Source organism: Acartia tonsa, chromosome 11 (genome assembly GCF_053477335.1).
Source record: "Acartia tonsa isolate MP-2025a chromosome 11, ASM5347733v1, whole genome shotgun sequence".
Lineage (NCBI taxonomy): Eukaryota > Metazoa > Arthropoda > Copepoda > Calanoida > Acartiidae > Acartia > Acartia tonsa.
In genome coordinates this window covers 18336503-18455303 of record NC_137270.1, presented here as the reverse complement: position 1 = coordinate 18455303, position 118801 = coordinate 18336503, and the positions used below count along the sequence as shown (strand labels likewise).

General features: G+C 31.2%; 1 protein-coding gene across 8 annotated transcripts; it reads right to left on the bottom strand.

Moving 5' to 3' along the window:
• Window positions 1-16107: 16107 nt before the first annotated feature.
• LOC145331865 (uncharacterized) lies at window positions 16108-115801 on the bottom strand. 8 transcript variants are annotated; one of them, XM_080176714.1, is made up of 36 exons: window positions 115744-115801; window positions 113463-113701; window positions 113140-113218; window positions 98223-98334; window positions 97090-97212; window positions 96410-96481; window positions 95849-95950; window positions 93708-93753; window positions 79855-79943; window positions 77845-77920; window positions 77478-77548; window positions 71005-71101; window positions 70508-70635; window positions 69574-69663; window positions 65695-65747; window positions 58848-58937; window positions 58491-58570; window positions 57597-57681; window positions 57246-57328; window positions 52653-52779; window positions 52253-52346; window positions 51218-51278; window positions 43469-43584; window positions 42898-42979; window positions 38710-38771; window positions 35555-35627; window positions 34965-35090; window positions 34108-34156; window positions 33139-33188; window positions 32138-32226; window positions 30232-30384; window positions 29532-29582; window positions 28641-28719; window positions 20564-20633; window positions 19314-19371; window positions 16108-16542 (listed from the first exon to the last, which is right to left on the bottom strand). In XM_080176714.1, exons 2-36 carry the CDS (start codon window positions 113508-113510, stop codon window positions 16131-16133), a joined length of 3276 nt encoding a protein of 1091 aa, XP_080032840.1. In that variant the 5' UTR covers window positions 113511-113701; window positions 115744-115801; the 3' UTR covers window positions 16108-16130. The 8 variants fall into 8 exon arrangements, with proteins under 8 accessions (XP_080032840.1, XP_080032839.1, XP_080032837.1 ...); XM_080176713.1 differs by having other exon boundaries at window positions 33139-33192; window positions 34109-34156; window positions 34965-35087; XM_080176711.1 differs by having other exon boundaries at window positions 16109-16542; window positions 30232-30377; window positions 32131-32226; window positions 33139-33192; window positions 34109-34156.
• Window positions 115802-118801: the final 3000 nt, after the last annotated feature.

Sequence of the window (118801 nt, the reverse complement as noted above, 5' to 3'; positions counted from 1 at the left end):
TACAAATCAAATTTCAAATTTGAGTCACCAAAAATGCTAAACTAATTTTTGCTCTAGAAGAATCAATTTTTGGATTAGAAAATGCTTAATACCTCATTTTAATCGCCTGGCATTGCTTTATAATATACAGGTAATGACTTGGTTTTTTATGGAACAGCTGACTAAAAAATCGAGGTTTTGTGATAAACCCACTTTTGTTGTTGCTCCATAAATGATATTTTTTCCCCCAATTTTTTTGGCTGTAAAGAAGCTATATAAACATAATATAACATCCACCTAAATTTGACTTTTGATATTTTATTTATAACATCACCAGAGGAAATTGAATTTTGGAAAAAAAATATCAATTTATATTTTACACTGCTATGCATTGTTCTTGTTCTTGTTTCTAAAAAAAATTTATATTATAAAAAAGAGAATTATTTAACGCTTCTATAGGTATGTTTATCATTTGTCTAGGCTAAATATAACTATAATTACACCATTTTAAAGTTAGACATCTTAACATATTAACACAATTATTGAATCGGTCTGTATTATTAGGCTGGCAACCCTTAAAACAGCTGCATTTCATTATCCTATTATATATAGTAATTATTATATGTATAAACACACTTAATTTTTTAACTTTTTATTGATGGAATACATATGTTTCTCTGTAAAAATAGATCATCAGTTCCAATTAAGATGTATAAAATAAGAGTTAAAAATATATATATATATATGTCAATGCATTTTGAATCCTTTTAAAAGACTAAATAAGAAAGAAGTGTTAGAAAATTGTGCCCCCTGCGGGGTTTTTTACTGCTTATATCCTCTTAGGGCTGGGGGGGAATTAGCATCTTTATATAAAAAGGGGGAGGTGTTTGAAGAGAATCTTTAAAGAGAAAAAAAATAGGTAATATTTTATCATTTGCAGTTTTACAAATTGATACATATTATATAAAGCTTTTTTGTCTGTAGCTTAAGATTTCGGTAAAGTATAAGGCTATTTTACTAATTTCCTTACTCCTTTAATTACAGAGCTCCTAGATGCTTGGAGCGCAGCTGCTAGTAAATAAACAAAGTAAAATGATTCCTGAATAATTGATTTACAATTTTAAAAAGCAAAACATTTTTACAATTAGGATGTGTATATCCACGCCATGGTTAGCTCTTTTTGTTAATTCAGGCGTGTTAGAATTAATCTTAAATGTTGGAAGATGATTTTTGTAGCAGTAAGGTACTTAGCAACTTTATAATAATTACTTTATGTAAAGGGATGTCCCGGTGGGGGGGGGGGGGGTTAGGGGGTTAAGTGTTATAAAATAATTTGGGGCAACCCCATAATTTTTAATCTTCCCCTTCCCCCCCCCCAAAAAAAAAATATAAAAAGCTTTGACGTCCTTGCCTCTATTATATAAAGATTACCCCACAAAATGAACATGGGGATGCCAAAATTTAGATATTTCAATTCCCCCCCCCCTTCCCCCCAAATCAAAAAGCTTGGACGTCCTTAATTAAGTAAGCTCATTTAAAACATACTGAAATCAATTTGTGTACAACAATTATCCTATTTAGTTTTTTAGTAGTGAAGCTACTCTATAATTCAAAATATTTGTCCGTCCATTGTCTGTCCATTCATCTGTATGTCTGTTCATTGGTATGTCTGTCTGTCTGAGACAGAAAGGGGAAAACGATATTTTCTCGGCTTCTATAAAAGATAGAAGGCTGAAATTTTCATGGATTGAATATTCTCTCTCTCTATCAATACTCCATATTTTCATCAAGTTTCATTAGGATTTGCCAAAAAAACTGGGGAGGGCTATATCGATTCCTACATTTCAAGTTTTCATGATTTTCTCTACTCCTATTCAAGTTAGATGGTTTAAATTCAGGGATTGAATACTTTGATATTTTGCATAATTTTATCAAGTTTTATTGAGATTTACTTATTGGGGTTCTACCTCAAACATAGGAGTCCCAAATATCGGAGTGGACAAATGCAGGAGTCCCAAACATCGGAGTAGACAAACGTAAGAATGGGACAAACGTCAGAGTGGACAAACATCTAGGTGGACAAACGTTGGAGTGGAAAACATTGGAGTGGACATTGCTTAAATAAAACCTAGGAGTGTCTACTATTTTAATAATATTACAAATTTGAAATTTTTTATACCCTTGTCTACAAAATAATGACTATGGCTGCAGCGCTCAGCCCCCTAGCCTATATCCTAACCTAACCTAACTAAGAAAAGTAACGGGACGAAGGTAGGGGGGGCTGTGTTTGTATAAAAAAAATTCAAAATTGAAAAAAAAGTTTGGGACTCCTGTGTTTGTCCACTCCAATGTTTGTCCCAAAAATCCTGCGTTTGTCCACTCCAATGTTTGTCCCACTCCTGCGTTTGTTCCACTCTGACGTTTGGGACTCAAGCATTTGTCCCTCCAATGTTTTTCCACTCCTACATTTGGCATGGAACCGATTATTGGTTGGGGTGCTAGTTTGATTTCTAGATTTGTAAGTTTTAAGGATTTTCTTTACTCCTATTAAGAAAAATTTAAAAGGCTGGTTTTATACCCCCCATAATATATTACGGGGGGTGATTACCCCCATCCCTAAAAAAAATTACCCTTTTACAAGCACCTCCCCCTGAATACTCCTGCACTCCCCCTTGTAGTGACTAGACCAACTTTATGGTCTCTGGTTTCAGGAAGCCCATTCAATTATGAGAAGTTCACATTATAAGAGCACTCTTATAGCATCCTCTCTATTAGCATTACATGTGTAATGCATTATAGACAGACAGATAGATATTGTGAGGGATCCTACACTTTATAACACCTTGTTTTGCATGGTAAAAATTGTTCCAATAGTTCTTGATATTGATATTTTATTTAAAAATTACAATAACTTGAATATAATGATGTTTAAAAAATGCTGAAATTATAGTTATATTTAGACTAGAAAAATGATTAACATACCTATAGAAGCATTAAATAATTCTCTTTTTAATTATAAAAATATTTTTTAGAAACAAGAACGAGAACAATGCATAGCAGTGTAAAATATAAATTGATATTTTTTTCAAAATTCCAAAACTATCCAGGGTCCTATAAGAAGCATCCATAAAACACAGAACTCAATAGGTACTGTAATGGTCGAAATCTTAAGCTGAAGACAAAATATAATAGGATAATGAAATGCAGCTGTTTTAAGAGTTGCCAGCTTAATAATACAGACCGATTCAATAATTGTGTTAATATGTTAAGATGTCTAACTTTAAAATGGTGTAATTATAGTTATATTTAGCCTAGACAAATGATAAACATACCATTAGAAGCGTTAAATAATTCTCTTTTTTATGATATAAATTTTTTTTAGAAACAAGAACAAGAACAATGCATAGCAGTGTAAAATATAAATTGATATTTTTTTTCCAAAATTCAATTTCCTCTGGTGATGTTATAAATAAAATATCAAAAGTCAAATTTAGGTGGATGTTATATGAATATATAAAGCTTCTTTACAGCCAAAAAAATTGGGGGAAAAAATATCATTTATGGAGCAACAACAAAAGTGGGTTTATCACAAAACCTCGATTTTTTAGTCAGCTGTTCCATAAAAAACCAAGTCATTACCTGTATATTATAAAGCAATACCAGGCGATTAAAATGAGGTATTAAGCACTTTCTAACTCCAAAAATTGATTCTTCTAGAGCAAAAATTAGTTTAGCATTTTTGGTGACTCAAATTTGAAATTTGATTTGTAGCAAGAGAAAAATAATAAAAAAACATACTTTTTTCTATCTAAGAGGCAAATTAATGGTATCAATATATTCGCAAATGTCTTATATACAGTTTAATACACTTTTAAGTCCATTATTTTTGGGCTTTGAGTGAACGTCGAATAAGGTTGATTTTATCTCTAAATCAAAAAGTGTATTAATAGAGCTATGTCAATATAACCTATCTACATATTAAACTACACTGTTCTGTTAGTGTTTTGTGTACACATTTTATATAACTTTTTGAAAGCGAAGTTTTTCTATAATTAGGGTCGGTCCGTCCGTCCGTACGTCACAGTTAGCTCTTTTCATTAATTTAAACAGGTTAGAATTGTCCTTTCGTTTCCAAACTTTGCATGATGATTCCTGTAGTAGTTAGGTACAATTTAGAATGCGTAGCAACTCTATAATCAATACCAGAATGTCCGTACGTCCATTTTGAACATGTCGATTTTTAACTTATTGACAACAAATTTTTGTATGTTAAAATAATCCGATTCTTCTGATTTCTTGAAAACTGATTCCTATTACAACAAGGTACACTGTTATAGAAGCAAAGCAACTCTATGATTAAGTCCTAAAAATGTAAGTATGTCCATAGAAATTATCCTGTATCAAGAAGTTTTTCAACAAATTTACTCACAATTTTGCTTCATTTATATTCTGATTTTTCTGCAGTTTTAACACTATACAAGTGTTAATGTCCGTTTGTCCTACCATTTCAGGGCTTCGCTTTTATGGATGTTGTCATCCTTGTTTTTATAACATCGTATACAACATTGTTTCTGAAAGTAGAAAGACTTTTTACCTTCAGTAACAATTCGCCTACAGCCTCTAGGGCTTAGTAACAAAAGGGTTTGTAAATTATTTATTAAATGTTGATTTTTTAAAAAATATTAGCAAATTTATTTTAAAACATGGTTAAAACAAAAATTGTTAGATTTTTTAAGGCATATTTTATTCAAACAAAAAGTACGATTATTTGATTGTTTTCGTACCATAAAACATTTTGTAAATATATTTGATATTATCTAACTCCTAAAAATATGTCCATGCTAATTTTACCCCCCCCCCCCCCCCCCATAAAAAAAATATTAACCTTCCACTCCACCACATCTCATAATAATAAGGTCTCAACATACAATCAATTCTTTGATTGCACAACCTTTATATTATAATCTTATCAGTGAATTGAAGGAAAGTAAGCCTGTTTAGGTGACAAAACAATAATTCTACTCTTACGATTGATGTCACGCAGCTGTCATATCAGCAGTAGTTTACATTTTAACCCGTCACCTTCACGACAGCAAGCTGAGAGCGTTACCAATTTCGCCAATGCCGCGGGTTCTATCCATTTTAAGTTAGGTAAAATTAATTGCTAGTGAAAATTTTTTATTTGAAATAAGTATCCAATTTTATATTATTCGAACTAAAGTACAGAATTAATATGATACATCATCATTTCACGTTTACTTATGTAAAATTAATCTATACAAATTTTTATTACACTTTACTGTTTTGTACAATTACATATTTTCTTTAATTATAAAAATGCTATTTTAACATAGTCAAAGTGTAGGACAATAGACAATAAATTCTTATAGAACCACAATGATAAATAAACAGGATTTCCCCTTCTGTAGATTATAATTATTGATTATTTTTTTTAGACTGTGCTAGTTTGAGCCTACTAATTAATGTTTAACAAAAAAACGTCCACAGTTTTAAGACTAAAACTAATATAGCGTATTTTTGGGGACCATGATAATTAACAGTAAACTATCATTTAACTTATATGTCGATATTATCTCAGCTATAAAGTTAAAACGTTTTTTTGTATATTTATCCACCCTTCGCCTCCATCCTATTACAAAATTTGTCTGTAGCTAACTATTAAACAAAGCGAGTTTTCCATTTTAGGAAAGTTTCACATAGATCCTATGATTCCTTTAGTCTTTTTTTATATTTTTTGATATAAATATGGGATGTCCTTACCTACCCCTACCCCTTCCAATACAGAGCCCCTAGATATAAGGGGGGCGCAACAATAAACAATAATAAATTTTGAAGTAAATAAGAGTAATATGTAGTCGTGTTCATTTTTACTATTAATATTTATTAATTTCCTGACCAAACATAATTTTATTTTTTACTTACGCATCTTTTTATCAAAAGTTCAAACCTTTTCACCTTAGAATCGATATATAATTACTTTGATGTTGCACAAGATTTGCATGTACTCCAATAAAGTATTACTGACAGCTGGCTAAAATAACGATAAATCCCATGCACCAAATTTACCCCATCCCCTTCCCGTCTACTGGATTAATAAACTAAATAATAAATGAGGTCCATATTAGCATCCTTAATTAACTAAAATTTCCCTCATAAAAATTTCCAATTATTCTATATTCATTAACTTTGATCGTAAAAAAATTAATTTTTTAACTAGGTTAACGTTTTCTTCGGCTAAAACAGTATTTCTAATCAAAGTACATACTCTTTAACCCCTTACAGTCGGGCCCCTTGCCGCACCTTATTCAACGCCCCCCCCCCCCTATTATCTCAGTTCCTATTAAAGCTAGAGGGCTAAACATGTTTGTGCAAGTCCCCTGTGTTATGATGAATTTTCGACCTTAAGTAAGTCAAGGTCAGTTTTCGCTTCCTTCACCCTTTTATTTAACAACCTTTGTTTTTAGGTCCTTTTTTACTTATAATTTTCAAACGGCTGTAATTTTTTTAATTTTGAAGCTAGGATAAAATTTTTTTTGCAGAAAATGTTTATCTTTATGTAAATTTTATATTTAAAATATTAAAATATAATTTCAGCGGCCGCAGCTGTACTTGGCAGCTGCCAGCTGCCGCAGTCGGCGGGAAAACGGCGGCGGATCTTTATGAAATTTAAATACATCCTGTAGACATGTAAGATAAGCTTAAGTTTGAAATTTGAAGTCTCTAAGTCAAAAATTGCGGCTACAGGAGCCTTTTAAAGATTTCTGGAGACCTGCAGGTTTAGGACCTGCAGGATCATACCGGGAACCTAAAATTGACTTGAACACCTGTATTTAATATGAGGATGTACTACTAAAGGATATTTTAGTATTTTGGTAAGATAAAATGCTTTGTTTAAGTCAAAAAAATATTTTTGCTCTTTACCTGGATGACCCTGCCAGGTTTGCTGGCATCCTGTGCCCGCCAGGATGGAGATATTCAAAAAATTTGAACTCTCAGTTATGTCTCATACCCACACTTAAAAAGTCAAGCAGTTTGGGCTCTTTATCTTTCACACACAGAAAATTAGATAGAAAAAACCGGATGGGGGGGGGGGGGCGTTCAACGTTAAGGGTTAAATCAGCCAATAGGAAAATAGTGAAGGAACAATCCGGCTATATTATTGGTTGGAAGGTGGCAGATTTTATTACTAAAGGACAGTTATTTGTTCAACTCCTTCGCACAAGAGTCAGTTCAAAATGTTACTCCCCCAACCAAATTTTGTTGGCAAATTATAAAGTGAAGGACATAAGAATGAATGGGAAAAATCACAAAACCTTCAAAAAGTTTACTATATGTCTTTTGTTGCTTGACGGTAGACTGACATACAAAGTTAGTTGTATACTGGATCCTTTTTTGGACTATAGAAAATCAAAAATATGTGAAAAATCAAAAAAGCTACTTGTCCTTTCATCTATGAACATAAAAATGCTTTAGAACATTAGGAAATTTATTTTAAATACTAGACTTTTTTAAAAATTAAAATAATAACTCAAACACCAAAGTTGTGGATTTTAAATAAATTAAAAGCGGCCGAAAAAGCTGCTTAAGAGCAGTCGGACAGCCATGGATGATATATAAATAAATATGCTCCATAATACTGCGAATGTTGTCAAGAAAAATCAGAGCTTTAAAAGCGGCTGAGTAAATCGCATTTCCCCCATTTAGCGTTACGGACTGACAGGCAGATGGACGGACTGACGTATCAAACATAGTGAATCATTGAGTAGCTTCGCTTCAAAAAAAAGTTTAATTACTGCAATGTTGTAATAATTAGTAAGTTTTATTATCAATAATAACACAGTATAAAGAGTTCATTCTAAAATCTTATGTATTATGTACATTTTTATTTTAAAGTTGTTAATTAAATCCGACAACTTGCAGAATTCTTTATTTTGTAACTAAAGCACTCTCCTTCCTTGCAATCTAGCATTATACGTGGTCAAGATAAAAAGATTTGGTGTTGAGACGTTTTTTAAAAGAAAGGCAAAGGTAAACATTTTTCTCGTATTCATTTGAATCCGGTGGATAGGAACCGGTTTTCATCCATAGGAAAAAACTATGTCTAGCATCGTATTATGTTCAGCTTTCTACGAATATAAAAATGTACAATCATAAGAATAAAATCAGTTTTTTAGCCCGTGCCTTCGGCACCTCAAGGCTAAAAAAAATGGTTTTAATCTTATAATTGTACATTCTATATCCGCGGAAAGCTGTTTATAATACGATGCGAGAAATAACTATTATGCAAGGTATTCTAGGCTGTCCTATTATGTATACTAGTAAAGTTTTTTTTTGTCTGAAGCTTAAGATCTTAATAACTACTGAACTGATTGGGTTCTCTATTTTAGGTAAGCTTTACATAAATTTCGAAGCAATATCGTAAAATAAAGGATCCTTCCGTCTACTTGACTTATACGTGATCTTAGGAGTTATGCAACAGTTTAAACTAAACAAAGAAAACAACAGGGCTCGGCAGCTGCGCGTAAGCTGCATGTAAGCAGTCGCAAGAGAAAATATTATATTTCAACTTTAAAATTGATGAAGCTTGATGTCTTAACTTGTTCCTAAACAGACAATCCAATATTTTCGAAATATTCTTTTAGCGGGTTTAAATTTAAGGCTGAGGGGCGCCAGACAAACCGTGAAAAATATGAATGAATATGACAATTAAAAGCGAAGTAACAGTTATAATTGTATCATCTTTGGTTGATTGGGCGACCACCAATTATTTAATTGAAAACTTATCATTATTCTTAAAGTCTTTAATATTAAACCTTTTTGTTAATTTTAGTTGTTTATTTCTTAAATGTCACTTTTGATACATAAAATGAAAGGATCATGCTACTAATTTAAACAAAAATAACTCTAAAAAGTTTTTTTTTTATAAAAACAAGAAAAAATTAAAGTGCAAAAATATTTCCAAAACCAATGCTCTACAAGAGACAATGTCGTATTATATAAAACTAGCGGCTTCGCCCCTAGCCTCTAGGGGCTTCGCCCTATATAGTTTTGGGAAGTCAACCCTCCTTAATAGAAATATTCAAAAAAATATTCTTTGTTTAATTACTCTGTGATAAAATTAAACCCAGGTTGTGCGCTTTATGCACAAAAATTTTAATTTGTACAAATTAAACCCAGGTTGTTTGCCGTATACAAAAATATTTCAATTCGTAAAAATTAGACCTAGGTTGTTCGCATACACAAAAATTAAAACTAAAAAAAATATTTTGATTTTTTTTTTTTGGGGGGGGGATTCATGGGGGCTTTGCCCCATGTTGCAGTGGGGTTCCCCCACCCCAATTACTGGTTTTTGTTTAAAAAAAAAAAAAATTTGGAAGTGGGGACTTTTTTTATTTTTTGGGGGGTTGGGGTGTCCCACCTCCCAAGAAAATAGCTTAAAACCACCAGAGGACCAGTAGGTATATTCCCAGAAGGGTAGAGCCCAATTTGATCAGCAGTTACAAAGATTTTACAAAAAATGTAAAAAAAAAAATTTAGGGGGTTGGATTTTTTTTATTTTTAGGGGGGGTTGGGGGTGTCCCACCCCCCAAGAAAATAGCCTAAAACCACCACAGGACCAGTAGGTATATTCCCTGAAGAGTAGAATCCGATCGGTTCAGTGGTTACCGAGATCTTAAGGGACAGACAGACAGACGGACAGACGGACAGACGGACAGACGGACAGACGGACAGACAGACAGACGGACAGACATCAAGCTACTTTGTATTATAGATATGCTTCTTGAGGTTGAGGCCTTAATGGGCACCTGGAGGTGAGAAGGGGGGGGGGGGTGGGTGAAGTTGACCCTGATTTTAATCTTTAAATCAGATCTTATTGTGAACAGACGGATATCCTTTTATTCAGTAAATCTTTGTTTGAAAAAAAAAAATAGATTAAGCATTTCTAATTTTAAAAACAATTTAAGTTCTTAAACAAAAAACTAATATATAATTTTTAAGAGTGCTTTATGAAACGTTTTTAATTAAAACAACATGTAGTTCAGTATTCTGTAATCATCGATATATTATTACTTTGATATTGCACCAGACATTCATGTACTTTAATAAAGTAATGCGCAGCTGGCTTAAATATCGATCCCCATCCCTCCTACTGGATGAACGAATTGACCAATAAATGAGGTCAATTTTAGCAAGGTAAATAAATGCATATAACATTTTCCCCTGCCGATATATCCACGTATATCTTATATCCATTTCTATAATATTGTTGCTGCATTCACTCACTTAGGAAAGGTATTAACTTCCAAGAAGCTAAAAAAAATATGTGTACTTTATTTTTGTACACTTTTAAGGAAAGTTTCATATAGGAACTATGTAGGTTTGTAGTATTATGCGGGTAAATAAAATAAAATCATAAGCATATTTTTATTATTTCCCTAGAAAAAAATGATTATGCACTGTTTTCAAAGAATACACCTACTGGTCAATAAAAGGGTTGACGCATGTTTCTAAGAAAGTAGGAAGCTCCAAGCACTCAAAAAATGAATCTTACCCCAATAAATCTTTATGTGTAATTAAACAAATATATTTTATACAATAGGGACAAAGCTACAAGACTTCTTATTGTATAAAGTAAAAGGCATCTCAGAGAATAAGACGACAAACGCACCCAATTATGATAAACAAAATTATCCCTTTAGCAGAATAAAGTTATTGGTTTAAAAGTTGAGTAAATTTGCAGTCCAACTTGAACTTTCAATTCCTCCAGTAAAGCCTCCTATAGGTCAAGTTCTAGACTTTTCCATTTCCCAATTTTTTTTAATTAGGATGGGTTTATGCTATTTTTCTCGTTGATTAGTGCAAATATTTAGAAGTTTGTTATTTTTTTTAATAATAGCTATCCGTATCTGTAGCCAAGACTGTACAAATTCTGTTACTACTTCAGACAATAAAGAGTTAAAACAAGTTAATTACGCGTAGAATAAACTATTACATACTTTTTGTTTTAAGGATCTTTTTAGGAAAGTTTGATAAATGTCCAGAGTTGTTTCAAAGTACATACTCCCACCCACAATATCACCCCTAAAAATTAAAGCATCTAGATAATTTTAAATACAAAATTAGATATAATCATTCAACTTAGGATTTTTTTTCATTTTTGAAAATTTTAACCCCTCCCCCCTTTCCCCCCGACAAAATAATGAACATGGCCGCAGCGCTCAGCCCCCTACTCATATAACCTAACATAACCTTACCTAATTGAAAAAAACAATTAATGAACTTGCGGGATAGGGTATACAAATTTTAAAAATTGGGGAAAAAATTCTTAATAGGATAACGCCCAAAATTTAATTTTTACCTTTTGTATTCTTAGCTAGACTTCTATATTACATTATATTCGTTTTTTAGTCTGAAAAAGAACCCAATAAAGTATGTATTTTTAAAAGCGAAGCTTTTCTATAATTAGGGTCCGTACGTCCGTCCGAGATAGATAGCTTTTGTCGTTAATTTAAGCATGTTTGAATTGTCTTATCTATTTCAAACTTTGGATGGTCATTACTGTAGTAGTTCGGTACGATTAACAAAGCGTAGCAACTCTATAATCATTACCAAAATGTCCGTACGTCCATTTAAACATGTTGATTTTTTTAACAACAAATGTTTATGTGATCTAATCATCCGTTTGATCTGATTTTTGGTATATAGATTCCTGGGACAACAAAGTACAATATTATAAGCGAAGCAACTCTATAATCAAGTCCTAAAAATGTAAGTATGTCCATAAACATAATCCTGTATAAAGCAGTTTTTCAACAAATTTACTAACAATTTTGCTTCGACTCTTATACTTTAATATTCTTATTATTCAGTTCTGGCACTATACAAGTGTTAATATCCGTTTGTCCAACCGTTTCAGTGCTTCGCTTTTATGGATGTTGTCATCCTTGTTTTTAATGTAGAGAATATAAAAACTATCATTAATTCAATTATAGTCTACATATTTTATTTTGTGAGTTCATCAAAAAAGATCTTATTTGGATTTCATCCACCTATGTATGTTTATTAAAGGACGCCTGCAAGAAAAAAAACACGCTTTAACTGCTGAAAGATTGCCACAAGAAGACCCAATACCCAAAATTTAAAGCCTTCAGCTTCAATAACAAAAAAGTTCTAGGCATTTCAAAATAGCATTTTATGTACAATGGAATTTTTGAAAGATTTCCAATGCTCATAAAAGAAAAAACAATATTAAATTACGTCGCCTAGACACAAAATTATGACCTTATCTTTGTCAGAAACTTAGATTGCCTGTAACTGATTACATTTTTACAATAAAAACACCACATTTCATAGTCAAAATCTATGAAAAAAATTCGATTTAAATTGCATTTTTAATTGAAAATCATAGCGGAAACAAAGGGGTAAACTAATACAAGCTTAGCTGTGATTGGTTGTTAAGCTGATTCAGCCTTCTGATTGGCTACAGTACATTCGGAACAACGCAAGTAGAACTTAATTTTTAAAAATAATTTTGACTATAAAAATGGGTATTTTTATTGTAAAAATATAATTAGTTACTGGAAACCTAAATTTATGACAAAAATAAGCTTATAATTTTGTTTCTAGGCCACGTAGTTTAATTTCAAAGTTTTCAACATGAGCATTGCAATTCTTTCAAAATTTTCATTGTACATGAAATGTCATTTTAAAATGCCTAGAACTTTTTTGTTATAGAAGCTGAAGGCTTCAAATTTGGGGTATTTGGTCTACTTGTGGCAGACTTTCAGCAGTTAAAGCGTGGTATTTCTTGCAGGCTTCCTTTAAGTTAAAATTGTTGTAGTATATAACAAGAAAAATAACTCGCGTTAATCATTCTTTATTAGTAACACAAATACATATTATGTTTTTTTCATGAGTTTTATAATACAAGGTTTTGTTTATTTAATTGAAAACAAAAATATTAATAAATATACTTTTTTTAAAACCTTGTATATTTTGAAAATTGATAAAATAAAACATTAATCGTTTTACGTTTAATAAAATATTTAATATTATACTTAAATATTTATTCAAAAATCATAATAATTTTGATTATGTGGTATTGAAAGCTTGACTTTAGTAAAACGTTTAACGTTTAATTTTGTATTTATAGATTTTCCATACTGAAATATCATGTATATCATCATATTAGAGACTATTTTCCAAGAATGTAAGAATTAAAATCATAAAATAAAGACTAGTATTGTGATTATGGGCCTTTGTCTCCTCTGGGCTAACAAAACTGGTTATAATCATACAATTTTTCATTTTAATATCTGCGGAATCTGTTCATAATAGTCGATGCGATTAATAACTATTATATTTTTATTCATAGAATATCTTTAAAAATTCAAATATCATCTTACTTAAGGTACAACTTTTCTACATTTTACATAATAATTTTTCAAAATAGCTGATAAAATAAGTATACTTATCTTAAAAAGAGAAGAAAAAAAACGTTGTTAATGGGTTTTAAATAATATGGTTTAGTTTTTACATATTATAATTACTGAAAGACTATACTTTTTTTTATTTTTATAACAACCAAAATAAAAAAAATCATCTACAAATTGAAATATTTTTTTATGTAAATTAAAATTATTTTTAAATTTCTTAGATATATGTAATACTATACAACTATGAAACTTTCTAAAAGGAGAGGGCTGAAGAAAGGGGCTGGTTTAGGAGAGGGGTACATAAGCAGACCAATGACAAGTTTTCTGAAAATATTTCACTGAAAACAGGCCAAAAGAGAGCTAGGCTAAAATTTAGGAAAATCTAAAAGAAATTTGCTTCTTTCAAATTAAAGTCTTTTTTTATTATGTTTTTAAAAAAATTTCAGAAAGTTTGTCTGAACCTGTACATACATAAGGATTAACAATTCTTGAGGTTTTAACAATAGTTTAAGTAGAGAAATTCTTCCAACTTTTTTCTGCAAACTTATTTCAAAATTTATATTTTTACAATATTCATATCACTGCAGCAAGATTTCATAATTTTAAGGGTATTATTTTCTATGGGTTACCGCAAAATGGGTCATATTTAAATAAAAATATTTTTATTTTTATTTTAAAGCTCTTTATAGTGCCCATAAAATAAAATGTCTTTATATTATACAAAAGACCAATAATAGGCCAATACACAATTAAAAATTACCGATGGCAGGCCAGTTTACATTTTAATTACCATAGGCAGGCCAGTATATGCACTATAAAAAGCTTCTTTATTTTTTAAGTATGACCGCATGATGCTGTGAGTATTGGTGCAAAAAATATGACGTAACAAAAAAATTAGCCAATGATAGGCCATTATAGATTTTACCATTGGTCAATAACGGCCTCTCATTGGCTAATTTTTTTTGTTACGTCATATTTTTTGCACCAATACTCACAGCATCTGACCGCATGCGAACATAATAAGCAAACTTTTTTTCCTAAATATCAATTAAACAACACTAAGTTACAAAATTTAGAGTGTTACAGACATAGTGAGGAAAGCATAATTGAAAACAAATTGTCTGCTAAAATTAATTTCTCACCCAGATAAATTATACCCTTTTTCTAAAAAATGTATCACTTTTAATTTTTTTATATTCTATAATTAAAACATGATCTGCTATACATATAAAGTACACACAAAAATAGCTTAAATGCATTTTCACATATTTACAATATTGATTTAAACATTAAAATATTTTGAGATAATATTTAACAGGGGTTAGAATCAAAAAGGGTAAGTTTATATATAACTGTATATATAGTTTTATTTTATTTTCTAAATTTCACCATATTATATAACTTTAAGTAACATTTTTTTTTGTATAGGGCATTAGCACCAAAAATGATAAAATCAACATGCCCTTTTTGCATCAAAATGTTTTGTATATTCACTTTAAATATTTGAACTTCTTTTTTTCTAAAGAACTTTTGTTAAGCATTTAAATATTACTAAACATATTCCTCGTCTAAGCCTTTGGAATCTTCGTCCTTGTCCATGTCAGTATTACCCTCTTCATCTTTACCTGTCAAACTGTTGCTGTCATCACCTATGTCAATCAAATATTCTTACACAGTTTTGTCAAAAGTTGGGAAAAACTACGTTCAAGTACAGTAGGGCTTCGAAACCGATTAATATTTGCTGGATTTGAACCGGTTTTTATCTCATTTTCTGTGTGTGAAAGATAAAGAGCCCAAACTGCGTGACTTTTTAAGTATGGGTATGACACATAACTTAGAGTTGGAATTTTGTGAATATCTCCATCCTGGCGGGCACAGAATGCCAGCAAACCTGGGAGGGTCATCCAGGTAAAGAGCAAAAATATTTTTTTCACTAAAACAAAGCATTTTATCTTACCAAAATACTAAAATATCCTCTAATAGTACATCCTGATATAAAATAAGGTGTTCAAGTCAATTTCAGGTTCCAGGTATGATCCTGCAGGTCCTGATCCCCCAGGTCTCCAGAAATCTTTAAAAGACTCCTGTGGCCGCAATTTTTGTCTTAGACACGTCAAATTTTAAACTTAAGCTTTTCTCACATGTCTACATAACGTATTAAAATTGCATAAAGATCCGCCGCCGTTTTCCCGCCGACTGCGGCAGCTGGCAGCTACTAAGTGCAGCTGCGGCCGCTGAAATTTATGTTTTGATATTTCTACCGATTAAGGTGCGGCAAGGGGCCCGACTGTTAAGGGTTAATATTATTTGATTAGCAGGGGGGGGGGGGGGGTTAGGTACTGTAAATTATATTTTTTACTAAAAATTTATGAAAATGTACACTTATTCGTTGGCTTATAAACTTTGGGTACTTTTAACAAGTATTGAAATGTTGGTTAAAACTAGCTGTAGAAGGTAAACTATCAGATCTGCAAGTGATAGATGTGGTTTTTTTATTTTGTTTTAAATTGCAATGATTCAAAAAGAGAAAGTGGGCTCAGAGCACAGTTCGTTCATTTAGTAGGAGAAAATGTGATGTAGTAAACGGAGTGAAGAAAATCGTTATATTAGCCCGCTGCACGTTTCTCTTGATTAGAGAACATGAAAATCTTGTGTAAGATCTAAGTAATAATCAATTAATGTAAGAATATTCTACTATCCTGTAGTTTGTTTATCAAAACCGTTTGGCGGATCCAACGCCTCACTGTAGACCTCCGCATAAATATCACTATCATACATGATATAGTCTTTCCCGCTGGAGCGCGGCTTGACGGCATCGCTCAGTCCTGCCGAAATACTCGACGGCGGCGTCACAAGATCCGTAAAAAGTCCCGTGCTTTCAACCGCCGGGGAATTCATTAAACTTGATGAACGTATAGGCGGAATGGCCGGCGGTTGGGCCGGTACAGCTTGACTGATTGAGTCTTTACCGCCGATTCCGCCGGAACCGCCGTTTATGTCCGTTTCCTTGGCGTTCTCCAGGTTTCTAAAGTTTATCCGGTTTGTGGCGGATTTGTTGATGCTTGCGTAGACCGGCTCACTTGTTATATCCGCCGCGCTATGACGTCTTTTGTATTCAAACGGCACAAATGTCGTTATTCAATTATTAGTACAATACTTGGAGAAATGGGATATAAGTCTGTAAATTACACTTGTAATTAAAGTATTTTGACCATGTTATCTTAAGAATTTTAGGTACTTTTTATTGAAATTAATTTTTGAAACTTTTCATCAAATCATTTTAATACATAAAAGGTGTAATATTGTTTAAAAATTTTAGGAATTTATCCTCCATTGTCCTATCCTCTACGATCCCTGAGTAAAATTTAAAGAAACAAGGATGAAAACAACCATAAAAGCAAAACAAATCAGACGAGATAATTAACATTCCCAAACATAAAACTTCACTTCTAGTTATTAAAGAAAGTTTAAAAGCGATATAATGGTTGTGACATGACATAAGCAAAAAATAATGCATTGTGGACATACAGAAATACGGACCCTGTTTCTATATCTATAATACAAAGTAGCTTGATGTCTGTCCGTCCGTCCGTCCGTCAGTCTGTCTGTCTGTCCGTCCGTCTGTCTGTCTGTATGTCCGTCTGTCCCTTAAGATCTCGGTAACCGCTAAACCGATCAGATTCTACTCTTCAGGGTATATACCTATTGGTCCTGTGGTGGTTTTAAGCTATTTTCTGGGGCAGATCCAATTTTTTTTCCCGAAAATTTGAAATTGATACTGGGGCAGCTGCAATTTTTTTTCCCCGAAAATTACCTCTTGGGGCAAAGCCCCTAGAGGCTAGGGGCGAAGCCGCTAGTAAATAAAAAAACTACAATTTAAAACTAAGCAATTCACTCACAAACTAAATATTTCAATCTAAAATTGTCAAGTGAAGAGACAAGAAGAAGCCTTACAGAGTAATTTGAGATTCGTATTTAGATAACACAAAATATACATCCTTATACTAAAGTAACAGGATGTTTTTCTTTTTGTGTATCTGTGTGTCTGTACCGAAGGATCTCGCTAACCGCTAAACCGATCGGGTTCTCTTTAACAGGATAGCTTCTCATAGGTTCTGGGAAGGTTTATAACTATTTTCTTGGGGAATGGGACACCCCCTAACCCACCCAAAAATGAAAAATACCCCCCCCCAAAAAAAATTGGATTTTTTGATTAAAATTAAAAATGATGGGGGATGGGGGGAGGCAACCCCTCCCCCCCCCCCAAAAAAAAAAATTCCACCCCCCAAATATTTTTTTTTACTTTTTACTTTTTCTTTTAAAATCTAAAATAAGAAATTGGGTTATCAAATTCGACTACCCCCTCCTCAAGTGCCCCTAGAGGCCTCTAGGGTCGAAGCCGCTAGTATGAATATAAAGATTCAAATTTTAAAATAGTAGACATTCCAAATCAATGATGACATCATCCTTAATTAACTTAGCACAAAAATAGCATGGAATGGACAAACAGACAGAAGTTACAGAGCAGATGAATAGTTCTCATAACAACGTAAAAAAAGAGAAAATAGAGAAAACGTTCAAGGAAAATCACTAAACCTTAAAAGAATAACGTATGATTACTTAAAGCGTGACTAACAGACAAACAGACAAAACAATGTATATATTAGATGCGCATATGTCCTAGGAATCTTCACTAAAACATTAAGCTAACCATATTTAATAGAAGCCGAGAAAATCACATTTCCCCCTAGCGTAACGGACTGACTGACAAAATTAATTATAGAGTAGCTTCTTTACTAAAACATATAGAGTCTAAATATGTTTTCATAGTGGCTGAATACTGTTATAGTTACCAAGCCCTGATTTTTATATTTGGCATTTTATTAAAACTTAGACAATTTATTTTGCACCAAAGATGTGTTTATATTTAGGTTAAACAATATAAAGGTGAAGAAACTATAGTTTTTGAAAAAATGTCTAAACTTCTTTCGCCTAAGTTGATGCATATAGAAGTTTTTGAATATCACATAGATACTACACTTATATGAACAACGCCTCTATTCGTTAGTTCGTCTGTACGTAAGTCCGTAACGTTATTAGGAAATGTGATTTACTCGGCATTTATTGAAGATAGACAGCTGAAGATTTAATAGGCAAATATTATGAAAATTGTTTTTTTTTTCGTCTGTCTGTTGGTCATCTTTAAAGACAAAACCTTGTTTTTATAGGTTTCGTAATTTTCTAAGGTTTTTGCATATTTTCTCTTACATAACTTACTTTGTTCGATACTTTTTTATATTTTTTTTATAATTTCTAAGAAATACTGTTTTTACATAGAAGTAAAGTATTTATGTGATGATCTATTTCAAAATGCACTACTAATCTGTCATTTAGAATTTAATCTCTTGTTACATTTTTGTTATAAAATATTATTATGTAAATATTTACTTATTTTTGATAATAGTATAATGCTTTCTAAAAGCATTTAAATTTATTTTCATTTTTCAATAAATGAAAGTTGTCAAAATATTTTTATTATGTAAATTGCAAAGAAAATAAGTAAATTGTAATGTAATGAAAGGTGCTTTCATACAAAGTACCCAGTTAAGCACTGTTAACCCATTTCCCCTGCATATGAAATAAGGGGGGGGGGGCATAATTTTTAGTTAAGTATTATTTTAGGTTAGGTTAGGTAAGGTCATATTTGGGTACTGGAACGCACTACATGGTTAACTGTAGGTAAAGACTTCTCCCCCCCCCCCCAAAAAAAAAGCGGTTGTTAGTTCAAAGGAAAAACTATCCCAAAAAGGCACAGCCGATATATAGTAAATTATTGCGCGCATCTACTAACAAATAACGACGACATTTGTGACGTGCCTGTCTTTCTTCTCTTCTCTCTTCTTCACATCTATAACTTTGATCTTCTGGTCTTTCCCTGTAACAAGGATGACAGCATCCATGAGTAGCGCAGTAGGGAACTAATTAAACAAAAATATCTAACTACTTGAAAAATAAATGAGAATAAAAATTTTTAGATGTATAAGACAAAAGTTCTAAGCTAGATTATCAAGAACAATAGCCCGTATATAAATGTAACAGGAGCTAAGTCTGTATGTACAAAACAATCTCTGTAAACCCTAAACCGATAGGTTTCTCCTTTACACTTAGGCTCTCATAGATTCAGGGAAGGTTTATAGAGGGGATAGGACAATGAACAACTTTATGTATGTATATCCCAAATGATGATAAATTTACTCGAACCCCTCCGTAGAATATAAATATTTCTTTCAGTTTCAACCATCAAATTAAGATTCGATTAAAGTTAACAAATGAAAGAAGTGATTTTAAAATTTGTAAGTAGAATATACATACAGTCCAATGTCCCCTCCTTCCTTCACGAGAAGCTTATCAAAAATAAATAAGAAAAATCATTATTTTAAGTTATTTGTAAATTTTTTAAAATAAAGTCTTAAAGAGATTTATAAAACTGGCACACAATCTGACATTTGGATTGTTAATTTAATTCTAGAGTAGCTATGCTATTGACAACGTAATTAATATAGAGAATAACAAAATTTAATTTAATTTTTCACAATTACTATGTCTTTTAAATATAATAATTAATATATAATAATTGAACATGCAAATCTTGGCTAACACCACATTATACCCCACATGATGTTGTTTGTATAACACCCCCTAAACATCACACCTCTCTGCACCCCCTTCGGTTTAAATTGAAGGGGTAAGTCAAAATTTTTAATACACTTGCAAAAGTGATTTAGTTAAACTTATGGACGGACATATGAAAAGAAATCATAAATAACTGTGTTCAATATCACTATTATTATTATAAATAAAAAAGCTAGTCCTTTCATGGCTCTATTCTAACTAACATATATATTATATGCTAATGGATATAGAATACATGGATATTATGACAGGGGAAATTCTGTCGTCAATTTAGGTTCCCCCAATTGACATCATTTATTGATCGGTTGTCTACTCCAGTAGGAGGGTAGATGATGTGGGTATCTTTACATTTGCCAACTGGAAGAGGCATATTATCAGGGTAAGCGAGAATCTCTTACAATATCCACATATTGTATATCCATTATTAAGCTTACCCACAGTGTTGGATGAATCAATGATTACGATGCCTTTGGATCGTTTCTTGTTCTTGTTCTGTTTGTCACCCTGATATAAGTTTTATTACGTACACACAACAGAGATGGGTTTTTAAAGGATGAATGCCGCGTTTTTTGGACCTTTTCAGACATTGATTGATTGAACGAAGACGAAAGGATTTTAACCTAGTATACAACCTTAAGAATTCAAAATTTTAAAATTATTAGTTTAGCCATTTGTATAATGTCTAATACAGCTCTAAAAAGATGCATTAATTAAAATGCAGCAAAAATGGATTGAAGATAATATGTTTTTCTTCTGTGAAGGCCGTACCAACAAGAGCGAAATAATTAAATAAATAGTTGTAAACTCTGTTTAAATTTCGCGAATTGAAAAAACCAGGGTTCGGAAGCCGCAGCCGCAGCCTCAGCCTCAGCCACCATCAGCCGCGCGGCTTACGAGAAGCCTCAAAATCAGCCGCGCGGCTTCCTCAGCCACCCAATAAGCCTCAGCCTTAGTCGCAGCCGCGCGGCTTAAAGAAAACATAAGCCACTGTAAGCCTCAGCCGCATTCAGCCACTGTAAGCCTCAGCCACAAAACTCCAATTCAGCCACATTAAGCCTCAGCCGCACTAAGCCTCATTCAGCCAACGCCCCTCTAAGCCTCAGCCGCAATCAGCCGCGCGGCTTATAGTTGGGGAAGCCTCAGCCACACTCAGCCGCGCGGCTGTTAATAATTTGAAGCCGCAGCCGCACTCAGCCGCGCGGCTTCAAGAAAGCCTCAGCCGCAGCTGCAAAGTTATGATTATGCCGCAGCCGCAGCCGCGCGGCTTGATATTTGTAAGCCGCAGCCTCAGCCGCAGCTTAATTTTTTTAATTCAGCCGCAGCTTTGACACAGCCGCGCGGCTGAGATATTGTAAGCCCCAGCCGCAGCCGCAGGTGCTAAATTAGTACAAGCCTCAGCCGTCAATTCAGCCGCGGGGCTTAATTTTCATTTAATTTTGTCTGTCTGAAGCTTAAGATCTCAGCAACCACTGAACTGACAATGTTGTCCTTCTCAGGAATCCTTTTACTAAAGTAACAGGATGTCTATGTGTCTGTGTATCTGTGTGTCTGTACCAAAGGATCTCTCTAACCGCTGAACCGATCGGGTTCTCCTTAACAGGGTAGCTTCTCATAGGTCCTGGGAAGGTTTATAACTATTTTTTTTGGGGTGGGACACCCCCAACCCCCCAAAAAAATTAAAAATCCCCCCCCCCCTCAAAAAAAGAAAAATTTTTTAAAATTTTTTAAACTAAAATTAAAAATGAGGGGGGAGGCCCCCCCCCCTAAAAAAAATTCCCCCCCCCAAAAAAAATTTTTTTTTTACTTTTCTTTAAAAATTTAAAATAAGAAATTGGGTTATTAAATTTGACTCTCTCTCTTCCTCAAGTGCCCCCTAAAGGCCTCTAGGGGCGTAGCCGCTAGTTATATATATATTGACATTGGATGGTTTTGAGCTAATTTTGGGGTGGGGGTCAGACATTTCCATCGCCCAAAAATAATTTTTTTAAATGTTATACTTTTAAATTTTTTCATATTCTTTTATAAAAATTTTATCTTAAGTTTTTTTTAAAATTACAACATAGAAACTACCATCTCGAACAACTACAAAAAGTTTGAACCTGTAATGTAAGAGCTCTAGTGGCGCAATCAGTTAGTGCACGGTTCTTCTACACTGTTATGCCGGGGTTATAAGTTCGAATTTCACCAGGAGCAATACGTTTTTGAACGTTGATACTTATGAATATTATTGAATACTATTTATAGGGTAACTGCCCTACTGACGTTTGCCTAATTTTATTGTTTTTAAAAGATACAAATTTTTCAGAATTTACTTAATATTCACTATGAATTTGCATTATCTTAAATTTTTTTTCTTGTACAAGTGGCCTATTTAGCTCAATGGTAGACTTGTAAACTAGGGACCGTGAGTTCAAACCTCACAGGGGGCAATCAATTTTTGTGATACTCAAGTTATATAGTAGCTTCTCTATTATTTTTCCGTTTAGGTACGCAATACTTGTTCTATATAATCAAGCTTCTCCTACTTAGATATTTCTTCAATTTTAAATGTATTTAATACTTTGTGGTTGATGAGAGACACTAAAAAAGTTATGCAAAAAAAAAGATTTATACATATTTCATTTTTCATAGTATTTTTAAATTAATGAAAATAATTAAATTAAGATTTGAGGAGGGGGGAGGGTGTGTGTGTGTGTTTATTTTGAACACAAATTATCCTAATATGTTTTCTAACAAAAAAAATTTAAACAGCGATGTATTTTACTTTTTAAAGTTGGTTAAAAAAGGTCTGTAAAATGCAATAAATTGTCCTGTATAATATGCAAAAAAATCTACATAATCTTTATTACTCGATAGATTGAAATAGTTAAATGATTATCATATATCATCCGATTTTGTTTATTTTACAAAGATGCTTACTAAAATTGATTTTATTTTCGAAACTGCAATTATTATAAAAAAAAATGTTTCTTTATCTTTATCATTATGTTATACAATTTCTGAATTTATAAGCAATACATGAATCGATATATTATTACTTTGATGTTGTCCATATTTTCATGTACTCTGATAAAGAAATAATCTCAGCTGGCTAAAATAACAATAACCCCCATACACCCCCTTTAATCCATCTCTCCCCTCTTATGGGATATATAAATTAACTGGCCAATAAATGAGGTCCATAATTTTATTAACAAATTTTCTTTTTTTTAATATATCCACATATTCTATTATATAAAGTGGTAATGTGAAGCTTCTTATTGATCCAGGGAAAGTTTATAATTTTTTTGGGGAAATGTATAAAGTATGGAGAGTTATTTTGTCTGTAGATTAAGAATTCGATAACTACTGAACTAATGTAAACTTTTTAAATTGCCTTTTCCAAGTTTTTGAATTTTTTAAAAAACTAAAATTAAAACTGGTGGGTGCTCAACCAAACTCCCCCCTATTTTCCCATAAAAAAATAATAAAAGTCACCGTTCATCCCCCCAAATTTTTTTTTCTTCTGGGATTCGAACCCGGATGATAGATGGTTCAAAGCTGTTACCGTACCAAAAAGCTATCAGAGCTCCAATATTTCAAAATGAAAATTTGTCTTATTTTTAGATCATTAAGTATTATGATGTCTGTTTGTTTGTCTGTCTATATGTTTGTACTACAGGATCTCGCTAACTACTAAACCGATATGGTGCTCCTATTCAGGGTAGTTTCTTATAGGTACTGGGAAGGTTTACAACTATTTTGGGGGAGGGTACCATCACACTACCAGAAAAAAATTGCCTTAGAAAAAAAATTAAACATCACCCCAAAATTAAAAATGTGATTTACTCGCCCTGGCCCTCCCCACCCAATAAAAATCACCCTACCCCCCAAAAAATTATTTTAATTCAGTTCTTCTTTTTCCAGTACCTATTGTTTAGTATTTTTTGTAATAACTTCATAATTACATTGTCATTAAGATTATGTGACATAAAAAGTTAGTCATAAAAATTATACCCATGAATAATTGTAATAAAAAGCACTTTTGTAAAAAAACATTTTTCATAAGAGGTAAGTTTTTATGACAAATACATTTATTGCAAGTGTACATATGATAAGCATTTTAAAGACGATTATTTTTAAGACAAATTTAACCTGCATACCATGGCTCAACATGTAGCGCATCTGCTTGTCATCATGGAGGTAATAGGTTCAAATCTTGGCCAGACACTGCGCGAAAACTGAAGACGTTAAATGGTTCCTACTGCAGCTATGCCAGGTATGCAACATGTAAAGTTAGAGTATGATTTCCTTGGCTCGTAAACAGGCGTAACTCATTACCATAGGACTTTCTGGCAGGTAGTTGGTTGCTGGATAGATGTCACTTAAATTGGAAAGAATTGGTTCCTCTTAATTATCCAAGGTTCAACAAGAAGCGCATCTGCTTGTCATCAGGGAGGTAATAGGTTCGAATCTCGGCCAGACACTGCGTTATAACTGAAGACATTAAATGGTTCCTACTGCTGCTATGGCAGGTGTGCAACATGTAAAGTTGGAGTAGGAGGATTTCCTTGGCTCATAAACAGGCGTAACTCATTACCATAAAACTTTCAGGCAGGTAGTTCAATAAAAAAAGTTGGTTGCTGGATATATGTCACTTAAACTAATACAGAAAAGGAAAGAATTGGTTCCCCAAGGTTCAACAAGTAGCGCATCTGCTTGTCATCAGGGATGTAATAGGTTCGAATCTCGCGCAGACACTGCGTTATAACTGAAGACATTAAATGGTTCCTAGGTGCTAGGTGTGCAACATGAACAGGCGCAAAGGAAAGATATAATTCCCTTTAGTTATCCAGGGTTGTTGGACCTTGAGTTAATGTCATAGAAACCCTCGACCGTGGCTCAACATGTAGCGCATCGGCTCGTCGTCTGGGAGTTGATAGGCTTTGTACTGCATCATAACTAAAGATGTTGAAATAAATTCCTACTGCTAAAAAACTTGTATAAAACTTTGGGTACCAGTATAAAACTTTGGGTATCAGAATAAATTTTTGTCTATTAGTATAAAACTTTGGGTACCAGTATAAAACTTTGGGTACCAGAATAAATTTTTGGCTATTAGTATAAAATTTTGGGTACCAGTATAAAACTTTGGGTACCAGTATAAAACTTTGGGTACCAATATAAAATTTGGGTACCAGTATAAAACTTTGGGTACTCGTATAAAACTTAAGGTACCAGTATAAAACTTTGGGTACCAATATTAAAACAAAATTTTAGGTATTAGTATAAAATTTTGGGTACCAGTATAAAACTTTGGGTACCAGTATAAAACTTTGGGTACCAGTATAAAACTTTGGGTACCAGTATAAAATTTGGGTACCAGTATAAAATTTGGGTAACTGTATAAAACTTTGGGTACCAGTATAAAACTTTGGGTACCAGTATAAAATTTGGGTACCTGTATAAAACTTTGGGTACCAGTAAAAAACTTTGGGTACCAGTATAAATTTTTAGTACCAGTATAAAACTTTTGGTACCAGTTTAAAACTTTGGGTACCAGTATAAAACTTTGGGTACCAGTATAAAACTTTGGGTTCTAGTATAAAACTTTGGGTACCAGTATAAAACTTTAGGTACCAGTATAAATTTTTAGTACCAGTATAAAACTTTGGGTACCAGTTTAAAACTTTGGGTACCAGTATAAAACTTTGGGTACCAGTATAAAACTTTGGGTTCTAGTATAAAACTTTTGGTACAAGTATAAAACTTTGGGTACCTGAATAAAATTTGAGTACTAGTCTAAAACTTTGGGTACCTGTATAAAAACTTTGGGTACCAGTATAAAACTTTGAGTACTAGTATAAAACTTTGGGTACTAGAATAAAACTTTGGATACCAGAATAAAATTTGAGTACTAGTATATAATTTTGGGTACTAGTATAAAACTTTGGGTACCAGTATAAAACTTTGGGTACCAGTATAAAATTTTGGGTACCAGTATAAAACTTTGGGTACCAGTATAAAACTTTGGGTACCAGAATAAAACTTTGGGTACCAGTATAAAATTTTGGGTACCAGTATAAAACTTTGGGTACCAGTATAAAACTTTGTGTACCAGTATAAAACTTTGGTTACCAGTAAAATTTGGGTACCAGTATAAAACTTTGGGTTCTAGTCTAAAACTTTGGGTACCATTATAAAACTTTGGGTTCCAGACTAAAACTTTGGGTACCAGTATAAAACTTTGAGTACCAGTATAAAACTTTGGGTACTAGAATAAAACTTCTGAATCAAACATTTGAAAAAATCCTGCTGTCTCCCCCCTCTTCCCTCCACTCTTATTCTCACAACCCCTAACCACCCTCAACTCTCCAAAAAATGTCCTAGAATGCATTTAAAAAATCCAATTTAGCCGAAGCCTCAGCTGCAAAGCTTATTTTATAATCAGCCATAAGATCAGCCGCAAGGCTTAATATTGTATTCAGCCGCAGCCGCATTCAGCTGCGCGGCTGAATTTAATTCAGCCACAGCCTCAGCCGCACGGCTTTCAGTAAGCCGCAGCCTCAGAATCAGCCGCGAGGCTTAATTATGTTATCAGCCACTCTCAGCCTCAGCCTCACTCAGCCGCGCGGCTTAATTTTCCAATCAGCCACTGTAAGCCGCAGCCGCTATGAGCCGCGCGGCTTTCAGTAAGCCGCAGCCTCAGCCACAAATCCTTCAGCCACTGTAAGCCTCAGCCACCCTCAGCCACTGTAAGCCTCAGCCGCTCGAAGCCTCAGCCACAAAATTCCAATTCAGCCACTGTAAGCCTCAGCCACCCCAATTCTTATTAAGCCTCAGCCGCATTCAGCCGCAGCCACTCTCAGCCGCACTAAGCCTCAGCCACTCTCAGCCTCAGCCACTTCCATAACTTTAAGCAGCCGCAGCCGCAGCCGCAGCCGCAAATTAGGATTCAGCCGCAGCCGCAGCCGCGCGGCTGATAGCGCGGCTTCCGAACCCTGGAAAAAACGCAGCATTTATCTTTCAAAAACCCATCTCAGGATGGTGGCTGAGAAAATGCAGGATCTCGCAGTTATACGCTGCCTCACTCAATACGAGATGGGTAGCGCAATTTTATATCTCAATTTTAGCATTTTATGGAGGAGACTATTTTTTTAGAGGGGTGTACAACTCTTCCCTGAATTGTGGGGGTTTGACAATGGCCAAATGGCATAAAACGCAAAAATGGATATCTGAAAATTGCATTACCCCTCTCATATTGCCGTATGACCGGGAGATCCTGCATTTTCTCTGCGGCAATCACACAACAATTATCCGAGATCTTAAGGTATAAGAAAATGGATGATACATTGATGTACATCCCAAATGCTGATTAACAAAATCATCCCTTTGGGGATTAAAATTATTTGTTAACAAGTTTGTACAAGCAACCAATCTAGATTAAATAAAAAGTACCCAAAGTGTTTATAAAACTTTGATAGCAAGAATAATCTCTAATCCAATGTCCCGTCCCTCACTGACTGATAATTACAACCAAGTTCAATATTTTTTTATGTACAACAACAATAACTATGCTACAAATTAACAACAGTATTTTTATTATTTACAAGGATGTTTAATTAAAGATAATAGTTATTTCTCGCATCGTATTATAAACGGCTTTCCGCGGATATAGAATGTACAATTATAAGATTAAAACTACCTAGTTTTTTTAGCCCTGAGGTGCCGAAGGCACCGGTTAAACAAACTGGTTTTAATCTTATGATTGTACATTTTATATTTGTAGAAAGCTGGATATAATACGATGCTAGACATAGTTTTTTCGTATGGATGAGAACCGGTTCCTATCCACCGGATTCAAATGAATACGAGAAAATATTAACAATATTTTTTAAAGCGAAGCTTTTCTATAATTAAAGTACGTCTGTCTGTAACGGATAGTACTTTTCCATTAAAGTAAAACACTAAAGGACGAAAGGGTTAAATAACTGTATATCTATATCGTAATGACCTTGTGCCGACTCTCAATTGGGTCTTTGAAAAAACAATAGTAACAGGAATATTAAGACAGTCAAGTAGCAGAAAACCATTTGTTAGCAGACAAAAAAGGTCATTGAAAAAGGGGGGAAGATAGATCTGTATATACATCTATACTATAGATCTGTTACTTTTCCACTAGAAATTAAGCCAAACAGACACACAGACAGTGTAATATACTTGCAGACATCATGCAACTTGTAACAGGATATATATTTGGCTATTTAACCACTGGAAAATAAAGAATATTCTAAAAAAGCAAATACTATTCAGGAAACTAAGCATTGGAGAATGTGCATTGCGTTTTAAATATCAGAGCTTCACAGCTGCCACTAAGCTTCAAATTTAAACCCGTTTGGATTCTTTGACAAGTTTTTTTCCCTTTTTTGGTTCAGATTTAGACTTCCAACAGATTATTAGAAAATTTGATTTCCCTGAGGCTTACAGACAGCTGAGCCGCCGCTGCCAAACTCTAAATCAAATATTACGAACCTGTTTATCTCCATCTGTAAAATCCGCGAAGGGATATTTAACACACAGCTGTGTCACCTCTGTATGCGAGTTCGTTTCTAGTAATATACATTCTTTATCATCTATAATACAAAGTAGAATGATGTTTGTTTGTCTGTCTGTTTGTTTGTAGCGAAGGATCTCGCTAACCGCTGAACCAATCGGGTTCTCCTTAACAGGGTAGCTTCTCATATGTCCCAGGAAGGTTTATAACTATTTTCTTGGGGGGGGACACCCCCAACCCCCCCCCCCCCAAAAAAAAAAAGAAAAATCCCCCCCACAATTTTTCTTTTCTTTTTAAAACTAAAATAGTGGGGTCGACTACCCCCCCCTCAAAAAAAAATCCCCCCCCCATTTTTTTTTTAAAAATTTTCTTTAAAATCTAAAACACGAAAAATTAGTTTGATCAAACCTCTTGGGGCAAAGCCCCTAGAGGCTAGGGGCGAAGCCGCTAGTTTACTATAATCTACTATATGTTTCTGCTGCTGCGCCCCTAGCATCCAGGGGCACGCTCTGTAAGGTAAAAGGATTGCCAGACAAATCTCGTATAACCAAGCTTTAAATCCTGACCTTTCTGATATTTATCAAGTTATAAAAAATCTTATTTCTCCAGAAAGGCTCGGCAGCCTTGCATCAGCCTCGACACAGCCTCAAATTTAAAATCGTTTGATTGCTTTGAAAATTTACTTGAAAGGAGGGATTGCCCTATTTTGGATAGGTTTAAACTTTCAGCTTTTAAAATTGTAAACGGTTTATTTGCATGAGGCTTACAGCTGAAAAAATTGCGGTTTCGGGCCCTGCTTCTTGGTAGCTGACTAGATAATGCCGAGCCCTACTTAAGCTATATTTTCTAAAAAGATAAATTGTATTCCTGAACTAAGAGCATCTGAATTCACACTGCTAGCACAATCAAAACTTCCTCTGTAAACATATCAATTCAAAAGTTAATATAAATTTTCAAAATCAAGGCATAAGACAAAGAAAATCAAGCAATTTTTAAGTGTAAAACTTTGACGAAGCCCAATCTGTACCACTTTTGATTCCTGTGACGTCATAAATGAGGGAGGTGAGAGTAGAAGTGGGAAAGGAATCCCCTAAAAAAGAGATGGAGAGACCCTTATTTTTATTACGTCACAGGAATCATAAGTGGTACAGATTTGGCTTCGTCTATAACTTTTTCTTTGGTAGATTTATCAAAGTAAAACACTAGAAAAGGAAGGGATCATTAAATAACTGTATGTCCCCATCCCAAGGACCTTGTGCCAACTCTCAATTGGGTCTTTAAAAATAAACCAAGTGTCGGGAATATTAACACAGCCAAGTAGCAGAAAACAATTTGCTAGCAGACGAAAACTGTCCTGTATATACATCAATACTACAGATCTGTTATTGAAAGGTTTCGTGATTAAAATTTATATATATCATATATTCCCTTTCCTTTTTTAATGACTAATGAACATGTGCTATATAACTCTCTTTGTCCTTTTGTCTACTAACGTTTTTTGTGCTTTTTGACGTTTTTATAAAAAATATGGTAGATATTTAACATATGGTTTTGCTGATATAATTCCTGACAGAACCGCTAACGCTACCGCTACCGCCGCCACAATCTATACTGCCAGTTTTGCTGCCGCCGCCGCAATCTAGACTACCAGACTTGCTGCCGCCGCAGTCCTTCAGGCTTCCTTTCTTCGACTGGCCGTTGGAGAAGTTTTTCATCTCCTTACACAATGAATATATCAGATTTTAAAAATAATTTTTAATTGGTATTTTTCTTCTCTCTCCAACTCTCTTGAAAATTCTCCTTTTATCAATCTATCTTTCCTTATTCTTATTTATTTCAATCTACTGCCATTCCTGTTTCTACCAGGACATTAGGTATAACAAATAATCATCTATGCAGTATTATCCTTTATATCCTTGTATATTATACATTTTGTTCTTTCTCTAATAAGTAGCGAAGCTAGTCTATGATTCACTATGTCTGTTTGTCCATCAGTCCGTGACGCTATGGGGGTAATGAGATTTTAGGCTAGACCTCTGATTTTTTTAGACAACATTCCCAGCGTTCTCATGTCTTCTTTCTCTTTTTTCTTCTCCTTGAACATTTGATTGAGAATTCATGTTTTTTTTTATGATTAGCTACTTATGGATGTTGTCATCCTTATTTTTATTCTATCAATTTCATTTAATGTAAATGAACACATCTGTACATGAAACAATCTGAAATGCAAAAGAAACTTAACATTAAAATACTTGTGAGTTGGTAATTAAATATCAATTGTAAATGATCTAATCCATTCCTTAGCAGGGGCGTCCAAGCTTTTTTTTTTGGGGTGGGTAAAAAAGTTTAGGGGGGGGGGTAATTCGTGTTTGGGGGGGGTAAAATGGCGCGCGAAGCGCGCCAAAATTTTTTTTTATCCCCCCCAAAATTTTTACCCCGGGGGTAAAATTTGATTGGGGGGGGTAATTACCCCCCCTAAAGTCTGTTGGGGGGGGTAAATACTCCCCCCAAATCTGTTGGGGGGGGTAATTACCCCCCCCAAACTAATTTACCCCGGGGGTAAAATTTTTGGGGGGGGTAATTTAATTATGTAAAAAAAGCACCTACCTAATCTATTAAGTTAATAAGTACTATCCTATAACATAAAGTAGTAAGTAAGGTTTATTTGACTATAGCTTCAGATTTCATTACTTTTAATACTGAGTTCTCCTTTTTAGGAAAGCTTCACATAGATCCCATGATGGTTCCACACTATTATAGGTCAATCCTTTGAGTGGTTTTAGGCTATTTTTCTCCTCCCTTTTCACCCTTTAGAAAACCAGAGTTCTTAGATGCTAAGGGCGCCACTACTATTCAAATATATAGTAGTATCTCATTCTTTAGAACATAAAAATACAATAATTAACTCACTAACCAATGAACCAATATGATTATACTTTAAAGTGAAGCGTCTTATAGGTCCTGGTAAGTTTTATAACTAGTTTTGAGACACCCTGACATCCTCCCAAAAGAAATCGCCTATAGAAATTCTTTTTCATTATTTAATGAAATATTTAATTTAGTTAGGTATCTATTTTATGGAATCTTCAGTGCTTTACAATTACATCATAGATCCCCGGGATGGTTTAGTGGGGGGGACGGGGATTACTCCCTCCCCCCCCCAAAAAAAAAATTTTCAGTAAATTTTTTTTTTAAGAACATTCAATTTGGGGGGGGGTAAATACCCCCCCCAAAAATTTTTTTTAAAGAACATTTATTTTGGGGGGGGTAATTACCCCCCCCCAAAATCGTTTGGGGGGGGTAAATACCCCCCCCAAAATCGTTGGGGGTGCCTACGGCACCCCCAAGGTAGGGGTAATTTTTTTTTGGGGGGGGTATTGTTCAAAAAATTTTGGGGGTGCCTACGGCACCCCCAAAATCGTTTTGGGGTGCCAAATGGCCCATTACCCCCCCCCTTGGACGCCTATGTTCCTTAGGTTCTACCCCTAGGTTATCCAGATTAGCAGAGTCTATGCTGCATGGAGCTGCGAAATTCTTCATTGCTTCATCCTTGTTACGCTGATCCTAAGATGGGTTTTTGAAAGATGAATGCCGCGTTTTTTCGACATTTTTAAAACATTGATTGATTGAACGAAGACGATAGAATTTCAACAGAGTATACAACTTAAGAATTCAAAATTTTAAAATTATTATTTTAGCCATTTGTATAATGTCTAATACAGCTCTAAAAAGATCCACTAATAAATATGCAGCAAATATGAATTGAAGATAATTTGTTTTTCTTCCATGAAGGCCGTACCAACAAAAGCGAAATAATTAAATCAATAGTTGTATACTCTGTTTAAATTTCGCGAATTGAAAAAACGCGGCATTCATCTTTCAAAAACCTGTCTCTGAATATGCAGGGATTTTAAAGGATAAGACAACAATGAAAATTAGTTAGTTTACATTCTCAAGTAGATATAAAATTCTATGTAAATTATGATTATTTTTCTCCTGAATGTGACAAAAAATATGCCTTTATCAAATCTTATTATAGACAGTTTTCCGCGGATTTTAAAATGAAAAATTATAGGAGTAAAACCATTTTTAGTCCCGAACAGCCAAACATGCCTACTAAATAAATATCAATTCTATAATTTTTCATTTTAGAATCCGGGGAAAGCTGTCTTTAATACGATGCAATACAATACTTTTTATTTTAGTATGGCTGAGTACTGTTTCTAATCAAGCGGATATTAATAGGTTTCGAAGTCATACTGGAATAGTTATTTCTCGCATCGTATAATAAACGGCTTTCCGCGGATATAGAATGCACAATTATGAGATTAAAACTGGTTTTAATGTTATGATTGTACATTTTTATATTCTTAGAAAGCTGGATATAATACGATGCTAGACATAGTTTTTTCGTATGGATGAGAACCAATTCCTATCCACCGGATTCGAATGAATACGAGAAATGTTTTTACTTACCTTAGTTAATTTGTCCAAGTCTTGTTCGTCTTGATATGGGAATAAAGACTCCTTACAAAATAATAACTAACACATCTGATTTTAAAACGTTTATAAAAAAGTAAAAAAAATAGAATTTAGTATTTGTAACTCTGCCCACATGGCGTGAACACTGTCCCGATTTTGTATTTGGTCTTTGAAATAGCGTACGAAATATAACACAGCCGAATCCATGCAAATAGCATAAAGCAATCTGCTAACAAACGAAAAGGGTCTCCACTACTTGGGCCAGGTAGTTGTCGAATTGGACATCTATACTTATACATTTATTACTTTCATAAAAAAATATAAATAAGTCGTTGCCTTCTCACAAAGTGCCTGTTGAGCACTGAAACACCCACAACTTATTTTTCAAATAAAACTAAAATGAGGAGTGGGGGTGGGGATACAGATTTTATACTTATACCTAACCCTGCAGCGGGACTACACCCAGCAGAGGCCTACATCTGCTGAGTCATAACACTGTGGGGCTACTAAATACCCAATATTATGAGCCATTCTGGGAAGGTTTATAACTATTTTGATTGAGGGTAACACTACCCTCCAAAGCAGCGTTGCGGAGCCGTTTGATTTTGGTGCGTCTCCGCGGAGCCGTCTGTGATGATGGAGGCTCCGGCTCCAGCTCCGGCTCCGACCTAAAATCAAGAAAAAACTCGACACATTTTTTTCCCACGTCTATTTTTGAATTTTGGTGGTTTTAAAAGAAAAACTTAATAGGGGCATTTGCACATGACAAAACAGAGTTACCAAATTATAATTTTAAAAAAATCTCTTTATTTATCTAGTCCGGAGCTGGAGCCGTTTTTGAACGAAAATTTTAACGACTGCTCCAAAGATAAATCGCCCATAGAAAAGAATCAAGGAACTAATATAAAGTGAAATCTAAACTAAAAAATATTTTACTAAAAACTATCTTTAGTTATTATTCCTTTTGTCTTCTGAGCATGCTTCCTCGCCGACTATCTTTTCCATCTTTTACCTAATAATATTGTAAAATTATATTGATTGTAAATATAAAAGTTGTTTGTCGCAATAGAAAGTTTTCCGTAGGTATAAAGATGAAAAAATCTAAGACTAAAATCAGTTTTATTAGCCCCAAGTATCGAAGGGCCTTTCTAATGAAACTGGGTTCAATTTTATGATTTTATTTCAATATTTGTGAAAAATTTTCAGTAATAAGATGTAGAATATGAATTTTTTCTAGTTTTATTGCCGCTTCTTGTGAACATGACCTCAAAGCTTTTGGTGCTTTTTTTTATCTTGATTGGTTGGTTTATACTTGCAGTGTCTACACTTTGAACCAATAATTACACATAATATAAAGAAGGGGTAATATGGTGCTATTCTACAAGTGACCAGTGGAGGAAAGGGTAGATTTTTTCCCTATGCCTATTTCTTGGGAGGCCAAAACCTGCTACCCAAGTACCGTATATATTATAACCCAACTCGACCTAAAGTAATATACAAACCAATGTAAAAAAAACTCCCCATCCTTATTTTTAATTAATTCCAAAATATGTTTGAAGAGGGGGGGGGAGGTTGCTTATTTGTGGTATTTTACCTTTTTGAACACAGTAATAGTGTCTGACTGATTATGACGTAACAAAAAAAAATAGCCAATAAGAGGCCACTATAAATTTTACCATAGGTCAATAACGGCCTCTCATTGGCTATTTTTTTTTGTTACGTCATAATCAGTCAGACACTATTACTGTGTTCTACATTTTTCCGTGCAATGACTTATCCCCTAAAATCGCTGTTATAACTTAGTATTGATCACTACCTACCTCTTTACATTTGCCCCCCTGTGGGCTGTGTATATGCTCGTCACTGCGGCGGCTGGGTGGCTCCATGTGTCTATTGTGTGGCTCCATATGCACCTCTTTTCTAGTCGGCTGTGCATCCTGTATCTGCTGGGTAGGTCAAACAAATATTTTGTTTTGATTGGGATTTTAAGGAAAAGACAATTTATTATAAATTGACGTACATCCCAAAATATGATAAAAAATTGGTAGAAAAGTTTAGACACTGCACATTTGTAACAATGTCACATTCGTTGGCTCAAAATCTTTAGGTACTTAAAATTAGGGATAGGCCGGATATCCGGTTTGGCTGATATCTTGGGGATTTTTACTGCCGGATATCCGGTAATTTGCCGGATATCGAGCGTTAGCAAGATATAAGGCCGGAGACCGGATATCCGGTATCCGGCTAAAAAAGTATCCGGCCCAACCCTACTTAAAATAAATCTTGAATATCTGGTTCAAAATAGATTCATCTGATAGATTTGCTGTGTATCTATTAAACTGATATAAACTTGCTTTGAATATCAGACAACCAAAAAGAACTACTATTTGTTGTCAAATATATGTAATGCCTGGTGTGAGCATCGTTCTTCATCCTGACTTGGTTCATCCTTTAACATTCTATTTCTCAACCTCTTGGCCTCCCTGTGTAATAAAAAAATACATACCTCTCAATGAAGTAAAGCATGCAAGATATGCTTGATCAGTTTAGACAAATACTAAAAACGTGTTATGTGGTCACCTCATAATGAAGTGAATCATGCAAAAGAGATTTTTAATTTTAAAAATAGTATTAAACAAGTTGCTTGTACACCTCTGAGTGAAGTGAATCAGACAGTAAGCTAAAAAACCTCTTATGGAGGTAAATTAAGCAAAGAGCTAAAAAACCTCTTATGGAGGTAAATTAAGCAAAGAGCTAAAACACCTCTTATGGAAGCGAATCGAGCAAAGAGCTAAAATACCTCTTATGGAATTTAATCAAGCAGTCAGGTAAAAAAGACCTCTTACTGAAGTGAATCATGCACATAACTCAGTCAGTTTAGACAAATGTATACATACATAGAAAACATTACACCTTCATACACAAAATCTAAAATTCATGCAATAAAAAAAAAACTTTTTATTTGCAATTACAACATATAAAGTTTTTCAAATATTAGTTTTTAAGATACAATAATTTTGAATATACACTAAAGAAAAAAAAATGTTATCTTGGAAAATCTTTCATGTTTTAATTAAATAATTTTTTTAAAAGTTTAAGGAGATTTTATAATATCTGATTTTTTAAAAAAATGATTAATATTTAATATGTTATGAAGCAAAATATTTAAATTGATAAAACATCCAAATATTCAAGAATCAAATAAGGATAAACATATATATAAGCATAGGAAAAGTTTTAAAAAAATATATTAAGTGGATAGAAATTGAAAAAAAAGTATCTATGTTTGATTAAATTAATAAAACGGTGATGTAATAAATATTGTTTTCGTATAAAAACAAAAAATTATTTTTAAAAATAATCCTTCTTCATAATTTTCCCTTTAGAATCTTTTGTACACATAATTGATCTAAAAAAAAATGATACAAAGAGAGAGGTAACATTAGGCTGTTAATCACACTAGTCCCCACTAATTGTAATCTACAGAAGGGGTAATTTTAAGAATAATCCTTAGGGATGTACATTAATGTATCGGCCATTGTCTTATCCCTTTAGATACCTGACCTTTAGAGATTCATTATTTATCTATGACAATTATTTTGTTGGTTAATTTTGAGAAACACTTATCATATTTGAAGATGAATGTAATAAAGATAAAAAGAAAGATGTAGACTATGTAGTATGATATCATTTTTCTATGAAAAGATTTGATAGCAGGGAGCTGAAGGGATAAGGCAATGGCAGATAAACTGATGTACATCCTGAATGAATATACAAAATTATCCCTTATGCAGATATCAATGAGTGGTTGAAACGTTCGGACACTCAACTTAATTAACCAACCAAGCAACGACCTCAAAGTTATTGAGCCAACGAAAAAGAAAACTTTGAGGACTAGTGTAATAAATAGCCCGATGCCTCCTCCTTCCCTGGTTTGATAAATATTCTGTAGGGTGTTGTGTACTATTGCTTCTTTCTAGGGAAACTTGAAGTGTAAAATCGTAACCCAACCCCACTTTCAATTTAAGCTTTTTATTTTTAGGAGTGGGGGGGGGGGGGAGGAGGTAAATCATGGGTTTCAAAGTTTTGAGGGGGGATAGTAATCATCTTTTAAAATTTTTAGTAAAATACAATGAGGATTTTAATTTTTTTTTTGGGGGGGGGGAGGACACTCTTTTATCCCAACCTTGGACGATTGTAGTTAATTTGCATAGTCTTATTTTTTGGAGAAATATTTACGAATATGAAACACTTTGTGGAAGTTTATGCACATACTATACAGTAGTTGAGAAAAAGATCTGACGTTGCTGTATTACCATAATACACAATTACTTTTAGATAAAATCTTTAGCGATAGGACAATGGAATATAAATTTTTGTACAGAAATAAACTTAAAAATTTATGTTCTGCTTATTAAGTTCTGACACTCAAGTGTTATTGTATATTTGTTCTTTCTTCTGATTTTAAATCTTCGCTTTATGGATGTTGTCATAATTATTAAAACATAAGTCACAAAGTCATTTCAAAATCATGATTTATCTATCAAAAATCTAGTAATTCTAACATGAAATGGAGAATATAAAAATGAAAAATGTTTCACTTCAATAAAAGACAAAATGACTAAACCCATTTGACGTCATAGTTTACAGGACTGCACAATATAATTCGGTCAAAATGATAAAAAAAAAGACAATCAAGCACATTATCATTAATTAACAAAGAAAAAAAGCAAGAACATTTAAAAGTTAATGTATAATCACAAATATTTATATGACGAAACAAAATGACTATAACCTTAAAGAAAGAAATTAAAAGGAAAGATTTTCATACAAGTCTATCATTCAAATTTTTGGTACAAAGATCTATAAGTAAGGTACTTCCATAAGTTTCAATTAAAATCTAAGAAATTAAGTGCAATTGCCAATTATCACTTTACTTATTGTAGAAACATTTCCGAGCTCGGCATATTTAAATCTGTTTTGAACATTTAGTGCTTTGCAATTTTTTAGATGAGGGATCACCATATTAGGGTCAGGTTCATATTTCCAGCTGAAGAACAGGTCCTAACTTTTGTGATTTTTTTTAATAGCTAGTCGGTGCTTTTAGTAAGTACTAGATGTAAAATGATCCATAGAATTTAGATATGCAGCAATTGGTCTTTTTGTAGAACTCTTTTTTTAAGTTAATTGATTTTTTAGTTGGTACTAAAACGCAAAAAAAAAGAAAATTGCCATTATGAACAAAAATAGTAAGATCTTTAATTTGAAACCTTACTTTTGAATTCTGTTCAGTAATTATTGAAAAAGTATTTTTTGTTAAACCTGGTGATTTAATTTTTTGAACTTTGGGAGCTCGTCATGAAGGAGTTAAAGAAATCACAACAGTTAGGACATGTTCTTTAGAAATTATAAAAGACCCATGAGCGGCTGCCGAGCCACGAAAAATTTCAAAAAAGGTAAAACTGTAAGCTTCTTTTTGCTACCCTACTTATGGAAACATTCTCAATATAACTTTTTGATAGAAAAGTAGAAAACCTTGAAAAAATGAACATGCTTTCTACTAACCTTTCATATCCTTCTGCTTTTCTGACAGCATGGCTCAGTTCAGCTCCCTTTTCAGATAATACCTTTAAAACACAACCACGTTGTGGTCACACATGGTCAGGGTACACAGGGACGTCCAAGCTTTTTATTCTGAGGGGGATAAAATGAGGGGTTTCAAAGGTTTGAGGGTTATGTAATGCAATATGAATTTTTTTGGGAAGTAAAAATAGAGGTTTCAAAGTTGTAGAGGGAGTAACACCACTTTACCCCTCAACCTTGGACGTTTATGAGGGTACACACAGTAAATGTCAGTGCTTTATAAACACTTTTACAGGGTGACGCAGCCGCTATTTTTTTTATTTGTGTAGCTTGTACTATGAACTTTGTTCCATCTATAAGATAAGCTAACCGCTGAACCAATTAGCTTGTACTTTTCGGGGAGAATGCCTGTTGATCCTCTAGTAGTTTAATCTATTTTTTACCACTTCCAGAACTTATTTTTTAAATAAATAAAATATTGCGGGTAACACCCCCCCCCCCCACCTTCATTCTACTTTTGGGGAAAAACATTGTGATAAAAAAGTTATTTGGATACCGATAGCCAATTATTTGGTAATTTACCCTTAAACCAAAATATGGACCAAAGAAACTCCAACCTAAAAACCGTGTCTCAAGCTACTATTCATTTTTTAACAAAGCGGCTGCACAACCCTGTAAATTGATTTTATAAATGAGTTGCAGACATATCAGGGATCTTTGGGGATAAGACGTATATAATGAACAAATCACTCCTTTGAACACCAAAGGCTTGTTTAATGAGATATATAAGTTGGAAGGAATTTTAATGTTAGAGGGAGATTTGAAATCTGCATCAAATTTTAAGGATTTTTTATGAAATTCGTTTTTTATATAATTATTTATCTAAAAGCGGAAATACAATTTAAGTTCATAAATTTTGACCAATAGAAAAGGTGGATTGGAAACTGCCTGCGCTCTAATTTGTTGAATGATGTGCGACACTTAAGCTTCTCCTATCAGAGCGAAGATAATTTTCAATCCACTATTCACAGATGTCAAAATTAATTAACTTAAATTGTATTTCCGCTTTTAGATAAAGAATTATACAAAAAACGAATTTTATAAAAAAAATCCTTAAAATTTGATGCTGATTTCAAATCTCCCTCTAACATTAAAATTCCTTCCAACTTATATATCCTATTGTTTGACCCAATAAAGATTCTTTAATAGTAACCAAAGTTTTTAAACCAACCAATAAATGTATGCATTTTTAATATTTTGGGAACAAGTTTAATTTATATCCCAATACCCTCCAATGACGTATTGTTACTTTATTATTTTTATTCGTGTTATAAAGAAAAAGTTTTAACAAGAAAGCAGCTCATTAATAAATTGTTGGGTAATGTATAAAGGTAAACATAAAAAAATTTAGATATACAATCAGTGGCGTGCACAGTAATTCTTCTCCATGGGGGTTAAAAAATGGGAAGGGGGCACTTCACATTTCAATTTTAATGAGGCTTGGACACCCCGCTACCGCACGCCACTACATAGAATAGTTTTATAAACTAAATATATAAAAATGCCCAGTGTTCAGTATTAACGGCGTTGGAACAAAGGACCTAATGACAACGGACATATTTAACAAAAGAACTTATCAACAAAAGACCTAATTAACAAAAAAACCTAACATAATGAACAAAATAATTTCTTCTTTATGCCTAACCCCTGCGGAGGGCCAAACACTGCAGGGCCTTTACCTACTTTAAAACACTACTGTAAAAAAAAATTATGCCTTTTTAGGGATTTTGTCCTAACGCCGTTTTACCCAACTTTATCTTTAGAAATCGGTACATTTGCATAATAATAATAAAAAATCTTAGAAAAGAATGCACAGAAATTTAAAACAAATTTGATCAAAATTCCAATATAAAATATGAATAGCCAATTTGTACACAAATTTTCTAGTAGAAATTCGATAAGAAATTTGAAAAATCTCAACTGTAAGGTCAATGAATAATAATATTGATAGAAGTGCTTAAATTTTTAAAATTTACATTGATTTTAGAGGGAAGCAATTAAAAAAAAAGAAAAAAAACATTGAGTGATTTATAAATGTACAACTTTTCAAAGGTTTTAGACAAAATAAGAATTTTGAAATCATTCTTTTGTTATTGTGCAAAATCCTAAATAAATTCCTAGGCTAGCCATAAAGTTATTCCTTTATTGAAAGTTAAAGAAAACCCCATAGCGTGGACTGGTACTCAAAGTTTTTCAACGCCTATATCTTATTTATTCTTTGGGTACTTATTACTGATTTTTAATTGGGTTGTTCCATACACAGTTATGGAATCTTGACCACAACAATTTTTTCATCGAATTTTGACAAGTGAGGTATTTTTGGAAAGAGGAATATACATAGAAAACGCCTATGTAAATTAGAAAATCCGCAGAAATCAAATTTGCAAGTTATTTGCAAAAATCTGCAATGTTAATTTGCATAATTAATTTAATGCCTTAAATGACAGATTTAGAAAAAAGTCTTTTTATGAAATGTGTTTATCTATAAGTTTAGAACATACTTAAGGCAAAAAAAATTCTTTAGTGTTACTTTTTTCACCTTATATATGAAAAAAGCAGTTTCTCACATTTTATGATAAAAAAAGGTATAGAAACCAAAAATATGTTTTTTCTTGATGTAAACACATTAATTGGCATAAAATCTATCATCCTAAATGTAAAAATCAGATATAGAATCCTTTTTAGAGTCAATATAGTGCAAAAAGTAAACAAGACATTCTTTCAAAGTATGAAAATCTAAAGAAAATAGTTATTTTTGCTTTTGATATACATATCAGATAAATGTGTATAAAATTTGTGATCAAAAACTATAAAACATGTTATATGTTTTTTCAACACTGTCATTGATTAAATTGCACTTTTAGGTTTAATAATTACCAAAGTAGTGCATAAAAACTCTTTTTATGAAGTAATTAAACAAAATAAATGCCAAAAAAAAACAAACTACAAAATGGTCTACTGCATTATAAAAAACGCCTAATTGTTAATTTGAATTTATTTTGTTCAATAACTTAATAAAAAGAGATTTTATGTGCAACTTGCAAATTTGATTTCTGCGGATTTTCTAATTTACATAGGTGTTTTCTATGTATATTCCTCTTTCCAAAAATACCTCACTTGTCAAGATTGGATAAAAAAATCTTTGTGGTCGAGAGTCTATAACTGTGCATAGTAGTAGTGAAAAACTTTTCAAATAATAATCTTTATCTACATAATTGGAATAAATTTGTTTATTGTCATTGGGAATGTATATAGTTTATTGTCCATTGTCTTATGCCTTATTGCTAAAGATTCCTGGTACGAATCCTATGGCTAGCCTATGTAGAGAACAGTAGCTTTCGCAAAATTCCATAAAGTTGTAAGTAAGATTCCAGTAAAATGCGATTATTAGGTCAAACTGTTTTAAATATGCTTTTAATTATACTATGCGTTTGGTCAAAATTTAAAACATTAATACTTAATAAGCGCATATGAATGGAAGCTTGCATACAATTTTACGGAATATTGTGAAAGCTACTATTCCCTTTAATAGAATTTTAATGATATACTAATGTTTAATAGTTATTTCTCGCATCGTATTATAAACGGATTTCCGCGGACATAGAATGTACAATTATGAGATTAAAACTAGTTTTTTAAGCTCCAAGGTGCCGAAGGCCCCGGCTAAAAAAACTGGTTTTAATCTTATGATTGTACATTTTTATATTCGTAGAAAGCTGGATATAATTCGATGCTAGACATAGTTTTTTCGTATGGATGAGAACCGGTTCCTATCCACCGGATTCGAAAGAATACGAGAAATATTTTTAAATAGTTTGCTTCAATAACTAGTAGTTTTCAGAATCCTTATTAATAATCAACAAGTTTATTTCCAGTAAGGCTTCGAAACCGATTAATGTCCGTTGGACCAAACCAGTTTTCATCCATACTGAAAAATCATGTGTAGCATTGTATTACAGACAATTTTAAACGAATATTAAAATTTAAAAAAATAAAATTAATACCAGTTTTGTTTGCTAGGGTCTTTGGCCCCTTGGTATAATCTTATATCTTTTTTTTAATATCCGCGGAAATTGTCGATAATACGATGCGAAAAATAACTGTTCTTACCTTTTGTAGTTTAGAATGAGCATCTCTTAGTTGTTTAAATTCTTCCTCTCGTGAACTCAGCTGTCTACTCATAGCTGCTAACCTTTAGATTAATATATTTATAATTAGTCACTTTGTCTTTTTGTCAAGGCTCTTCAAATTCTTCCTTAGTGACCTTAGCTGTTATAGCTTATACAACCAATAAAACAACTTGTATGTTTTTTTTTAAATTACGTGACATTAGGAAATTTAAAAGAACTCAGCTAAAAAATATGGATAATCTATCAAGAATATTTTACACAATGACATCTTATTTTGGTGTATCGCTGAACCAAAGCTCGCTTATGTTGTTTACTCGGCCAAATATCCAACCAACCCTTTTCCTACACGACCTTTATCTGAATGACCTTAATGTTGCTTTTCAATACTATATATGCATATATAATATATATTGCACAACTGAGAGAGAAGTAGTAGAAACCATTTCAAGGTATTTAGTTATGACGTGGTCATAATCATAGGCCGGGATTTGAACCAGCCACCTAACCACGAAAAAAAAATCGATCGAGGTTCAGTAAATAATAAAACTAACCTTTTAGAATATTCTACTTGATCAGGCTTATTATTTTGATTTGGCTGAACCTGGTTGCAGACCATCCGCTGGTGTTCTTCGCGCCTCAAGCTTCGAGGTTCCCATACCACAGGGCTCTAGAAATAGCAAGGATGACAACAGCCACAAAAGCGAAGCTAATTAACCAGACACAAAATTCCTGACCACAATCCTATTACAAACTAACACATGAATCCTAACATATAATACAATCATAGCCTCATAGGGATCTTAAAGGATAAGACTATGGACGATAAATAAAATCCAAATGCTGATACCAAATAACCATTTATGTACATTAGAATTATTGGCTGAAAAGGTTTAACACTACTAGTTTGAATCTACTGCAGTTCACGGTAAAATATTGCTGGTAACGCAATTTTCCAATAATCTATGAATTTTAAAGGCTGCTAGCTGCCAAACGGCTAAACGTAAAGATCATACCCGCACACTGCAGTAGATCCAAACTTTGGATACAATAGATATTTATAGTCCAATTTTCCCTTTCTCCCTGATATATATTCAGGTATTAAACTACGGAATAAAATTAATAACCACCCCCCCCCCCCTTACAAACACTCTCTTATAAAACCAACTACTTACAACCAACAAATTTTAGTGCTTTGATGTTTTCCTATACACAGGTAAAACTATAAAGTCTCAAGGTTTTATAAACTTTAAAAAGTGTGCCATAGTTTCCACACAAGTGTCATACTTGCATAGCTTATATTAACGTTTTCTCATTTGTTGGCTTAAAAATTACATTGATTTTTATCGGTTTCCAAGCTTTCGATCATTTTTTAAAATCTTGAGAATAGGTTTTTTTTAAAATCATCATTAGGAGTTTACATCAATATATAGTCCATTACCCTATCCCTAGAGATCCATAATAATAATAATACTGTCAGATTGAATAATTTGCACAAAAATTTCCCAACTACTTAAAACAGAATTTCATTCATAAGCGGAATTGATATTTCACCACTGTACTGTAATATAATATGTATTATTCAAACTTTTACCTCTGAATAAACGTTCATAGTGAATAAACAAGAAATATGAAACATCCATGAAAGCGAAGCTTAATAACGCAATTTAATATGAGCTGCCCTTAATGATTTAGCACAATTTTATCACAACTTTTCATTCATATTTTATCATTTATAAACCAAAACTTATTATCGAGGAATGAGGAGACATTGGACTGTAAATTATACTGGTAACCATTAATTTTATAAACTTATTCTTCATTTATTGGCTGAATAACTTTGGGGTAATTTATCAAATTTGATTAGGCTATACAAACTAGGAATACCCAAATTACATAAAATATCAGTTTTTATTTGTATGAATTTCATGAAAGGAAATTAAATTTTTCATTTTTTACATTCATTCATTTTTGTGAAAAGTGCAAGTTGTTAAATAGTTCTAAAAACTATTGCAAAGTACATGCCAGAGCAATACACCTGAATTCACTACAGAGATTAGCTCTACCTGTCATATCAACAAAAAATATTATTATAGCAAAAAAGACTTGTGGCTTTCGACTTTTTTTTCAAATTCTACGTTCTTTTTTAATTAAGCGATTTTTCACACATTGCATCTGTACCACAAACGAACTTGTGTAATAAAAATAACGTTTTTTGCTGCTTTTAAAAGAGGCATTATTATATTCTTTTTTTATCCTGTCTACAATGTAAAATTTAGAAGGCTGCGGCTGACGAATCCTGACACAGGTAGACGCAACCAATTTTCTCCAGATCTGCTTATTAAGATTTATGTATCCTTGCAGGGATCTAAAAGGATAAGACAATGGGCGATAAATTAATGTACATCCCCAATGATGATACGCAAAATTACCCCTTCTGTAGATTCAAATTAGTGGTTGAAATGTTTGGACACGTATCTAACCTATCAAAATTCGATAAAGGTTGCAAAAGATGTTAAGCAATGGAATAAAAAAATGTTATTCTGAAACTTTGGGGGACTAGTGTAAGTCCTCTACTTTCCTGGTATCCTTACCTCTCTCTCTCTCATAAAAATTATAATAACATAATGCAGCTATACTTTTTGTCTTGGAACAAATTGGAAAGAAAAATATAAGATCAGAGAAGGTTAAGAATCTTAAGGGATAAGACAATATACATATAATTATGACAAACAAACTTTTTCATTCTGTATATTCAAATATTTCAATAATAGTATTACAGTTTTTCATTTAATAATTCGTGGAAAATTGTCTGTAATATGATGCTATACATGATTTTCAGTTTGACTGAGAACCGGTTCTAATCCAGACAGACATCGTTCTACTTTGTATTATAGATGTGTTCATTTTCGTCTGAATGAATGTATGTTCTATTGAGCTTGGCTCTTATGGAAGTTATAACCCTTGTTTCATATTTGACCTAGACAATGGATATATTATTACTTTGATCCTATACCAGATTTTAATCTTCTCTAATAAAGTGAATCTTGTTGCTGGCTAAAAATTCGATCCTCCCATCTTCTACTTTAACCCATCCTACTGAATGTAAGAACTGACCATATTAGCAGCCTAAATTGACGATTATTTTTTCCCTGGCATAATATCCACATATATTCTACATCCATTATCTAGACGGACAAGAAAGCTTGCAATATGAAAGATTACTATTACTAAAGTAATTAAGTAGTTCATAAAGATTAAGGTATTAAAATCCAGGTAGGGAAGGATTATTGGACTGGTCATTACACTAGTCCTCAAAGTTTTATGATAATTTTTTTTATTCGTTGGCTTTACAACTTGTATTAAAGAAGGGGTATCAACTTTTTTGCTTTTTATTTAAGATAGCTAGCCGGTTCTTTCAGTAAGTAGTAGATGTAAAATTTTTCATAGAATTCAGATATGAAATCGGTTTTTTTGTAGACCTCTTATTTTTTAAGTAATTTAAGTTTTTTTGAAAAATAATTCAGTCGGTTTTAAGGTACTAAAACGCAACAAAATAAAAGAAGAAAATGGCCAGTATGAACAAAAATAGTAAGATCTTTAATTTGACACCTTACTTTTAAAATTCTGTTAAGTAATTATTGAAAAAATCTATTTTGTTAACATCGGATTAATCAAAACTTTGAAATTAAAAATATCCTCTCACAGGCATAAAAAGTATGTGTTCATATATACTTTTAGAATGAGAAAAAAAATACGAATTCATTCTAAGCAAAATTGAAAAACTTTTATAAAACTAAAATAAAAAACATAAGTTTATTTTAAGAATCATAATTTTCGGCTTTAAAGGGTTAGCTTGAATAAAACCTGAACAAAACCTAAACAAAAGACAATGCAATGTAGCAGATATTTTTTAAACACAAGAAACAATAATGTATTTTTAACTGCATTGCACATTGGGGCATATCAGCCAAAAAGGGGATTTAATTATTTAGAGCCCGAATTTCGTGTTCAAAATGTCAAATTAGAATGTTTGAGGTCAGGGAATGCATTTCTCAACTTATCAGAGCAATACGAAAATTTTTCAGTAGCGCAGCTACTCTATCACTAGCTTTTTGGGCCCTTTAAAGTGTATCTATGTCAATTGTAGTCCGATTTTAGTGTTCAAAGTGTCAAATTAGGGGTTGTTGGGGCCTTGGAATTCATTTCGGTAGAAGGGGAGGGGATGGTGTAAAGGGGGTGGATGGGAAATCTTTATTTTAGTCAGCTACAAGTTTGTTCAGTGATGATAAATCCATTATAAGTGTAGGCATGATTGACATAAATTTTTTATAAACTAATATCTATATTTATAATGAAATTATGATTCTTGTTTACTGTTTGTGTATATTAAACCTTAACGGTTAGGGGGAGGGGGTCATTTCCCCCTCCCCCCCCTCCTCCCCTCCATTTTTTTCTATCATATTTTCTGTGTGTGAAAGATAGAGGGCTATAAATGAGTGACTTCTTAACTATGGCTATGCCACATAACTGAGAGTTGGAATTTTTTGAATATCTCCAGCCTGGCGGGCACTGCATGCCAGCAAACCTGACAGGTTCATCCAGATAAAAAGCAAAACATTTTTTCTGACTTAAACAAAGCCTTTTATCTTACTAAAATATCATCTAGTAGTAAACCCTTATGTAAAATATAAGTATTCAAAGTTAATTTTAGGTTCCAGGTATGATCTTGAAGGTCCTGATCCTCCAGGTCTCTAGAAATCTTTAAAAGCCTCCTGTGACCGCAATTTTTGCCTTAGAGACTTCAAATTTTAAATTTGGGTTTTCATGTATGTCTATATAACGTATTAAAATTTCCTAAAGATCCGCCGCCGTTTTCCCGCCACCCGCCGACTGCGGCAGCTGCCAGCTGCCAAGTACAGCTGTGGCCACCAAAATTTATGTTTTGAGATTTATAATATAAAATTTATATAAAGATAAACATTTTCTGAAAAAATTGTATTTGTAGCTTCAAAAAAAAGAAAATAACAGCTATTTGAAATTTTTAAGTAAAAAAGGACCTAAAAACAAAGGTTGTTGAATAAAAGAGCGAAGTAAGCGAAAATTGACTTTGAATCACTTATAGTCGGAAATTCATTATCATTCAGGGGACCTGCAAAAAGAACCCCCTCCCCCCGACCGATAAATGTGCGACAAGGGGCCCAACTGTTAAGGGTTAATTAACAAACAGGGATCTAAGGGACAAAACAATGACCGATTAATATATGTATCATTGTATATTTTATATACCTACATAATATTGATACATCAAATTATATTACGAAATTGATTTCTGTAGATGACAATTAGTGATTAAAATATTTCAACACTCTACTTAATGAACCAAGCAATAAAAAATCAATAAAACTTCCTAAAGTTTTTAGGCCAAAACATATTAAAATATTATTTTAAAACTTTGGGGACTAGTGTAATAAACAGCCCAATGTCCCCTCCCTTCCTAAATAAAACTGCAGATTTTAAAATGAAGACAGAGTAATTACATAATTTAAAAACAAAGCATTACCAATAGACAGACACATAACACTACTTGCTAATTCAAATTTTTATTAATTATAGGAAGACCACGTTATTTGGATATTAACTTAACCTTTGGGACATTTGGCTGTTCATAACACTAGTCGCCAAAGATTTACAGTTGTGTGTTAAAATGTTTTGACTACTAATTTTTATCTACACAAGCAGTAATTTTGTGTTTTATAATTGGGAATGTACATCAATTATATTGACCTTTGTCTTATCCCTTTAGATCATTGATAATGGTAATAATCCTTAGAAACGATTATTTAGTTACATTAAAACTTCGAACATAAAGAGGTGTTGATTTAGGCTTAGCCCCTCTCCACCATTTAGTGCAATAGAACTTACAAATATTCATTATTATCATTAGTTCAAAGTCTGAATAAATAAAGTCTGTCACAATCAGATATCTATCCATCTATCTAGTGTGGTAAATTGCAAAATCCATCTATCTATTCATTTATATATCAATCTATCTATCCATCTATCTATCCATCTATTTATCCATCTATCAATCCATCTATCTATCCATCTATCCATCATCCAACTATCTATCTATCTCAACCTCTAAGGAAAACAATAAGGATGATACAATTCATAAGTAACGAAGCACAAAAAATCTACTGTGATAAATTGCGAATATGGACAATTAAAGAGCAAATGCTTAAATTTAATAGTAAATTACATACTGAATAGCTTTTACAGTGTTTCCAATTTATCTAAACACTCTAAAATAATAGACATAATATACGTGGATATTATAATTGGGTAAATTTTGTTGTCAATTTAGGTTGCTAATTTAGTCCTTATTTATTGGTCAGTTCTTACGTCCAGTATGAGGGGAAAGGATATTGTTATATTAGCATGCTGGAAAGACCATTTCATTTTAGTTGGAGAAAATATGGTGGAACATGCAAGTAATTATATATCCCTTTTTAAGATTCTAATTTCGGGTTCTTACAATATTGACAGGAAGAATTATCTAAGAAATTAGCGCAGCAATATCAAACTTGAAAAAACCCATATACTTTAGAGGTAAAATAAAACAGGGATTTAATGAAATAAAACAACTATGTTCTTAAATTTTGACTTTAAAAGCGCCTTTAAAAGCATTTTCTTACAAAGTTTTTGTGCACCCACCTTCAGAAAACAGGCTAAAAACCCCTACGGGGGCGCGGGGGGGGTAAATGAAACCAGTACTGGCGATTATAATATGTCTTTTGGTAATCAAATATCGCTTTTTTAGCCGGTGGCACCCGGTGAAAACATGTTTCCTGATACTGTCTACTTAAATGTTGATTTTAAAACAAACAAAAATAAACTAAAATCTTGACTTTAACTAGAATTATTTAGGACTAATATCTTCAATTTGTGCTTTTTTCTTTTATATTCTCAATATACATGTAATGCATGACTCAACAAAAGTTATTTTGTCTAATTACGTTGATTCTAAGAGATTTTATAATACTTTTAAAATTGTTGGTGAAACACACAAAATATGCCTTTTTCTGTAAGACATTTTTTGCATTTCTTAACTTCCAGGCATTAGAAAGCTTACTTAAAAAGCGTAATTTTACGATTCCTTTGAAATCTGATGTAATATGGATATAATAATACTCATAGAATGATTAAAACTTGATTTGGGGGTGGTGAATAAAATCCCCTGGTTGCCCGTATGTGCATTGTTTTGAAGTTTATAAACAGACTGATGCATATTTGTTCATAATTTTTCATTCTTTACATGTTCTGTAATATCACTATATTTATTGTAGTATCTATTGCATGTATTGTATGAACGTTCTCCTTTTTTTTTGGCAATTCTATTGGTTAACTTTATAGGTTAAGCTTCGCGATTCGTCAATTTTCGCGATTTGTGATTGGCTAGTTTAGTAGTTACAATTCTTAAAATAAACTTTTTATTTTTTTTATTTTTTATTAAAATTTTTTTAAACTTTTTCAATTTCGCTTAGAATGGATTCGTAATATTTTTCTGATTCTAAAGGTATATATGAACCCATGTTTTTTATGTCTGTTTGAGAAAATATTTAGGTCTAAAGTTTTTATAAAACTGAGGTTAAAAAAATAGAGTTTTTCAATAATTACTCAACAGAATTTTAAAAGCAAGGTGTCAAATTAAAGATCTTACTATTTTTGTTCATACTGGCCATTTTCTTCTTTTATTTTGTTGCGTTTTAGTACCTTAAAACCGACTGAATTATTTTTCAAAAAAACTTAAATTACTTAAAAAATAAGAGGTCTACAAAAAAACCGATTGCATATCTGAATTCTATGAAAAATTTTACATCTACTACTTACTGAAAGAACCGGCTAGCTATCTTAAATAAAAAGCAAAAAAGTTGATACACCTTCTTTAGATTTTTTGGTTCATTAAGTTAAGTGTCCAAAAGTTTCAACCATTAATTGTAATCTAGAATAGATGTTATTTGTGTATCATTATCGGAGAAGTACATCAATGTATTCTTTAGATCCCTCATTAAAATGAATGGCGTGCACATGATTACACTATATACTTCTAAATATAAATAAACAAGGTTTTGTATAATGAACGATTGATAAATCTCGCTGTTTTTATTACCTTGTAATCTTTAAGAAAAGAAAGGTTTGTAGATTAATTCAATTGTAATTGTCCTCTCCGTCTCCAATTTTTAAAACTGAAAGCCAAAATTTTGGTAACCCCCCCTCCATAAATTAGTTATTTTTTCTACCTTTGCTCTATTGGTTGGGGCTGCATGGCGTCTGTGATCAGCTGATGGAGCCCGTTGTACCCTGAAACAAAAATATACATTTTTTCAAAAAAAAGTAACTGTATGTCTATATGTCTGTCTGTAACGAAGGATATCACCAATCTCTGGTCAATCTGGTTCTATTTTTCATTGAAGATTATCTGGTCCAGGGAAGGTTTATAACTATTTTTTTTTGGGAGGGTACCACAACCTATGAGAAGTTATCTCTTAAAAATACCTTTTAATACTTTTTTAATATCTCTCTCCATCTCTCTCTCTCTCTCTCTCTCTCTCTCTCTCTCTCTCTCTCTCTCTCTCTCTCTCTCTCTCTCTCTCTCTCTTCCATTTCTCTCTCTATATATATGTACATATTTTTCTCTTTTCTATATTTTATATTTGAATGAATGAAAAAAATGTATGCATAATTGCAAAAGAGGATGTAATTATAATTTAATCTCATTCATTTTAAATTATAAAATTGTTATAAAATAAAAATAATGTGTTATGATAATATTTACCGAAGTTCTAAATTAGTTTCTAAACTTTTTACTCATTACTTTATATTTAATATATTTCATGAGAAAACATTACATAAGAGTATAGTTTCAATAACTATTGAATTTTAAAAGTACACCTTTTTAGGTAAGCCTAAAATAGCTACCATATTGGTTTTATGCTTTATATGATTCTTGGGTATTCTTCTGCCTCACTAGACATTCGCTGAAGTCCTAGTTGAAGTGGCACAGCCGCTTGTATTCTTGTAGAATACATTGGTAAAATATCAAAAAGATCAAGAGAAACATTATGCCATAATTGATTCCTTTAGAAGGTTATAGAGCAGATGTGCGGTGATGATAAAAAGGGAAGAAGGAAAGAATAATAAAATTAAATGAACTATGTTCCCTTTAGCATAATTGATAGACCAATGAAGTTTACAACATATTGATATAAAACGTCCACCCCAATCGTACATACGTACATTTGGTCTTATAGAGTAGCTGTGCTACTAAACAATACCTGAATTGACTGATAGCCCCTCGTATCTCTGATTTTATATCTCGAGTTTCTTCTTCGGGACTCTCTACTGAACCAACTCTATCACCAATTTTACCTAAATAGATGGAAATAAATAGATAGATAGATAAATAGATAGATAGATAGATAGACGGACAATGTATCTAAAATTCACATTTCTGGATGTCTTGGATTTTGGGTACTGTAACCTATTCAACTTTTTTTTTAGCTCCGAGTGGCTAAAACCTGGACTAACAAAACTAGTATTAATTATTTTATTATTCGTGAAAATCGCTTTTTATAAGATGATATATATTATTTTACAATATGGCTAAGAACGGTTTTAATCCATTAAATATTAATCGGCTTTGAAGCCACATTGAAAAAATATTTAAATTCATACCTGCATCTTTAGCTATCTTATTTTTGGTAGAATCTGTAAGCTTGCTATCCAGGCTCTTGCTATCTGGATCCAGAGATTTGGATTTGGATCTCACAAGTTCAGAGGTCTCTCTGGGACTGTTGTCCGTCTAAAAATTAATATATTTATTACCCTAGATGAATTCAATTAGAAATTCAACTATCTATTGTGAATTCATCCCATTCTTACCATAATTTGTACATCTTCAATTTTGTTGTCGGATTGTTCATACAATGTGTTTTTCTTGGTCTAAGTAATTTCTTGTTTATCTCTACAACTTAGTTTTGTTGTATATGCAACACATAGGCTATATAATAACTCTGTTCATTAAAATTATAATGAAGATTCATGTAACAATGAGGTATGAACTTGAAAATATTTCAAAGATTTAAACACGCATTACAAATAAATATGTGATATATGTACGTGGATAAATTGATCTGGGAAAAGTTTGCTCATCCAGTCGAAGAGGAGGGGATGGGGTATAGGTAGTTGAAGGTGGTATGATTATATTAGCCAGCTGCGAGCATTCCTTTGTTGGAGTACATACATGAAAATCTTGTGCAACATCCACGTAACAATATATCGATTTATATCGATAATGATTTATATGTACTGTTCCTTCAAACTTAAACATACATTATCTCAAGGATAAGAATTTTTTCTTGATAAAAAATATTAAATTTATGAATTTTTGGATAATTAGATTTTTATTTCACCAGGTTGGTTGACACAACCCAATCTGTCCCGATTTTGTATCACTTTTGAAAAGTGCGATTCCTGTGACGTCATATAAAAAGGGAAGGGGGAAGAAAATCTCTTCCCTTTTCCCCCATCTCTTTTGAAGAGATTTTCTTCCCCCCTTCCCTTTTTCTTTCCCGAAACGTATATGACGTAACTGGAATCGCACTTTTAAAAGTGATACAAAATCGGGACAGATTTGGTTGTGTCGATTGGTTCAGTAACTAGCTTTATATCTACAAACGGATAACCGTCTACTTTGTATTTTATATTTGAACATTTGATAGTCAAACGTTTTGTCAAAGTCAAGCTGTACTATATAATCAGCATGTTGTTTTGTTAATAACAGGTAAGGAGGGGACAAACATTTTTTCTTATTCTTTGGTTTAACAGCTTTGGGGACTTTTCTTGAATTTTTATTGGTTGCTTCATTGATATGAGTGTCCAAACGTTTTAACCACTAATTGTAATCTAAAGAAGGGATAATTTTGTGTATCATCATCAGAAATATAAATCAATTTATTAGCCATTGTCTTATCCCTTTACATCCCTAATAATTATCCTTCTAACATGCATGTGTGTGTCCTAGAAAGATATTGCATATTGCATACCATACACACAAGTTTCAAATACTTCAAATTTATCATTCAACAAACCTAAGTTTACTTTAATGGTTTCTATAGTGACAATCAATCACAGAATAACAGTACATTTATTTTGCACGTTATCCATTGAAAATTTTTAAAAGTGAATGTTTTCTACATTTACCGGGTCTATTGGAAATGTTAATTTGGGTATGTGAATGCTTTCTGGAACAATAAGGAATGGTTAAAGCATATAAATAATATACTCATAAGCTAAAAGGACGTTTGCTTAAGCATGTTGACTTTTTTTTAGCTTTTTCCTACTTCCTTAATTAAAAAAAAAAAAAATTTCTATGAAAATTAGATTAAGATATTTCATTAGGATATAATATCAAGCATTCGAACTGTATTAGATTTTAGAACAGTTTACTTTTCATTGTTTGATCTGTTAAGCTGTACTATTAAGAATTGATAATTATGTTACTTTAGTTTTAATCCATTCTAGAACCCGCCTTTAATCCATAGAATGCAGGAAAAAATCCAATAAAAGGTGAGATTCATTTAAGTAGAGGTCTCGTAAGATGTTTAGAAATATCCTAAAACCCTATTGCGAGACAAATAAATATAAAAGTCTAATTTTCAACGATATTTTATCAATAATTTTACTTAGTGAATACAAATAACTTTCTATTTTAACCAAAACATTAAATCTAGACATATATTTTGATAATATACCCTTTATATAAAAGTAACAGGATCTTTTGTCTGTAACGAAGGATGCCTCTAAGGGCGTAACCATTAGTACTTTATAAATACAATTTTAGTTCAGTAGTATGATTCTAAAATGTTTTCCATACTCCATATTTACGAGCTTTACACACTGAACGCCCCTCCTCCGTTAAAGTTAGTTTAGGGAATGCGGAAATATTGGTTAGCTATAAAAAGCTAAATCTATAAATTATCTTTCAAAAATTTATTGAGAAAAATCAAAGCTTAAGTCTTTCTTTGAAAATGGTTACAGTACATGAAAGTCAATTTTAGACAGTAAAATAGGAAAATGAAAAAAAAAATAGACATCCTATACACTGACGTCCAAGTGGGGGAGGGGGGGGGGCAGATAAAGGAGTGATTATCCCCCAAATAAAAAAAAGCTTGGACGTTCTTGCCTACTTAATATAAAGATTGCACCCTCTCCCCCAAAATGAATTTGGGAGTGCCCTTACGGCCCCCCAAACATTTTTATTTTTAATTGTTTACCCTACTAACAAATACAAAACCTTGAATGTCCTTGACCCTGTATAATAATCTTTTATATGGTTATAGTGTCGATATGGCTTAATAAAAAGTCTTAGCTAACATGGACAGTATATTGACAATATAACTACAAACACTATTTTTTAAAGACATAATGTAAAATAATTTATGAATTGTAAAATTATTTCTTATTGTAACAGGAAATCTCATGCAAAATCTAAAATTCATAAGAAAAACACAATAATATATAAAAAATCTTAATATCTTTTGTTGTGCTTTTTTCAGGGAAACTTTATAAAGATACCGTAGTTATCTACGGGTTTTGAGTTATCCTTGTAAAAGAAAAAAACATAAACAAGTTAAAAGCCTCTGAAGGCTAAGAATAAAGCCGCTAATAGTTTGTATAAATAAAGAATATTTTGTGTGTATCCTAACTTGCAGCACTACTAGTGTATTACTGTCAAAACTTTATAATTTATGAAGCTTAGTATCAAGAATTTTATATTCTACCAAGAGCAAAAGGACTAGCATTCTAAAAGCATTAGGATGTTTGTTTGTTTTAATAAAAACATCTCTTTGTCTAGGCCAAAGCTATAAAATAGTTTAGGCAGTTTTTAATCTATTTGGCATGAAGGGTGGTGTCGAGTAAGCTATAAACCTATTTTTTTTCTTTAAGATTTATATTTATTCTGAGTGTATTCTATGTTACATTATAAGCTGACCCGCAATTCTTATGAAAGCTACTCAATTATTAACCTGGCCTTGAGCTTTGGCAGGTGTTCCATATTAAGCCACCCTAATAAATCGCACTCTCATATAAATAAGGAGCATTGGCGAGGGAAAGCATGATATAAGTTGCTTAATATTTAGAATCCTAACTTTCTACAAATCCCCCCCCCCTAAAAAACTTCATTGTACTGTATTTCTTTAGAAACATGTCTCTATCTTCAATCTTTATAGATATAATTTTTGTATAGATATATATTTTGTCTTGAACACTCTTTTCATATCTTGATATGTTTAGAAAGTTTTATGTTCTCAATAAAAAGCGTCTTCTAAATATAGATCTTTTATAATGAAAGTTTGGATATTAAGAGATAAATTTGTGAAAGTAATTTTATTTGATTTAAATTAAAATTAAATGTATTTTCATATTTTATAAAAAGAATTTTCTTTGGCCAGGAAAAAACTGAAAGAAATCAAAACATATCAATGAAATGTCTAAAAATTCATATTTAAGCTAGGAAAATTGAAACCCATTGATATTTTTTTCAATTTAGAACTACAGGGTGTTCTTTGTAAATAGAACAAAAGTATATCCCTATTTAACACACTTACCAGTGACAGAAATTAACAATCAATATCTTATTTTCTTCATTGGCTTGGGGAGTTTATAAAAGAAAAAAATAATTTCAAAACAAATAATACCCTAAAAACCTGTGTTTCCATAGCATAAAATTTTAGAACTCCACACCAAATTCCAAGGTCATTATTCTGACTAAATAACTTACTAACCCAATGAAGAAAATAAGATATATATTCTTCATTTTTGTCAATGTTGTGTGGGTTAAATTTAGCAATACTTTTGTTCAATTAAAAAAAACACCCTGTAAATATAATTCTAATTTAGTGAATATTAGTTATAATGTTTGACCTCCTCTCAAATAGCCTAAAACCTTCCCTAAACCATCACCAAGCTTTCATGAGAATTGTTTAAGTGGATAGATATATTAATATAGAAAATACTTTTTGAGCTGCTACCAAAGTGTCTACAAGTATACTAATATCATATATAGATAGAGAGATAGACAGATAGATAATAAGATAGAAAATACTTTCTGGTCTACTACCAAAAGTTTCTACAGTTATACCAGAACCAGATATAGATAGATAGATAATAAAATAGAAAATACTTTACTGTGCTGCAACTAAAAGATTCTACAGGTATACAAGAATCAGATAATGAAAGATAGATTATTAGATAGAAAATACTTACTGTGCTGCTACCAAAAGTTTCTACAGGTATACCAGAATCAGATGACCTTGTAGATCCATGTCTGTCCTCCATACTACCTACACCTAGTAAAAAGTAAAGTAATTATTAGTAAAATACAATCAACATTGCCCCCAGCCTCTCAGGACTTCTGTCCTAAGAAGAGAGAATCCAAACTCTAAGGGCTATTTGAAAGATCTTTTGATAGTGACCCCAGTAAAGTTTTTTTTAAACTAAGGATAACAAAAATGAAACTATTATCAGTTCTTGAATACTTTATATAACCTTAGAAATTATTAATCTAATTTTGAAATATATTTCTAATTCATTATATTATAGATCTATAAAATTCACCTGCACCATGTTGTCTAGAATCATCTGGATGTCTTTCAGAGCAAAGGGCATCCTCTGATCTAGTAGCAGATATCCAGGCCTCACCCTAGATAGATAGATATTTAGTTGGACAGATGGATGGATAGATATATCAGAACACAGAACATCCTCTGATCTAGTAGCAGATATCCAGGCCTCACCCTAGATAGATAGATATTTAGTTGGACAGATGGATGGATAGATAGTTCAGAACATAGGGCATCCTCTGATCTAGTAGCTGATATCCAGGCCTCACCCTAGATTGATAAATATTTAGTTAGACAGATGGATGGATAGATAGTTCAGAACACAGAACATCCTCTGATCTAGTAGTAGATATCCAGGCCTCATCCTAGATAGATAGATATTTAGTTGGACAGATGGATGGATAGATAGTTCATAACATAGAACATCCTCTGATCTAGTAGCAGATATCCAGGCCTCACCCTAGATAGATAGATATTTAGTTGGACAGATGGATGGATAGATAGTTCAGAACACAGAACATCCTCTGATCTAGTAGTAGATATCCAGGCCTCATCCTAGATAGATAGATATTTAGTTGGACAGATGGATGGATAGATAGTTCATAACATAGAACATCCTCTGATCTAGTAGCAGATATCCAGGCCTCACCCTAGATAGATAGATATTTAGTTGGACAGATACAGGGATAAAAATTATTAGTTAAGACAATAACATCTTCTGACCTAGGTATATATATTCAGTAGAAAAGATAGTAAGATATATAATTTCATACCTGTATTCATCCAAGATAGCCAGATAAAAGTTTGGATAGATGGATAGCAGATGTTAAGATAGATAGATTCAGATGGATATAGAGACAAACAGACAGATAAATCAGAAATAACTAACCTTCATTATATCTTTTCTTTGAGACTCTGAATAAGACCTTCCTCTGTCTCCTAAAGCTGGATGCTTGTGACTACATCTCACTGAAACAATTATCTTTAAATTCATCCATTTTATTGAATATAGTTGGGTTTTGATTGTGTCAATTATGATCTTGAACAACTTAGACCTATCAGAACAAAATTTCTAGATAAGCTTCTTATAAAACTAGATTGTATCAATTCTTGTAGAGAAAAGTACATAAAAAAAACTTTTGTAAATTTATAGGTAAATTAATAAGCAGGATTAAAAGTAAACTTCAAGACTTTTTCAGAATATTATATTTTTTAAGTTATTTTTTTTCTATTTAGAAAGTGATACCTAAAGGTACATCTATGCTATGCTGTTCACCAGGAAGACTTGTGAGCAAACATGGATCACTGGCATTGTTATTTCTTCTCTGTCCACTTCCTACAATAAAATTATGTTTTGGCTATGATCACATGAATGTATTTAGTCTTGCTAATTAAATAAAACAGTAAAATCCAACTGGGACAAACTAAAGAAAGATTTTTCTCGTACTCATTCGAAACAAGTTAATAATAACCGGTTCTCATCAATACGAAAAAATTATGTCTAGCATCATATTTTATCCAGTTTTCTATAAAGAATATAAATGTACAATCATCAGATTAAAACAAGTAAAAACTGGTTTTAATTTTATAATTTTACATTTTATATCCGCTGAAAGCTGTTTATAATATAATGCGAAAAATAACTAATCTAAAATTTTTATCAAACAAAAAAAATCATTTTATTCTCCTCTAACATCTAATGGCTCTGTAAGCAAAATGTACGTTAGGGAAAGGCAGAAAAATACCTAAATCCTTCTCAAGACTTAAATACAAATATAAAACCATTTTAAACCATTCCAGGACCAACGGAGAACTAAATTTGTTACTTAGTTAACAACAGATAAAAAACCTCAACACTTTATATAATAGGGTTGTTTCTTTTTCAAAATCTCTCACTATTGATTGTCTATTTCTCTAATTCAAAGTACTTTCATTATCAGGCTTCATCCTTGAGTTTATATACTTGAAAAAATTGAAGAACTCTTATTGCAACAAACTTGTACAAATGAATGTTTTACAAGTTTACTGTGAAATGAAACATCATTCATGAATTAGATAATTACAAGGTTATAGGGAAGGGATATTGGTTAAAAAATTAATTTATTTGACTTTGTGCACTAGTACCGACACAATTTTTCTTATTTTGGCTTATATTTAAGACTGTAGGTACTATAGAGAATGTTGTTACATAATTTCTATTCTAAAAGACAAAGCTTATTAAATCTACAAATTTTTGACTACTACAAGCATTTTACATCTCGGTGCTTCCGAATGAGTACGAAAATTAAACTGGCAAAAATGACTTTTAATTTATGTACTTTAGCTTCTTAGTCAAACCTAAATTGTTGAGATGTTGAAGTTTAAAGGGACTGTGAACGTAAATTTTTCTCATCTTAATATCAAATCTTAACATTATATCATTCATAATATCTCACAGATAGAGCAAAACGCGCTTTTGTTTGCTTAAAAACACCTTTAATTACAAATTTTTAAATAATAAAGACGCAATATTTTTTTATAAACAGTCTGATAAAAAGTGTAAACTAATTCTCCAAAGTGGGTTATTTATTGTCCAACACAATATAAAAGGATATTATTATTTTAAATAACCTATGAGATTCAACCCTTTGTAGACAGTGAGGTATTTTTTTGTCAATAATACGAATTTAAAATATGTCTTTATTACCTAATTACTACTTTATAAAAAAACTAATTGGCAATTTTATATCATAAAATAAATCCTTAACAGTAAGTAAATTGTTTCAACTATATATGACAAGTTAAATATCCCTACAAACATTATAAGAAACAAAAACGTTCAGATTTTTTCTTGTTTTTTCCTTTTTTCTCCCAAAATACCATAAAATCAAGACATTATTCCTGGATATTTTTGTTGATAGGACGTTTTTGGTTGATCAGTGTAGCGAAATGTGCTTAGAAAATGTTAAGATTTGATAATCAGATGAGAAATTTTTACGTTCACACTCCCTTTAAGTTCATGTGTATGAATAAAGTAAAACTTGTGCCCATGTGTTTAGTTAAACTCCTTGAATTTTAGGGTGTGCATACACTTTTCCATATGTATCACTTTATCAGGCCAGTCTTCGGGCACTTTAGGTATTTAGGGGGAGTCGGCCCTCTACTTTTAATATGTTTTAAGAAAGAATTTAAAAACTTATCAAGGTTTTTTTAGGGGCAATTACTCTTGGGAGAGTGTAGGAATCAAAAATAGTTAAAAACCTTCATTGGACTTATGATAAGCTCCACTGCAAGGAAGGGCCATATCGGTTCAGCAGTTAACAAGAAGTTAACCTACAGACAGCCACACATCTTATAACTTTATGTAAGGAATATCATTCTTTCTTGTCATTTTGAAATTTTTTTTGCAAATGTGCAAATATGCGAAATTAAGGGCATAACAAAATTTGCTAGCAATGCCGGCAGGTTCTCACATACCATCAATATTCAATGAGATGTAGTTGAGTTCTAAAGATCTACCACAAAAATTTTTACATTACTAAAGCAAGCATTTGTATTTAAAAAACTTATTGTGATTTTATGTTTTCCTACAAAACTAGGAGTACACTTAGGTGTGTACTTGTTTGTTTGCAGGCCCCAACATTACATTATAAATTTCAAAACAGGGCTTAAAATAAAATGAACCTTGATCAAGAACAACAAAGATGAATGAAATAACCTTCTACTGTCTTCAAAACATGAAATAAAGTAAAAGCAGCTCAGTTTTATTGAGGGTGAAATCATTCAGAGATGTAAAATGTTGTACATTCCCAATGATGATGATCAAAATTACCCCATCAGTATGTTACAGTTGTTAAAATTTGTACCAATCAATCAAGATTCTAATAAAGAATTAAGCCATCTAATCATCGAGTGTTTTTTAGAAATTTTCAATCCATTGTTCCCTTCCCTGCTGGGTTTATTTGAAACTAATATATTTATTGTATGTCTTAAGTATCAAAATTTGCCAAAATGAATACAAGTGGTCATTTTTTAGAATATGTATCAAGAGCTGAATATTTTCTAAATTATTTAATGGCTTTTTTCTACTGACTCATTTCTTTAAAGATTTTGCCTAAGGGGAAGAGCCCAAAGTGCTGTTCTCTTTCTTGCTTACAAACTTATAAACAGGTATTTCTCAGAGTAAGTGGATGTTGGTTAGAGTCAGAAATTAAGGATATGATTCATGATCATCAGATATAGTAGCAAATTAGATAGGTATATTCAAACTTATTTGGAAAGAAATAGGATGGTTTAATCTGTAATAATCATATCTTAAACAAAACATTTCTTTTAGATATAAGCTTGTAATCTTAAAACAATAGTTAATGTTCCTACTATTTTACACTTTTTCAGGATTAAAGACAAACATTAATTTTATCCATAGCCAAAGCTTATCTTAATTATATTTTAACAAAAAAAATGATCACTAATTGATAATAGAAAATATTTTTATAATGTCACTTCACTGTAGATGTTTTACTATTTTCCTCACAATGAATGTCTAATATGTGAGTTGACAAACATTGGTATCAAATTCTATTCCATGAAGTAATCAAGCTTACAAATTAAATGTTCCGAAGAACTTTGGTTTCAACATTCATACCGTGTAAATATTTTTCAAAAAATCATATAGGTTTTCTTTCTTAACCTTTTATAAACAGCGGCATTAGCGCAATTCAATATTGATTCTTTAAGTTCGAGTTCATAATTGTAACAAATACTGGTAAAATTCTATTATGTGTTCAAAAACCTAATAGGTGTTAATTTTATTTCCAAGATGAAAAAACTATGCAAAAATTAAAGTAATGACAGGTATCTTAATAATTTACTTATCATACTTATAAGAAGAATAAGTGTTTTTCCAGTATAGCATCGTATTACAGACAATTTTCCCTTTTTAGATAAAAATCATGAAATTAATACCAGTTTTGTTAGAGCGGGACTTCAGACCCTTTGGGCTAATAACACTGGTTTTAATCTTATAATTTTTCAATTCAATTTCTGCAGAAAGCTGTCTATAATACGATGCGATAAATAAACAACTTATAAATTTGAATATCTGTCAAACCTCTAATATTTTATGAAAGTTGTTTGGGTGACATCAAATAAGAATAAACTAGTTAGCTGTTGAGTTTGCAATACATAAATTCATCAGTATATCAGAGTATCAGGAATACATTCATTGTATAAAAACAAGGATGACAACATCCATAAAAGCGAAGCACTGAAACGGTAGTGTCAGAACTGAATAATCAGAATATAAATGTATAAGAGTCGAAGCAAAATTGTAAGTAAATTTGTTAAAAAATGCTTGATACAGGATAATGTGTATGGACATATTTACATTTTTAGGATTTAAATATAGAGTTGATTCGCTTATAACATTATACTATGTTGTCCCAGGAATCAATATACCAAAAATCAGATCAATCGGATGATTAGATCACATAAAAAGTTGTTGTTAAAAAAGTAAAAAATCAACATGTTTAAAACATACGGACATTCTTGTAATGATTATAGAGTTGCTACGCTTTCTAAATCGTACCTAACTACTAAAGGAATCACCATGCAAAATTTGAAATCGATAGGACAATTCTAACATGCCAAAATTAACGAAAAAAGCTATTCGTTACGGACGGACCGACCCTTATTATAGAAAAGCTTCGCTTTTAAAAATAAAAGGATGCACATTTGTTTGTACTAAATAATTGCTTACTCCTGGATCAAAATGCCTTTTCAGGTGAATCTTTTTCTAGTTCCTGGGAAGGATTTTTAATAGTTTAGGAAAGGGTACCTAAATCTCCTAAGATAAATCATACCTAGAAATAACACTTTACCCAAAATTAAAAAAAAGATTTAAATCAATTTTATACCCAGAGGCTTTTATCTTTGTTGTCCTCTAGCCCCCTGATTTACATTCCATTCATTAACTTTACTTTACATCTGGCAATGCAGCTAATTTATAATTCATACTATCCTTACTTGGATAAATTGTTTCAAAACTTGAGTTTTATTTATGTTTTGAAAAGTTCAAAATTTCTTTTAAGTACTCTTTTTTTAGCATAAACATATTTTTCTAACCCTGCAAGGCATATAGAAATGGCAACCTATCTTTGAGGGGTACCTCTAGTACTATATACTATATAATCTAACTATTACTCTAGGTCAACTTGGCAAGTTGACCTAGAGTAATAAACAAACAACAGAAACAAATACTCTCCCCCCACCTTATTTTTAATTTATTTAAAAGTAAGGGAAAAAAGAGATATGGTTACCCCCTTTGTCTTAAAGAAAAGAAAAATATACCTCATCTTAAACTTAAAATATATCTTATATTGGTATTATAAAATAGTAAAATGTACAGTTTTAAATTTCATTTTATAAGAGAGCAGGTAATACCTTTACACTTTTAGTCTGGAAAATAATGGAGCATAATCAAATTTATGGCCTTAATTTCACCAAAAGTTGAAGTTTCAAATGTTCTAGAGGATAAGTTAGCCAAATTGTACACTGGGTATTTATTCTTTTTAATTTATAGCTTTTGGCAGAATCCTGGCAGAAATTAATTGCAAAATGTTATTAAATTTCTTTCATTTTTGTACTCCAAATTTGCAGATACAGACTTGAAAATAAGATACTTTTTGGCAAAGATACTTTAAGTTTATAGTAATAAATCCTGGTACCTGTTATATTTTGTACATTTTTAAAAGCATGCTTGCAAGAATGGCTCCCCTTAGTTATCCTTAGTTGTAGGACCTGACTTTGAAGTGTCATGGACAGAAGCCTTGCCCATCAAGGTAATTGAAAGGTAGCATCCTTCAATTGTCATAAATAAAGAATACATTTATTATGCAAAATTAAACTTATAAATAATAATTATAAAAGTCAAAATTCCTTTTCTAAATGAATATATCTATTCTTGGTATATTAATATCTATCTAAATTATGAATGTGCATTAATTCCAAAATTAATTCTGAACTCAATTTAAATACAAATTTCATTCTGTTGGAGAATTGAGGCACATTTTATAAAAAAAAAGGTTAATATAACAAACCTAACGAACGTGATCCAATTTAAAATATTAAGTATAACATATTTAGGGCTTTTAGAGACAAATTTAAACCCTTTATAACAATTCCTACAACTATTAGGTATAACACAGGAATCGTAGAAAGTCTATAGGTAGCCATTTTGAAAAATATACTTCTTTTTAATAATGAAATGACTAAACCATCTTATTTTAAATGGTGATTCCTATGGTGATAAAAGACAAAATTATTATTTAATATGGTTTGCTTTTATGGATATTGACATCCTTATTTAAATTTAGAAATAAAATGTATGAAGAAATGAAAAGTGTATGATATTTTGAGTTTTGAAAGACAGGCGCTGTCTACGTTAGAAAAACCTGGTATAGTTATTTATCGCATCGAATTACAGACAACTTGATGCGAATAGCTAATTAACAATTATTTATATGATTTATTGCAAGGCCCAAGGTAACAAAACTGGTATTAATTCTATGATTTTTTAATTTTAAAATTCATAAAAAAAAATTGTATGTGATATGATGCTATACGTGATTCAGTATGGGCAAGAAAACTGGTTTAATCGTATATTTTTTTATTTTAATATCTGCGAAAAGCCATCTACATTCTACAATACGATGGAATAAATATCATTATTTTTAAAATCAAAATCACGCAACCTCCTATTTCAGTATAATTTTTTTTTTATAACGATTGCCATACAATTTTAATGCCCATTCATAAATTCAATTATATTTCAACCATGATTACATTGTTATCATCATCAATAAAAGTCAATTACGTCATAAAGATCGATTTCATTTAATGCCATACAGCCGATAAAAACCAATAACAATTAATACCAAGATAATATCAGTTTTAACAATATTTCATTGAGACTAATTCCTTACAGACAAAAACCTGCAATATTTAAAGCATAAGCTAAAGAGTGTTGTGGTGTTTTTCACCTCTCCCCCTACCTGAGAAAACCCTATGCATACCAGAGACTTGAAGAGTAGCTATCTACTTAGTTAATATTTAACCTGAAATTGAGCCAACACTGCGGGGTCTATTTGAACCTTGATCACCGTCTGGTCTAAAATAAAAGACAGGATTTAGGCCATATATTCACATGAAATATTTTTTATTATGATTGTAAATGTTGTATTACAATATTATTGACAGGCGGCTACGCCCCCTAGGGGCCTCTAGGGGCACTTGAGGAGGGTAAAGTCGAATTTGATAACCCATTATATTTATTATTTTAGATTTTAGAAGAAAAAGTAAAAAAAATTAGCGGGGGGAATTTTTTTTCCATTTTCAATTTTAGTTAAAAAAATAAATTTGTTTGGGGGGTGATTTTTTTCTAGGGGCGATTTCTCTTGGGAGGGTGGTGGTACCCTCCCCCAAAATAGTCATACACGTTATCGGGACCTTTGAGAAGCTACCCTGTTAAGGAGAACTCGATCGGTTTAGCGGTTAGCGAGATCCTTCGGTACAAACAAACACACAGACACACAAACATCCTGTTACTTTAGTATAAGGATTGCTTTAGTATAAGGATAAGCTTTATAATTGTCTTGCAGTAGTTTTAGGCTATTTTCCTGAACTCCTCCAACCTCCCATAAAGAATACGGATAAGACAACTAGTAAAATAATAAGTGAACAGGACAGAGCATAAACCAAAAAAAACATCTTTAACATTCCTAAGATTAAATATTACACTAATATTCATTGTTCGTTTGTCCTTCCTTCTTATATTAGAGCCTTGATTTTATGGTTGTTGTCATCCTTGTTTGTTATTGTCACTTGCTTTGTTGTTTTGTTATGTATATATTTGTCCTAGTTTCTAAATAATCTCTAGAAACAATAAGGGTCAAGAAAGAAAAAAAAAGAAAAAACTAAAGAGTAAAATTCTTTCAATGGACAAGGGATAACATATCTAAAGAAAATTTATTTTACTTTTCAGTCCAATTTGCTTTATTTTCTACTAGCAACTACACCACTATAGACTATAAGGGCTATGTATTTGAAAACAATTCTAAAAAATAGCCTAAAAACCATTCCATAACTTAATCTTTTAATAAAATGTCCTAAACCCATTACAAGGTTACCTAAAACGAGAACTCATTTAGTTCAGTAGTCATTAAGAGCTAATGCTTAAAACAAAAAAAACTTTATACTTTATATCTATAATACAAAGTAGAATGATGTCTGTCCGTCTGTCCGTCCGTCTGTCTGAAGCTTAAGATCTCGGTAACCACTGAACCGATTGGATTCTACTCTTCAGGGTATATACCTACTGGTCCTGTGGGGGTTTTAGGCTATTTTCTTGGGGGGTGGGACACCCCCAACCCCCCAAAAAACAAAATATCCCCCCCCATTTTTTTTTTTTTTTTTTTTTTTTTGCTGAAGATTTCCTTGGTCCTTTTTTTTGCAGAAGATTTCCTTGGTCCTTTTACGAATTTCACCTTAATTTTTTTCACCTCTTGGGGCAAAGCCCCTAGAGGCTAGGGGCGAAGCCGCTAGTAAGAATTATTGTAATATCTAACGAATTTTCTTCTGTAAGTTGAAATTTAAAAAAAAATATATTCTGCATCTCATAGAATCAAATATGCCATATAGATACAATAAAAAAGTCATTTTGTTTAACAACTTCCTACTTTTGACCTGATGTACACTGTACAGTGTTCATAGTTTTTTTATATGCAATATCCCTTGTCACTGGTTCCTTGGAAATGGATTCAAGGAAAAATTGAATAGGATTATGGTAATGCTAGAAAAATAGATCTTATTTTACTTTTTACACTCCAACAAATAACATTGTCCAAAATAGATCAATAAATAATATCAGACTTATATCTATCTATCTATCTATCTATATATCTATCACTCTATCTATCTATCTATCTATCTATCTATCTATCTATCTATCTATCTATCTATCTATCTATCTATCTATCTATCTATCTATCTATCTATCTATCTATCTATCTATCTATCTATCTATCTATCTATCTATCTATCTATCTCTCAATCTATCTATCACTCAATCTATCTATATATCTATCTATCTATCTATCTATCTATCTATCTATCTATCTATCTATCTATCTATCTATCTATCTATCTATCTATCTATCTATCTATCTATCTATCTATCTATCTATCTATCTATCTATCTATCTATCTATATATCTATCTATCTATCTATCTATCTATCTATCTATCTATCTATCTATCTATCTATCTATCTATCTATCTATCTATCTATCTATCTATCTATCTATCTCTCAATCTATCTATCACTCAATCTATCTATATATCTATCTATCTATCTATCTATCTATCTATCTATCTATCTATCTATCTATCTATCTATCTATCTATCTATCTATCTATCTATCTATCTATCTATCTATCTATCTATCTATCTATCTATATATATATCTATCTATCTATCTATCTATCTATCTATCTATCTATCTATCTATCTATCTATCTATCTATCTATCTATCTATCTATCTATCTATCTATCTATCTATCTATCTATCTATCTATCTATCTATCTATATATATATCTATCTATCTATCTATCTATCTATCTATCTATCTATCTATCTATCTATCTATCTATCTATCTATCTATCTATCTATATATCTATCTATCTATCTATCTATCTATCTATCTATCTATCTATCTATCTATCTATCTATCTATCTATCTATCTATCTATCTATCTATCTATCTATCTATCTATCTATCTATCTATCTATCTATCTATCTATCTATCTATCTATCTATCTATCTATCTATCTATCTATCTATCTATCTATCTATCTATCTATCTATCTATCTATCTATCTATCTATCTATCTATCTATCGATCTATCTATCTATCTATCTATCTATCTATCTATCTATCTATCTATCTATCTATCTATCTATATATCTATCTATCTATCTATCTATCTATCTATCTATCTATCTATCTATCTATCTATCTATCTATCTATCTATCTATCTATCTATCTATCTATCTATCTATCTATCTATCTATCTATCTATCTATCTATCTATCTATCTATCTATCTATCTATCTATCTATCTATCTATCTATCTATCTATCTATCTATCTATCTATCTATCTATCTATCTATCTATCTATCTATCTATATATCTATCTATCTATCTATCTATCTATATATCTATCTATCTATCTATCTATCTATCTATCTATCTATCTATCTATCTATCTATCTATCTATCTATCTATCTATCTATCTATCTATCTATCTATCTATCTATCTATCTATCTATCTATCTATCTATCTATCTATCTATCTATCTATCTATCTATCTATCTATCTATCTATCTATCTATCTATCTATCTATCTATCTATCTATCTATCTATCTATCTATCTATATATCTATCTATCTATCTATCTATATATCTATCTATCTATCTATCTATCTATCTATCTATCTATCTATCTATCTATCTATCTATCTATCTATCTATCTATCTATCTATCTATCTATCTATCTATCTATCTATCTATCTATCTATCTATCTATCTATCTATCTATCTATCTATCTATCTATCTATCTATCTATCTATCTATCTATCTATCTATCTATCTATCTATCTATCTATCTATCTATCTATCTATCTATCTATCTATCTATCTATCTATCTATCTATCTATCTATCTATCTATCTATCTATCTATCTATCTATCTATCTATCTATCTATCTATCTATCTATCTATCTATCTATCTATCTATCTATCTATCTATCTATCTATCTATCTATCTATCTATCTATCTATCTATCTATCTATCTATCTATCTATCTATCTATCTATCTGTCTATCTATCACTCTATCACTCTATCTATCTATCTATCTATGTACCTGTGTAACAAATCTGGATCTTGTCTTGAGTCAAACATAGGATTAACACTTCCCTTATTATTACAGTTGAGAATGTCAGTATCACAAATCCTAACATACAAAACAAATTAAACATCTGATTGTAATTTGAAATATTCCGTCCGTCCGTCTGTCCGTCCGTCCGAGATAGATAGCTTTTTTTCGTTAATTTAGGCATGTTAGAATTGTCCTATCGATTTCAAACTTTGCATGGTCATTACTGTAGTAGTTTGGTACGATTTAGAAAGCGTAGCAAATCTATAATCATTAATTCTATGTGATCAAATTATCCGTTTGATCTGATTTTTGGTATGTATTTTCTGAGACAACAAAGTAAAATATTATAAGCGAAGCAACTCTATAATCAAGTCCTAAAACTGTAAGCATGTCCATAAACAATAAACATTATCCTGTATCAAGCAGATTTTGAACAAATTTACTTACAATTTTTCTTCGACTCTTATACTTTTATATTCTGATTATTCAGATCTGACACTTATACAAGTATACATGTCCGTTTGTCTTATTGTATCAGTTCTTCGCTTTTATGGATGTTGTCATCCTTGTTATCTTTCAATTTTAAAGTTTTTTTAGTGATAAAATTATTAGGATTTTTATGCTATTTTAATTACTGTGACCCTATAATTTAGGGGCTTTTTTCCAAGGGGTAAGAAAGTAAACCATCTAGAGAACTATGTAAAGCTTACATAGAAATGAGAACTCAGATAAAAAAAAATTGTACTTTACATGAATGGATTAATGTATATCTGTTTTTATTGTACTTTTAAGTATAATGTTGTATATTATTACTTTTTTATTTTTATTTTATCCAACAAAAATTTATCCAACCATTTAATATATCTAACTGGCCATTTAACTACATCTTTCTATCATTCAATTACTCCATTAAATTTACCTCTCAATACTTCTGCTGTGAGTAAACTTATGATTGTGTTGTTGTTGTTGTTGAATATGTTGTTGGTGTTGGTTGGCCATTGCTTCATCATCAAGGTTATCAAAGGAAGAATACAAGCCATCATTCACCTACATAAAATGTTTCTTGTTTTATGCTTTTAGAAATAGTATTTAGAGTCTTATTTTTAAGGCTTAAAATATTATTTGCATTTTATCTTTCTTCTTTTGATTCCTAGCAGACTTTTTTTAAAACTCTGAACACCTTTTAAAAAAGGAATGGAAACTATGCAAGTCATTTTTTAAAATACCTAAGCTAATTTTTTCATAAATAATCATGTCCTTATAAAAAAGAGATTTGAATATTACACAGGATACTAAAGACTTTTTTCTTCTTAATCTAATCTAATTTAGAAAGTAAATAAGTGAAATTTTTTGGAGTTATTTAAAAAGTTTATAAAATAAATGACATAATTTCCTTTGCTACAAAAAAAAATTTACCTGGGATTGAGCTACTCCTCCCCTTTTAGAATGAAACTCTGAATGATAGAGCTGGTCAGATTCAAAATCCTCCTCTCCTACAGATCCATCATCAGGCCTGAAACAAGATATAGTTGTAGTTGTGTTCTCATCATTTACAGGGTTGAGATACAACTTAAAGATTGCAGAAATCCTAATCAATATCAGATCAGCATTTCTAAGCACAGTTTTTAGTTTTACTGAACAATGGCCTAAATGTATCCATATAATGAATGTAACCTTCCAGACTTGTGTTAAGTTGGTAGATGGATATGCCAGAAAAATTGTAATCCATTGAATGGACTATAAGTAAACACCCTAATAGATTTTTTATTAAAACATAAGGGCTAGTTAAATATATGCTTATATTAAGTGTTGTATAAATAACTAGCAATAGATTTGTTTGCTTTTCTATTGTAAGAAATTAATTTGTACTATGTAGTTGTAAAATTATCTTAGAGAACAGTATCCTTTAACACATCCAAACATGCATAAATTTCTCAGTACACTCATTGCATGGTCAAAACTCATGCAATGCAACAATTTTCTTTAAAATGTTGAATGATTTACTATTGTAAATTTTCTTATTAAATACAACATCATTAAATGACCATAAAAATTACTAAAAAAAGAATGACTTACATCTGTTGAAATATCTGGGAACAAAACCAACTTTTGATACATTAAGAATTTAGACTACATCAAAATATTCTGATTTGGTATGTAAATTTTTTTTATTTATTCTTGTGGTTTAACAATTTGAAATTATAAAGGCAAAAAAACTAAAATTAATCTTAAATAAAATTTGATATGTCAGGAATAGTTACTAATCACATTTTATTGTAGACAGCTGATTTTGAAAACTGATTTAAATCCTGCAGATATGTTTTTGTTTTCAAAGCAATTCTGGAAAAATATTTTCAAGTTCTATATGGACACTTCTTTTGTGCAGCACTAGAAAGTAATGTGAATTCTATTACATTCCTCAATCTGGGCAAAGTGCAACCAGTAAGAGCAGAAAGTGGTTCTTATTGTTCAGCTGTCACTAGTTCATCACAGAAAATCACATTTCCAGTACTGGCTGGATATCAACTGTAATGCAAGAACAATAAATGTCTCCAGGAAATGGCTAAGTGTGTCACTAGGTAATATCTGGTCATCTCAGAGTTTAGATTTAACATTTTGTTTCAATTTTCACAGAGTTCACAATAATTTGTTACAACCTAAATAATAATCATTTATTATAAAGAATGATAACTTAAACATCTTTTAATCATTCACAATTTTTTTATCTATGTTTTTATAACATGAAATGTGAAACCTTCAAGTTGCTTTGATGGTTAGTTAGTCGAAAAATAAGGAAAGTGTTTGGCAAACCCTGAAATCTTCAATCCACATGTTTTAAACTTTTTCTACTTTGCAGTGTGCACAATATTGAAGATTATCACAGTGGTCTAGAATTTGGAGATGTTTAAAATTATTTTAACATTATAATATAAATATTTGAAAATTATTTACATATTTATTAGTGCAAAACTATCTTAAGATGATTTTATCAACAAATTTATTTTTAAATATTTTGAAAATTATGGAAATATAAGAAGAACATTGTTATACATATACACCATTATTTCACACTTTTAACTGCATATTACTATTTCACCAGCAATAATATTAAATCAAACCTAATGGCCTGAGCTCTTTTTATATGAATGGAAAAAAACATTTACTTTCTTTGCATTCTGTATAAAGAGTTATAAAGCTTGAATTGGACCTTGAAAGGCTCCCAGTTAAAAGTTCCTCCAGGAATCTAAAGCATAAATTTTCAAACAATCTGTATGTTTCAATATCAAATGATTTTAGAAATGAAATGAAATTTTAGTGCTTGGCATATTGTAATTATATTAGATTGGAGCAAAATACAACAAAAATTATTAGTAGTAGTTTATTTAAGAAACAAATTATATTTATTAAGGATTCTAAGCTTAATACAATTAAAATACTTGAAACATAACCAGTTGTTTTCATATATTTTTCCCTATCCTACAAATCTGTGAGTAAATCTGCATTCTTTCTTCAGGTAATTGCACTCAGCCAGATTTTACTTCAGAACAGATTCATCTTTCAATTTACACATATAAAAGGTAAAAGTTTGCCTAACAAATTTATTGTTTTATTTATTAAACTAGCGGCTTTGCCCCTCGCCTCTAGGGACTTTGCCCCATGAGATATCTTTTAAAAATTAAAAAAATAAAAATATAAAATAAAAAAATTCTGGTGCCCATTTTTTTTTTTTTTGGGGGGGGGATTGACATTTTTTGGGGTTAGGAGTGTCCCACCCCCCAAGAAAATAGCTCAAAAACACCACAGGACCAATAGGTAAATACCCTAAAGAGTAGAATGTGATCGGTTCAGTGGTTACCGAGATCTTAAGGGACGGACAGACAGACAGATGGACAGACAGACAGACAGATGGACAGACAGACAGACGGACAGCAGGCAGAATTCTACTTTTTTATTATTGATATATTCTAAGTTTGTTTTGTAAACAAAATTTATGGAATAAAATATTAAGTTTTTAATCTAAACTAATCTTGCCACTAATCCTTCATTATGAAAATAACTTCACAGAATTAATTTCAAATTTGGTGAACAACATGTAAACTTAAATAATAATTAGATTAATGAATAAATAGTATGAGTTTTTGATTATAGCAAGGACCCTATATCTAGCAGATGAAAATGATTTTCATTGAACTTTGTTTTCTTATTTAAGCTATTGTGTTGTGTAATTTTATTGTTTTGTTTAGTTTTTCTCCAGAGATAAAGTGGCGAAAAATTATGTATGTTCTATTGGGTTATTGTTCGTTTTATAAGATTACATTAATTCACATTTTGCCTGTTGTTCACTTGTGTAGACCGGATAATGTCATAAATTTAAGAAAGTTTAAATTTTAATTTTCCTGCTATCAGCTGATTTTCAGGATTTGCCACCTCTATTAATTTACTTTTATCTAAGAAATCATTTTAATAATTTTTAAAAGGATGACTGAAGGCTTGAAGACAATACACAAACATTATCTCAGTGAATTTAGCATGAGCAGGAAATTTCTTCTAAATACATTACAGGTATATATTTTAGGGATCAATGATCCTATTTCATAAGTACTGACTTTATTGTGTTCAATTAGAACTAACTTAATGGATAAATCATTCTTAAAATGATAAGAAAACAAACAATATATTATGATATGTTACAAATGGCCTTATAAATTAAAATTTTGAACAATAATTTCTGTAACCTAACCTAAGATAACCAATCAAAAGACATTGTGAAAATACTAGGAAACGCCTTTTGAGAGGCGTAGTCAGTAATTTTTCATCAGACTTCTGATATTCGTTTGTCTGATTTTAGATACATGTTTATTGTAAAGGAAGTAAGAAACCACGAATTTTAAAACCTTTGTTCATAATGTTTTAATCCACTTTAAATCTACAAGTCTACCGGGGTTTAATAATATCATTTCAATGTATATTACAACACAGTATCAGTAAAATAAAGTATAATTTTGACTGTGATCTGAAAGGGTAAAATAACTATAGACACCACTTAAACTGGTGTACAATGTACATGTATTGTAAAGTGGTGGGGCAACACAATTTTCAATTAAAACTTTTCACAACAAAGTTTAGTTGGCAAAAGCAATAATCATTGCCTGAGAATTGCATATACATATGTTCAAAATGTACCAACTTATCTACATTTTTACAATTAAAATTCAAGAGACTTTAATTAAAATATTTGTTACAAATTAATTTCAAAATTAACACTATATAACTTAAAGTGTGAAAGACTTCCATAAATGATTTTTACATAGAGTGATCAACACAGTTTAATTAAACATGTTATTTTTATTTGATAAGTCCAATACACAGTGTTTCATGTTAAAAACAATCTTCAGTTGGTTATAAATAAAAAGACATGATGCTTTAATGAGCATATTTTTTGGTATAATTGACAGAATGTTTGGTATACAAGAAATTAGTCTGCCCTCTTATCATAGAAATATTTATATATGCGTCTTCTCAATTAAAATTTATTATATATAAAAAAAAAGTTCAACTTAACTTTTTTTAGTTATGAAAAATTTAAACTTTTATAAATTTTTGACGTAATCCAATAAATATTGATGGTTTAAAATCAAGATACTAGATGATATTAGGAAAAATTCATAGAAAAAGATTACACTATGAAAGAAAACTGAACATAAGAATAAACAAAAGCGAAAGCATTTAAACTTTTAACATAGATTATAATAAAGCCATTTTCTTTTTTTACTATAATTTTATTCAGACCTACTTTAAAACCATACAAACCTCATCCCCTTTTTAAAAAACTTTAGCAGGGCACCTTTTCCAATTTTAAAAATCCATTGGTGTCTAAACGGGTTAAAATTTAAGCCTGCCCTTTATTTACCCTACGAGAGGATTTCTATTTAAAATAAAATTTCTTCAAAACTGAAAAAGTATATTTTAGAAATAGATATTTTATGAGAGTGAATAAGATCCTTTTTACAAATTGTTCAATCCTTCACCTCACTTTCAACTAAAATTGAAAACATTTATTTGGCTTTTCATTCTGAACTGGTACACGACATTAAGCTTCTTAAGAATATATTTTTAAGACAAATTTGTTCTCTATTATCTTTTTATTTAAATTTCACCAAAATATTAACAAATACAGTTTATATAATTTCAGAAGTATTGTCCTTTTGCGTTTATAATTTTTAAAAAGTTTAAACAATGCTTTTGAAGTCATTTAAAGCTTTACTAAAGTCAAACTAACAATAATATCCATTACTAAAGAGTCAAGGGCAGGTTAATTTATATTTTTTGAGAGGATACCACCACCCTCTCAAGATAAATCGTCCCTAGCAAAAGTTAATACCAGACAATTTTTTTGAAATTGGAAAAAGACACCCCTTCCTTCCGGCCCCATTTTAAGTGCCCATTACGCCTCTTTGAGGCGTACTCGGTAGTATTATTTAAAGATTGTTTCTAAAATTAGGATATAATTGAAAGTAAAGTATTTCTTAGTATTATTAAATTAATTCCTGCTGTTAAACCCTAAATTTAGATATGTCACGGTGTCTGGTGAAATATTAAATATTGTTTTCCAGCGTTAAAACAAAAAATTGAAAAATGAAAATCTGTCTAAACAGAAAAGGAAGTTGGAAAGTGACAAAGTTTCTAAGATATATAATCATCAATTTGCTGACAAAGATTACATTTTAAGAAAACATGATTTGACAAAAGTATTGCAGCAAATATTCTCCACAGAATGACATAGGATAGTTATTTGATTCAGGTTGGAGAGCAGCTCAGCTATTTATATACTATTATAACTAGCAGCTACGTCCCTAGAGGCCTTAAGGGACAGTGGAGTTAAATGGGAAGTCACTCCCTCCCCTCCAATTTCAAATTTTAGTTTTTAAAGAAAGGAGGGTTTTTTCTCGAGGCGATTTCTAATTGGAGGTTGGTGGTATCCTCCCCAAAAATAATTATAAACTTTCCGTGGACATATAAAAGGATTGTACATTGTAAAGGAGAACCATATCGGTTTAATAGTTAGCAAGAACTTTCGGAACACATAGACACATATATACATGCTGTTACTTTTCTATCTGAATTTTTTCTACAGAATTTTGTCCTTAATTCTGATCTCCAAAAAGGAGAAAAAGAAGGGAGGATATGAGATTTATGGTTAAGTAATAAATCTTCTAAATAAAAATGTGTTCTTATTTTTTCTATCTCACTTCCTCTCATAATCTATTCATCTATTTATCTATATCTTTTGAAATCTATCTCTCTCTATTATCTATTTAGCTTTTCTTTATTATCTATCCCCTTGATAATTTTCACATAATTCTTTGGTACTGTCTACTTTTTTATCTTTATTTTCTATTTTTCTCTCGCTTTATTCTCTTTCTCTCTTTCTAATGTACTAATATCACAAGAAAATTGATGTCAGGCATAAGGTATAGCATCAAGCGAAATAAAGCTAAATAATGTTTGAGGTGCAGATAATACGGCGTCTTTTGCAGAGCCTCCCCCCCCCCTTACCCAAACCACGAAAAAATCTGCTGAAATCACCAAATATTTTATTCGAATTAATTCCATTGTTGGTTGCAGCTGGTTTGTTGTACTCTGCATGACAACTTAAACGACTGATTAAAAAAATTCAGGATTCTAATCTCAACTGATAGCGATATCTTTAGAACAATTTATCTCCGAGTAACAGCTGAGCAAATTACAAAGACACCGATAGACTATAATGTTTACTGGATGCGCATTGGTAAGGGGAATCTTCACTAAAAAAGTGTCCTCGTAATAGACTGAAAGAAACACGGACAGACAAAGTGAGTTACAGAGTACCTTAGCTACCAAAAAAGTACCTATTATAATCCATAGAGCATAGAAAGCTGTTGATGAGGCCATAATTTCTGTCCATTGAATCATCCCCTCTCTACAAATCAAAATTACTGATTAAATGAAATATATTTTACAGATTGATTAGAGATGGATTGTTTGAATGATTGATTGATAGATTAATCAAATGATTGGTATATTAATTGATTGATTAATATATTTATCGATTGGTTGATAGACATATCAATTGATTAATTGATTGATTGATTAAGCAATAGAGAGATAGATTAATCAATACATTGATAAATATTTTGATAGGTTGATATTAACAGATTAATTTTGATAGATTGATATTGAGAGATTAATCAATAGATTTTTTGCTTGGGTACTTACAATATATTTAGTTCCTCTATCAGCTAGACTTGTTCGCAGAGCAAATACTTCCAACTTTAACAGCTCATTTTCTTGCCTAAACAATAAAAGTACAGATGTAAAATTCCTGGCCAAAATAGTGGAGACCCTTTTTCGTCTGCTAGCTAATTGCTTCCTGTTTTTTTTTTAGAGACTAGGCTGTGGTTAAATTCCTACACTATAAGCTGATTTCAAAGTCCTAATTCAAAATCTGGATAGGGTCCCAACCCAGGTGGCTGAGTTACATTAGTTTAATGTAATTTGTCTTTCATTGATAAAAAAGACAAATGTTGCTAGGCCAACAAAAGTGTCACTGATTTACAAAGCATCATGTAGTTGAAATTTTAAAACTGTAATACTACAAAACCTTCAAATTTGATCTTTTTACTTTAGATTTAACAAAACATTCAAAACTTTTTTGAAGGTAAGACTAAAATACAAATCATATTTCATTGGCTTTCAGGCTATATTGTTGTCTAGAGATTAAATATTCTGTAAAATCATGTACTTAAGTTAAAACCTACAGGGATCATAAGGGATAAGACAAGATAACATTATTGAAGTACATCCCCAATGCTAATGACCAAATTACCCTTAATATAAATTGAAATTAAATCTATGTTAATTGTAATCAATATATTAAGATTTAATTTTTGTTCCCAAAAATTTAGCCAGCGAGTGAGAGAGTGTTTTTATTTATAAAACTTTGAGTACCAAAATAATTTACTCTCCAATGTACCTTACTTAGGTGAACTAATAGTGTGTCTTATTCTTATAATTTTTTTCTTTGTATTTCTCCATGTCCTTGTTGGTGCGCTCTGCGCCAAAACAAGAAAATATAAATCTTTCTCTTTATGCTTATTACATTTTATAAATCAAAAAAACACACTTTACAGTAAAATATAAAAATTTTCATCTTTTTTTTAGAGAAAATCTATAAAATTTGATTTTAAATTTAAGCAAAAATGATAGAAATATAGCTAAGTAATAAGGTATAATTTTTGGCATAGACGTCCAGGAGGGGGGGGGGGGGGTGGTATTTTCCTCTTAGTATTATTTTTAGCGATTTCGAAACTTTGAGTACCCCCCCCCCAACAACAAAATAATAATTTAAGTAAACTATTATTAGGTTGGACAGGAAGGAAGGGAGGGGTGGGAGGGAGGGAGGGTATATAGAGAGCGAGACATGAGCCTTGCCTCCTTAGTCTACCATGGCAACCAGTTAAGAAACTCAGTTCCGCACTACAAGCCAGTCAGAGGTAGACTAACGTTACAAACTGTCATTACGCGTTTATATACCCTCCCTCCCACCCCTCCCTCCCTTCCTGTCGAACATTCTGCTCTGGTATTCGCTAATAAAATCCAACCAATAACAGCCACTCTTATTCTGGCACCCTCATAAGTTAGAATTGGAGAGCGAGTGTTCGCTCTCACGCACTTAAATGGGACACATACCTAATATAAATATAAATTGCACAGTTATGTCATTACACTAACACTCTTTAGTCAGGAAGTTTACCAAAATATTCGCCGTGAATACTCAAATTTTCAAAATTGATAAAAAAATTTCTAAGAGGATAACGCCAAAACTTTGACATCCTCAATTTTTAGTATAACTTTTTTCCTTTATTTTACATTATTTTATTAAATTGGTTATTTCCACGTTTAATGATTACTTAAATTTTAAAAGTATGTAACTAAATAAATTTGAAAATAAGTAAAAAATACATAAAACCACATCAACAAGATTACATCAGATTTAAAACAGCATATTCATACTTTACAACCAAATAAATCAATTTAAAAAACGTGAAGGATATTTTACTTTAATTTGAACTAGTACCCAAAGTTTTAAAAACATATTTCTTAACTCTTTAACATATTAAATCTTGAATGGCTGGTACTAGCTTTTTCTAAAATTAAACTCATATTATCATCCATTGTCTTATCCCTCCTTTGATTGAGCTGAAAAATATAAAGAAGCACAGTTACCTTAGTCTATCTCTTTCAATGATGGCATTATCTAACTCTCTAAGTATATTTCTATTTTCTTCAATAACTCTATTCTTCTCAGCTCGAACCTAAAGTTAAAGTATGTAATTATTCATTTTATGTTAATAGTTTAAATCTAAAGAAAAAAAATGAATTTCATATTTATGAATTAAATGTTATTATTTCAAATACCACCGACATAACCTCGAGATATTTTTTCATTTGCTATGCAAAATTAAGGAAAGTAGAGAAGGAGAAAAAATTTAATTGCAGAATCCAAAGAATATAGTTGTATAGAATAATCAATAACCTTACAAGAATTTAAACTCATTGTTAAGATTTTTACAAGAACTGTAAATTGTTTTTTTTTTACTGATTTTCATTGTTTATAGTTTAATTAAACCAACAACACTTCAATTAAATTGTAAATAAACCAACTATATTGATATAAACCTAAGAGGTTTTTTGTTCTATATTTGAATTCTCTATGATTTAATTTTCTTTGTTTCAAAAGTAAGAACAATGTTATGGAATGGAAGGAAATGGGGTTTAATTTAAACTAGGAAAATTGGAATAAAAGGGAGAGTGTATGAAAGATGTGGGGACAAATTTAGATCCCTAATCAATCTTAAAGAAGTGCACTGACTATGCATGGCAATAAAATTTTAAACAGGGTTTCCAACTTTACATTTCCTCTAAAATTGAAATCAGGGTTTTCACTTTTTAGGAAGATCTAAAAAAAATATCTATCTTACATTCTACTGTTAAACATGATTTTAACAACTTTACATCATAAAAATTCTACCTTTGCATAAAAAGTGATTAATGGTTTAATGAAAAAATCTAATCTATATTATTTATAATGTTCTTTGAAACATGTTGAATAGATAAATAAAATCCAATTACATAAGCTTTCCATTAATTTTTGATATACAATTTGAATGGAAAATTTTCCACATATATCAAATATTTCAAGATATTACAGGATCTTTGCATTTCTTGATGATAAATACTTGAAAATTCTTTAATTTGCATTTTTTTAATTTTAGAAAAAAAGTATACTTTAAGAAAATAATATTATTTCTTGTAAAATTCTGAATTAGTTTTATTCCTTCTTGTGGGTAAAATTACATAGATAAAAAGAGTAGATTTGAATAAAAAGAAATTTACTACTTTATTACTCTAAAAGTTTAATATTAACATGATTAAAATTAAGAGAGTTTAACACATTGTGGATTTAAAACCTAATCATTCAAGTATTTTGTAATGTATAGTATTGTATTAAATGATTATTTTTTTTTAGTTTTTAATGTTAGTCTTTATCAAGTTTCTGTTTTAGTTCTGTTTTAAATTCAGGGAATTTAAAATGTTATACATTAAAGAAATAAATTATTCTTATTTTTGTTGGAAAGGTAGATTTTATTTATTAATTGATAATAATATTAAAAGATTTTTTGGATTTGTAAACATAAGAAACTGATGATATCTTCACTGGTGGGAATCTTAACATTTATCTTTTCTTAAAATTTTATTTGCCCTTTGAAATTTAGATTAAACTTACTGAAGGAGAATATTGAATCCAAGAGAACATTTCTCATTTTATTATCATCATCAAATGTATATCACATATTCCATAGACCTGACAGATATTTTTCTACCATAGCTAAGAATAAGTTTTTTGAGTTCATAGAACAAAACAATTAAGAATTGTAAATAATGATTCATGATTTACATAGGATTTTCAAAACAGTCTCCAGAACTTTAAATAAAATTAATGAAACTGACACAAAAAGTAATTGAAAAGTAAAATTATATTTTTGTATCTATAATACTAGAGTATTATAAAGTTTAGAATATCTGTCTTGAAAGGTTTGAATTTACATCATATTTAAATAGTAATATTATGTAATTCAATTAAATCTTTAAGTGGCATATTTTGATCTTATAGATCAAATTAATCTGACACAAGACTCTTAAATTTATTTAATCTGACAAATTAAATTCTAATTTTAACCAACTTTGACAAGTAGTTTTTTGAACAGTTCCTATCATTCTTTTATGTGTTGATTTATAAACTTTTACTAAAACTTGATAAGTTAGGACAAAAAGTAATCTCCATTTATTTTTTGGACTTTTGTCTGATTAGGTTTTTGAAGTGACTCTGTAATCAATCCAATCATATTATAAATTTACAGATAGTCATAGAAATATCATTTATAGAAAATCGTCTATATGATTTGATACATGATTTTTTAGTAAACCTTTGAAGTGGTTCAATCCAGTGGATATATGATTTGGTTTTGAGGACAAACTGAATGAAATGTATCTTATTTTTCTTTATTTTGAATCATATTTTTTTAAAAATCAATTACTTTTCCTTTTATCTGAAAACTGTACAGGAATGAATTTCTAAATATTGGACATCTTCTTTCCTCTTAAGAGTTTCCAATAAATCATTCAAAAACTGAACATTGTACAGTGTAGGTGTCAAGAAACAATATAATTTAAACAATTTTTTAAAAAAAGATAGATATTTGCAATTTTTACTTCAAAGTTTTCTAATTATAAAGGTATTGCTTTAAATTTAGCACAATTTGCCTCACCCAAAATTTAGAGGAGTAACCACACAAAGATACATATAAAGCTTTCCTGAAAAGCACAACCCATAGTGTCCAACAATTTTGGAGATTTTAGATTAAGACAAAATTACCTTACTACTTTATATTTCAGACTAGTGGTTGCACTTGTAACATCTAGAACTCTGTATTTAATGGAAAATGAAGGGGAGAAGAAAAATAGCCTGTAATCACTCCAATGTTAAAAACTTTAAAAACTTACTACTTTCAATAAAAGAATATCTTTTTACAAAAATAAAATGTACACACAGACATTTTAGCAGACAAATAAACAGAAAAATGAAGTATATTTTCCTATTATGTGATGTGTATTGACTGTATCTAAGGTCTGTTTATTTATTCAATTAACAATTATCATATTCCTTATCCTATTCTCCAGGTATTCAATATTAAGTAGAGATAAATTAGAGCATTCAAAAATGCATTACTATTGACTTAACACATTTTATTAAGCCAGGCAACAATCAGCATGTTAATAAATCTTTTGATATCTGAAAATTCTGCTAAGGGTATATGTATTTTTATATTACACTATATATTATATCTATATTTTTATTACGGATGATGTAAAAACTATTTAATTTATCCTTATAACTAATTTTTTACTTAGACTTACTTATTGGTAGAATAGAGAATCTAAATCTACCATGTGTCCTATATCTGTCAAATTTATGATTGAAATACATTTCAGTAAATATCCTGGTTCAGATCAATATGCATGATAAAATGTAAAGCTTCTGAAATAAAGTGTGAAAATAAAGCAAGAATTAAATATCATTATGATGAATTAACCAACAAAACATTGTAAAAGTATGCAGGTAAAGATATTGAATTAAAAAAAATTCTGACAGATCAATTTAAGAAAAGAAAGATATTTATCAGAATGGTGAGGAAAAAAAATTTATAACCAATATCTTGTCCAATTTTTTCACTTGATCTCAATTCCACAAAAAGGTTTTCATTCTCAATTCTATTCAAATATATTTTATTATCTCCATTCAATTTCTCTTTTTTTTCCATGAAGTGAAATAAATATTTTTTATTGAGATACATTACCATCATATTTCTTCTATTAGAGACTATTTTTATAATATTGATAGCTAGTTGTTCAATTAACTTAATCTTATGGCTTTTTGTATTATAAATCAATGATTATTTTATAGTCTAACTTTAAATACTTTTAGCTGAAAATGGAAAAATTTATTCCTACTGAATTATATAATTAGAAAATGTAAATGTTAAATAAAAGAAGCTTTGATATTTCTTTAAACTTTAGCTTAAATTCTTTTTATTTCTAATTGAATATTTAATTTTAAAGATTGTATTCATTGTATCTGAAAATCACTGCCCTCACACTTATATAAGTGCATCATACTTGTGCACACGTTTTTAGTATTCAAACATTTAATATAATCATAATAAATATCAAACAGAGCTTCCAATAAATTATTTTATTTCGAAATTTAAATTTTTATTAGTAATATTAATCATTAGAAACAGAAAACTTATTTATTTCTTCAAATTTTTTATAACAAATTTCAGACAGTTTTTAGAAACTCTGATGCTTTAGTTTACCTATATTCAATGCAAATTCAAAATAACAATGGTAATATTATATCCTCCTCTAAATCAAATACACATTTTTAATTAAAAATCTAAATTATAAGGATTACTTTTTTTAAAAAGATAATTTTAAAGTGTGATGCATCTCTGAAAGCATATTCTAACACTTTTTTCTGATTTTAGAACTAATAAATTCGATAATTTTCAAGATTTTTTGTGTCTCCCTAAATTCAATTTTTTTTATGTTATTAGATGTCTCTATGTTTTGTACTTTAAAAAGTATTTATTGTCTGTATTTTAATATTTAGGTAATGGAAATTTAGAATTACAAAACTGAATTTATATCAAATAACAATTATACAAATAAGATTTTGCAAGCATTTTTATCATTTTGTAATTTTAAATTGAGAAAAATTACAAATTTTATAGTTTGCAAAAAATAACTATTAACCTCAAGATCAGTAGGTTTCTTGGAGGTTTAAAGATGCAGACCCAAAAAGGTGGAAATTTCTTAAAATGTAAACTAAAAACAAAAAAGTCTTGTGGCATTTATAAATTTTACAAATGATTCTAAATTTTCTATCTTTAATGTCTCTTCTTTGCCTCTATTTGTCTAAATGCAGAAAAATCAAGGGAACAAACAAAAGTGTTTCCTTCTCAGTGCAATATCTCAGGAAAAAGGAATATTTGATGGAACTTTTTTCATGTTGAAATGAATAAAAGTAAATAATAATAATAATTATTTAATGGGTAATTCAAATGTGTATATATATAATCTGATTCTATACAACTTCTTTTCTGTTGTTTGATGCATTGCATATTGTCTAAAACTAAATTATTATTTCAAATCAAGTAAAATATAGATCTTTATAACCTACCTTACCATAAATCTTAAAATGCATATTTTCACATTGGTTATTTTTTAATTGGCTGACACTGCAGAGCTAGAGTACATTATAGTCTCTCCCTAGTCCCTGACACTGCAGAGCTAGAATATATTCTAGTCTCTCCCTAGTCACTGACACTACAGAGCTGGAGTATATTCTAGTCTCTCCCTAGTCACTGACACTACAGAGCTAGAGTATCTTCTAGTCTCTCCCTAGTCCCTGACACTACAGAGCTGGAGTATATTCTATTCTCTCCCTAGTCCCTGACACTACAGAGCTAGAGTATATTCTAGTCTTTCCCTAGTCCCTGACACTGCAGAGCTAGAGTATATTCTAGTCTCTCCCTAGTCCCTGACACTACAGAGCTATAGTATATTCTAGTCTCTCCCTAGTCTCTGACACTACAGAGCTAGAGTATATTCTAGTCTCTCCCTAGTCCCTGACACTGCAGAGCTAGAGTATATTCTAGTCTTTCCCTAGTCCCTGACACTGCAGAGCTAGAGTATATTCTAGTCTCTCCCTAGTCCCTGACACTACAGAGCTATAGTATATTCTAGTCTCTCCCTAGTCTCTGACACTACAGAGCTAGAGTATATTCTAGTCTCTCCCTAGTCCCTGACACTGCAGAGCTAGAGTATATTCTAGTCTCTCCCTAGTCCCTGACAACCCCAGAGCCAGAGTATATTCTAGTCTCTCCCTAGTCACTGACACTGCAGAGCTAGAGTATATTCTAGTCTCTCCCTAGTCCCTGACACTACAGAGCTATAGTATATTCTAGTCTCTCCCTAGTCTCTGACACTACAGAGCTAGAGTATATTCTAGTCTCTCCCTAGTCCCTGACACTGCAGAGCTAGAGTATATTCTAGTCTCTCCCTAGTCTCTGACACTACAGAGCTAGAGTATATTCTAGTCTCTCCCTAGTCACTGACACTGCAGAGCTAGAGTATATTCTAGTCTCTCCCTAGTCCCTGACACTGCAGAGCTAGAGTATATTCTAGTCTCTCCCTAGTCACTGACACTGCAGAGCTAGAGTATATTCTAGTCTCTCCCTAGTCTCTGACACTACAGAGCTAGAGTATTTTCTAGTCTCTTCCTAGTCCCTGACACTACAGAGCCAGAGTATATTCTAGTCTCTCCCTAGTTCCTGACACTGCAGAGCTAGAGTATATTATAGTCTCTCCCTAGTTCCTGACACTACAGAGCTAGAGTATATTCTAGTCTCTCCCTAGTCCCTGACACTGCAGAGCTAGAGTATATTCTAGTCTCTCCCTAGTCCCTGACACTACAGAGCTATAGTATATTCTAGTCTCTCCCTAGTCACTGACACTACAGAGCTAGAGTATATTCTAGTCTCTCCCTAGTCCCTGACACTGCAGGGCTAGAGTATATTATATTATCTCTCTAGTCCCTGACACTGCAGAGCTAGAATATATTCTAGTCTCTCCCTAGTCCCTGACACTACAGAGCCAGAGTATATTCTAGTCTCTCCCTAGTCACTGACACTGCAGAGCTAGAGATATTGAACAGATCTAACAGGTCTAGTTGTTATAGTAATATTAGGTGATTTTTTTGCTGAATAAAAAGTTATCGCATTTGGTGCTATCACTCACACTTGTAAGTGGAACATGGAAACCCATAGCTTCAAATTTTACTTCCGCTAACCTACCAAAAATAAACAAACAAAAATATTGTTTTGTAATTAGTAGGATTTTTATCCATAAACAGGCAAATGTATTATTTTAAAACAAAATTGAAAACCAACTGAATTAATTAAACTATCCAGTTTAATCCTTTCGTACTCTGGATGTAATTTTAGTTGTTAGTTAAAGTTTAGTTTGAATATGTTTCATCAATTTCTATGTGATAATTACTTTCATTTAAACACAAATTCAATGTCCGGATATAAATTATGCTGAGTTGTTAGTATTAAAAGGTTTTAATTTAAAATTTTGGATCATGGAAAGAAAACAAAGTCATTCCTAATTAGGACAGAAGTCACTGGAAATTGATCTAAGGAAGGCTACTTATGTCCTTCATCTAACAAAATCTAACTTAAGGGAGGTGACTTATGTCCTATGTCTGACAAATTCTTACATTAGGAAGGCTGCTTATGTCCTTCATCTTGCAAAACTTAGCTTTTCTGTCCTTCACATTGCAAAACCTCACAAAACATAGCTTTTCTGTCCTTCACATAGCAAATTCTTGCAAAACATAGCAAATTCTAGCAACACATAGCAAATTCTTGCAAAACATAGCAAATTCTTGCAAAACATAGCAAATTCTTGGAAAACTTAGCTTTTCTGTCCTTCACATAGCAAATTCTTGCAAAACATAGCATATTCTTACAAAACATAGCAAATTCTGGCAAAACATAGCAAATTCTTACAAAACATAGCAAATTCTTGCATAACATAGCAAATTCTTGGAAAACTTAGCTTTTCTGTCCTTCACATAGCTAATTCTTGCAAAACATAGCAAATTCTTACAAAACATAGCAAATTCTTGCAAAACATAGCAAATTCTGGCAAAACATAGCAAATTCTTGCAAAACATAACTAATTCTTGCAAAACATAGCAAATTCTAACAAAACATAGCAAATTCTTGCAAAACATAGCAAATTCTTGGAAAACTTAGCTTTTCTGTCCTTCACATAGCTAATTCTTGCAAAACATAGCAAATTCTTACAAAACATAGCAAATTCTTGCAAAACATAGCAAATTCTTACAAAACATAGCAAATTCTTGCAAAACATAGCAAATTCTTACAAAACATAGCAAATTCTTGCAAAACATAGCAAATTCTTACAAAACATAGCAAATTCTTGCAAAACATAGCAAATTCTTGCAAAACATAGCAAATTCTTGGAAAACTTAGCTTTTCTGTCCTTCACATAGCAAATTCTTGCAAAACATAGCATATTCTTACAAAACATAGCAAATTCTGGCAAAACATAGCAAATTCTTACAAAACATAGCAAATTCTTACAAAACATAGCAAATTCTGAGAAAACTTCGCTTTTCTGTCCTTCACATAGCTAATTCTTGCAAAACATAGCAAATTCTTATAAAACATAGCAAATTCTTGCAAAACATAGCAAATTCTTACAAAATATAGCAAATTCTTGCAAAACATAGCAAATTCTTGCAAAACATAGCAAATTCTTGGAAAACCTAGCTTTTCTGTCCTTTACATAGCTAATTCTTGCAAAACATAGCAAATTCTTACAAAACATAGCAAATTCTTGCAAAACATAGCAAATTCTTACAAAACATAGCAAATTCTTGCAAAACATAGCAAATTCTTACAAAACATAGCAAATTCTTGCAAAACATAGCAAATTCTTACAAAACATAGCAAATTCTTGGAAAACTTAGCTTTTCTGTCCTTCACATAGCTAACTCTTGCAAAACATAGCAAATTCTTACAAAACATAGCAAATTCTTGCAAAACATAGCAAATTCTTACAAAACATAGCAAATTCTTGCTTAACATAGCAAATTCTTGCAATGAGAGTCCCAAACTCAAAAACAAATTTTCAGCGCGATCCGACCACCGGTTCTTGAGATACGGTGACCTGGTGTCCTTGGTACTGACGGTAAGATTTGGGAAATGGTTCGAATCCTTAGTAAATTTGGCTAAGTCCACAAAATTTTGACCTGGTGTCCTCTCAGTAGGTACACTTGGTGTCACCTGGGTATTTTTTCTTCAAAAATTTCAAAGTGTCAAAATATTTTTGGACTTAGCCAAATTTACTAAGGATTCGAACCATTTCCCAAATCTTACCGTCAGTACCAAGGACACCAGGTTACCGTATCTCAAGAACCGGTGGTCGGATCGCGCTGAAAATTTGTTTTTGAGTTTGGGACTCTTATTGCAAGAATTTGCTATGTTTTGCAAGAATTTGCTATGTTTTGTAAGAATTTGCTATGTTTTGCAAGAATTTGCTATGTTTTGTAAGAATTTGCTATGTTTTGCAAGAATTAGCTATGTGAAGGACAGAAAAGCTAAGTTTTCCAAGAATTTGCTATGTTTTGTAAGAATTTGCTATGTTTTGCAAGAATTTGCTATGTTTTGCAAGAATTAGCTAAGTAAAGGACAGAAAAGCTAAGTTTTCCAAGAATTTGCTATGTTTTGCAAGAATTTGCTATGTTTTGTAAGAATTTGCTATGTTTTGCAAGAATTTGCTATGTTTTGTAAGAATTTGCTATGTTTCACAAGAATTTGCTATGTTTTGTAAGAATTTGCTATGTTTTGCAAGAATTTGCTATGTTTTGTAAGAATTTGCTATGTTTTGCAAGAATTTGCTATGTTTTGCAAGAATTTGCTATGTGAAGGACAGAAAAGCTAAGTTTTCTAAGAATTTGCTATGTTTTGTAAGAATTTGCTTTGTTTTGCAAGAATTTGCTATGTTTTGTAAGATTTTGCTATGTTTTGCAAGAATTTGCTATGTTTTGTAAGAATTTGCTATGTTTTGCAAGAATTAGCTATGTGAAGGACAGAAAAGCTAAGTTTTCTAAGAATTTGCTATGTTTTGTAAGAATTTGCTATGTTTTGCAAGAATTTGCTATGTTTTGTAAGATTTTGCTATGTTTTGCAAGAATTTGCTATGTTTTGTAAGAATTTGCTATGTTTTGCAAGAATTAGCTATGTGAAGGACAGAAAAGCTAAGTTTTCTAAGAATTTGCTATGTTTTGTAAGAATTTGCTATGTTTTGCAAGAATTTGCTATGTTTTGTAAGATTTTGCTATGTTTTGCAAGAATTTGCTATGTTTTGTAAGAATTTGCTATGTTTTGCAAGAATTTGCTATGTGAAGGACAGAAAAGCTAAGTTTTCTAAGAATTTGCTATGTTTTGTAAGAATTTGCTATGTTTTGCAAGAATTTGCTATGTTTTGTAAGAATTTGCTATGTTTTGCAAGAATTTGCTATGTTTTGTAAGAATTTGCTATGTTTTGCAAGAATTTGCTATGTTTTGTAAGAATTTGCTATGTTTTGCAAGAATTAGCTATGTGAAGGACAGAAAAGCTAAGTTTTCCAATATTTTGCTATGTGATGGACCAAAAACCAATTTTATGCAAGATTTTGCTATGTGAAGGATCAAAAAGCTAGGTTTTGTGAGGTGAAGGGAGGCTACTTATGTCCTCAATCTTGCAAAATCTTTGTTAAGGGAGGCATGTTATGCCCTTCATCTAACAAATTCTCACTGAAGGAATGCTACTTATGTCCTTCCTAGGAAGGTGACTTCTGTCCTAATTTAGGAATGACTTTGTTTTCTTTCCATGATCCAAAATTTTTGTTTACAAAATACTTAGAAAAAATAATTTAGTCTGTTAGTCTGTCTCTCATGCGAAATAAATAAAACACCTTTATAATATTGAAGTGTATAGGTTTCAGGATTTTTGTAATTTAGTATCTGTTCTATATCTAACCTTTTTCCGTTTGTCTATCCATGATATTTGTGTGCTTTGTTCTTAACATAAAGGATCGACAAAGCTCTGTTGTGACGTCATAAATTTCGGGAAAGGGAAAGGAAAACCCCATCTCTCCCATCTCCTTTAAAGAGATTTTTTTCCTCCCTTCCCTTCTCCTAACCCGAAATTTATGACGTCACAACAGGACAATATGGGCTTTGTCAAAGGATCTTGTTATCTTTTATCTTTGATATTTCTACAGAAAATTGTCTATCACCGCTGTCTAACTAAACTAGCGGCTACGCCCCCTAAAGGCCTCTAGGGGCACTTAAGGAAGGGAGATTCGAATTTAATAACCCAATTTCTTATTTCAGATTTTAAAAGAAAAAGTAAAAAAACATTTTGGGGGTGGGAATTTTTTTTTTTTTTTTGGGGGGGGGGGCGGTGGTACCTTCCCCTAAAATAGTTATAAACCTTCAAGGGACCTATGAGAAGCTAACCTTTTAAGGAGAGCCCGGTCGGTTCAGCGGTTAGCACGATCCTTCAGTACACACAAAAAGACAGATATCCTGTTACTTTATTATAAGACTTTGTATTTCTAAAAGTGACACTTTTCTAAAATTATAATGTAATCCGTCCAGTTTTTTTTAAATAACCTGAGGGCAAAACTAATTTATATTAATCTAATGCCTGTATTGTTTACCTAAGAAGGAAATACTTGGCAGAACTTGGAAAGGTTTGGTTAATGCACCTCTCATGGTTTTTCTTTACTGTTTGTGGGAAAATTTAAAAGATAAACTTAAACCCAGAACCACTTCATTATGCAATCTACATTTTCCTGGATATTTTGTCTACGGTAGTCCATTAGTGTACAGCTTTACAGTACATTGTTTCTATTTGTTAAAGCAATACGTATGATAAAAGAAAAAGACTCTGTTTAGAGTAAAATGCTTATATTTCAATCAAAATCTATATTTTTGTATTTTTACCGATCCACTCCATTATGCAAATCAAAAGAAAATCAATAGGAAAACGTTTGTTTTGCCCTTTTCTCCACTTTTATAAATTAATTCTGATAAAATAACAATTTTTAAAGGGATTTATGCATTTATTATAATGAAAAACAGTTTAAGGTAGATTTTAATGATTTTTCTAAATAAAAAATAATTGAAAAAAAGAAATTCTATCCCTATCACTTTAGAGGACAGCTGCCGACCCCCAGTCTTATGGATGAAGCTAAATACATGTTAAAAATAAAAATTAGCCTGAAAAGTATATAAAAATGTTTTTTGATGTGTTAAAAAACTCCATTTTAAAATCTTGATTTTGAGGATGATGGCCTTTAAGATGCTCTTACTGGTGGTGATGGTGAGCTAAATGTTATCAAAGTGCATGCCCATGAGGAAAACTTATAAATTGAACTATGGTATTTTTGTAGTCATAGCAGCCTCCAGCCAAGCAATATTAAAAACAAAAAAAATTGCAATTTTAATTACTAAAATTCATAAAGTAAATAATGTAGTTTTTAGATAATGGTTATATTTCATGTCGAGAGGCTCCACTGGAGGCTGCTATGACTACAAAAAATGGTACATAGGTTAATAGACAAGTTGTCATAATGGTCATGTACTTAGATAACATTTAGCTCACCTTCACCACCAGTAAGAGCATCTTAAAGGCCATCAACCTCAAAATCAAGATTTTAAAATGGACTTTTTTTAACACATCAAAAAATATTTTTGTATACTTTTCAGGGTAATTTTTATCATTAACATGTATTTAGCTTCATCCATAAGACTGGGGGTCAGCAGCTGTCATCTAAAGTGATAGGGATAGAATTTCTTTTTTTCAATTATTTCTTATTTAGAAAAATCATTAAAATCTACCTTAAACTGTTTTTCATTATTATTAATGCATAAATCCCTTAAAAAATTGTTATTTTATCAGAATCATTTTTTAAAAGTGGAGAAAAGTGCAAAACAAACGTTTTCCCATTGATTTTCTTTTGATTTGCATAATGAAGTGGATCGGTAAAAAATGCAAAAATGTAGATTTTGATTGAAATATAAGCATTTTACTTTAAAAAGAGTTTTTTTCTTTTATCATACGTGTTGCTTTAGCAAATAGAAACAATGTGCTGTAAAGCTGTACACTTATGGACTACCGTAGACAAAATATCCAGGAAAATGTAGATTGCATAATGAAGTGGTTCTGGGTTTAGTTTGAAGGTTAAATCTGGATTACCCTATTTGCTGCAATTTTGCATAGAATAGTGATAAAGGATAACGTTTGATTAAGCAACATGTAAATACAACAAGGATGACAACATGCATAAAAGCGAAGCTCTGAAACAGTAGGACAAACGGACATTAACACTTGTATAATGTCAGAACTGAATAATCAGAATGCGAATGTATAAGAGTCAAAGCAAAATTGTAAGTAAATTTGTTAAAAACTGCTTGATACAGGATAATGTTTTGAGCATACTTACATTTTTAGGACTTGATAATAGAGTTGCTTTGCTTATACTATTGTTCTTTGTTGTCCCAAGAATCAATAAACGGATAATTCGATCACATAAAAATTTGTTGTTAAAAAAAGTAGAAAAAACAACATGTTTAAAATGGACATACGGACATTCTGGTAATGATTATAGAGTTGCTACGCTTTATAAATCGTACCTAACTACTACAGGAATCATCATGCAAAGTTTGAAATCGATAGGACAATTCTAATTCATGCCTAAATTAACGAGTAAAAGCTATCTGTCTCGGACGGACCGACCCTAATTATAGAAATTGTTTTATTGATATTAGTGGAAACATAGACTAAAAAGTTTTAGTAGGTTTTAAATATTTTTAAAGAGATTTTAAATTTGAAAAAAAATGTTCTAAAAAAAAGAAAAAATCTTCGAATTTTGTAATAACGATATAATCCGTAATGATAATTGGACTTCATTCCTGCAATATTTTTACATAAAAGTAACATGATGTTTATATGTTTGTGTTTCTATCTCTCTATGTGTCTGTATTTAAGTATCTCATTAACCGCTTAACCGACATGGTTTTCCTTGACAGTGAAGATTCTTTTAAGTCCAGAAAAGGTTTTTTAACGATTTGGCGGAGGTTACCTACTTCTACTTTCTCAAGATAAATCACCTTTTAAAATTATTAAAAGTAGAGGGTTAATATATCTTTGCCTCTACCAGCAAGGGCTCTTAAAGGCCTCTAGGAGCCATTGCTGTTAGTAATAAGTATTTCATTTACAATTGAAAATTAAACATTTTTTTAAGTTGAAATATTTAGAAGAAATATAACTATTACTAAAAGTAATATTAATTAAAAAATGAAACCTACCTTTGTCCATTTTTCTCTCCAGTTTGCTGTACAATCACTCCACCATCTAATAAAAACAAAACAAGGATGACTATATTCATGAAAGCGAAGGAGTTGGTGATATAATTAACTGTAATCCAAAACGTTTTACAAACGTATTTTCTCATCCCTTTGATTTCCTAGGTTCTTGCATAAAAATATAAATAATTCGACTGATGCCTATTTGTTTAGTCCAATCTAAACGCATAAAATTATTGGTTTAACAGTTAGGACACTACTAGTTCGTATAAGTCAATAAAAAAGTTTATAAAACTTTCAAAAGTTAGCAGCCTAACAAGTCGAATAGGAGTATGTGCGAATTGAAGAGTAATTTTGCAAGTTAAAATGTATGGTTTAATTTGCAATACAATAAGAAGAAAGCACCAGAAACCCTGTTACCTTTAAATACCATTTACACAAATAAAATTGTTGGAAATGTCCACCCATTAAATTTATGACCTTTTACAATTACATGCCTCGCTATACTCCGCTCTAGAACTATGTCCATACAATTTCGTACAATCCACCATTTTAGAATTTTATTGTACCCAGGAGCTTTACACAAAAGGGGTAGTAAAAGCAAAAAAAATAGCCTAAATCCATTCAAAGACTTAATACTTAGGATTTTAATACTTAGGATAAAACAAGTCTGTAATCTCTGTGAAACCTTCATAATATATCATTTTTTTCAGCCATACTGAAAAAATCATATATAGCATTGTATTACATACAATTTTCCACGAATATTAAAAATAGTAACAGTTTTGTTATCCCGGGTCTTTGCCACTTATGGCTAAGAAATCTGTTTATAATCTTATTTCTTATTTTAAGGGCTAGGTCTCGACCTATAGTGCTTTGGAGAGGTAAGCAGATTCTAAATTCAATAATGTTTTCTTATTAACGCCGATTGAGCATGAATTGGGTTATTCTTTGTTAGTTTTTGACCAAAACTGTAGGGTTAATATTGAAAAAGTGAAGCGATTGTTTTTTAAACACCTTGTAATATCCGCGGAAAGCTGTCTATAATATTACGATATATAACTAGTCTTATTTACAAAATAATGGACGAACTGACCAAGTTTAAAGCAGCTGAACTGCAAAACAAAAAGTAAAAAAAACAATACCCTTGTAAAATTCGCTATTCTCAAAGATTTGTAGTTTTATAATCTAGTCTACTTTTATGCCAATTCACAGATAAAAATTAGCATTTCATTTCTTTCAAATTCAAATTCTATTTCTTTTGTATTTCAATTTATTTCAAAGGGTTTCTTTTTATCTTATTAAAGACAATTCATTAAATCATTGTTTGTGGAAATTTTCAAAATTGAATAGAAAATTAAAAGTGTTTTTTTTTGTAACAAAAACATGATTTTAAAACGCTACTCAAAGCATTAAAAGTCAAATTATATAAAGTATGTAAATAATAATAATGTAATCAATACTTTTAAAATCGACTCAAGAGATTTTGAACTAACCAATCAAGATCAAATAAAAGTTATTAAATTATACCTCAGCTAGATCTTGAAATCATTTTAGTGGTGAGCCAGATCGAGGTGAGCCTTGATCTGGATCACCCCAATCTGTCTCACCACTAAAATGATTTAAAGATCCAGCTCTGTATAATTTACATTCTGGTGTCCCCTCCCTTCCCTTTAGCCTTTTTGACTATCTAAAAATATGATAGTGTAAAGTTTTTCTCAAAAAACGCGCGGCTAGAGCTAACTACACAGTAAGAACACACTTCTTTGTAGAAAATATATTTCGCCTTATTCAAGCCTTCTCAATTCTATAAAATAATAACCATATTTGCAAAAATTCTTAAGAAAACAACAAGCTTCATACTAGTTAAATTAATATAAGTTTAACAAAAAACAGGTTAAAAATATTAAGTACTTTGAAAAAAGGAATTTTTAAAAACAAAATAAAGTCCAAATCTTTTTACTTTGAAATATGGTGTACCTAATTGTTTGAGAATTGTAAAGTTTTTTATTAGTCCGATAAAATCTCGACTTATTTAATAGAGTTTACCTTTTAAGTTTTAAATTTTTAAAAATAATTTTGAGCAGGTTTAAGAATCTAAATTTACGATGCTCCTGGAGGCTGGTGGCGCATTTAATAATTACCTCATGGTCTTTTCCATCTGAGCGGTTCTGGTTCTGAGATCCTCCACCTCGCGTTGCAGCGCTGTCTCCACCTCTGGCCGTCTGTATCCGGTCATACTGCGTCTGCAAGCAAAATTGCTGCCTTAATTGCAATGGGTCTATTTCTTTTTAAAAGCTTAGGGTCCGTACGTCCGTCCGTTAGTAACAGGTAGCTCTTTTCGTAAATTTAGGAATGTAAGAATTGTCCTAACGATTTCAAACATTAAGTGATGATTCCTGTAACAAAAAAGGTAAGGTTTTAGAAAACGAAGCAACTCAAACAATTGTTACCAGAAAGTCTGTACGTCCACATAAAACATGCTTATTTTGGCAACACTTTTGTGTATGATATAATCATCCTATTAATCTGATTTTTGAAACAATGATTCCTGGGATAACATTATGTTAATGTATTATTTCAAACAATTCATTGTATTCTAGATTTAATGATCAAAATGACTAGAATGAATAGAGTTCTTGATAAAATATTTACGTAAAATGTAAGGATATAATCTCTGGATCATAGTGCAACAAAGTTCTTACCTAAGCATCCCTTCTTCTTGAGCTTTATGCATTGCTCTAACCATAGCTTCATCAGAACAGTGAGAATAACTCCTAAATAATTATTAACATAAATTAGAAGATTTTTCAATTGAAGATTAGACGATTTTTGGAAATAAAAAATTATCTGTAATTAGATTTTTATTATTTTATCATCTAGTTATAAATCTTTGCTGGACATATAAGAAGCTTCACTGTAAATGATAAAATAGATCCTTCACTACAAACAGACATACATATATAGACATAGACACATTAACAGACATCCTATTACTCTATATAAGGATAAAACTATATATATGTATTATGTAAACGAATTAATTTTAGTCAGTTTGACTTAAACAAAATAGTCGACATATAAATTTTTTTATATTATGTAAATTCTTATGTAAGAGTAATAGGATCTGTCTCTGTATATCTGAATGTCTGTGCCTAAGGATCTCGCTAACCGCTAAACAGTGAAAGTTAAATCTATTTTTGGAGGAGTGTACCTATACCCTCCCAAGTGAAATCGCCCCTAGAATAAACGAACCTTCTTAAATTTGTTTTTGATTTTTTAAAACTAAAATTACAACTTCCCCTCCACTTCAAAGAGCCCCTAGAGGTCTCTAGGGTCGCAACCGCTTTTTTGTAATATACAATATTGTCAATATTCGTTTTACCTGTCATGCATAGAGTTAAAGTTTTTATGTCCTGCAGTTGCACCAGACTGAAACTGGTTTTGTGCCGCTGGTCTGTGCGAGCTTGGAGGACCAGTTGACCGTATGCGCCGCACAGGATGCTCCCTGAACAACATTTGATTATTTTAAAAAGAATCAAAGAGACTAAAGTTGTTATAATTTGCTTATAAATTAAGCAATAAGTCCAAAAGGGGTAGGAATGTTTTTTTAGAAACTTTATGAGACAGTTTCTTGACCTACTTCCTGAATTCGTTTTAAATTTAATTTCTTAGAACTAATTTAATATTTTTTGTATTGCTTTTCTCTGAAAACGACGTTATAACTGTAACTACAGTGTTTTTTTATGAGAACTTTTTTGAAAGCAATTTCACCCCACTCATAGTTATCAGAATTAAAAATGAATGGCTTATTTTCTTTGTGTTTTAAGACCATTAATATAACAACAAAAAAATATTTCAGTTTTTATTTAAAAAGTACAGTAAAATCTAAAATTCAAAACTTATGTGTCTACATCTAAAAATGATTTTAGTGCATTTTTCTTATGCCCAAATCTTCTACCTTTTGCAAGAATAGCTGCAAAACGCTTCAAAATTGAGATATAGAGATAGAAATTGATACAGATACTATTGGGGACATGTACTAGAACATATCAAAGTTTTAAGGCCATATCTTAACCAGGGAGGGAGTACTGCGCCCCCTCCCAAAATTGACGACTAAATATCCAAATTTTTTTTGTTAGCAATGGGTAGAAGTTTTGAGCTTAAGAAAAATGCGCTAAAACCATTTTTAGATATTGACACTTAAGTTTGAATTTTAGAATTTACTGTACTTTTTAATTAAAAACTTAAATATTTTTTTGTTTTTCTATTAATGGTCTTAAAAAATGAAGAAAAAAAGGCATTAATTATTAAATTCTAATAACTATATGAGAGGTAAAATTTCTTTCAAAAAAGTTCTCATAAAAAAAGCACATTGTATTAGAAAAACACACAGCTTTCGATACATATAATCCTAGTCAACCTTCTATTATCCTTTCTTGTATAAAAGTTTGTTTAAAACTCAGCTATTATAGTTAAGGGATCAAATTGTTTTGAGTGATTCAAATATCAATTTACCTGGGAGGTCCTTGTGATCTACTTCTTGATTCCCTTCTGTCTGGGGAGGGTGGTATTGGTTGTTGTTGTTGCTGTTGCTGGGTTTGATGCCCACGGGTGCTTCGTCTCTCACCTAAATAGAGATAGGGTCAGGATATTTTTATATAAATTTAGATATAAAAAAGAGCTTTTAGCAGCAGAGTGGAAAAAACAGATCACTACGCAATCATCAGAGATTGTTTAGGTAATGCGTGGATAGAAGTTTATAGGCTTTTGGCTGTCGGTAGTGTGGAGGGGGGGGGGGGAGGGGGTGGAGAAAATATATATCCTCTTATAAAACCAATATGTTTCTTCTTTTTGGATAAAGGGGAGAAAACTATTAAGTAAGGTTATATTGAACACTATGTAGCCTCGAAGGGTTATGGCACCATAGGCGAAGGCCCTGCAGATCAAGTGTTCATCCCCAACTACAGCTGAAAATCATGTATTGGTTTCGTGATTTCTTTTTAAATTTCGTTGTTGGGATAAGCTGAAAAAACCTCAAGTTTACTGAAAATAAAAATAGAAAAACGTTTTATTACTAAAAAGAATAGTACGTTTAATCTCCCTGACCTATTGATCTAGAAATATCAAATAAGAGAAAAAGACTGTAACCAGAATGATAATATCATTACTAGCGAAGCACAAAAAAAGACTTATTGCAAAACAGAGTCAATGTTAATTTTCTTGGAGAGTCTTCCAAAAGAAACAGAAGACTATCTTACGCAGTGGTTAATAGGTGTTTATTATTCAAGGAAATTTTAATACAACATCATGAAATCTAACTCTAATAAATAAGTTTTTTTTACGCTCATGATGTTAGATGCCTTTTGATCAGACGTCTTTCAATTAAATTATCATAACTAATCAAGTGTTGGTTTCAGAAATCTGTAAGGATAAGACAATGGATGATAACTTGATGTGTATCCCCAATGACGATAAAAAAAAGTAGCCCCTTCTGTAGATTAAGATTATATGATTAAAAGTTTGAATTAATATATCAAGCTTTCATAAAAGCACCCAAAGTTTTAAGCAACAATTATAAAACGTTGGGTACACTATTGATGTGCAGTACAATGTTTCCCCTCTTTCTAAATTAGATTAGAAGTTACTGAAAGGCGGATTTAAACTTAGAGCAGAGTAGCATCGCTATTCAAAAGGTTTGTGTTAATATCTTTAGTAATCAACTGAGTGGTTCACATTTCTTGCTATCCTCCTTTACAGAATATTAAAAGGAAACTCATTCTGGGTCTTTTTGGAGAGTTCTATTTTACAGTGAAGCTTAGTATAGGTCCATGGAATGTTTACAACTATTTTAGATAAGCGTACACTCACCCTCCTATAAAAAATTCTTATTTTACTTTAAAAACTAAATTTATAACTAAAAATTACGGGTCGACAACCCCTCTTATTACTTCCTGTTCCCTAAAGACTAAGAGAGGCCTCTATGGCCGTAGCAGCTATTAAAAAAGATAAACTAATTATTTGATGATAGCATAAATGATGAAAGTGAGTAATTACTTCCTGTTCCCTAAAGACTAAGAGAGGCCTCTATGGCCGTAGCAGCTATTAAAAAAGATAAACTAATTATTTGATGATAGCATAAATGATGAAAGGGAGTAATTTCCAGTATGGCTCCGAATCCGATTAATTTCCGCTGGATTAGAACTGGTATTAGATTAGAATCGTATTATATAGAGTTTTCCACGATTTATAAAATTAAAATCATGAAACTGACACTTGTATTGTTGCCCTAGGTAATCGCCACTCGAGACCAACACAACTGGAATTAATGTTATGTTTTATCTTTTACCATCCGCGGAAAACTGTTAATGGTTCTATATTCTATGAGTGTCCCTTTACCCATGTTTATTTACTACATAGAATATTTGACCCGGGTTGAAGAATATGGATAAATGTTCTAAATTTTGGTTGTAAAAATAGCTTTAAACCAAATGTGCTGAATCTTAATTTCCAAATGTGTAGACAGTTTTCGCGGTGTTTCCTCATCCTATCTCAATATTTACTACTAGCTAAAAAAAATTGTTATTTCTCGCATCGTATTATAAACAGCATTCCGCGGATATAGAAATGTACAATTATGAGATTAAAACCAGTTTTTAAACTGGTTTTAATCTTATGATTTTACATTTTTATATTCGTAGAAAGCTGGATATAATTCGATGCTAGTCATAGTTTTTTTCGCATGGATGAGAACCGGTTTCTATCCACCGGATTCGAATGAATACGAGAAAATAACATTATTACATATCTACTTCCAAAATTCTTTGAAATTAAAATGGATATTGGATAAGACAATGAAAAATAAATATCCCAAATGAGAACAAACAGAATTACCCCTTCTGTGAAAATTATAAATCCATATTAAATAAACGTTTTTGAGCCAACAAACGATAAATCATGTTTATAAAACTTTGTGAAAAGTATAAATCACAGTCCAGTTTGGTACTGAACCAAAATAATTTTCAGTTAACATATCCCTGAGGCTCTACTGGTTACAACCAGGTATAAAAAGGGATAAGACAATGACCGTTAAATTAATGTTCATCTTCAATGAAAAAAAACTTATAGATTACAATTAGTGGTTGAGACGTTTAAACACTCAAATAACTGAAGCATTCAATCATAATTCAATAAAAGTCCATAACGTTTTTAAGTCAACGAATATGAAAACGTTATCATAAAACTTTGGGGACTAGTATATAAACACTACAAATGTCCCCTACCTTCCTGGATTGCAACTCTTCATTACAATGCAGGTAAGGTTAAGCCAATGGAGATTCATTAGAAACATATTGTATGTTTCTTTAAAATGGGAACTTTATTAATGTTTGGAGAGGGATACTCTTCATTTGTTGCGTTTCGCTTTCAAGAATATTAGCAAAGTGGCTCTATAATTCGAAATGTCCGTAATTTTGGGCTAAAACGTTTCAAAGGAGACGTGATTTTCTTGGCTTCTATTCAAGCTAGACTGCTGAAATTTCATGACAATATTCCCTTCATTGTGAAGCATATTTAAATAAGAAATATCCATGTTGGTTGGACTGATTTTAAGCAACTTTTTATTCGTTTATGTTTTAACAACTGATTTTCAAATTGGTTTTGGTTATATTATTACATTTTAATTTCCCGAAGTTCTAAGGTATTTTTGTGTCTATATATTACTGTTTCTTTCGTGATATCTTCTAATATTTTTATGCTTTGCTACTTATGTATGTTGTCATTCTTATTTTTAAAAATACTAATAAGTGTTTCTTTTACATTTAATTAAACTAATGTGATTGTTTTTACCAAATGTAAATATTCTAAAAATGATGATATTGTATTTAGGGCTTTTCAAAGTAAAGTGTGATAAATTTTTTAGCCTAGATGGACAATCAGACAAAATAAACTGTGTTAACTTAAAAAGTAATTTTTAACAGTCAAAGATTTTATTTTTATTTGGTCACATACGATTCAATATAATCTTTGTTTAACCCTAAGAAATTGAGAAATTCACCTCACACATATCATATGAAATAAACTAGCGGCTACGACCCTAGAGGCATCTAGGGGTACTTGAAGTAATAGGGGTTGAATTCGAACCCCCTCCCCCCTCTCCAATATGTCTTTATGGTTTTGAAAGAAAAATTTAACCTCCCCCTACAAAAGAATAGTTATAAACCTTCCTTGGACTTATGAGGAATTGTAAAGGATCCTTCGGTACAAACAACTGCTCTTGTACACGTTCACACCAATATTGTGGTCGGATATGATATAGACTGTGTTCTTATTGATAAAATTAAGCGAATGACCATCTAGAATTCCTATATTTATTTTTGAGTGGGTAGAAAATCCGTTAATGGTTATAACAGTTACGTGTTCTAATTTCAACCAGGGATCTTAGAGGATAGAACAATGGCAAATTAAGTTTATGTTGATACACAAAATTATCCCTTCTGTAGAGTACAATTAGTGGTTGAAACGTTTGGACACTCAACTTAATGAAGCAACCAATCAAAATTAAAAAAAGATTACCAAATAAAAGAAAACACTATTGTACAATTTTGAGGACTTGTGTAATAAACATCCCTATGTCCCCTACCTCCCTGAATTTCTATGGATATAGATTGATATTCCAATATAAAAAATATGGATAAAAAAACATTTAGCCACCGAGGGAGGGGACATTGGTATTTTAATCCCAATGATACCCAAAGTTTCAAAACACGATCTCGCATTCGTTGGCTAAAGAAACACTTGAGCAACTTTTATCTTAAACCGTTCATCAAATAATTATAATCTAAGAATGGAGGGAACTTGGAGATGAACATCAATTTAAAGAGGGCGGAGATATTGGGCTGTTTATTCCATTAGTCCCCAAAGTTTTGTAATATCATTTTCTTATTCGATATTCAATGTCGATTATAGGACCTTCATAAAAAGTAGTCGTAGTTGAAATTATATTGATTACTTTTTAGGCTTTTTTTATTTCAAATGTTTTTTTAGGACAAACGTCTCTACTGTAGGCTTTAACATCAAGGGGTATTCTGACTTAACTGAAGTTTATTTTGTTTTTAATAAGGAAAATATAACAGAAAACAAGAAATGTAACTTTTTATATGTATTGTATTATAGACAGCTGTCACCGGATAATAAAATAAAGAATTAGTTCTAAATTTGTTATCCCGGTTCTTAGGCCCCTCGGGCTAACAACATTGGTAGAAAATGTATGATTTTTCATTTTATTGTTCGTATATAAATGTCTATAATACGATACGATCAATGATTTTTCAGTAAAGCTCAATGAATATTAATCAGTTTCGGGGCCATAAGTGACTAGAGTTTACCTATGAAGCCTGGCTTTTTATATCATTTAGATAATATTAATTAATCTACCATCTATTATATACCTTATATATCCATAAAGTTGAATGAATACTGTTTATGATATATTCTGGTGTAAATTTCAATTATATTTAATGTCATATGCAGAGGTCTTGTGGGATAAGACAATGGACGATAATTTCAAGTATATCACCAAATGGTGAAAAACACATTATCTCGTATTTTATAATCTATCAAAATAATTGGTTTAATAGATTTACGCTGTACGTTTAAACCAAATATTAATTATTTATTGTTTATCGCTTAGAGTAGCACTTTATTAGAGTAGTTGAAAATCTGGTGCAACATCCTAGAATAGTTATTTCTCGCATCGTATTATAAACGGCTTTCCGCGGATATTGAATGTACAATTATAAGATTAAAACTAGTTTTTTTAGCCCCGAGGTGCCGAAGGTTCTCATTCATACGAAAAAACTATGTCTAGCATCGTAGTATATCCAGCTTTCTACGAATATAGAAATGTAAAATCATAAGATTAAAACCAGTTTTTTTGGCCCCGAGGTGTCAAAGCTGTTTATAATACGATGCGAGAAATAACTATTCCTAAACTATTAAAGCTTTGCTTCTCATAACCTAGTTAAATTATCTAGGTATCTTTTGTTGAACAGATATGAAAGCCAAATGATAAATATTTAATTTTTCTTCTTTGTATAACCAATGCACATGGATCAAACTCAGGGGGGGAAAGAACATTTTACCTACAGATAAACAGGGATCTATAGGGATAAGACAAAGGCCGATTAATTCAAATACATCCCCAAGGATGATGCATAAAATTACCACTTCTGTAGATCATAATTAATGGAGAAACATAATAAACCTACTAATTGAAATTCAATAAAAGCCACCAAAGTTGTTTTTCCACTGAATGATGAAACGTTTTTTATAAAAGTTTTGTGACTAGCGCAATAAACTAAAACTTTAGTGATTTGCGTAATAAACAGCCCAATGTCCCCTTCCTCTCTGATTGTGGGGAAACTAAGGCACACCATTTTTAGTGTGACAACCATCAAGTACGCTAAAAATATACCAAACATTTAAAAGTTCTAGGGCTGATTGACACTAAAATACTGCTCCTAAAAGTTGTATTTACATAAATTTTGAGAATATCTTTTTTAATTTTTTAGTAAGTAAAAATTTACATATTTCTAAAGCTCAAGAAAATCGATAATTTACAAAATCTGTACAAAACCAGGACCTGAATGAACCACCCATCCTTTTGAGTTATCACAGAGAAAATTATTCTTTTTCAACTGTGGAGAGAATTATTAACTAGTTTCTCAATGCACACAAAACTTGGTGTTGCTGTCATCTTGCTTATAGTTATTTATCGAATCGGATTATAGACAGCATTCCGCAGATAGGAAAATAAAAGATATAGTTTGTTAGTCCTTATGGGCTCTTATTAGTCAGTTCGTTCATCCGGTAGAATGGGGGGTGATGGGATAAAGCAGGGGAGTATCCTTATTTTAGCCAGCTGTAAGTATCACTTTATTAGAGTACATGCAAATCTGGTGCAACATCCACGTAATAATATATCGATTGTAAAACTATGAGTTTATTCTATTAATGGCTTTGTAAGAACACTAACTATACCTAACTAAAGATGACGAAAAGTGGTGCACAGCTTTTTAGGTAGTGCAGATAGTCAAGAATTATCCCGGTGTATTTTTTGTTTCAGTTTGTAGATAACAATGATGGCTGCGCTACTAGGGGCTCTGTATTTGAAACAGAATAAATTAGCAGAAAAAAAATCCTAAATCTATCCTAAGACTTAAATTGAAAAATAAAATTGCCTAAAAAAACACTCTAGGATTTATTTCCAGTTTTTCTAAAATGTAAAACCCAATAGGTTCAAAGTTTAATCTGATCTTACTACTTTATATATGTTTTAAAAACTTAGAAGATTATAAATAATATAATATATTTTTGTTTGTCGTAATAAATAAGAGCTGTAATACAAGCCTATATTTTTATAGTCATATTACCAGATTTTATAAGATGATATGCATAAGTTATAAGATTAATAAATTTACTTTGTCCGTCGGTCTGTCAGTCAAACTACAGACCAATTTAGAAAATATAAATAATAAAAGATTTAAAAAAGTGAGAATGGTTTCATGATGATGATTTTAACAAATGCATCTTTATTAATTTAGACAAGATAGAACTAATTCATTTAGAATTGATTTTAAACTTTGCATGATGATTCCTATAAAAGTTGGGCAAGATTTAGAATGCGTAGCAAACTCTTTAATAGTCACCTGAAAGTCCGTACGCCCATTCAAAACATGTTGATTTATAACCTTTTTAACAACAAATCTTTATATATTATGTTCATCCTCTATGAATTGATTTTTGGAATAATGATTCCTGTTACATAAGGTATAATGTTGTCAGCGAAATTAATCAAGTGTTTAAACTCATACATTAATATTCTGCATATTTAGTTCTGACACACTATAAGAGTGTTAATGTTTGTTTGTCCTGCCGTTTCAGAGCTTCGCTTTTATGTATTTTGTCAATGTCATCCTTGTTTTGTATTATCAACTACTGCGCCCCTTGCCTCTAGGGTAAAAATTGTCATTACTGTTTTAGGTTAATTTATAACTTGTTCTTTGTTGGGTGCAATGTAAATATGTAGTAAAGCTTTTACATGATAATATAAACAAAATAATGGAGATTTATTATATTGGTTTATGCACATGGAGGAAAAGGAATATTATCAGTAAATTTAATTTCATATTCGTTAGCTTAACACTTCGGATATCTTTATTGAATCCAACTAAAAGGGTTAAAACTTTCCATCCAATACTTGTAATCCAAAAAATAAGTGCAATTTTGTGTTTTTATCGTTATTGGGGGTGACGAAAATTTATCTTTCAGCCATTGTAATGAGATAATTTAAGATTCCTTAATTAGCATTATTTATTAGTACTTTATTTCTGTCTATCGCTATATTATTACTTGGATATTAAACCAGAAACAGCTTAAAGTACCGCCAAAAAAAAGACGTCATAGAATACAAGTGACCAACGAGAGGCCAGTATAAATTTTACCATTAGCTAATACAGTTTATACTGGCCTATCATTGGTACTTTGTATTGTATGACGTCATTTTTTGGAGGCACTTTGCACTGTTTCTTGCACCTGATTTGCATGAACTCTAATAAATTGATATACACCGCGCTGGCTAAAATAACGAAACCCCACATCAACTCACTATATCCCATCTATTCATCTCCTACTGGATGAACGAATTGACAAATAAATGTTAGCAACCTTAATTGATGACCAATTATCCCCATACAATACATCCCAGTATAATCTGTATCTATATTCCTGACAAAGCTAAACATGAATGAGGAAATCAACAAACCATTATTGTGACATTAAGACAATTGATTGCGACAATGGATATAGTTTATATGGATATATTGACAGGGGAAAATTTGTCGTCATTTAAGGTGACTATTATGGATCTCTTTATTGGTCAGTCAGTTCATCCATTAGGTAATAGAGGGGGGGGGGGGGTCATTATTTCAGATCGCTGGGAGTAGCAATATTTTAGAGAAATGAAAATCTGGTACAACATAATATCCGAGTAATTTTATATCCATTATTTGTAGTAACACAACAACTCTATAACTATGTGATATGATAATTAAAATAATATATTTTAGGATTCATTGACCATACCTATTTTAATTTGATTAATCTTAACACAAAACTTAAAGGCTCTCTATTGCTTAAATAGATACAGTGATCTTAAAGACATCTAGAGACATTTGAGAAAGGGGGGGGGTGAAAGGTGACCACTGCCTAATTTTAATATTATTTTTTAAAAGAAAAGGAAAAAAATAGGAGCGATTTCTGTTGGGAGGGTGGTGGTACCCTTCACCAAAATAGATTCAAATCTTCCCTAGACCTTATATGGAACGTTATATTCGAAAGGAGAACCATATCAGCTCTGCGATTAGCAATATCCTTCTGTACAGACAAACAGTTAAATATCTTGTTACGTTTGTAAAAAATATGAAATATTGAATTTTAAAACCGTGAAGAAAAAAAATTGCATCTGTCAGTAGTTAAAACCTTTATCGGAATTGGATTTGTTTTATGACACTTTGTTTCAGACATAAAAAGATATTTTCTTTCTTTGCTGTTATTTTTTTATTATTTGTTATTAATGCTTAATGTTTATTTATCTCATAGAACATGTTATTACATATAATTATTATATATTGTTTGCCATTAAGTTTTGGGGAATATTATTTTTTGTTGCTGCAAAACTATTCTATAATTCCGATTTTTTTTTTCCGAAAACCTGTATGCACAATAAACTTATAATCATAGATCTAAAGAGATATAACAATGAACGATAAATTAATATACACATTTGATACGAGTTAAGACTCTAGGGGGCTTAATCTCTCTCAGCGCACCTTGAAACGTAATCCGCTTATGATTGCGGTGTAAAAGCATCCATTAGCCCATCAGACAACCAACTCTCTGAGATGCACGACCTTTGTCTGATAAGTCAAAACTGTGCATTCCCCCCCACTCTTACTATTTACGCGCATTTAATATAGTAAAAGTGGGAACCATTTTTAAAGTCTTTAACGTTATGTCGCGGTGTCGGACCGATTTTCGAACCTATCACCTTTCCGACGACGAGCGGATGCGCTACAATACACATCTAAATTAACAATTGTGTAGAATAAAATGTTGTTGAAAAAGTTTTGATACTGCTATCTAATGAATAATCCAAACACTATTTAATATAAGTCCAAATCTACAAATGAAAGAACGTGTTACTATCCAGCTTATACCAACAATGAAATTAATGCGAAAAAAAACACAAAACCTCTACGTGTTTTTCAGCTGTCGTTGGGGGGCAACACATCGTAAAATTGACGACCTGTCCATTTGCCCCCAAAATATTATTTTAGATTTATTTCGCTTGTTGGTTATAACTTATACCTGGTTATTATCTCTATCCGGCTGTACATTCTTCATATTTCATTAAACGATAATTATCTCATATGTTAATCGTTGCTTATGTAAGTTTATTACATGTTTTAAATACAAAGTATATCTACAAGCATTTTATGACATTTTTATGTGATTTACTTTTAAATATAGCAATGACAAAATATATAAGTTTATAAAAAAAAAGTTAAAACAATATAGTAAGAAAGACAGATGAAATAAATTTACAATTTTGCTCCATTTAGTTGAAATAAAATAGATGTTTGTTTGAGCCAGAGAACATTTAATAAAGAATGTTAACAATAGATGAAGAATGTATGTGGATATTATGACAGGAGGAAAATTGTCCCCAATTTAGGTTGCTGTATATCCTGTAATTTATTGGTCAGTTCGCATATTCAGTAGAAGGGGAGGGGAAAAGGTAAAAGGGATGAAATGGGGGATTTGTTATTTTAGCCAACTACAAGTTTCATTTTATTAGAATGAGAATTTGAAAATCTGGTGTAAGATCTAAGGTGTAAATCCATTATGTTAACATTAAAAATAAAAATAAAAGAAAAAAAAAGAAAAGAAAAATTTTAATAAATTTGGCATTAGAGACAACCAAAAAATCCAATAATAATTGTAAACATAAAATAGTCCTAAATCATCCTAAAGAAAATCTAAGATTTTCTTAAAATATAGAACTGTTATTAAAATCTTAACAGACAAACAAATATAAAACTTAATATAATAGGATTACATATTCTATTCTTATTTATATTTTTTGTTTATGAACCTAATTAGTTAAGTAAATTGTTGTGTAGGTATTCTATTACACAAACTCACATATTTAGATATGATAATATATATTTATTAGTGAAGCTAATCTATAAATGTTTGTGTTTGTCTGTCTGTCCTTCTGTCTACTGTTAATACTAAACATCAACTTGTCCAAAAAAGAAAAGAAAAAAATAATATAATAATTTGATAAGGACAAGAAATGTGTGTTACCATGAGAAAAAATGTATCACTTGATCCTGCTTTACGCCACTCTAACTATTTTGTATCTTGATACATATGTTCTACATATATAAAGTTCACTGAGAACCCAAAAAAATTGGCAAATCCGAATTTTCAGAAGAGAAGCTTTGTTATTCATTTAGGATGATATCTTTTTAGTTCACCAGTAGTCTTGGTTCAACCCAAATACTGTTTTTGAGATCTTGTACTTCATTGGTGTTAATTAATAAAAAATTAATAGTGGAAACTGTAAACCAAAATATGCATCTACATTTTATATTTATAATAAAACTATCCTAAATGAGAAACAAGGTTGCTATTCTTAAAATTTGGGTTTTTTTTTGGTTCTCAGTGTGGGTTCCACTGTTGTAACCATATTCTCTTCCTTTTTTTCTTTCTTTTTTAACTTTATGTTTTATATTACTTCTTTATCTTATGCTCTCAATAATTGAACATAAATTTAACTTAACATTTCAAACATTTTTGCTTCTATTTGACATAATTGTTTATATTATGTATGGATATTGGATGAATATAGTTTTTAAAATGTTTATTAGATTTTAATAGAATTTTAGCACCAAATATCAATAATTCCAATATTTCAGTAATTATTTCTTTTAAAACATTATTTTTAATTTTTAATTATAAGTTTTTGTTGCTCCCCTAAGAATGGATACAACTGTCCTTATTATTTTTGAATAATAATTTTTTTATGGTATCACTTTTAAGTTCATACTACATATTTTTTGCTGTTTAAACCTTTCATTTGATAACAGACTTTTGTTTCCTTTGGTTAAACTATTACGTTTTTTATATCATTTAGTCCTATATTTGCTGGTAGTCTATCTGTCTTTGTACTTGTAGGTAATCGTTCTTTTGTAATAATTTTTCTATGATTTTTGTTCTAAATGCTTCTAAAATCACTTTTATTGTATTTTAACTATCATATATTCTCTAGAACTTTTCTATGATTTGTTTTGAATTTCCAACAAAAAATGTGATTGTGTACCTATTCTATATTCTCTCAATAACTGTTCTATGATTATCATCCAGCGTTGAACTAAGAATTCCCCAGGGTCTTATTGTGAAACAATGAATTCATCTATATTGACTTCTCTATGTGTGTGTGGTTTTGTGTTTGTGTGTGTGTGTGTGTGCGTCAATTTTGGTAAAAAATTTTATGAGTTCAATAATAGTTATGTATCGCATCGTATTGTACATAACTTACCTCGGATACTAAAATAAAAAGTATAAGATCAAACCCAATGGGCCGAACTTCCGGTTTAATAAATGATTTTATGATTTTTATTTTCTTAATCGTGGAAAATTGTCTGTAATACTATGATACATGATTTTTCAGTTTGGCGGTGAACCGGTTCTAATCCAGCGGATAATAATCGGTTCTGGATCCGTACTGCAAAAGCTGTTATATGCGAAAATTTTCTTAAATCAGGATCGTTTTAATACTTTTGCAAGATGATTTACGGAAAATTTATATAAATTAAAAAGCTTACCAACTCTTTAATTTATTGATACAGAATATATATTTGTTTTCGTAATCTAGAATCTAGTTGGCATTTTACAACTATTTTAAAAAAGATAATTCCTAAATCGATTAGGCAGAGTTGTTGAAAGTTTGAATTGGAAATATTTTCGTTTTTATGGATGTTGTCATCTTTATTTTATCACTAAATACATATTCTTAATAATCTTTAACTAAAAGGTGTAAGTCAGAATAAGTGGAAAAAACATGCTTAAAAGTTAAAAGGACAAATAATATTTGATAGTAAATTTTAAATAAATCACCTAATATTTAGACATTTGTTGTACTTTATTGAACTTTATGTGGTACATTTTTAACTTTATTAAAATCATCAATAGATAAGAATATTATCCCTTTAAACTAGTTACAATGCATGCAGCCCCTCAAGGCTAACAAAACTGGTTTAAATCTTTTGTATTTTATTGACAGCGGAGAGCTGTCTATAATACGATTACATAAATTACATTTTGGAGGTTAGTCTAGACTTGTTTGACTGTAAAAATATTTAGATCTTTAAAAGAAAAAGAAAAATCTAACCATCAAAGAAAACATATTTTTATCTCCATCAAAAACCGTCGGTTAAGTTTTCAACCAAAGAATGATTCAGAAAATAATCTTTTTGTATTTTTTTATTTTTGGTTAATTTTTTTACTTCACTTTGAAAAGCAAAGCTTTTTTTCAATTAGGGTCCTAAGACATCAAGGTACAATATTAAAAGCGAAGTTTTTCTATAATCAAACCCTAAAATAGAATTATATACCCTTTTACTGCATAATGTATTTACGCAATTTTGCAACAAAACTATGTACAATTTAGTTTTGCCTCACAAACAGTTACAGTAGAGCTTTGATTTTTTAAAAGTTATCATCCTTGTTTTCCTATAATTTTTCCATCCTCCAAAAATATAGGCTAGTTGACATTAGTTTTTTATGTCTTTCATATATCTATAATAGTGTGGCCCAAATGAAGGTCTAAATCGCTTTTCAATGTGCGCAATGTAAAAATAGGTTATGTATTGTTTGTAGATTTTAGCCCCATAATTGATTTTAAGAAAAAATCTATCGCTACTTCGTCAAATGCATATTTATTTTCACCTTTTCTTCTCCAAATTAAGAAAGCCTTACACCAGATATAAAGCAAAACATCAAATTTTCTGTCTGTTTGTTTACAAACATTGAAATAAAATATTAAAATCACCAGAAATAAACATATGAAGAAAGAAAGTATACAAATTTATTTATGTACAATTACAATAATTTGGGAAAGCTAATTCATACTGCAAAATCATTGAAGAAAAATAATTAAAGATAAGCCTTACTCTTTATTCCTGGTTTAATAAAAAACAATCAAATTATTTTTTGCAATATTAATTTTTTTATTAGTATGCTTTTTTTTAAAGTTGAATATGAGAATAAGCATATTACATGTTTTTTTTACCTTCATTTAATTTTTTATTTAAATAAATTGTCTCCTATTGGCGAAATGTCTGTTGAGCCATGAAATTTATTAAAAACACTTTTTCCTATTTTATGTCTTTAAAACGTATATTTTTTAGAGTTTTTCATCATTTCTCTTCTTATAAGACTAATAACTACTGTTTTAGTTCAATTTCTTACACAAATTATCAATTTAAATAAAACAATGTTTTTAGACGTTTTTCAGAATTATTCGGCAGGAATGGCGGTTCTGCCTACTTTTCATAATTGCTTCATATTTGAACTCTTGTTACATTATTTTAGGTTGGCAGTTCTTTAATTATTTCTTGTTAAAATCATGAAAATATGAAGTTTTTGATAAAAAGCTTAAGATTAAAATTTCGAGATCAATTTTCATTGTAGAGAGGTCTAGTTTTCACTAAAAGGTCTACATTTGAGCCGGTAACAACTTCAAGGTATGCGCAAAATGATATGGTAAAGATTTAAAAATTCATGTTTTTTGGGCCAGTCTAATCTATAATGCAAAGTAGCTTGATGTCTGTCCGTCTGTCTGTCTGTTTGTCCATCCCTTAAGATCTCGGTAACCACGGAACCTATTGGATTCTACTCTTCAGGGAATATACCTACTGGTCCTGTGTTGATTAAGGCTATTTTTTGGGGATGTGGGACACCCCAAAAAATAAAAATACCCCCCCCCCCCCCAAAAAAAAAAATATGAGCAGCACCAGATTTTTTTTTTTTTAAATTTATTTTTTTAAATTACCTCACGGGGCAAAGCCCCTAGAGGCAAGGGGCGAAACCGCTAGTTATAATATAAAGTAGTAAGGTTTTTTTTGTCTGAAGCTTAAGATATCGGAAAATAGTGGAGCGAAAGGGTTTTTTTCTCAGTGAAGCATAATAAATGTCTTGAAATGGTTTCAGACTATTTTTATAAAATCACAGCATCTCCCTAGAAAGGCTAGGGGCGAAGTAACTTGTTATATTTAAAACAGAACATACATGATTTTATGAATCTTACCTTGTTGTGCATGGTTCGAGCCCCCATTGACCAAAATAGATTTATCAGGCCGCTGCTTCTCCCCAGGATGGCTTGAATCCTGAACATTTGTAATTTGTTTTAAAGTATTAATTGTAATAAAACACAAAATTTACAATTTAATGCCTTAAGTCTTATTAAAAAAACACTATTTATATCTAAAAATCTACCAACTGCCCAACTATTTTAATAAATGGAAACATTTTAGCGGCTTGTTGCTAGCCAATAAGTCACAATTATTTTCTTATCTACAGGTACAGACAAACGAACAAACCTCGTTTTAGAAGAGCTTTATTTCTATATACCTGTTGTGAAGGGTTTCTTGATATGATGCTTCTAGACTGACGATTCATGGCTGTTTGGTTCGATTGATATTATTAATTTATTTTACATTTAACAGCACTTTGATATTAGAATAGCGTTTGACATATCACTTTTTAGCATTTTGTAAATATGTAACTTTTTCAAAATAGTTTTCACTAGTGTCACTTTTAATTATAGCATTTTTCCTTCCATCGCTGTAAAATTTTCAGAGCCATTGAACCTGCAATTATAAGATTTAATAATAAGCATTAATACGGATCAACCCCCTAATGATGATACACATACTTACCCTTCTGCAGATTACAAATAGTGGTTGAGGCGTGTTAGAATACTAAACTTGAACTAACAAAAAAAATTCAAGAGTCTCAAATATTGTTAAACCAACGAATAAGAAAATATTATTATAAAACGGGTCATGGAAAGAAAACGATGTTGCCAGGTTCATCGTATTTTCACAGTACCTTTGAAGGGTTATTTTAGGTTAGGTTAGGTTAAGTAAATGTTAATGATTGCCCCGCAGGGCTAGAGCATCCCGCAGGGGCTAGAAATAGGAAAAAAAGCTACTGTGAAAAAAAAACGACGAAACCGGCAACTTCGTTTTAATTTCCATGATCCTATAAAACTTTTGGGATTAGTGGAATAAACAGCCCAATGTCCCCTCCCTCCTTGATTAATTCGTACTAACCTACGAAACAATATTTAGGGGAGCTTAGTATTAGCCCAGATTAGGGTGTAGGCTGTTTTTTGGTTAGTAGGTTAATCCTAAAACAAAGGAAACGTTTCAACTCCCTTCTCCCCCCCCCCCCCACCTCCCCTCAACCTGGCGAAGGAAGGGGGTCTTCCAAATTTTGATTGAAGAGGTTGACTACCACTTAAATCCCCCTCCCTCACACCCATAATTAAATAGATAAAATAAACTTTTCTCGTGCTATATTTGAAATGGATGAATTTTACAAAACTTGGGAGATAAAAGTAATTCAACCTTCCAAACATCAAAACTTTGAAACTTTTTCCTCTCTGCTCAGTCATTCACTGTCAAAAAGACTAAAACTTTTACAGATATTTAAAACACATCTAACCATTGGCAAAGTGTTTTCATAAAACAACTGAAAAGTCATTAAATATTAGAATATAATATATCACCATGGCCACATTTAAAATATGCCGTACAGTAGTCGATATAAATAACTAGTAATAAATTATTTACGAATTATATGATTAAAAAAGTTTGAACAATAAAGATAAGATAAGAGTACCCAAAGTTTAAAGCCAAAGGATTTGAGAACGTATTTATTAAACGTTCGGAACCAATATAATTTACAGCCCAATGTCATTTTCCTCCCTGTTCATATATTCTGTGTATTCTTGGGAAAACTGTCTAATATCAGAACTTCACTGTATAACATTTTATTGTTTTTTCCTCTCCAAAATTATTGATAACTTTCTGCGTTATTTAGAGAAAACCCAGTCTTTTATATTAGCTAAAACAATTTTTTGTTGTTTTGTAAACATTTCATTGGCTTACCATATTCTTTTTATTGTTTTACCAATATTTTAGATACATTTTACTATAAAGATATGGAAAATAAATAGTAACTTGTTTTCAATATTTTTATTGATTTTATCTCAAACTTATTTTAGATTATATTTATAACTATATATAGATATTTCCTGAAAAAAGAACTCAAATCAATAATAATAAAAGGATTTTTGTTTTTAGCTAAATAAATAAAAAAGTATAGGTACAATAAAATTATGTTTTTTAGGCGGATATCCTATATATGACGGTTTTAGGTAGTTTTATTTTCCATTTTTATTACACTTTTTATTGAATAATCAATAAAATTTTAGAATATTGATGCCTAGAACGTTTAAAAATGAAAATATATTTAATATTCTGGATATGGGAAATTTTTTGATAGATATATAATAAAGAGAGTGGTAGGTTTCTGGTAGAATCCGTAAAGGTGTGTGTTTTAAGGCTTAAAATAAATATGTGTATTTCTTATTGAAAAGAACTATAGACAACAATTTTTTTTAAAGTTAACATACATTTTTTCGTTCTACTACTGTTTTTACTTATAACACATAACCTTTACGGATTTTACCAGAAACCTACCCCTCTCATTAATTATACTTCAAAATAATGTTGAATGTTTAAACGCCTTTACTCTATAATTAATAATATTTGTTTGTCTGATTCTAATAATGATTTGTTGATCTGTACTTTCATGGAAGTTGCAAGATTTAACTATTTTTTACCTGAAAAAAAAATGTGTTGTTTTTTCTATCTTATATTCATAGCTCTCATTTTTTGTCTGAAATATAAAAAAATATTCAAATCATTTATAAAAAAAAAAAATTATATCAGTGTGCAGGCGACTATAAATCTAATATAATTAAATTGTCTGTCAGAAACTTTATGTAAATAGCCTGTTCCTTTATGTTTTTAAGATTTGCCTCATTCTAGGGAATGTCGATATAGGTCATGAAAAATAGCCTAAAACCACCCTAAGAAATTCAGATCAGAATTTCAATATCTTAAGCTTCAGACAAAAAAAAACCTTACTACTTTACATTATAGGATTCATAGACGTCCAAGGGGGGGGGGGGGGGGTAATGGGGCGATTACCCCCCCCAAACGATTTTGGGGGTGCCATAGGCACCCCTTAAATTTTTTTTCATTTTACCCCCCCCATTTAAAAATTACCGCACCCCCAACCATTTAGGAGGGGGTATTTACCCCCCCCAAACAATTTTGGGGGGGTAAATACCCCCCCAAAATAAAAAATGTCTAAAAAAAAATTTTGGGGGGGGTAAACTAAATTTACCCCTGCCAACAGATTTCAGGGGGGATAATTTCCCCCCCCCCCAAGCATAATTTACCCCCGGGGTAAACATTTTTGGGGGGGTAAAAAAAATTTGCGGCGCGCTTCGCGCGCCATTTTACCCCCCCCCCCAAAAAAAAAGCGAATTACCCCCCCCTTCAAAAATTTTTACCCCCCCAAAAAACAAAAAAGCTTGGACGCCCCTGATAGGATTGCACTATATTTTTGTCCTTGTTTTATAAAACTTGTCTGTATTTTGGAATTGTATAAATTATGCTGCCCAAACAATTTTTCAGGATAAAAATAGATCTCTTCTGTCTTTGCCCACTAAGCAAAAGGGATGTTATTCACTAAAAAATGTAAGAATTGGAGAATTTTGAATTACCATCTCACAAGTATTTAAATGTAATGTTTATTTTCCAAAGCATCTTATAGTGCCTAATAATAAATGACGTCATACAATACAAATGACTAATGATGCGCTAGTTTACATTTGTCAATTATGATGTATATTGGCCTATCATTGATCATTTGTATTGTATGAGTTCATTTTTTTAGGCACTATAAGCTGCTTCTTATTTTGCATTACAAATAAGTTCATGTACATATATGTACAATCCTCAGATGCTTACTTCTAATTATTGTTAAATATCTTAACCCTTTACAGTCGGGCCCCTTGCCGCACCTTTATCAGTCAAGGGGGGGGGGGGGGGGGGGGGTCGTTCAATGCACCCCCCTATTATCTCAGGCCCCCCTATTATCTCAGTTCCTATTAGAGCTAGAGGGCTTAATTTTTTTGTGCAAGTCCCCTGTTTGATAATAAATTTCCGACCTTTTATAAGTCTAAGTCAATTTTCGCTTCCTTCACCCTTTTATTTAACAACCTTTGTTTTAGGTCTTTTTTTACTTGTGACTTGAACACCTGTATTTCATATTAGGATGTACTACTAGAGGATATTTTAGTATTTTGGTATGATAAAATGCTTTGTTTTAGTCAAAAAATATTTTGCTCTTTACCTGAATGACCCTGCCAGGTTTGCTGGCATCCTGTGCCCGCCAGGATGGAGATATTAAAAAAATTCCAACTCTGAGCTATGTGTCATACCCAAACTTAAAAAGTCACCCAGTTTGGGCTCTTTATCTTTAACACACAGAAAATGAGATAGAAAAAACCGGAGGGGGGGGGCATCCAACGCCCCCCCCCCCCCCAACCGTTAAGGGTTAAATGACTTGCGGATTTTTTGAAAAATTACTTGCAGATTTTTTTAAATGAATATATTTTTTTATATATTTTTTTTTCTAATTTATGAAGGATAAGAGAAGGATTTACATGGCCTAAACACAAGTAAAATCATTAAGCAACTCTAACATATAGTTATAAAGTCATTACGTAGGCTTTTTAACCAACAACATTACAGTTTGTCAAAAAAAAGAATTTCTAATAGAGAAAGTTATTTAATACAAAGAAAGATGATTTAGTGTCAGCATAAGGGAAATGATAAGTTCGGATCTCAGCTCAACATTAACTTAAGATGTTAAAAATGCTTTTTTATGTAAGATGCACAACATTTACAGTTAGAGTAGGGGGAATGCCTAAACAGGCACAACTCTTTACCATGTACAGTAACTAATGCATTAGTAAATTATTATTTTTCTTATCCCTTAAGATCCCTAGATGTTGTATATATAAACTAGCAGTTTCAAAAAGAAATTTAACTAGAGGTTAACTGAATTTGAGTTTCCGATTGTGTACCTAGCACCCCCATCCTATCTCAATATTAACTTAGCTAAAAAAGCTTCAAACTTTTTTGAAAATTTGAAAATTTAAATTTTGAATGTATAATATTACTTATTTTTAAATGAATGGTGAAGTAGCTGAAAATAGCGTTTGCAATAGTTGGGTTATCTGCTGTACAACTTCAGAAATTAGGGAAGAAATAGGCAATCTATTTTCAGTTGATCTGTTTTGAGGGATATTTTTTTATAGAGGCGATTTCTCTTGGTGGTGTTACCCTCCCCTAAAATAATTATAAACATTTCCAGGGCCTATGAGAAACAACCCTGTAAAGGAAAACCATATTGGTTCAGTTGTCAGCAAGATCCTTTGGAACACACAGACAGACATACATAGATCCTTTTACTTGATTATGAGGATAGCGATAGTAAATGAATTGTGGAGTAGCTTTGCATGTTGCCAAAAAAAACATGTTTACTGTTTATTTGTGACCTCCCTGGCATCATTCAATATTTATTTAGTGGATATTTCCCCAGGGGGCACTTTGTTACCACAATAGACAAATAAATTAAACTAGGTCCAGCATGTATTTTTTTTACATATTAGAGTTAAATTTTCTAAAGAAATGCTCTAAAATTAGGATTCTATAGCAAAATTAAGTACAAAAAGAATTTTTGTGGTTGAATTTTTGGTCTATGTTTAGGGTTTATGTCATACCACAATTATAAAAAACCCTAACTTTAATTTGGAAAGTACA

What these genes read in the sequence shown, in the direction of transcription:
- LOC145331865 (XM_080176711.1), bottom strand. Translation starts at nt 113,510, where the DNA reads ATGAATCGTCAGTCTAGAAGCATCATATCAAGAAACCCTTCACAACAG. An exon ending in AAACTTTTGGTAGCAGCACA is followed by an intron (nt 52,780 to 57,245) that starts GTAAGTATTTTC and finishes ATTAATTTTTAG; the next exon opens with ACGGACAACAGTCCCAGAGA. An exon ending in GAAGCATGCTCAGAAGACAA is followed by an intron (nt 33,193 to 34,108) that starts AAGGAATAATAA and finishes TTATTATTTTGT; the next exon opens with AAGGAGTCTTTATTCCCATA.